Raw genomic sequence first — 144,179 nt, 5'->3', positions numbered from 1 at the left:
ATGGCACCGGTATGGTAGGTGAGTATAGGCTTTCTTATGTTACTTGGGGCAAACACGTTAAATCAGAAGTGGATGGCACCGGTATGGGAGGTGAGTATAGGCTTTCTTATGTTACTTGGGGCAAACACGTTAAATCAGAAGGGAATGGCACCGGTATGGGAGGTGAGTATAGGCTTTCTTATGCTACTTGGGGCAAACACGTTAAATCAGAAGGGGATAACACCGGTATGGGAGGTGAGTATAGGTTTTCTTATTTTACCTGGGGCAAATATGTTAAATCAGAAGGGGATAGCACCAGTATGGTAGGTGAGTATAGGCTTTCTTATTTTACCTGGGGCAAATATGTTAAATCAGAAGGGAATGGCACCGGTATGGGAAGTGAGTATAGGCTTTCTTATGTTACCTGGGGCAAACATGTTAAATCAGAAGTGGATGGCACCGCTATGGGAGGTGAGTATAGGCTTTCTTATGTTACCTGGGGCAAACACATTAAATCACAAGGGAATGGCACCGGTATGGGAGGTGAGTATAGACTATTTTATTTTACCTGTGGCAAATATGTTAAATCAGAAGGGATTGTTCTAATAGTGGACAACCCCTTTAAGTATAAAAAAAGTCCCAAAAACTGGATAAATCAAGTTAAACTGGTCATCAAAATGGGCAAACCTTTCATATTCTGTAGATTACTTCTCAGTAGTCTCATTATCCTCACAGACAGGATCGTAATGACAGATAACACCAGTGTATGGATAAATCAGGATCCGACATTTACTATAACTTATGCCTAAGCTCACCTCATCCCCTCCTTGCACAATGACCTCTGTACACTTTATATTAAATATTCGGTAATTACTGTACTTAAATTCTTGAATCCATTCATTCAATTTATAATAATTCCATTAGATGTTTAAACAAAACTTATCATTAAAAAATGTTTTGGTCATTATTTGGAATGTTCCATCTTTAAAAATAATATTTGAAACATTGGAACAACTTCCATGTCTTTGTTATCTATATTATGTACTCTAACAAAAACTCTTGAAATCTTGCAGTTTTCACGCTGGCTCCTATCGGCTGATTCTTCCTGCTCTGTACAATAATAGGTGATGCAGATAAGTCATCTCCTTATACAAGGGATATAAGAATAAAAATTATTGTTCCATAATGTTTGACCTTACCCTTCCGATTATGCTCATCCACCCATGTTTAGGCACCTCCATTAAAGCCGGTCCCTGGCACCAAACTTCTAGCAGGCAGCAGATTGCATTGAGCGCTGTAATAAAAGTTGCCTTCGCTAAACTCCAGGCCATCTCCCAAAAATCATTATGACAGATCTGGCTCATATTATTTAGCAGTCAACTTTTCTCTCCTGTTCTTGGATACATTTATTTTTTACATTTGGCTTATATATTTAACAAACAAATTCAAGCAAAGAAGATTTCTATAATGTGTAGGACAGGACATTGCCGTCGCTGCGGCGCTTTCCATACAGAGGAATCGTTTCTTCCTTATGCAACATTTTTTTTATTAATTTCTTTTAAATCTATTGATTTCAAGCCACAAACATGAAAATATACAAAGCCAAGACAGACCGGGATCGGCACATCTGTGTTTCCATATTGTTTAAATTTTTTTTGTTTGAATCAAGTTAAATATATGTTCTAAGATTGTGGGTAACTTTTCCGTAAATTTCCATTTAATCTATAATATAAATTATACTATGAAATCGTCTAATCTTGCAGATTTTACTCTGATCACTGAACCTCAGAATAGATTGACACTTTCTCTTCTGTAGAAATGACTCAATTCTCAGCAATTATCTTATTATTATCACAAACAGGATCACAATCACTGATTGCACCCCAATATAAAGAGGATAACACAGGAACCACCATTCACAATAGCTGATATCACAGCTCACCTCCTCCTCCTGTACAATGACTGATAGCACCTCTATATACAGTAGATAATACAGGATCCACCATTTACAATAGGTGATATCACAGCTCACCTCCTCCTCCTGTACAATGACTGATAGCACCTCTATATACAGTAGATAATACAGGATCCACCATTCACAATAGCTGATATCACAGCTCACCGCCTCCTCCTCTAAAATGACTGATAACATCTCTATATACAGTAGATAATGCAGGATCCAACATTTACAATAGATGGTATCACAGCTCACCTCCTCCTCATGTACAATGACTGATAACACCTCTATATACAGTAGATAATACAGGATCCGCCATTTACAATAGCTGATATCACAGCTCACCTCCTCCTCCTGTAAAATGACTGATAACACCTCTATATAAAGTATATAAAACAGGATGCACCATTCATAATATGCAATATCACAGCTCACTTCCTCCTACTATACAATGACTGATAACACCTCTATATACAGTAGATGAATCAGGATCCACCATTCACGCTAGGTGATGTCACAGCTCACCTACTCCACCTCCAGAGCAATGACTGATAACTCCTCTATATAATGTAGATAACATAGAATCCACCATTCACAATAGGTGATATCTCAGGTCACCTCCTCCTGTATAATGACTTGATAACTTCTCTATATACAGTAGGTAACACAGGATCCACTATTCCCCATAGATGATGTCACAGCTCACCTCCTCCTTCACCTGTACATTGACTGATTACACAAATATTAATGGCAGATAACACAAGATCTACCATTCACAATAGGTGAAACACAGCTCACCTCCTCCTACCCCTGTACAATGAGTGATAACACCTCTAGATACATTATATAACACAGGATCCACCATTTACAATAGGTGATGTCACAGATCACTTCCTCTCCCTCCCATACAATAAATGATAACACCTCTATATACGATAGATAATACAGGATTAACTATTCACAATAGGTGATCTCACAGTTCACTTCCTCTTCCCCCTGTACAATGACTGATGACATCAATATTAATGGCAGAAAACACAGGATCCACTATTCACAATATGTGATGTCACAGCTCACCTCCTCCTCCTCCTGCAAAATTACTGATAACACAGGATCCACGATTCACAATATGTGATGTCACAACTCACCTCCTCCTCTAGTACAATGATTGGTAGCACCTCTATATACTGTAAATAACATAGGATCCACCATTCACAATAGGTGATGTCACAGCTCACCTGCTCTCCCTCCTGTACAGTGATAGGTAACACCTCTGTATACTGTAAATAACATAGGATCCACCATTCACAACAATAGGTGATGTCACAGCTCACCTCCTCTCCCTCCTGTACAATGATGGGCGAACATGCTCGGCACTGCTCATTATTCAATTGAGGATCGCGGTGCTCAGGTACTCGCGGAGCTTGACCTAGTATCACTTTTTCCCTCATATTTCAGCTGTGAAACAATGACCACAAGACACAGGCTCGCTTCACTGCAAGATGTGCGTAGGAACCCCAGGGGGAGCTAGTAGCAGTCTCCGAATGGCTCTCCTGGGGAATAAAATAATCTTCACAGATTAGTCTGACCAAAATAAAAATCAAAACCCCGCCCTCCCTCCCGCCAGAAATGTATGTGGGTGGAGACCCAAACAAGCCAATCATTGACTTTCCATAGTGCTCATTAGTCACATCGAGGTTGTCCGAGCGTCTGACCAGCTCAAATCGAGGAATGAGCATTCGAGCATTTTAGTGCCGGCCCATCATTATTGATAACACCTTTATATACAGTAGATAGCACAGGACCAACCTCTTGGATCCCACCCCACACATTGACAGCAACTTCCAATCTACCAGAGGGAGAAGACTGAGGAGGATCTGATGACGGGACAGAGATGGCCACTGCTGGACTGAGGAGAGTTGAGGTCTACTGTCACCATCCCTGGCCCTCCATCAGCCCCTCTTTCATTTTCCCCTTCCTCTAGGTCTTTTGCCGGTTCCGGTCGCTGGCTAGGTGTGGGCTGTGACGCACTTTATTGGCATACATTACATCACACATGACCTAATGATGTCCAGAAGAAGGAGAGGTTGGACAAGGAGTGTTATCAGACATTCATTGTATCAGTTTATTGCTTTTTAGCTCCTTCATGGCAGATCTTATTTGCACAGAATTTCTTTGTTGGGAATCTCACATCCCCAAACTCCATCGATGAAGTGAGCCAAGAAATTACAAAACAAGCGCTTAACTCTACTAATAACTGGATGATCTATGAAGGCCCAACAATGAACCCGAGAATGTGGATTTATGGTCTCTTAGAGGGGAGAACTGTACTTGCGTCCTATAGTCTTATAAGCAATGGACGGAGAGGAGCATGGCCACTGATCTGCTCTAGGGGGGGGGTATTTTCTGAGTCTTGCTCCTGGTATTGATGTAGGTCCCATCGGTTGGATTCCGAGTGATCAGATAAATAGTATTTACTCTCAAAATAGGTGATAATGTCCCAAAGTAGAAATAACCCTTTAAGTTATCTCCAGACACCAGTTCCTTGAAGGTCATGTGCCAACCATTATTATTATTATTATTATTATTATTATTTATTATTATAGCACCATTTATTCCATGGCGCTTTACAAGTGAAAGAGAGTATACATACAACAATCATTAACAGTACAAAACAGACTGGTACAGGAGGAAGGAAGACCCTGCCCGCCAGAAGGAGAGAGGACCCTGCCCGCGAGAAGGAGAGAGGACCCTGCCCGCGAGGGCTCACAGTCTACAGGGAATGGGTGATGGTACAATAGGTGAAGACAGAGCTGGTTGTGCAGTGGTGTACTGGACTGAAGGTTATTGTAGGTTGTAGGCTTGTTAGAAGAGATGGGTCTTGAGGTTCCTCTTGAAGCTTCCACGGTAGGGGAGAGTCTGATATGCTGTGGTAGAGCGTTCCAGAGTATGGGGGAGGCACGGAAGAAATCTTGTACGCGATTGTGGGAAGAGGAGATAAGAGAAGGAGATCTTGTGAGGATCTGAGGTTGCGCGCAGGTAAGTACCGGAAGACTAGGTCACAGATGTAGGGAGGAGACAGGTTGTGGATGGCTTTGTATGTCATGGTTAATGTTTTAAACTGGAGTCATTGGGCGATGAGAAGCCAGTGAAGGGATTAGCAGAGTGGCGAGGCTGGGGAATAGCGAGGGGAGAGGTGGATTAAGCGGGCCGCAGAGTTTAGGATAGATTGGAGAAGTGCAAGAGTGTTGGAAGGGAGGCCAGAGAGCAGGAGGTTGCAGTAGTCGAGGCGGGAGATGATGAGGGCATGCACTAATGTTTTTGCTGATCCTTTGTTAAGGAAAGCACGGATCCGGGAGATATTTTTGAGTTGTAGTCTGCATGAGGTGAAGAGGGCTTGGATGTGTGGCTTTAAGGATAGAGCAGAGTCGAAGCTTACTCCAAGGCAACGAGCTTGTGAGACTGGGAAGAGGGAACAACCATCAAGTTTGATGGAAAGGCTTGTTGGAGGAGATGAGTGAGGAGAAGGAAAGACAATGAACTCTGTTTTGTCCATGTTAAGCTTTAGGAATCGCGCAGAGAAGAAGGATGAAATAGCAGACATCGGTATAGAAATGATACTGAAAGCCGTGGGACTCTATGAGCTGTCCTAGGCCGAAGGTGTAGATGGAGAAAAGCAGGGGTCCAAGAACTGAGCCTTGGGGGACACCGACAGATAGGGGGCGAGATGAGGAAGTGGTGTGAGAATGGGAGAAGCTGAAAGTTCGAAAGCAAATATCTGAGCTCAGACAAGATGGCTGCCATTACGGCTAAGTACAGAAAATAGAATAGGAACCCTAACCATGACATACAAAGCCATCCACAACCTGTCTCCTCCATACATCTATGACCTAGTCTCCCGGTACCTACCCGCATGCAACCTCAGATCCTCACAAGATCTCCTTCTGTACTCCCCTCTCATCTCCTCTTCCCACAATCACATACAAGATTTCTTGCGTGCTTCCCCCATGCTCTGGGAGGCTCTACCTCAATGACCAAGATACCAACACAACAGGATTAAGTAAGTAATTTAAATCAAAAACAAGTAAACCCAAGCATGGTAGTCAAACCGGCAGAAAGTAGATCCACCCAGGCGATCTGCAGTACAATCAAATTAAACCTCAGAAATAAAACAAAGCAAGTAGCCAGGATAAAAAGTAATTTTTATTTAAACAGATGAAAAACCAAGTGACAAAGTAGTGATTAAGAAGGCAAAACAGCAGGGGGAGAAGAATGCAACCACTCATGTGGCACCAGGGGGTTAATAGATTCAATCTCAAATATAAGTCATATGACCCCTGTGCCACCAGGACACCAAGTAAAAGCAATGTGCAGTTTACTAAGAGATACAAAGGTACCAAGAAGATATCAGCAGACAGATGGTAAGGTAAACGTATACAGTACCTAGTGGCATCTCCTCCCGCTGGTGTTGGCACCAGTACCCTACGCACGTTTCGGCTTTAGGGCCTTCGTCAGGGGTCATTGGTGTCAGATGTGTTTGGACTTACTGTCCGATCGTGATGGTTATGAAGTCCTATGAGAGGACCCTACTAGCAAATATCTGCTGGAATTAGGTTACATTCTGAGAAGGGTGTTTGAAGAAAAACTGATAGAAAAAAAAGAAATGCTTTTTATGAAATCGAAAAATCCACAGATTGCAACCTCTGTGGGGGCGTCCGATTGTCTCGGGCATCGACAGTTTAACAAAAAATGTCAGCACATATATAGATACTGTATTGAGATCCTTTGTGCTGGCATTACCGTCGTATGTCTGGGACACTATGGACATCCTCCAGAGACTTGAAGATGTGCAGCTGGAGGATGGTGTGCTTCTAATAACCCTGGATGTTGAGGCTTTATATAGCTCGATTCCACATGAGTATGGCTGTGAGGCCGTGGAATACTTTCTGAAGAAGAGAGGGACACACATGTGGAAACACAATAGATTTGTGATGGAACTCCTGAGGTTCGTGTTTTCTAGAAACTACTTCCTGTTTGATGGGCGTGTCTACCACCAGCTCAGGGGCACCGCGATGGGGAGCCCTTGTGCCCCCACGTACGCAAATATGTTCCTGGGCTGGTGGGAGGAGACGCAGGTGTTCAGTGAGAGCACCATTGAATGGACTTTATATCGATGTGGCTAAGGTTCATCGATGATGTTTTAATTATCTGGGCAGGGACAGAAGAACAATGGGAGTCATTCATGGTCACTCTGAGCAATAATAATATCGTGCTCAAATTCACGTACACCATGAGCAGGAAGGAAGATTCATTTCTGGATACTTTGATTACCATAGGACATCTGGGAAACCTCGAAACAACCATCTTCAGAAAGACCACGGCGACAAACAGTCTGCTCCAATGGACCAGCCATTTATGTATAGGAGGGGACGGAATTTGAAGGATCGACTTGTTCATAGTCACTTAGGTAAATCTGCTGAAGGTGCAACATGGCTGAACAAAAGTCCAGTTGTTGGTACTTTTAGATGTGGTTTGTGTAAAGTCTTAGCTTCCATGGTGAGATGATGGGTGTAACTTAGACCAATTGTGAATTCATAAATTGTAATACTACGGGCATAGCATACTTGGCTAAGTGTACATGCCTTAAAATGTATGTGGGAAAGACAATTCGTCAATTTAAACAGAGGATCCTGGAACATATAGGTAACATCAGAAGGAAGGAGGATACCCCTATTTCAAAAGATATGTGGGAATACCATAGAGAGAACTGTGGATAAATTTCCTTCCAGGGAGTTGAAAACATGAGGGAGTCTGGTAGGAGAGGAGATATGGACAATAGGGTACAGAGGAAGGAGACACAGTGGATATATAGGTTGAAAAGTGTGTCCCCAAATGGCCTTAATGAGTTTATCTCCTTTATTCCCTTTATTTAGTGTTCCAATTGGATTTGGATTGATAAATTGATTTGACATAAGTAAATTCCCTACTATTAGATTAGGTGAGAGAGACGGAAAACAATCAGGTACGTTTTATAACTGGCTTTCATAACCAGTGGCAGCCTATGAAAAAAGTCCTTATAAAACATTGGAACATCCTGCGATCTGATGCTCTCTTGAAGAAAATATTACCTGAAATGCCATCCATAGTGGCTAGAAGATGCCCAAATTTGGGCGATACTCTGACATATAGTCATTTTCAGAATCCAAAAAATGATCCAAAAAAAGTACAAACCCATGGCTTTTTTCCCTGCGGCCTATGCAAGGCTTGTGCCAACACAATTAAAGCTAAAACCTTTTCTAATTTTGATGGTTCTAGGATTTTTGAAATTCGTAAACATATCACATGCTCAACTAAGGGAACTATTTATCATGCTCAGTGCCCATGTGATAAGATCTACGTGGGCCTAACTACACGAGAATTAAAAATAAGGATCCGGGAACACTGCCGAGACATAGAAAGGGCTAAAACTTGTGAAGATGAGTCCCAACTAAAAACATTACCTAGACATTTCAAGAAGGAACACAACAGCAATCCATATCTGTTGAAATTTAGGGGAATTGATGTAGTCGATCTCGGCTTTAGAGGTGGAGATTTGGCTAAAGCCTTGGCCCGAGTTGACAGTCGGTGGATCTTCAGATTAGGCACATTAAGTCCTCAGGGATTAAATGAGAGTATGGGGTTTGGAGCTTTCCTGTAATAGGATGAGAGTACTTTTATCATTTGGGATGGTGTTCGGTTTTTTAAGCAATTTTAAATTTATTTGATTTTAATTCTGTTTTTTGTAATTTTAGTATATCGTGTTTCTGTATTGGAAATAAGTATGGGATGAGAACCGGTTGTATATCCATCCATGAGAACATCGTGATCAAGTCAAGAGGAACTGATTGTTTTGTTAATAATGGGAGTCTATGTTATGGATTTTAATCACGCGTATTGCCCCTTGTGACAATTCCTCGGATAGTCATAACAGGCAAGTCGCATGAATCTCTTGTACACGTTACGTATGTATATATTTTTTTCACTTTTTGTTTTTCACACTACACATTACACTGTGGCTTTTATATTTATATTTATTGCCTTATGGATTATAACTATCTATGACTATATTCTTGAATAATTTATCTGTGATGTGAAATCCATACGTGCCATAACCTTGGTATGTGTGGATACTTAGCATAGATATTTATTCATACACACACTATTTACAACATATTATAATAATGAAGGAGTTTTATATTTTTTTGTTAAAAAATTCCTATTATTGTCACTTTACTATATTTTCACTAACAATTTGTACTAACTGTAACTGACTCTCAGACAATCATTGTTCCAATGTGATATTGTATGTACATCACATATAAGTGTAGGCTGATATACTACATACTGATTATTGAAATTTTATGTGTATGGTATAATTAATTATATATTTCAACTTTTCTATAATAGATGTTTTTTGTAGGGATTTTATGTATTTCATATTGTATTTATGCTGATGATAGGATATATAATCTGTTGCTTATGTTTGTACCAATAACGCTTTAATACATTTATAATTCAGCATGGATACAAACGATATGCCCTCTATTAATATATATACATATTATGCATGTAAATAATTATGCGTGTATATAGTATTTATGTGTATATTGTACAAATTCCAAACAGGAGCACCTTTTTCTAAATGTCAGAATATCCACACTTAGTCTCTCTATGCCGATATTGCCTCCTGTGCTGAGCGCATGTTTATGGTTGCGGTGCTATTACCTCCGATCAGTGATATAATATGACGCTACGGAGCCTCCGTTGTCTGGTGACTAATGGAACGCAGCGTGCGTCTCACCTTCACTGACCGGAGGTTATTTGTCCATCTAGCCCCGTGACCTGAACTATGCGCCGCATTACACAGCTGTTGGCAATACCGACTCTTAGGAGACACGCTATAAAAAGACCGTAGTCTCACCCTAAACACACACCCCCCGAAGAAGAAAAGGCGAAACATGTTGGGTTGACGAGACGTGGAGGGAGTTGAAGTGAGTACTGTGCGGGTTTTTATGCCTTCTATATTTGTATGGTGATTACGGCTGGGTCCGTCACTTGTAACAGGGAGTAGCATATACCTTGCACATCGCACTTATTCAGCAACAAGCTTATAACTCTGGGTGATCTAGATACTGCAGTTGCTGTTCTGCTAGAATATATGCATAGTGACCATATAGAACTATTGAGCATGAATATTTCTGGGAATTCCTTAATGATATGAACCATATTATATAAAAAATTTTTTTTTTTCTGCACTTGCTTCATAAACTTGGTGAATATATGTATTAAAACTAAGCACTCTATAAGTAGTGCTGTTTATTTATTTATTTATAAACACCTTAATATATTTTTCTATCTATTTATTTATTTAAACTTATTGGTTCATACGGTTAAATTGAGTCTAACCAGAGGTATTTGGGTTTATATATATATATATATATATATATATATATATATATTAACTATGTGCATATCAAATTATTTTTTATAGAACAGATTGATCACTGACAGGGATATACATTATTAAATAATTTATTAAAATCTATCTATATTTGTAATTAATATATATTCCTTATTAACCCCTCGTGTCCCTTGTTGTAATAAAGTGGAACTCCTTTGGAAATTTTATTATTGTATGTATTAATATATTTTTTTTGATATTTGAAATAAAAATTATTTTAATGATTTATTGATTTCTATAGCTTTTTTTGGTTTGGGAATTGGTTTAACCAAACCATAGTGTTTTGTATTAGATTAGGTGGCCTGATATGTGTCCTAAGAAAATATAAATTGGTTGCCCTTGGTAATTTAATGATTTATGCCCCATTAGCATTACCAACTATGAACGATGTGTAGCAGTGTATTAAACTAAATGATTTACATGTTCATAACTCTTCTGTCTGAGTTGGAATCTTCCCTGTAGTCCCTATAAATGTCTAAGAAGGCGTTTATTTGCTGTTTTGATTTGAGGCAGCTTGCTTTTAAATATTGCTGTTTCTGTCAATCTCTGCTAGTCATGTGATAGTCACATGACAGGATTTCTTTCTGTATCCTAGCAACACTATGAAGCCCCTGTGATGACACTATGGCACCTCCGGGTGATGTGGCCAGCCACTATTAGTGCGGTGAGACGGCCTGTGTGATTGGTTCACCCTAACTGCGTGTCAGAAAGGAGGGGGCGGGCACTCCACTATATCAGAGGCAGCGTTGGGCGCGGCGCGTGCTACTGACATAGGGGTCACACTGAGGCATATCTGAGCCATATGTGGGCCATGCAGTGTCACGCCCTGAACCAATGCATATCAGATAGGGCTGTGAAACACTAAAGGTGGCTTTACACGGTAGCGATATCGCTAGCAATTTCTAGTGATAGCGACCGTGTAAGTACCCGCCCCCGTCGCGCATGCGATTGTTTGTAATCGCTGCCGTAGCGAACATTATCACTACGCAGCGTCACACGCACTTACCTGGTCGGCGTCGTCGCTTTGAGTGCCGAACAATCTCTCCTTCAAGGGGGAGGGACGATCGGCATCACAGCGATGTCACCGCAACGTCACTAAGCGGCCGGCCAATCAAAGCAGAGGGGCGGAGATGAGCAGGACGTAACATCCCGCCCACCTCCTTCCTTCGGCATTGCGGCCAGCGGCAGGTAAGGAGACGTTCCTCGCTCCTGCGGTGTCACACATAGCGATGTGTGCTGCCGCATGAGCGATGAACCACAACGCTAAACAACCCTTACCGATTTTTGACTTTGGGACGACCTCTCCATGGTGAATGATTTTCACCATTTTTGAGGTCGCTTAAGGTCGCTGGTAAGTATCACACGCTGCGATATTGTTAATGACACCGGATGTGCGTCACTAACAACTTGACCCCGGCGACCAAACATTAACAATATCATAGCGTGTAAAGCCCCCTTAACTATATGAGTTGCTGACACTATTAAGCGAGCTGTTGCCTGTGGTCTGCACATGTGGTATCTATCAAACATGTGGAGAGATTTTTGGCACAGCATTAACACATGGTCTGGGATTAGGGGCCAGAGTGTTCTTTTTATGTAAACTCCTTTCATATGTAAAGCGCCATGGAATAAATAGCGCTATAATAATAAATAATAACAATAATAGCAATAATAAAAATAGAAAAAAATAGGTACGAATCTGCAATCAGGAATTAAAACCAGGGAAGAGAGAGAAAGAGAGAGAAGGAGAAAGAGAGAGAAAGAAAGAGAGATAAAGACAGAGAGAAAAAAAGAGAAACAAAGAAAGAGAAAGAGAGAGAGATAGAAAGGAGAGGAAGAGAGAAAGAAATAAGAGAAAGAGAGAAAGAAAGAAAGAGAAAGAGAGAGAAAAAAGAAAGAGAGAAAGAAAGAGATAAAGAAAGAAAGAAAGGAAGAAAAAGAAAGAGAGAGAAAAAAGAGAAAGAGAGACATAAAGAAGAAAGAAAGAGAGAGAAAAAGAGAGCGGAAGAAAGAGCGAAAGAAAGAAAGAGAGAAAGAAAGAGAGAGAGAAAAAAAGAAAGAAAGAAAGAGAGAAAGAAAGAAAGCGAGAGAAAGAAAGAGAGAGAAAGAGAGAGAAAGAGAGAAAGAAAGAAAGAAAGAGAGAGAAAGAAAGAGAGAAAGAAAGAAAGAAAGGAAGAAAAAGAAAGAGAGAGAAAAAAGAGAGAAAAAAAGAGAGACATAAAGAAGAAAGAAAGAGAGAGAAAAAGAGAGAGAGAGAAAGAAAGAAAGAGAGAGAGAGAGAAAGAAAGAAAGTGAGAGAAAGAAAGAGAGAGAGAAAAAGAATGAGAGAACAAAAGAAAGAAATAGAGAAAGAAAGAGAAAAAAAAAGAGAAAGAAAGAAATAGAGAGAGAAAGAAAGGAAGAAAGAGAGAAAAAAAAGAAAGAGAAAGAGAAAGAGAAAGAAAGAGCGATAGGAAAGAAAGAAGAGAGAGATAGAGAAAAATAAAGGAAGGAAGAGATAGAGGAAAGAAGAAAGGAAAAGAGGAAGGAAGGAAGGAAGAGAGAGAGAGAGGAAGGAAGGAAGGAAGGAAGGATTGATTGTGTTTTAATCTGTACAATAATATATATACCCCCTGCATTCCCTTCAGAATCTTCCTACTACGCATGTTCTAAGGTAATATTTTAAATTTGAATTTTACATTTTAAAAACATCTTCCTCTAATAACACAAGTTTCAATATTTTTTAATTCCCAAGTCATAAGATAGAGGCAGATTTGGCTTCCAAAAATAATTCTGACATGTTTCCTTTGTGATGCATTTTCACCAAAAAAGTGACGCCTGACCTTCTGCTATAATTAAAACTTCCAACTTCAAGGATTTGTAAGCAATGATTGAAACATCCATTCTCATGAATGTCCTTGGTGCTGGTACCAATTTTTTGGCCGCTATCCAAACCCCAAAAGAACACACTTAGCTTCCTGCTCTGTACATTTTTCATTGGGCTCCTACAATCCTGCTGATGCCATAAAATATGTGAAGTATGTTGATGTGGCTTTGATTGATGAGTGTGAGGCTAATGCTCAACCTTTTCGCATTGTTTCGAGAATCTTCCTGACGGAGGGGAATTCTCACTTTCTATTATGAGCTCTTCAATCAACATTACAATAAAAACTTGGCTTCACGAAAATTTGGTCTGTTCTGGGCCATTTCTGTTTTTTTTTACTGTTCAGATGGGCACAGCTATTCTTTTTCCTGACAGCCATCCTTGGCGCACAATAGACCATTGTTTCTTCTTTTCGTGTTTTTTTTTCTGATTTTCAATCAATGATTAATAATAAATTGAACTCTGAGGTTTTGAGTTGTTTTAGGTGAAATTGGCAATGCTCTACACCGTCTTTGATGGTGGCATTAAACCGTTCTAGAACACTTGGTCTCGTTGTACAAAAGATCGGAGAAAATCCAAGCAGTAAAATCCCTTTGGTACATTTTTTCCTCTGTTTCCATGTTTTTGTAAACTGTTCTAATAATTAGAGATGAGCTGATGCGAAAAGAATTTAGTTGACCTCTACGTATGATTTTTCCCAGGAAAATGAATTTGGAGAGTTATTTTCTCCACAAATTTAATGTTCCTTAACATTTTGCTGCCTAATGTGAGAGTAACACAATGCAGTAAATCTGATGCCAAGTTGTCCTCCATATACTTGAGGTCTGTTCCTTTTTCTAAAGCCTGCTTTACACGTTGCAATTTCGCATACGATATCGTATGCGATTTGCAACGCCCCCATCGTATGTGTGGCACGTTCAATTTGTTGAACATGCCGCACAAACGATTAACCCCCGTCACACGTACTTACCCTTCCATACGACCTCGCTGTGGGCGGCGAACGTCCACTTCCTGGAGTGGGAGGGACGTTCGGCGTCACATCGATGTCACGCGGCAGCCGGCCAATAAAAGCGGAGGGGCGGAGCTGAGTGGGACGTAAACATCCCGCCCACCTCCTTCCTTCCGCATTACCGGCCAGGAGCCACAGAACGTAGGTAAGATTTGTTCATCGTTCCCAGGGTGTCACACACTGCAATGTGTGCTGTCCCGGGTACGATGAACAACAATTCATGAGGAATGTACGACGTGCGTGTGATGAACGTTTTACCGTTCAATCGCAATCGCACGTAGCAGTTACACACTGCAATGTAACTTACAATGCCGGATGTGCATCACTTACGACGTGACCCCGCCGACACATTGTAAGATACATTGCAGCGTGTAAAGCGGGCTTAATACACTAACAAAATCTCTTTTGGATTGCATTGTAGGTAGTGTAGAATGTCTGTGTCGCACCTTTGACCAGCATGTGCCTTCATACTTACTGGAGCCATCATCCTGTGCACGGCTAGCTTGCTGAGCATTCTCCGCTCTGCTCCCTCTAGTGGTAGGTCTTTTGCAGTGCAGCTTTGTTGCACTCCCAGTGCCGCGGCATCTTCCTGTTTGGAGACTCTCCACCTGGCTATAGGGAGGCACAGCCTGACTCCGCTGGAATTTATATCATTGAGGCCAGCAGATTTTGCTTCCCTAACCAATCCCCCGCTATCAGGTGCCATATTACACTGCTCATCCCTCCACTCTGAGTCTGACCTTTTATTTAATATGCTTTAATTTTTGTTTGCTTGCAAGTTCTGTCCATTATCCCTAGTTTGCTCTGTTTGTCTGTTTGCTTGCAAGTTCTGTTCACTCATCTGACCTTTTATTTAGTATGATTCAGTTTTGCTGCTTGCAAGTTCTGTTTGTGTTCTGTTGCTTATGTGACGCCCTGAACTAGTCAGGTCGTCACAGGGTTCTGCACAATCTTTCTCTTCCCATGCAGGACTTAACCCCCCATGGTTCTGGGTCCCCATCTTGTAGTACTGCCTCCACCAGCATTCACAGATCCTAGTTACACCTCGCACCACACCTGTCAGGCACACCAGTGGGCTGCTTAAGCTGAAATAGACAGTCCACCTAGGGGTCAGACAGAGTGGTGGGAGGGGGGAAGTCAGCGAGGAAGGAAGTGGAGAACAGAGCAGAGCAGAGCTGACAGGCAGAACAGTGAGAGCTCCCAGTGAGTGAGGAGCTGGGAGTAGCAGCTCCCCAGAGTTGAGTGGTAGGCCTCGAGCAGTGGGGAGCTCGAGGAAGCTGGGAGTTGGAGCTCCCAGGTGAAAAGTATCCTAGGTTGCAGACGGTGGTCTGGACCCGGAGGAGTTGGAGACCCGGTCGCGGGAGGTTGTGACTGGGTGCTGGGCTATTCACGGAGAATAGCCAGCAGCCACAGTTCAGCAGCTGGGCTGGGACCGAAGGCACATTAGGGTACATGGACCCTAGGTCGGGGAGAAGCTGCAAGCAACCCGGCAAATAACCTGCAGAGGACAGGGCCTCTATGGTCTGTTCCCACCAGCTCAGAGATCGGGATCACTAGCGCAACGAGGGGGATAGGGCTTTCCAAGAAAAGCAGCCCACTGAAATCCCAAGCATGAGCCCCTGAGAGCAAGCTCCTTTGCTAGCCACAGCAGGGAGCGGAGCCCGGAAAACTCCAGGCTGACGGGCCACAATGGACAATCTAAATCAGGTGCCAGGAGAGAGGCCACAGACCAGTTCTGCAGGGGACGGGACCAGGACGAGCTCCCCTCAGGAGACAGCGGCATTCAGAGACTTGATTTACTACGTTGTCAGTGTCTGCGTTCTTCTGAGTGAGTACCTAATTAATCCCTGCAGCCAGCAAGCCTGCGAGCCCCTGCATTCCCAAGGCACCATCCAGAGTCCCGAGGTAATCCCCTACCCGTCGAGGGTCACGTCATCTAGCTGCCCCACTCCATCACCTCGGGTACTCCCAACGGCAGCAGCGGTATTTCCAATTATCGCACACCACAGGTGGCATCACAAACTACAGTTAGGTCCAGAAATATTTGGACAGTGACACAAGTTTTGTTATTTTAGCTGTTTACAAAAACATGTTCAGAAATACAATTATATATATAATATGGGCTGAAAGTGCACACTCCCAGCTGCAATATGAGAGTTTTCACATCCAAATCGGAGAAAGGGTTTAGGAATCATAGCTCTGTAATGCATAGCCTCCTCTTTTTCAAGGGACCAAAAGTAATTGGACAAGGGACTCTAAGGGCTGCAATTAACTCTGAAGGCGTCTCTCTCGTTAACCTGTAATCAATGAAGTAGTTAAAAGGTCTGGGGTTGATTACAGGTGTGTGGTTTTGCATTTGGAAGCTGTTGCTGTGACCAGACAACATGCGATCTAAGGAACTCTCAATTGAGGTGAAGCAGAACATCCTGAGGCTGAAAAAAAAGAAAAAATCCATCAGAGAAATAGCAGACATGCTTGGCGTAGCAAAATCAACAGTCGGGTGCATTCTGAGAAAAAAGGAATTGACTGGTGAGCTTGGGAACTCAAAAAGGCCTGGGCGTCCACGGATGACAACAGTGGTGGATGATCGCCGCATACTTTCTTTGGTGAAGAAGAACCCGTTCACAACATCAACTGAAGTCCAGAACACTCTCAGTGAAGTAGGTGTATCTGTCTCTAAGTCAACAGTAAAGAGAAGACTCCATGAAAGTAAATACAAAGGGTTCACATCTAGATGCAAACCATTCATCAATTCCAAAAATAGACAGGTCAGAGTTAAATTTGCTGAAAAACACCTCATGAAGCCAGCTCAGTTCTGGAAAAGTATTCTATGGACAGATGAGACAAAGATCAACCTGTACCAGAATGATGGGAAGAAAAAAGTTTGGAGAAGAAAGGGAACGGCACATGATCCAAGGCACACCACATCCTCTGTAAAACATGGTGGAGGCAAAGTGATGGCATGGGCATGCATGGCTTTCAATGGCACTGGGTCACTTGTGTTTATTGATGACATAACAGCAGACAAGAGTAGCCGGATAAATTCTGAAGTGTACCGGGATATACTTTCAGCCCAGATTCAGCCAAATGCCGCAAAGTTGCTCGGACAGCGCTTCATAGTACAGATGGACAATGACCCCAAGCATACAGCCAAAGCTACCCAGGAGTTCATGAGTGCAAAAAAGTGGAACATTCTGCAATGGCCAAGTCAATCACCAGATCTTAACCCAATTGAGCATGCATTTCACTTGCTCAAATCCAGACTTAAGACGGAAAGACCCACAAACAAGCAAGACCTGAAGGCTGCGGCTGTAAAGGCCTGGAAAAGCAATAAGAAGGAGGAAACCCAGCGTTTGGTGATGTCCATGGGTTCCAGACTTAAGGCAGTGATTGCCTCCAAAGGATTTGCAACAAAATATTGAAAATAAAAATATTTTGTTTGGGTTTGGTTTATTTGTCCAATTACTTTTGACCTCCTAAAATGTGGAGTGTTTGTAAAGAAATGTGTACAATTCCTACAATTTCTATCAGATATTTTTGTTCAAACCTTCAAATTAAACGTTACAATCTGCACTTGAATTCTGTTGTAGAGGTTTCATTTCAAATCCAATGTGGTGGCATGCAGAGCCCAACTCGCGAAAATTGTGTCACTGTCCAAAGATTTCTGGACCTAACTGTATATCTCCCCTGTAAATAGCCCTTTCTTCATTTGAGTGTGGCCTCTAGCTCCCGTGTCTGGAGACCCTCGAACCACGAGCAATCACCCCCAGATCCGAGCGGTTTAACTGCTGCGGGTGCGGCACACTTACAAGTTCTGTCTGAATTATCTGCCTGTCTGTACTGTATTTTGTCTTGCTCTGTCTATCTGTCTGGTCAGTCCATTAAGTTCCCATTGTTTTGTCCCTCTTTGTTTCACCCTGGCTTGCCTCTTGCCTCCTGTATCCATGCAGTTGTCTCATGTCTCTGGTTCAATCGTACGTCTCCTTTACCCTGACTTGCCTGTCAGGTGCTGCAGGCCCAAGGACTGCCCCGGAGTGGTACCTGGCGGCTACCGAAAGCCCTGCCTCTCCTCACCTCCAGGCGCTCCAGTGAAGATCAGGCACTAACTTCGCTATGCCCCACCACACAGGGTAAGCTCGCTTCGTGTCGTGCAGCGGGTCCACACTTCTGCTCCAGCCACAACAGACGGATGCAAGTAGTGGTTGATTCACAGTGTGCAAGACGTTTGTGGCCCTTTATTATCCATCAACCAGTTTCTTAGGAATGATGGGCTCATTATAAAGCTCTTCCCCTAGAAATCCCTTCTCCAGTGTTCCAATTTGTCTAATTGTGAGCCAAGGGGATCAGGATGGTCGTCTAAATGTAATTTAGTACACAGTAGGGATCACTTTTAGATTTCTACTAAGGTGCAATAAAAACTTTCATTACTCAGAATCAAATGGAAAATAAATCTCCATAATTTTGACCACCGTAAAGAATAGGAATTCTACAAAGACAGAAATAAGGACATGGCTCAAGAGATAAGTCTACTAAAGACATAGAGGGAAATCAGTTCTGCTAACCAGACAATTTGCACAAAATCTGTCCCAGACAACAAGCACTCACTTCAGGGCAGACAGCTACAGTTAACTGATTGACCTGATTTATCGAGAACATCACAGTACATCATCATACAAAGAGCCCTCCGAGAGTTCGGCCGACGCAAGGCCTGGCTAAGACAAAGCCAAGAGAATGGAAAAAAAAGATTTATGTTGAGATCTACAGAAATATATGATATAGGGTTTGCTGCTGGAAATTCCATACTATGAGAAGATCATTGACAATATTTCTCCCACAATGTTCCTCAAATCATCTGAATTTTTCAACACTTAGACCTCAGATTAATATTTAGCTTTTCTGGACAGGTTATTTTATGTACAGTATATCAAACTGAACCCTTAAAGAGAATCTGTCAGCAGGTTTTTTTCTGCCTTATCTGAGAGCAGCATGATGTAGGCAAAGAGACCCTGAATCTAACGATGTATCACTTAGATTTCAGGCTGCAGCACCTCTGATCCAATCAGAGTTTTTAGATTTAGAATGTTGTTGAAAGCTGTTGCCGCCAACGCCAAGCTCTGTATGTACAATGTCTATAGCAAGTGAAATTCAAATGACAGCAAGGGGCGTACCGATCTAGCTGACCTAGTTCTGCAATGATAATTTCCTGAAGCTAAAACAAACATTACATATAGGCAACAACAAATACAGTCATATGAAAAAGTTTGGGCACCCCTATTAATGTTAACCTTTTTTCTTTATAACAATTTGGGTTTTTGCAGCAGCTATTTCAGTTTCATATATCTAATAACCGATGGACTGAGTAATATTTCTGGATTGAAATGAGGTTTATTGTACTAACAGAAAATGTGCAATCCGCATTTAAACAAAATTTGACCGGTGTAATAGTATGGGCACCCTTATCAATTTCTTGATTTGAACACTCCTAACTACTTTTTACTGACTTACTGAAGCACTAAATTGGCTTTGTATCCTCATTGAGCTTTGAACTTCATAGGCAGGTGTATCCAATCATGAGAAAAGGTATTTAAGGTGGCCACTTGCAAGTTGTTCTCCTATTTGAATCTCCTATGAAGAGTGGCATCATGGGCTCCTCAAAACAACTCTCAAATGATCTGAAAACAAAGCTTATTCAACATAGTTGTTCAGGGGAAGGATACAAAAAGTTGTCTCAGAGATTTAAACTGTCAGTTTCCACTGTGAGGAACATAGTAAGGAAATGGAAGAACACAGGTACAGTTCTTGTTAAGCCCAGAAGTGGCCGGCCAAGAAAAATATCAGAAAGGCAGAGAGGAAGAATGGTGAGAACCGTCAAGGACAATCCACAGACCACCTCCAAAGACCTGCAGCATCATCTTGCTGCAGATGGTGTCAATGTGCATCAGTCAACAAAACAGCGCACGTTGCACAAGGAGAAGCTGTATGGGAGAGTGATGCAAAAGAAGCCGTTTCTGCAAGCACGCCACAAACAGAGTCACCTGAGGTATGGAAAAGCACATTTGGACAAGCCAGTTACATTTTGGAAGAAGGTCCTGTGGACTGATGAAACAAAGATTGAGTTGTTTGGTCATACAAAAAGGCGTTATGCATGGAGGCAAAAAAACACGGCATTTCAAGAAAAGCACTTGCTGCCCACAGTAAATTTTGGTGGAGGTTCCATCATGCTTTGGGGCTGTGTGGCCAATGCCGGCAGCGGGAATCTTGTTAAAGTTGAGGGTCGCATGGATTCAACTCAGTATCAACAGATTCTTGACAATAATGTGCAAGAATCAGTGACGAAGTTGAAGTTACGCAGGGGATGGATATTTCAGCAAGACAATGATCCAAAACACCGCTCCAAATCTACTCAGGCATTCATGCAGAGGAACAATTACAATGTTCTGGAATGGCCATCCCAGTCCCCAGACCTGAATATCATTGAACATCTGTGGAATGATTTGAAGCGGCTGTCCATGCTCGGCAACCATCAAACTTAACTGAACTGGAATTGTTTTGTAAACAGGAATGGTCAAATATACCTTCATCCTGGATCCAGGAACTCATTAAAAGCTACAGGAAATGACTAGAGGCTGTTATTATTGCAAAAGGAGGATCTACAAAATACTAATGTCACTTTTATGTTGAGGTGCCCATACTTTTGCACCAGTCAAATTTTGTTTAAATGCAGATTGCACATTTTCTGTTAGTACAATAAACCATTTCAATCCAGAAATATTACTCAGTCCATCAGTTATTAGATATATGAAACTGAAATAGCAAAAACCCAAATTGTTATAAAGAAAAAAGGTTAACATTAATAGGGGTGCCCAAACGTTTCCATATGACTGTATTGTGATAAGAGAATCATCCCTGAAATCTGTGTTTTAACCCTTACAGCATGCTGTCTTCAGATTACATAGCAAAAACCTGTTGACAGATTCCCTTTAATTTGCTCTAGCCTCAGATTTTTAAGCCAAATGTTTGTGCTCTTACCTTTAAACTCTAATTCTCATCCAAATATTAATTTCAGATGATTGTTTTTACACCTGTGTTAACTCCGTAAGGACTGGGAGATTTTTTCATTTTGCACTTTTGTTGTTTTCTCCTATTATTCGAAGAGCAATAACTTTTTTATATTTTTCCCTTATAGCCATGTGAGGGCTTGTTTTTCCTGGGACTTGAAGATCATCTGGTGACCTGTGTTGTACTGAGCAGAGCATCAGCGTCCACATCAGCATCAGCACCACTCTGTACATGAGCGCGAAAAATTCTGGGCTGCTGCTGACTGGTAGTGACATATGTAATGTATGGGCTTGATGCCAGCTGTCAATTCACAGCTCACATCAACCCCAAAAGTATTACCCTGATTGCCACCGCATCAGGGCAATCAGGAAGAGCTGAGGTGAAGCACCAGAATTGGAGCATCTAATATGATGTGACACTTCTGGGGTGGCTGCAGGCTGCTATTTCTAAGCTGGGAATAGTCAAACAACCATGGGCCTTCCCACACTGATATACCAGCCCCCAGTTGTCTGCTTTACATTAGCTGATTATTAAGAATAGGGGGACCCCACTCTATTTTTTTAAGATTATTTATTTAAATAATATAAAAAATGGACAAGGGTCACCTCTATTTTTGATAAACAGCCAAGGTAAAGCTGACAGCTGAGAGTTGCAGCCCCCAGTTGTCTGTTTTACCTGCACTGGTTATCAAAAATATGTGGGAACCAACATAATTTTTTTTTAAATCTTTATTGATCGCATCAGAAGACAGGCAACTTCTGCATACAATTGTTATTAGGGTACTTCAACTGAGAGTGGTCCCTCCTATTTCTGGTGGCAGGAGATCACAGTGCAGGGCTTCATACACACTTGCTCAGGTTAATACTGCTGACTGTACATAATCTCCTTTATCCAGCACTAATAGGGTTAAGTAGATCTTCAGATCTCCTGAACTCGGAGTGTGAGCAATAGTCAGCTGTTATCTATTGCTAATTAGCTCTGCTATAAAAACCTCCCTCCTAGTCCAGGTAATTGCTGGTGATAGTTTCTGCTTTACTTGCCTCTAGAGGGAACCTGTGAGCTGAAGACCAGGAAGCCATTCAGAGAACATTTGTTGTGTGATCATTTCATCCATTAAGTATGATGTACAAATTACAAAAAGTTAATGAGTTTTATACTCTTTCTCCGCACTCTACATGGTTATTAAGGGTTCAGATTTTTTTTATAAAATTTTGTAAAAATATTACATCTTTTTTAGTAATCTTTTCATAAACCTTAAAGCTTTCCATATGTTTTATGTTTTATGTTAGATTTTTCCAATTCTGGCACATAGTCTTTTTTTTTATTCTTTCGACCTCATCTGTCCCTGTCATTGCTTTTCATCGCAAGTGTGAGCAAAACTGTGAGCACGTAGCCCGAGCCAGCCCCTGTCAGGTCATGTCATCTCTTGGCAGGTCTTCTATGAGACCTCTGCCAGAATCCCCTGGACATCCACCAGGGTAAAGAGCAAGACTTGGAAAACTACAGAGCATAGTGTTCAATTCACGGAACATGCTATTTCCACATTAAAATGCAACGTTGCTGTTTCCAATCTGCTTAAAAATGTCAAGTGTAATTCAGCCCGGACCTGTTATCCTTCCTTTATGTTTTGTCTGGAGAACTAGTTGACTTTGACATCCGGTTTTCCTTTTTTTCATCACTTTTCAATAAAGTTGGTGAGATTGGAGGATATTGTCTTCTGTGCCGCAGAGATTTATATTTCTTTTGTGAATCACATTGTGAGCCGCAGCGCCATTAAATGTCAATAGCTTTTGGGAGAGTAAGGGAAACATGTCATGTGTTTGGCGTAACAAGGTGAGCAGATGTGTTTTTCATCTATTTACTGCCGCTTTACCGGCAACTAGACATTTATCTACATTACACATTTTTTTGGTATTTGTGCGACACTCGAGACCTTAAATTGAATTTCCACCCTCAAATAGCATTCACCATTCATTCAAGAAAGAGGACACAAAACATTATTTTTTTCCAAATTTTATATCCCCTGTACAATAGTGTTCATCAATGGGTCTCGGTCCTCCTGAGACCTCCACTGATTGCTCAGAGAAATGTCAGAAGCACATAGGGTATACTCCAGAGTGATTTGGGTAGTGTAAAGACCTGTAGACTTTCTATTTAGGTCATACATAATTCTGGTTTTAGTCATAGGTCCATTTTTGTAATTAGACTCCCAAAAACGTAACATTACGACTCCCTACAGCTACTACAACATGGAACTTAGAACCTACTGCATATTGGTATACACAGTATGGCCATTCAAACTATAAGGGGGAGACAAAAAGAGATGAAGTCCTCATCCTAGCAATCGGTGGTGGTACCATCAGTTGCATCCCCACCAGATTCACGGACAACCGTGCACTACCATTAGCTCTTTATTTCATCCAACGGTGCAGGTAAAAAGCGGGAGGAGAGCGACTGATGGACCCCTAGAAGTGCTTTTGGGCACGAAACGGCCGTCGTCCTGAGGGGACCCACATCCAGCTCTCCTCACGCTTTTTACCTGCACCGTTGGATGAAATAAAGAACGTTAATATCTGGATCTTCGTTGGTATGTGCCGTTGTTTTTCTATCTATTTGCTGGCTTTATGAGAAAACTTCTCTGTTCAATGAGCACCCATGGCCAGTCTACCTCCTGGAACGACTTAAACTAACCTACTCCTTGCTGACACCGGTGCGAGACACAGCACGGTGGTGCAGGACCACTTCTTTCTATTGTCTGTACCACCATTAGCTCTACTTCTGACCATACTACTTTCATCACCTAAATTGATTTTGCCATATACTTTTCTTACACAGATTATAACTATGGACTGGTGAACCCAAACTGTAAATTGTGGGGTCCGTATCAGATTCGAAATCAAACACGGACTTGATGCTCGAGTTTGGAGTTCATATGCTGTATAAAGTTTGTTGAGAGGCAGCAGCACACCCAATCAACAAGGTTTTCAGCTCTGGGCACTTCTGCAGTCAACACAGACTTGACAAATCTTGGCATGGCTGTGATTGGCCGGCCATATCATGTCATCGGGTCTATATAGGACCTGGGGATGCAATGCATGGCACAAACTGTCCTCTGGAAGTTGACCAAAGCAAAGTAAATGCCCTCTTTCTACATGTTGTACCCCTCAGTACCTTTCAAGGGGCACTAAAGGATGTTTTTAACATTGTTTAACTAATTAATAATTTAAAGAAAACAACTTAGGGTCCTCCCCATTTTTTGACAATTAGCAGATAGCTGGCTATTATCAGGCTGAAAAGGTCCATGGCTTTTTGGCCCCTCCCAGCCTAAAAATAGAAGCCAGAAGTGGCTCATCCATTACATGCTCAAGTTGCTTTGCACTGGTTGTTCCCCATTGCCCTGGTGCCATGGCAATCGGGGTAATATTTTGTGGATTGATGAGAAGTGATAGCTGTCCCTCAAGCCCACGGGTTAGTAATATAGAGGCATCTATCAGACACCACCTTTACCAACCTGATAAGTGTACAGTAAAAAAAAAACACACAGGAAAAAAAATAATTATTTGAATAAAGACTCCTCCACACTCACTTACTGAACAATTTATTCATTTAAAAAAGTAAAGTACCATGACACCCAATAAATCCTATGGAGCTTCGTTCTCAGAGTGAGGCTCCATATGTTCCTCGCAATCAGCAGCAGGCATGGAATTTCTCACAACCTGTATTTTGGCTGCAGAATAGGAGATCAGGACAAGGGTTGGGCTCCACACATATGCCGCAATACATATGCATCACATCTTAGTGGTTGCATGGAAATAGGCCTTTTTGCAGTCCCAGTAATCTGGAGAGAACCAACTGATCACACTACCAATTGCTATTTCTGACTCGCCCGCACCAGGGTCTTACTGTAGGTGACTCAGTGTCAGGCCGGACTAGTCCGGGGTAGTCATCGGTGGCGGGGCCCAAATCCGTAACCCTGGCAGAGTCAATTAATGTGGTGGTATTGGGGGAGATGGAAATAAAATTTGTATAGGATTTGTGATGCCACCTGTGGATTGCGGCTTTGGAGCCGCGGCTGCTGGACGGGACTCCCGGGGCTGGTGTTGTGGCAGCTTAGGTGTTTCTGCTCCCCACAGGTGGAGCGGGTACCCTGGGGCACCCGTTTGTAAAGTCTATGGTAGATGTTGATGGGGTGCAGGACAAAGCAGACGACACAGGGCTTGCAATCAAGATGTTTTACTCACTGTTAGACTCACAGTTGTGCTGACCGGTTACCCGTGGTATGCCGGGATTGACTGTTCCGGACCTCCGCCGATCCCGAGCAGGTCAAGGGTCAGTACTGGCGCACCCCTCAATGTGCCTTCCCTGGCTGTCTCAGTAGCGCTGACCTTCACTGGACTGCCCTGCGCCTCCACCACCGAGCCCTGTCCAAAGGGTGGCTGACCTCGGTTCTTTTATTGCCCCCCTTGCAAGTGATGGGTGTCAGGTTATGGCCTCGGGTGCCTACAGCAATCACCCGAGCCGTCGGATTGCTAAAGGAAATGTCTTACTTGCTTTAGCCTGGGGACCGTCCCCATTGTTGTGACCAGAGTCCTCCACCCCGGTGTTCTTTGTGGAACAAGTCCACGGAGGCCTCCCACACATTCGTGGCACTCTGGAACCCTTTTCCTTGGTGTTACCTGGACCTAGCAGGGCCCCAGGGTCTTCACCACAAAACCAAAGTCTCTTCACTCCTGTCTCTCAGACTTCCTGTCCACTGTCACTTCTCTGACAGACTGCCTGGTTCAAACTTGAACTAACCGGTTTTCCTAACTACCCCACTGACTCCTCCTACACTCCCCCCTGCCAGGCTCCACCCCTCCAGGACAGTGAATGGGACTTAAGGCCCCATAACCAGGGATAGTGGTCGCTGCTCCTCAGCATTAATGGGGTCCCTGCCTTAAACCCTGACCCAGTGTGTGACCTAACAATTGGTGTGTGCAGGTTTTGTCTGTGAATCGGTAGATGACCCCCTTCTTACCCAGGATGGGATACAACACCTCTGGCTGAGGTGCAGTACCTCTGTGGCGACCAAAGCCTCAGGGGGCGCCACATTTCTGCATAGTGCTGTCCATTAGGAAAGAAATTTCAAAGAAGTGAACTTTACAGTATCCAAACATTTCATCTGCAATACGCCCAGTACCACATACAGAAGAACCGCCGGTTCCAAAAGCACCAGAAACATTTTTAGTCACGTCAAGTGAGAAAGAAAAGGGCGCATGGTGTCATGAAGCATCTTTCTCTCACGACACAGAATTTCTGGCAGTAACCTCAACTGAACCACAACATATAACAGTGAACTGAGCCAACCTGTTAGAGATTTGGATCTGCCCAAGAATAATGCCTGCTTTACACGAGTCGACCGATCGTGCGATTTAACGATCAATCGTACCCGCCCCCGTCATTTGAGTGTCACGGGCAAATTGCTGCCCGTGTCGCACAAAGTCATGAAACCCCCGTCACACGTACTTACCTGCTGAATGACATCGCTGTGGGCGGCGAACATCCACTTCCTGAAGGGGGAGGGACGTTCGGCGTCACAGCAACGTCAAACAGCCACCAGCCAATAGAAGCGGAGGGACGGAGATGAGCGGGACGTAAACATCCCGCCCACCTCCTTCCTTCCGCGGGACGCAGGTAAGCTGTGTTCATCATTCCCAGGGTGTCACGTGGCGCAATGTGTGCTACCTCGTGTACGATGAACAACCGGCGCCATTTTAATTAAACAATTTTCTAAAACTGAGTGACGAGTAAACGACTCATGATTTGTAAGCGATACTGCGTCGCTTGGAGTTGTCACATGAGACGACGTCGTGAACGATGCCGAATGTGCGTCACGAAAACCGTGACCCCGACGATGCATTGCACGATAGGTCGTCCTGTGTAAAGCACGCACAAGGCTGAGCTCTTAGGTTTCCGGCTAGAGCAGTGGTATTTCCTAGTGGGCAATGTTCAGATTTCTTTGTTCCGCAACCATGATAAAGATCTTGTCTGATACTTCAGTGAGGGTGATCTTGTGGCATGCAACAGCATCAACAGTTTACTAGAAGCTCTGAAGATAAGTCATAAGCCAGGGAAATGGAGGTTCTTCATCAAGTCATCCAAAACAAGCTTAAAAGCCATCCTGTTGCATAATTGCAATGGTCTACCTTCAATTCCACTTGGTCATGCCATCTACATAAAGGATCCTATGACAACGTGAAACAGCTGCTGAGGTGCCTGAACTATGACCAACATTTGTGGCCCCTATGTGGTGACGTAAAGGTGGTTGCACACTTGTTCTCCAGGGTGGATACCCAATGTACTATTGCTTTCTGTGTGAGTGGGATAGCAGTGCTAGAGAATATCCCTACTATAAGAGAAATTGGCCTCTCCGACATTAACTTCCACCAGGAAGTAGAAATGTCCTGCATCCAGCACTTGTTGACCCACATAAGATTTTTTGTTACTACCATTGTATATCAAGGTGGCCCTAATGAAGAACTTTGTAAAGGCAACAGATAAAAATGCAAAAGCATTCAAATATCTCTTTTGATAAATTTCCAAGGTTAAGCAATGTAATGATAAAGGAAGGAGTCTTTTTTGGATGCGAAGGTTGGAAGCTTCTTCAAGATGAGAAGTTTTTCTATTTGTTGCAGGGCAAGGAAAAGGCTGCATAGGGAGCATCCACATTAGTGATAACTAGTTTTTTTGGGAAACTCAAAAGCAGATAACTATGAAGATTTGGTGGAAAATCTCCTCAGAACATACAATGATCTTGGCTTTAACATGTCTTTAAAGATTCATTTCTTATATTCACATCTAGAAATTTTCCACCAAACTGCGGAAAAGAGAGCGATAAGCTCAGTGAGAGATTTCACCAAGATATTGCAGCTGTGGAGAAAAGATATCAAGGAAAATGGAATCCATCAATGATTGAAAAATACTGCTGCACAACTGCAAGAGATGATCAAATGCAGGAGCACAAGAGAAAAGCAAACAAGAGTTGTCACTGAATCAGGAACAAATTTTGTACTGTACAAATTCTGCAACTATTTATAATTCTTAATATCGTTTAGACAAGTTTTAATGTTTTGAATGTTTGGTAAATTTCCGCTAAATAAATATCAGAAAATTGGCATAAAATAATATTGTGCATCTTTATATTTGCAAAAATATTAATGTTTCAAAGTACTGAAACTTTTATGCATTAAATATATGTTCCAGTAGAAGAAGAATTTTTTGATATCTTATAAACAATAGAAACATTTAAATTTTGTCATTATCAGATTTGAATTTAGGAGGTCAAAATTATTAAGATATGGTTCCTTTCATAACTGAACCTGACAACTTTTGAAAATATGTAGAAGTGTTAATTACTACTACTTTTACTTAGCTCGCCTTTCTACTGCTCCATGTTTCCGTTACTGGCCACCCACATTCCACACTCATCCTTATCTTGTCCGACAAAGCTGACCTTGAAGCCGTTGTTTCTAAAAAGAACTTACCTGGATTTTCTCGATTGTGAATAATGTACTTTCTGTCTGCGATCATTTATTTCAGTTATTACTAGAAATGTACAAATTTACCATAAACCAGGACCAGGAGATTAGATTTACAAATCAAAAGAGCTCAGAAGCTTAAAAAAGCACACTTTATTATGCTCTGATGTTTTCTGACCCCAAAGCATAATGAACAGTTAAACTAAAAAAGGGGGTAAAAAAAACAATAAAATGTCATACTCATACAGAGGGTTCGGAAAGTATTCAGACCCCTTTACATTTTTCACTCTTGGTTTCATTGCAGCCATTTCGAAAATTCAAAAAAGTTCATTTTTATTCTCATTAATGTTGACTCTAAACCCCATCCCCCATCTTGACAGAAAAAAGAAATGTAGACAGTTTTGCAAATTTATTAAACAGGAAAAACTGAACTATAACATGGTCATAAGTATTCAGCTCCTTTGCTCAGTATTGAGTAGAAGCCCCTTTTGAGCTAGTACAGCCATGAGTCTTCTTGGGAATGATGCAACAAGATTTTCACCCCTGGATTTGGGGATCCTCGGCCATTCTTCCTTGCAGATCCTCTCCAGTTCCATCAGGTTGAATGGTGAACGTTGGTGGACAGCCATATTCAGGTCTCTCCAGAGATGCTCAATTGGGTTTAGGTCAGGTCTCTGGCTAGGCCAGTCAAAAATGGTCACAGAGTTGTTCTGAAGCCACTCCTTTGTTATTTTAGCTCTGTGCTTAGGGTCATTTTTTTGTTGGAAGGTGAGCCTTCGGCCAAGTCTGAGGTCCAGAGCACTCGGGAAGAAGTTTTCTTTCAGCATATCTCTGTACTTGACCGCATTCATCTTTCCTTCAATTGCACTTGTACAGTCCCTGCAGCTGGAAAACAACCCCATAACATGATGCTGCCACCACCATGTTTCACTGTTGGGATTGTATTGGGCAGGTGATGAGCAGTGCCTGGTTTTCTCCACACATACTGCTTAGACTTATCACCAAAAAGTTCTATCTTCATCTCATCAGACCAGAGAATCTTATTTCTCATAGTCTGGGAGTCCTTCATGTGTTTTTTTGCAAACTCTTTGCAGGCTTTCATATGTCTTGCACTGAGGAGAGGCTTCCGACTGGCCACTCTGCCATAAAGGCCCGACTGGTGGAGGGCTGCAGTGATAGTTGACTTTGTGGAACTTTCTTCCATCTCCCTACTGCATCTCTGGAGCTCAGCCTCAGTGATCTTGGGGTTCTTCTTTACCTCTATCACCAAGGCTATTCTCCCACAGTTTCTCAGTTTGGCTGGACGGCCAGGTCTAGGAAGAGTTTTGGTATTCCCAAACTTCTTCCATTTAAGGATTATGGAGTTCATTAACTACTGTAAATACACCCTATTAAAGAATGAAGTCAGGCAACAAGAAATACCACTAGACAAAAAAGAAAAGTGACTACATAAAAAAAGTAAACACAATTGGTGAATCGGCGTCCTAGTGGTTACATCAGTTTTACACAAAGTTATCCAGGACAAGGAGAGACACAGGTACAGATTCATGTATCAGGGATGGTGTGGTGAACCTAGGAAGGTGGCACATGGGGCATTTGCCTTGTGTACAGCCAGCAGTAGGGGGCAGTATTGGATCGCTGATGCGGCAGTCTGAAGTTTCTCCCTGGTGGCTGCATTTTGCATCCCCCTTTACTGCCGGCTCCCAGCAATGAATTGTTCTCTCATCTTTCAGTAACAAGTATAGTTGAAGCTCTAGCAGCCGACACTTCTGTGTCAGCAGCTTTGTTTGGTATATAACATTATGTAATATCTTTTGTAATGACTCCTATCTCTCATGCCAGGAGTGAGAGAACATGCAGCGAGTGGTGCAACAGGAGGGGTAAATCAGGGAAGATGTAAAAAAGGCCCTGGTGATAGGGAGAGGGGTCATCTACCAACATTCATTTTAGTGTGATCCTTGCACTCCCTAATGTCTCTAGACGCATCCTTCCCTCCATGCACCGTCACGTGCCTAGGCCTTCACTGGCTCTGAACTCACCCTGACTAGTGTGTAGGCCAACAAAAACACTAGTCTCAGTATTGCAATATAACAACATGAGGAAGGAAAGATAAACAGGAGAGGAAAAACACAACAAATAGTACTGTTTGGTTTTTCTGGCAAGAAACTTGAGAGCTGCAACTGAAATGAACATCTCAGCTTTTGCAAAGACAGGCTACTTCAAAGTGGTCAGTATAGAAAATTTATAACTGGCATGGAGTAAAGCTAGGAGTGGGTAAATATAGTGTAAGGGAGCAAAGATGCTGCAACTGTGATTAAGGCTATGAGTAATCTCAGGCAGGTAGGGAGGGGTCGTTAATAGGGATGATCGAATACTTCGATTATTCGGCTTTGCGAATATTTTCTGAATATCTCGCCGCTATTCGACTATTCGCGAATATTTGTTGCGCAATGTAAGTCTACGGGAAACCCGAATAACAACTATTCGGAACTATTCGGGCTTCCCATAGACTTACGTTGCGCATCAAATAGTCGAATAGCTGCGAGGTATTCAGAAAATATTCACAAAGCCGGATAATCAAAGTATTCGATCATCCCTATTAACGACCCCTTCAGAATCAAATTAAAGTAAATCCACTCCTATACAATATAACACTTAAATGGGCTCCACAGAGGACCTGTGATCAACTAAGCATTGAGACCTCCTGATCCCAGATCCCCCAGAGGTAACATGCGGACACGACACACTCATGATGCTTTCATTTGTCTTTGCTCTATACGCTATTAACAAGCGCATCTACCGACAATCCAATCCATTCCAGGGACTTGGGGATTTGGATGTCGAAAGTTCATTCCTCCTCGTGATCATTATTTACAATTCTTCCATTAGAAGACCCAATGTTTTTGAATTTTTTTATTTCACTCAGTTGGTAAATTTTGCTTTCACCACCATAAAAAACCCAATAGGCAATGATTATAATAGATGAAAAGACCTTTTGTCTAACTTTAGATGGATGCTTAGGGAGCAGATTTAATTAGTAACATATACATGCATAATGTGTGTTTTCAATCTTTCAAGGCGTGCAGAAATTATGGATTGTTTGCTTATTATAATAATTGGGCCCAAGAAAGTATTTAATATATTTTGCCAGGAACAGCCATCTGCCTTAGTATGGCAGTGAGATATTTTACAAGGAGTGTAAATCCTCTGCATAAACAATTCAATTCCCCGCGTGCTCCAGCAGTATGTCTTGGTAAGTACTGATAATCTCAAACATCTAAATAAAACATCTCGTAGGCTAGCACCACCAGAGAACTTGTAGAAAATCCGAGTAACTGGTTAATGGCGAAGAAGCGCCGAGGAACCTGACGCTGATAAGGTGGGAGACGCGTTCCTTACAACAAATAGAGGTCGGGTCGAATAAGTCCCCTTCGTATCATACCCTGAAGCATTCCATCTGTCCGCCGAACAGCAAAACACCTGACAAATTTCTCGGTTCTAGAAGAAAAAAAATGTCATAGTTTTCATAGTTTACAATATGAAAAAAAAAATATATAAAATATTATTATTATTTATTATTATAGCACCATTTATTCCATGGCGCTTTACAAGTGAAAGAGGGTATACAGTCATATGAAAATGTTTGGGCACCCCTATTAATGTTAACCTTTTTTCTTTATAACAATTTGGGTTTTTGCAGCAGCTATTTCAGTGTCATATATCTAATAACTGATGGACTGAGTAATATTTCTGGATTGAAATGAGGTTTATTGTACTAACAGAAAATGTGCAATCCGCATTTAAACAAAATTTGACCAGTGCAAAAGTATGGACAACCTTATCACTTTCTTGATTTGAACACTCATAACTACTTTTCACTGACTTACTAAAGCACTAAATTGGTTTTGTAACCTCATTGAGCTTTGCACTTCATAGGCCGGTGTTTCCAATCATGAGAAAAGGTATTTAAGGTGGCCACTTGCAAGTTGTTCTCCTACTTGAATCTTCTATGAAGAGTGGCATCATGGGCTCCTCAAAACAACTCTCAAATGATCTGAAAACAAAGATTATACAACATAGTTGTTCAGGGGAAGGATACAAAAAGTTGTCTCAGAGATTTAAACGGTCAGTTTCCACTGTGAGGAACATAGTAAGGAAATGGAGGAACACAGGTACAGTCCTTGTTAAGCCCAGAAGTGGCAGGCCAAGAAAAATATCAGAAAGGCAGAGAAGAAGAATGGTGAGAACAGTCAAGGATAATCCACAGACCACCTCCAAAGACCTGCAGCATCATCTTGCTGCAGATGGTGTCAATGTGCATCGGTCAACAATACAGTGCACGTTGCACAAGGAGAATCTGTATGGGAGAGTTATGCGAAAGAAGCCGTTTCTGCAAGCATGCCACAAACAGAGTCGCCTGAGGTATGCAAAAGCAAATTTGGACAAGCCAGTTACATTTTGGAAGAAGGTCCTGTGGACTGATGAAACAAAGATTGTATTGTTTGGTCATACAAAAAGGCGTTATGCATGGAGGCAAAAAACCACTTTGCTACCCACAGTAAAATTTGGTGGAGGTTCCATCATGCTTTGGGGCTGTGTGGCCAATGCCGGCACCAGAAATCTTGTTAAAGTTGAGGGTCGCATGGATTCAATTCAGTATCAGCAGATTCTTGACAATAATCTGCAAGAATCAGTGACGAAGTTGAAGTTATGCAGGGGATGGATATTTCAGCAAGATAATGATCCAAAACACCGCTCCAAATCTACTCAAGCATTCATGCAGAGGAACAATTACAATGTTCTGGAATGGCCATCCCAGTCCCCAGACCTGAATATCATTGAACATCTGTGGGATGATGTGAAGCGGCGGTCCATGCTCGGCGACCATAAAACTTAACTGAACTGGAATTGTTTTGTAAATAGGAATGGTCAAATATACCTTCATCCAGGATCCAGGAACTCATTAAAAGCTGCAGGAAGCGACTAGAGGCTGTTATTTTTGCAAAAGGAGGATCTACAAAATATTAATGTCAATTTTATGTTGAGGTGCCCATACTTTTGCACTGGTTAAATTTTGTTTAAATGCGGATTCCACATTTTCTGTTAGTACAATAAACCTCATTTCAATCCAGAAATATTACTCAGTCCATCAGTTATTAGATATATGAAACTGAAATAGCTGCTGCAAAAACCCAAATTGTTATAAAGAAAAAAGGTTAACATTAATAGGGGTGCCCAAACTTTTTCATATGACTGTACGTACAACAATCGTTAACAGTACAAAACAGACTGGTATAGGAGGAGAGAGGACCCTGCCCGCGAGGGCTCACAGTCTACAGGGAATGGGTGATGGTACAATAGGTGAGGACAGAGCTGGTTGCGCAGTGGTCTACTGGACTGAGGGCTATTGTAGGTTGTAGGCTTGTCGGAAGAGGTGGGTCTTGAGGTTCCTCTTGAAGTTTTCCACGGTAGGTGAGAGTCTGATGTGCTGAGGTAGAGCGTTCCAGAGTATGGGGGATGCACGGGAGAAATCTTGTATGCAATTGTGGGAAGAGGAGATAAGAGAGGAGCAGAGAAGGAGATCTTGTGAGGATCTGAGGTTGCGTGCAGGTAGGTACAAGGAGACTAGGTCCCAGATGTAGGGAGGAGACAGGCTGTGCATGACTTTGTAAGTCATGGTTAGTGTTTTGAACTGGAGTTGTTGGGTGATGGGAAGCCAGTGAAGGGATTGACAGAGTGGCAAGGCTGGGGAGTAGCGAGGGGAGAGGTTGATTAAGCGGGCCGCAGAGTTTAGGATAGATTGGAGGGGTGCAAGAGTCTTGGAAGGGAGGCCAGAGAGCGGAAGGTTGCAGTAGTCGAGGCAGGAGATGATGAGTGCATGCACTAATGTTTTTGCTGATTCTTGGTTAAGGAAAGCACGTATACGGGAGATGTTTTTGAGTTGTAGTCGGCATGAGTTGAAGAGGGTTTGGATGTGTGGCTTGAAGAATAGAGCAGAGTCGAGGGTCACTCCAAGGCAACGAGCTTGAAGTTCTTAAAGTAGCTGCCCTACTTACCAGATTGTCAACTGTCCAGAAATTCCAGGACAGTCCGCAATTTTTTACCTGGTCCGTAAGAATAAAGGTCACCAGAATTTTTTTGACCCTGAAGAAACTTATTGTATTTTGTGGCTTATAAGGCGCACTTTTCCTCCCAAAAATTTAGGAGGAAAATGAGGGGTGCATCTAAAAATCTGAATATAGCTTACTGGGGGGTGGAGATTGGTGACAGGAGGCAGGGGTGAGGCTGCAGGCTGTTTGCTGCTGGGGCTATGCGGTGGGCGATGCTGCTCTGTGCGGCGGGCGGCACTGCTCTGTGTGGTAGGTGGAGAGGCAGGGACCATCCTGAAGATGTCAGGTGTGCGGGCTTCAAATAATGGCACTCTCGGCTCAAAATTTCATCTGCGCACGCACCACCTCCGAACCATTAATGTCCCAGCAGCGGACTTAAAGAAAATGGCGCCTGGAAGTGGTGCATAGCGGAAAAGATCTCGACTTGTCATCGAGCTGATAACTCAATCTGCGCATGCGCTGATTCCGGGCTCCATATTTTTGAAGCCCATTTGACAGTTCCTGGATGTTTTCTCTGCCTCACAGTGCCGCCGAGCATCTGGGACACCCGTCACACCACCCTGCTCCACCACCGCCACCGCACCGTCCTGCTCTACCACCGCCTCTGTAAACTGTGACCCCACTCCACCACCACTGCCTCACCGCCCTGACCACGACTGCCCCTGACTCCTGTGACGCCTGCTCCACCACTGATGTTGCCCCCCCATCTCCGGTAAGACACCACTGGATTAGAAGACAGACCCCAATTTTTTTCATTTTTTTTTCTCTAAATTTGGGTTGCGTGTTATCATCCGGTGTGCCATGTAAGACAAAAAATATGGCATATAGATTATGTTGACTGTAGTTATCAGCATTTTAAAGTTTATAAGTTCTAAAGTAGCCGTCCTACTTACTGGATTGTCAACTGTCCATAAATTCCAGGACAGTCTGCAATTTTTTACCTGGTCCATAAAAATAACAGGTGTTCAGAATTTTTTGGAAGCTCAAGAAGCTTGAATAGATTATTTTGTCTGTAATTATCAGCATTGTACAGTTTATAAGTTCTTAAAGTAGATTTCCTTCTGGGTTATCTACTGTCCAGAAATTCCAGGACAGTTAGCACTTTTATACCTGTTTCGTTAAAAAAAAAAAATTAAGGGGTCCAGAATTTTTTTGAAGCTGAATAAATTTACCGCATTTTTTGGATTGTAAGACACACATTTCCTCCCCAAAATTTGGGAGGAAAATGAGGGGTGCGTCTTATAAGCCAAATGTAGCTTAACAGGGTGGGGGTGGGGTTTGAGAATTGTCACAGGAGGCTGGGGTCAATGCTGCAGGTGGTGCGCTGTGCTATGGGTGGTGCTGGTGCTCACTGCGGGTGGAGAGGCAGGGGCTATCTTTGAAATTTCGACAGTGCGGGCTCCAAATAATGGCAGAGCTCTCAACTCAAGATCCCATCTGCACATGCGCCGATTGATCTCCCAGAAGCAGACTTAAGGAAAATAGCGCCTGGAGGTGGCATGTGAGCTGATGAGATCTCAACTTGACATTGAGCCGATGGCTCAATCTGCGCAAACATCGACTCCATTTTTTTGAAGCCCACACCACAACAGTTTCTGGATGTACCTGCCTCACAGCGCCTGCATCGAGCCTCTGGGACACCTGCGACACCACCGGCAGCATCGCCCTACTCCAGCACCGCCGCTGCTTCCTGTGACCTCGCTCCACCACCACTGCCATCCCCCGGTAACACACCACCAGATTATAAGGTGGACCCGATATTTTTTTACCTGTTTTTTTTTTCTTCTAAATTTGGGGTGTGCTTTATAATCCGGTGCATTTTATAAAACGAAAAATATGGTATATAAATTATTTAGTCTGTAATATTATCATCATTTTACAGTTTACAATGAATGCAGTTGAGGTCTTCATATCAGAATTATGGGCTGTAGACATGGATCACTTATAATCATAAAGATTTATTATTTGAGATGGGACTCCAATGTGTGCATAGAAAAAAAATATCTGTTTGAGATTTTTTTGATAAGCTGTCCAGAAAAAAAAAAAAAGTCAAATTGGCAGCCCTGGCTACATAGCTTCGAGGGGCTAAAATCGAAGCCAAAATGTTGACAAAAGAGGACAACTCCATTATATATATTTCTATGCTAGACATAAAAGTGTGCTGGCAATTTTACATTTTTGAGCTCTAGTTTTTTCATCCTTTTCTTCCAAAAGCGATTACCTTTTTTTTATTTTTTTTGTCAACAGGACCATATGAGGCTTCATTTTGTGAGTCAAGTGGCAGTTTTCAAAGACATCATTCAGTTTATCAAACAAAGTCCTACAAAATAAAGATAAATAGTAAAATGGTGAAAAAAATGTACCGTAATTCCGACATTGTGTTTTGGCTTTTGTTTTTATAGCGTTCATTAAGCAGTAAAAAACATGACTAGCAACAATATTCTTCGGATTAATACCTCTACCTCATACTGATGCGAAACTTCTATATAGTCGTTTATATATATATATATCAGTGTCAGGTGAATTCCAACCAGAGTACAGACCGGCAGAGGGCAAAAGTAGTAATGGGCGATCCCCCAATGGTCGGGATCAGGAGCCTCACCCGATCGATCGTTTGTAAAGATCGGGATCAGGATCGAGATAACACGATCTTGCATTCAATCACCGATTTCAGGCTTTACAGTTATGGGATGGGGCGGAGGGGGGGGTAAAATAAACAATATAGTTAATAATAAACAGTCATTAAACTTACAGGTCCAGACTCCATCTCCCGCCGCTTCTGCTTGATCATTGTTGTGCCCCCGTGTTAAAGGACCTTCCGTGATGTTATGGCCATGTGACCAGTCAGGTGTGAATGTTGTATTACCTTGTTGGTTGGTTTTGTCCTCTGTCGTGCTGTTCTTGTGCTTTTGCACTTTTAATATTTTATTCATTAATAAAACCTGAATTCTATTATTACTATTTGTGTATTGGCGGTATTTTTATAGGTTTATATACCTTGTTGGTTACAGACTGGTCAATGATGTCATCAAAGGTCCTGTTAAGTTATTGTCACTGTGGAGTGTCGCATCACATCATGGCGCACAATCTCCCGACAGGAGCGGTCAGCTGCATGTATTTCCATGCAGATGAGGCACTCCTGGCCTGAGAGCGTCAGGCCGTGCGGGGTGATGCAATGTGATACAAGTGCGATCATACCCTCACTGTCAGCTCTGCTACATGACTCTGTACAGAGTCATGTAGCAGAGCTGACATTGCTCTGTCTGCTTCTCACTTTCTATAGACTGTCTGTATAGAGTGATGAAGCAGAGTTGACATTGCTGTCCTTGTGGATTACGTCGGATTAAGGATTTTTTTTATAATAAATATGGAGTCTCTAAATGTTTTATTTGTTTTATTTCTAATAAAAAAAAATTCTCTGTTTTGTGGGTTTTTGGTTTTTTTTTTTACCGTTTACTAGAAATTCATGGTGGCCACATCTAATTTGGCGTGACACAATGAATTTCAGGCTTAGTACCAGCTGAGAATACAAAGCTGGTATTAACCCCTTTATTACCCGGCATGCCCCCACATTAGGGCCACTGGACGAGCTGGGTAAAGTGCCTGGAAATGGCGCTAAGAAACAATACGTCATTTCCAGGGGCGGCTGCGGGCTGTCAAGAATTCCAGCCCCCAGTTGCCTAGTTTTATCTGACTGGTGATCAAAATACAGTGTGAGCCCATGCATTTTGTTTTCATTATTTTTTTAATTAATTAAAAAAAAAAAAAATAATGGGCTACCCTGTATTTTGATTGTCAGGCAAGGTAAAGCCAGGCAGATGGGGGTGGCAGCTTGTAGCTGAGAATCAAAAATACATCAGAGTGCTACGTCATTTTTTTAATGATTTATTTATTTCTACAGTACTGTGATGTCAGGCAATCACAGACCCGGAACACAGAATAAGCGTCTGTGATTGTTTGTTGTAGTAACCTGAAAAGAGAAAAATTAAGAATAATAAAGAGAAAAACTGAATATTTTGCAGTGGTCTGTTAATTTTTGCCAGAGCTGTATATATATATATATATATATATATATATATATATATACATATATACACCGTATTTTTCGCTTTATAAGACACACTTTTGTTCCCCCAAATTTTGGGGGAAAGTAGGGGGTGCGTCTTATAGTCTTATAATCTGAATATACGGATTATATACTGCAGGGTCCAGGGGAGGTGGGGGCAGCTCTGGAGTGGTGCTGGTGAGCTGGTGAAGGCTGCAGCGGGAGATCTCCTGCTCCCGCTCATATAATATGCATTGCCGCTGTCCATCACCGTGGTGACGGGCTGCGGGAGCGGAGCATATTATATGTGCCTGTGCTCCCCTTTGATCGCACATGCCCCCCCCGTATTAGATATGGCCCCCATGATGCTGCCCATAGTAAAATAAAAAACTCTTTACTTACCTCCTCCAGCATGTCTCCCTGGTCTCCTGCTGCTGTGATCATGCACGCAGAGATGATGTCACTCTGCTGTGCCGATCACATGACCGGCACCGAGAACCAGGAAGTGCAGGAGCTCAGCAGCACGGAGGGAGACACGAGGGAAGACAGCGCTGGAGAAGGTAAGGAAAGAGTTTATTTTACAATAAGCAGCAGCATGGGGGCCATATCAAACACAGGGTGATGTGTGCCATCCACAGGGGGCCATGGGCAGCAATAGAGGGTCGTGTTCCAGCCACAGGGGGCCATGGGTAGCAATAGGGTCCGTGTGCCAGCCACAGGGAGCCATGGGCAGCAATAGGGGCCGGGTGCCAGCCACAGGGGGCCATGGGCAGAAATAGAGGCTGTGTGCCAGCCACAGGGGGCCATGGGCAGCAATAGGGGGCCATGTGCCAGCCACAGGGGACCATGGGCAGCAATAGGGGCTGCGTGCCAGCCACAGGGGGCCATGAGCAGAAATAGAGGCCGTGTGCTAGCCACAGGGGGCCATGGGCAGCAATAGGGGCCGTGTGCCAGCCACAGGGGACCATGGGCAGCAATAGGGGCCAGGTGCCAGCCACAGGGGGCTATGGACAGCAATAGGGGCCTTGTGCCAGCCACAGGGGACCGTGTGCCAGCCACAGGGGGCTGTGTGCCAGCAATAGGGGACATGTAGCATTACTGGGGGACGTGTGCCAGCACAAGGGAGCTATATTCAATATAAGGGGGCCATATCCAGATTAAGGGGGCTAATTTTAGGATGGGGGGCTATGAGGGACATATACCCGATATGATTTGTTAGACGGACACTGGCATTATAAGATAGACCCCACTTATTAAAAAAAAAATCTCTTTTCCTTCACCAAATTTTGGGGTGCGTCTTATAATCAGGTGTGTCTTATAAAGCGAAAAATACGGTATATATATATATATATATATATATATATATATATATACAGTTAGATCCAGAAATATTTGGACAGTGACACAATTTTCGCGAGTTGGGCTCTGCATGCCACCACATTGGATTTGAAATGAAACCTCTACAACAGAATTCAAGTGCAGATTGTAACGTTTAATTTGAAGGTTTGAACAAAAATATCTGATAGAAATTGTAGGAATTGTACACATTTCTTTTGTTGCGAATCCTTTGGAGGCAATCACTGCCTTAAGTCTGGAACCCATGGACATCACCAAACGCTGGGTTTCCTCCTTCTTAATGCTTTGCCAGGCCTTTACAGCCGCAGCCTTCAGGTCTTGCTTGTTTGTGGGTCTTTCCGTCTTAAGTCTGGATTTGAGCAAGTGAAATGCATGCTCAATTGGGTTAAGATCTGGTGATTGACTTGGCCATTGCAGAATGTTCCACTTTTTTGCACTGATGAACTCCTGGGTAGCTTTGGCTGTATGCTTGGGGTCATTGTCCATCTGTACTCTGAAGCGCCGTCCGATCAACTTTGCGGCATTTGGCTGAATCTGGGCTGAAAGTATATCCCGGTACACTTCAGAATTCATCCGGCTACTCTTGTCTGCTGTTATGTCATCAATAAACACAAGTGACCCAGTGCCATTGAAAGCCATGCATGCCCATGCCATCACGTTGCCTCCACCATGTTTTACAGAGGATGTGGTGTGCCTTGGATCATGTGCCGTTCCCTTTCTTCTCCAAACTTTTTTCTTCCCATCATTCTGGTACAGGTTGATCTTTGTCTCATCTGTCCATAGAATACTTTTCCAGAACTGAGCTGGCTTCACGAGGTGTTTTTCAGCAAATTTAACTCTGGCCTGTCTATTTTTGGAATTGATGAATGGTTTGCATCTAGATGTGAACCCTTTGTATTTACTTTCATGGAGTCTTCTCTTTACTGTTGACTTAGAGACAGATACACCTACTTCACTGAGAGTGTTCTGGACTTCAGTTGATGTTGTGAACGGGTTCTTCTTCACCAAAGAAAGTATGCGGCGATCATCCACCACTGTTGTCATCCGTGGACACCCAGGCCTTTTTGAGTTCCCAAGCTCACCAGTCAATTCCTTTTTTCTCAGAATGTACCCGACTGTTGATTTTGCTACTCCAAGCATGTCTGCTATCTCTCTGATGGATTTTTTCTTTTTTTTCAGCCTCAGGATGTTCTGCTTCACCTCAATTGAGAGTTCCTTAGACCGCATGTTGTCTGGTCACAGCAACAGCTTCCAAATGCAAAACCACACACCTGTAATCAACCCCAGACCTTTTAACTACTTCATTGATTACAGGTTAACGAGGGAGACGCCTTCAGAGTTAATTGCAGCCCTTAGAGTCCCTTGTCCAATTACTTTTGGTCCCTTGAAAAAGAGGAGGCTATGCATTACAGAGCTATGATTCCTAAACCCTTTCTCCGATTTGGATGTGAAAACTCTCATATTGCAGCTGGGAGTGTGCACTTTCAGCCCATATTATATATAGAATTGTATTTCTGAACATGTTTTTGTAAACAGCTAAAATAACAAAACTTGTGTCACTGTCCAAATATTTCTGGACCTAACTGTATATATAATGTACACAATATATAGTTGTGTAAAAATAAATAAATAAGTTTAAAAGAATGACAGAGTGCTCTAGTTACAAATTTTATCCCTTATTCTTGTTTTTAGTATCTAAGAAAATACTTAGAACCTTAATTAACCTTTTAATATTTTTATATTATACCTATTTGCCCAGATTCACTGAAAAACTCCAGGAAAAAGGAGGACATTCAGGAATGGTTGGCAAATGTTTTCCAGAGAAGTCTTCTGGAAACCAGCACCGGCTCAATGCAGCGCTCAGCGAGACCTGGCAGGTCTGATGAGCGTTGCTGTCACTTGGCACCTGTGAATAGCTGTACTTTACTGCTATTCACAGTCACCGGAGCTGCATTCGTGGATTGTGGACAATGATACTTTGTGAGAAAATTTTTGATAATAAATTGGTGAACAAGGGATAGTGTAGGGGAGTCTTTAGAATAAACTTTTTTTTCCTGTTTGTGGTCTTTTTTTGGATTGCTAGGTTAGTAATGGGGGTGTCTGTTAATCACCTCTATATTACTAACAGTCGACATCACACAGCTGGCACCAAACCCCAAAAAAATTAACCTGATTGCAACTGCAGCAGGGCAGTAGGGAAGAGGCCAGCAAAGCACCAGAATTGGCACAAATAATGTGATACGATCTGGTATTTTTAGGCTGGTAAGGGCCAAATGACCATGGGGCTTCCCAGTCTGATAATACCAGTGTACCGCCCGTGGCCTCGGCTGCGGCCGCCTAGCCGCTCGGGTCCGTGCTCGTGTACTGCGGGTGGTGGCTCGAGCCCCTCGCGGACCCAGGGGTCATGTCGCTCTGAAAGGGGTAGTGGCGATGCACACAGGGGTTCGGGTGGTTGTTTAGTGGAATTGGCAAAGTTCGTGACGCCACCCACGGGTTGTGGTGATTGTATGGTGGACACCACCGCTGCCGTTGACTAGGCTCCCGGGGATGGTGTTATGAAGCTCGGTGTTAGCCCCTCCGTGGGCAGGGGCGATGGTGCCGGGGCCCGTGGAAAGAGTGCTGAGGCAAGGGAGCGTGGGCGTACTGGACGCAGGTGCAGTGCAGTGCGGTGCGCGGCCCGAAGGCGCTGGTGTACTCACTCTGACACAAAATACTGGAGTCTCTGGTAAACCAAACGACAGAATGGACGGGGCCTGCAGCCGGCTGCAGTGTTCTCCCTGGACGGGTTGGTGATGGCTGTTGTTTCCCTGCACCTGTGTTATGTAGATGTTGACTCCTGTGCCTGGGCACTGGTAGCCCGCTCCCCGGCGTGTAAGTGTCGTAGGAGCCGATTTGCCCGCAGACGCTGGCCCTTTGGATCTCTTGCCTTTGGCGGTGGCACTTATCCTGGATGGTTGGGCTGTTGCCTTCAATTGGGACTTGGGTGGGAATGAACCCCTGAGGTCCAGACCGCAATCAGTGAATTTGACCATCAGGGCGGCTTCTAGCCTAGTCGGGGTCTGAGTACCCTGCCTGGTGCTTGGCTCCCAGTCGGCTGGTTCGGTACCGGCGGGCCACCGCCTGACCCCGGTCCTACGGTTCCACCAACCATGCTGCCAACTCCTGCAGACGGCCACCACCATCTGCCGACCTTGCTGGAGGTTCCTGGGCTCCGACCCGGACACCTAACAGTTCCACTGGCGGGCCTGGTCTCAGGTCCGCCTGTGCGTGACTTTCCTCCTCTCCTTCCACTGCTTTGCACGCTGTCCTGAACTGAACTCACTGTTGTGTTTTCCAGCCTCCAGGCCTGTGAACTCCTCGGTGTGTGGGGCCAACCACCTGGCTCCGCCCCACCTGGTGTGGACTCAGACCCTGGAGGGTGGCAACAAGGGTTTTTGTGTGACTGATGTCACCTGTCCGGGGAAGGGGTGTGTGTGGTGTTGTGTCTGTGACCTTCTGGCTAGTCCAGGGCATCACACTAGCTTCCAGCTGTCTGCTTTACCTTGGCTGGTTATCAAAAATAGGGGGGACCCCATACTATTATTTTTTAATTATTTATTTATTAAGTTAAACAAGGCCACATGAAAAGCACTAAAAGGTACAAGTGTATAAACCCTGCTGTAATCTAAGCTCTCCCTCCTATATCAAATTTCCCTGAACTTTTCCCAGAAGACAGTGTGCCGAGCAATGTGCCATTGGATCTCATATAAGACCAGATGATGGGATGCGGCTGGCCAATCACAGTAATGCCAATAGCCAACATAGCAACGTCTTACAATGTATGGCAAACAATCCCCGCATGTTTATTGGCTAACAGCCACGAAACATGTGTAATGGGGACTTGAGCATGGCACTCGATCTACTGCAATACTCGACCTAGTAACGAGCATCTCGGGTACCATAATGCTTTATCAAGTTTTGATCAGTGATGAGTATGCTCGCTTATCACTAAAGATTAGGAGAGTGTATAGGGAATACATGAAATAGCAGAAACTGCTGTGTGAATACTGACTTGAAAAATCCAATAGCTATATGCAAGAGTGAATATGTGAAAAATGGAATCTGCATTACTGCCATGAACATATGAATCAAGAGAAATTTAGCTACTGAATTGATCAATACAATAGAGCCCCAACACTACGCCAAAGTATTTCTCTACGTTGGGGTCCCTAGCTTGTGTGTGTCCTCTCATGCAGTTAAAAAACCTACCGTGTATGGGAAGCTGAGACCCAGGCTATTTATGCGTATGATATGGATTGGCAATAGGTGTGAGTGGGGAGGGTTCACAAACGAAAAAATACTAACAAATAGGAATAACGTTTGGAACACCATTCTAAGTCCGAACTGCCCATAGTGATGTTTTTTTAGGTTTTTTTTAGGTTTTTGCACCCAGTTCGGACTTAGAATGGTGTTCCAAACGTTATTCCTATTTGTTAGTATTTTTTTGTTTGTGAACCTTCCCCAACCACACCTATTGCCAATCCATATCATACGCATAAATAACCTGGGTCTCAGCTTCCCATACACGGTAAGTTTTTTTAACTGCATGAGAGGACACACACAAGCTAGGGACCCCAACGTAGAGAAATACTTTGGCGTAGTGTTGGGGCTCTATTGCATTGATCAATTCAGTAGCTAAATTTCTCTTGATTCATATGTTCATGGCAGTAATGCAGATTCCATTTTTCACATATTCACTCTTGCATATAGCTATTGGATTTTTCAAGTCAGTATTCACACAGCAGTTTCTGCTATTCCATGTATTCCCCTTACATAGTCACTGGTGTGCATACCTTATCTCCCCATAGTGATGTTTTTTTAGGTTTTTGCACCCAGTTCGGACTTAGAATGGAGTTCCAAACGTTATTCCTATTTGTAAAGATTAGGAGAGGGCGTAAAAGTAGTGAGTCACACACAATCTAGGAAAAGATCTATTAGAAAACTGTGATGTAAATAGAATGCCCTCTTCAGAGCCGCGGAGCTCATTGAATGGCTGGTGTACTGTCAACGTGGCGTCATCGGCACTGTCAATGATAAACATTGAGAGCAAGGACGGAGACTCACTGGTGGATCCTAGGAAGGTGAGTACAGCAGGTTATGATAGCCTGCAGCCGGAGACATTAATTTACTGGGGAAAAACCCCTTTAATGATAATCATCCCCAGTACAGAGTAGAGAATACCATTGAAATCGTTGTTTTTGCCTTTGCGGAATGACTATAAATATTGTTCTTGTGCTCAGTGTTCTTCCTGCCAGAACAAAATATAAAATGTGTTTGGAAATATACGTAGAACGTTTCTCACTCCAAGGTGAAAATTTATCCTACGGATGAAGCTTAAAATATAATATATAAATATTCAAGAGTAACGTTTTTAGAAATAGAAAAAAATGGTTACCTAATCCTAATCTGTGTCCTGCACCCTTAATATAAAACCTCCAAAAAGTCCTGAAATAATTGAGATACAGGTGCATCTCAATAAATTAGAATATCATCAAAAAGTTAATTTACTTCAGAAATTCAATACAAAAAGGAAACACAGAATGATCTATTCCTATATATTATATAGAGTCATTACACACAGAGGGATCTATTCCTATATATTATAGAGTCATTACACACAGAGGGATCTATTCCTATGTATTATATAGAGTCATTACACACAGAATGATCTATTCCTATATATTATATAGAGTCATTACACACAGAGGGATCTATTCCTACATATTATATAGAGTCATTACACACAGAATGATCTATTCCTATATATTATATAGAGTCATTACACACAGAGGGATCTATTCCTATATATTATATAGAGTCATTACACACAGAGGGATCTATTCCTATATATTATATAGAGTCATTACACACAGAGGAATCTATTCCTATAGATTATAAAGAGTCATTACACACAGAGGGATCTATTCCTATATATTATATAGAGTCATTACACACAGAATGATCTATTCCTATATATTATATAGAGTCATTGCACACAGAGGGATCTATTCCTATATATTATATAGTCATTACACACAGAATGATCTATTCCTACATATTATATAGAGTCATTACACACAGAGGGATCTATTCCTATATATTATATTGAGTCATTACACACAGAATGATCTATTCCTATATATTATATAGAGTCATTACACACAGAGGGATCTTTTCCTATATATTATATAGAGTCATTACACACAGAGGGATCTATTCCTATATATTATATAGAGTCATTACACACAGAGGGATCTATTCCTATATATTATATAGAGTCATTACACACAGAATGATCTATTCCTATATATTATATAGAGTCATTACACACAGAGGGATCTATTCCTATATATTATATTGAGTCATTACACACAGAATGATCTATTCCTATATATTATATAGAGTCATTACACACAGAGGGATCTATTCCTATATATTATATAGAGTCATTACACACAGAGGGATCTATTCCTATATATGATATAGAGTCATTACTCACAGAATGATCTATTCCTATATATTATAGAGTCATTACACGCAGAGGGATCTATTCCTATATATTATATTCAGTCATTACACACAGAGGGATCTATTCCTATAAATTATATAGAGTCATTACTCACAGAATGATCTATTCCTATATATTATAGAGTCATTACACACAGAGGGATCTATTCATATATATTATATAGAGTCATTACACACAGGGGGATCTATTCCAATATATTATATAGAGACATTACACACAGAGGGATCTATTCATATATATTATATAGAGTCATTACACACAGGGGGATCTATTCCAATATATTATATAGAGACATTACACACAGAGGGATCTATTCCTATATATTATATATAGTCATTACACACAGAGGAATCTATTCCTATAGATTATAAAGAGTCATTACACACAGAGGGATCTATTCCTATATATTATATAGAGTCATTACACACAGAATGATATATTCCTATATATTATATAGAGTCATTACACACAGAGGGATCTATTTCTATATATTATATAGAGTCATTACACACAGAATGATCTATTCCTATATATTATATAGAGTCATTACACACAGAGGGATCTATTCCTATATATTATATTGAGTCATTACACACAGAATGATCTATTCCTATATATTATATAGAGTCATTACACACAGAGGGATCTATTCCTATATATTATATAGAGTCATTACACACAGAGGGATCTATTCCTATATATTATATAGAGTCATTACTCACAGAATGATCTATTCCTATATATTATAGAGTCATTACACACAGAGGGATCTATTCCTATATATAATGTATAGAGGCATTAAACACAGAGGGATCTATTCATATATATTATATAGAGTCATTACACACAGGGGGCTCTATTCCAATATATTATATAGAGACATTACACACAGAGGGATCTATTCCTATATATTATATATAGTCATTACACACAGAGGGATCTATTCCTATATATTATATAGAGTCATTACACACAGAGGAATCTATTTCTATATATTATATAGAGTCATTACACACAGAGGGATCTATTCCTATATATTATATAGAGTCATTAGACACAGGGGGATCTATTCCTATATATTATATAGAGTCATTACACACAGAGGGATCTATTCCTATATATTATATAGAGTCATTACACACAGAGGAATCTATTCCTATAGATTATAAAGAGTCATTACACACAGAGGGATCTATTACTATATATTATATTGAGTCATTACACACAGAATGATCTATTCCTATATATTATATAGAGCCATTACACACAGAGGGATATATTTCAAGTGTTTATTTCTGCTAATGTTGATGGTTCTGGCATACAGCCAATGAAAGCCCAAAAGGCATTATCTCAGAAAGTTAGAATAATTACCACAAAACACCTGCAAAGACTTCCTAAGGCGGGCTTTGCACGCTGGGACATCTGTAACAATGTGTTACCGATGCTGCAGCGATAGTACCCACCCCCGTCGCACGTGCGATATCTAGTGAAAGCTGCCGTAGCGATTATTATCGCTACAGCAGCTTCACACGCACACACCTGCCGTGCGACGTCCCTCTGGCCGGCGACCCGCCTCCTTCCTAAGGGGGCGGGTCGTGTGGCGTCACAGCGACGTCACACGGCAGGCGGCCAATTGAAGCGGAGGGGCGGAGATGAGCAGGATGTAAACATCCCGCCCACCTCCGTCCTTCTCATTGCAGCCGGGAGGCAGGTAGGTGATGATCCTCGCTCCTGCGGCTTCACACACAGCGATGTGTGCTGCCGCAGGAACGAGGAACAACATCGCACCTGTCGCTGCACCGGCATTATGGAAATGTTGGAGGCTGCAGCGATTATACGATAACGACGCTTTTGCGGTCGTTCATCGTATCAAAAAGGTTTTACACGTTGCGATATCGACTGCGACGTCGGATGTGCGTCACTTTCGATTTGACCCCATCGACATCGCACGTGCGATGTCGCAACGTGCAAAGCCACCCTAAGAGTTTTAAATGGTCCCTTAGTCTGGTTCAGTAGGCAACACAATCATTGTGAAAACTGCTGACTTGACAGATGTCCTGAAGGCAGTCACTGACACACTCCACAAGGAGGGTAAGCCACAAAATGTCATTGCTAAAGAAGCTGGCTGTTCACAGAGTGCTGTATCCAAGCATATTAATGGAAAGTTGAGTGGAAGGCAAAAGTGTGGCAGAGAAAGGTGCAGAAGCAACCGGGATAACCGCAGCCTTGAAAGGATTATTAAGAAAAGGCCATTCAAAAATTTGGGTGAGATTCACAAGGAGTGGACGCTGCTGGAGTCAGTGCTTCAAGAGCCACCATACACAGACGTATCCAGGACATGGGCTACAAGTGTCACATTCCTTGTGTCTAGCCACTCATGACCAATAGACAACGCCAGAAGCGTCTTACATGGGCCAAGGAGAAAAAGAACTGGACTGTTCTCAGTGTCCAAGGTGTTGTTTTTCTATTGAATTACTCAAATAAATTAACTTTTTGATGATATTCTAATTTATTGAGAATAACCTGCAATTGGATGCATCATGTGATTGGTATTATTATGCACCCAGTGTCCAATAAATCACACATTAAAGGGGGATAAGAAGTCATCACATATCCACTAGCATATGGTGCACAGCTTTTTGTATTGTGTATTTTACCATTGTTTGTCTTTTTTTCCATTTCTTTGAATGATAAAGCAACTGTCTGTTTTTTTAAACAAAAATGATGGCAAAACGCTCCAAAATGTGCCTAGGTGTCTTCTGGGCGCTTTTTGAGCTTTCCCTTTGACTTGTAGGTACAGAGCGTCTTTCAAGTGGAAAAATGCTATAAAAATGATATTGCTTCACGTTTTTAAGAATGCCAAGTGGTTAAAAGACATTCAAAAGCCTGAACATTTTCACACAAGTTGTTTTTATCTAGAAATGCACATCTTCATACTTTTGTGCATTTTAGGATACATTTTTAAGGCAGTTTCCACAATGGAATCCATCTGAAAAGACTTTCTGTGTACAAAGTCTTGAGGTGGCCATTGTTGATGAGTGAGCAACAAGTTGCTCGGGTGCTCGGTACTCGTAACGAACAGTTGGATGTTCGGATGGGCTTGACTCAAGTACATTCTGTGCACATAGTCTTGAGGTGGCCGTACCTATGCCACTGGTGATGAGTGAGCACTAAGATGCTTGGGTGCTCATAACGAGCAGTTGGATGCTTGGATGAGCGCGAGTATAATGGAAGTCAATTGGGAACTTGAGCATTTTTTTAGGAAATCTTCTGGAAAAATGCTCAAGTTCCCTGTTATCTTCCAGTGCAGCAGCTACTAAAGATGTTGCTTTACAGTGACTTTAAGACTTTGTTGTACTGTGGATTTAAGAGACGGGCTCCCCTGCAGAGCACAATGGAATTGCCTACATCTCCCCTGCTGCTGTATGTTTGTTTGGTCTGCCTTGAGAAAAAGTGCAGGGAGAAGGAGGAAGTAGCAGACAGTGTGAGAGAGTTCCAGGACGTGCAGAGGCACGCACACAGGAGAGTCGGTATCCGGCCTGCTAGAAGACCTCGCCTGTTGAGCCCAGCTGCCCGGTGAGTAATGGGAAGAGAACTCCTGCATTGCCCTCCCGGAGTGAAGTGCGCACCACGGTTCCGGAAAGCATCAGAGCGGACCAGTCCTGCGGACAGTGCCGTGAGAGTACACCTGGGCGTAGTGGTTAGGGAACCATAGTAGGCCTCCATAGTCAAATTGCTTTATCCACACGATCCTTTTAGGGGAGGCCAGTTAGGATAGAGGATAGAGCAGGATCGTTTAAAGTTGAATACATGCATGTAACGGGGTGCCAGGGGTGCCTCCGGCCTTGTAGTCGTGGCCCTCGGTATCAGGCTTACCCCTGGTTCCACCGTCACTATGGGGACAGGAGCTAACTTGGTGGGGCAGAGTGTGGTGGTGATGCAGATGTTCTCCGGCGCACAAACACTCTTCAGGCAGGGTACAATGCAAGGAACAAACATTCTTTTATTCTTCACAGATAAAAAAAACAAAGCAATCCGGTCAGCAATAGATCTGGCAGAGGACAATTTCTGTGGAGCTGGGGACAACCTGTCCAAACGCACCCTCTGGTGGGGCTATGCCCTAAGTACTCCACTTCCGTCGGGCACCCACTCTTCAGCCAAGCATACACCGGACCCACACCGGCAGAATAGGCTCTGAGGTTGCGTCCACCTCCTTATCTCCGGTGTCCCCTGCTGTTCCGCTCACACACTCTGCCTGACGTGCACACACTGCTGTCCCGGATGCTACTTCTCACAAAGTCCCAAACAAAGCCACAAAGGTGCTGAAACGCTTTCTTAGCTGGGGGAAGCCTGTCCTTGCGTCCCCTCCAGTGGGGAAGTGCCTGACTACTCCACTTCGTCCGGCTCCCACTTCTGGCTACCCACAGCCCGGACCCACACCGGACTGCTTCACACTATGAGGTTCCGCCCGCTCCTTTTCTCACCGGCTTCCCTGACTTCCAGCTCCCACACTCTGCCCCGGCTCTGCTGCTCCGCTCCTGTCCCCGAGACGACTGCTCCCTTGATCTAATCTTTCCCTCACACCCTTGCTCTCCCCCTCCCCTTGTCTCTGCCGGCTCCTCCTCCCCACTGTGGTGACAGCCGTCCCACCCGGCCACTAGGGGTCCCCTAACACAATGTACATGCACATACAAATAAAACATTTTTATTAATAACATTTCCGGGTTAACTATGCTCCCTTTTGCAGGGGGTCTGCTCACCCACTGCATACCTCCCCTCTTAAAACCCGAGCCTCCCGGCAAGGCTCTTAAACACATAAACACATAAAAACCTTTTGGGTCAGTCCTCAACAGCGGCACCAGTTCAGCGGCGCTCCCGGTCTCTGGATAGCGCCCGGAGGCTCAACAGCGCTCCCGGTCTTAGATGGGCGCCCGGAGGCTTCGATAGCGCTCCCGGTCTTTGCTGAAGGTGCCCGGAGGCTTCAAGAGCGCTCCCGGTCTTTGCTGGAGGGCAACAGGCCCGTCAACGTTAAAGAAACTTCTGCCGGCTGAACGGCGCCGGACTTAAACAACAGATCAGCAGTGGTGACTTACTCTGGGGGCCAGGCCCGCTTCCATTCTTCCGCTTGAGCCTGTATGTATGCCCCCAGCGATTGTCCCGGCTGCCGACGGATCCTCTGGAAGGACACAGGGGCGTAGGGTGGCTCCACGGGCACAGCTGCTGCAGCTCCTCTCGGTGGTGAAGGTGTCCCTGCCCCTGCCAATCTTGCTGGTAATGGCGGCGGTGTCAATGCTGAGGCTGGAGGAAGTGGAGGCAGGTCTTCGTTTCCCGCTCTTGAACAGACTCCACCCCCAGCCTCACGCATCATCTCGACTCCTCCGCCGAGGTACTTCTTTTTCCTTTTCTTCGTCTTCAATGCCCTGGAGCTGGCGCCTCCCCTCTTTGGGCGGAGTACTCTGTCCTTTTCCTTCGGCGCCGGCCAGCCCCAGGCTCTTCTTTTGGCGCCAATTTTGCGCGCGCTTTCTGTGTCTTCCCAGACAACGGCCATCTTGCCGCCATCTTGTGCCCGGTCCTTCACCTCAGGCACTGTTTCTTCTTCCCACCCTGGGACTGTAAATCTTCGCTGAGAGTCCGGATCAGGGGCCCTCGGCACCACTTGGTCTCCATCTTCTTGGAGCGGGTCCCCTTGCATACGATCCGGATCCTGCCGACTACGCCACATGTAACGGGGTGCCAGGGGTGCCTCCGGCCTTGTAGTCGTGGCCCTCGGTATCAGGCTTACCCCTGGTTCCACCGTCACTATGGGGACAGGAGCTAACTTGGTGGGGCAGAGTGTGGTGGTGATGCAGATGTTCTCCGGCGCACAAACACTCTTCAGGCAGGGTACAATGCAAGGAACAAACATTCTTTTATTCTTCACAGATAAAAAAAACAAAGCAATCCGGTCAGCAATAGATCTGGCAGAGGACAATTTCTGTGGAGCTGGGGACAACCTGTCCAAACGCACCCTCTGGTGGGGCTATGCCCTAAGTACTCCACTTCCGTCGGGCACCCACTCTTCAGCCAAGCATACACCGGACCCACACCGGCAGAATAGGCTCTGAGGTTGCGTCCACCTCCTTATCTCCGGTGTCCCCTGCTGTTCCGCTCACACACTCTGCCTGACGTGCACACACTGCTGTCCCGGATGCTACTTCTCACAAAGTCCCAAACAAAGCCACAAAGGTGCTGAAACGCTTTCTTAGCTGGGGGAAGCCTGTCCTTGCGTCCCCTCCAGTGGGGAAGTGCCTGACTACTCCACTTCGTCCGGCTCCCACTTCTGGCTACCCACAGCCCGGACCCACACCGGACTGCTTCACACTATGAGGTTCCGCCCGCTCCTTTTCTCACCGGCTTCCCTGACTTCCAGCTCCCACACTCTGCCCCGGCTCTGCTGCTCCGCTCCTGTCCCCGAGACGACTGCTCCCTTGATCTAATCTTTCCCTCACACCCTTGCTCTCCCCCTCCCCTTGTCTCTGCCGGCTCCTCCTCCCCACTGTGGTGACAGCCGTCCCACCCGGCCACTAGGGGTCCCCTAACACAATGTACATGCACATACAAATAAAACATTTTTATTAATAACATTTCCGGGTTAACTATGCTCCCTTTTGCAGGGGGTCTGCTCACCCACTGCATGCATATTGCTGTTCTGCTGTTAAAATTAACTAGTATATTGTACTAGTTATGGCGGCCTGGTAAGTCGCTTCAGCTAAAGAGTATACTGTTCTACTGAGGGGTGTTTCCGCACATTTACTCCTTTTTTCCCCCTCTTGCTACTTAGCAGCTTACGTTTGTTATTGCTTGTAAACAAACAAGTCTCTCTGGTTTATCCATTAATCCGTCTGATCCCGTGACTTGCGATATCTTGTGATAGCTGCCGTAGCAAACATTATCTCTACGGCAGCTTCACAAGCACTTACCTGCCCTGCGACGTCGCTGTGGCCGGGACCTGCCTCTTTCCTAAGGGGGCGGGTCGTGCGGCGTCACAGTGACGTGAAACGGCAGGCGGCCAATAGAAGCGGAGGGGCGGAGATGAGCGGGACGTAAACATCCCGCCCACCTCCTTCCTTCCTCATTGCAGCCGGGACGCCGGTAAGGAGATGTTCCTCGCTCCTGCGGCTTCACACACAGCGATGTGTGCTCCCGCAGCAACGAGGAATAACATCGTACCTGTCGCTGCAGTGAAATTATGAAGATGACCGACACTACACAGATCACCGATTTTCGACGCTTTTGCGATCGTTTATCGGTGCTTCTAGTCTTTACACGTTGCGACATCCTTACCGGCGCCGGATGTGCGTCACTTTCACTTGCGTCACATACATGGGACTAGTGTTCACACCAAGCACAGACTTTACAAGAAGAACTGAGTTTGAATTCGGAGATCTGGTGCTTAACGTATGGAGACCACTCGTGTGAGCGTCACTGTGCTCAGGTACGCTCGGTGCTCAGCCTTGTGTGAGCTGCTTGCAGTGTTTGACCGGCTCACACTGGGGTTAACCATAGTATGATCGGATGTAGTGGGCACCAAACAAAAAAAATGGAAAAACCCAGAAAACCCTCCCTCGGAAGTCTTCTGTTTATGGTTGGCTGCATGTAGGCAGAGATCAGAACTGCCCAATTAATGACTTCCATTCGGGTTTAGGTCAAGTCCATCTCCCTAACCGGACTTTTTTTAAAAGTTCGAACTTCAATGGGTCCGCTCATCTATAGTCCTGGTTATAAAGGTCAATCAGAAGAAAACAAATGCAACACCCTTCTACATGCATAAAATATTATCGTTCTCGACAGCACAATTCATGTTTACAGAAGACAATATGCTGCCAATAAGGAGGCATGAGCAATCTTTTTATCCGACGAATGAGCGTTGTAATCTTTCATCGACTGATTACCGTCATGTTTACACAATACAATAATTCGCGACCAAGTCTAATGGACGCCCTTTCCCAACTATTGGCTTGCCTAAACACACTTTTATCTCTTATCTTTCCAAAACATGATCATGGGGGTATTCCAAACTTTGAGATGAGTATATACAGAGCATGTTAGTAGCTGTAATATATTTATAGTGATATCACCGGATACATTATGATATTTTTTACAAGTCTAACATGTCTTAATACAATTTTTTTTTGCCATGGAAACAGATTGACGAAACGTGATCCAGTGAGTTGTATGGAGCCAAATGAAGAAAGAGCATGAGGTGGAAGCCCTTAATGTCACCTTCAGGATACTTCAGCTCTACGTTGCCGTAGAAACAACATAAATACGAGTCTAAGTACAAATTTAGTAAATGGGTGGTTGATGGCAAGAGGAAGGCGAAAGATTCTGTAGGGGAAAAAATACCATCATTTAGCATAACGTTGTTAGAGACCTTTAAAGTTTTAGTGCATTTGGCAAAGTTAAAATATGTTGTATCTATGGAACAAGGCACCAAAGTAGACATATGAGGCTGCCATAAAATTAGAAGTCATACATTATAACTAATAAATGAGTGAATCTGGTAAAATTCCAATTTGGTTGAATTTGGCAGGGAAATTCAGTTTGTATTGACGTTATTTGAGTCTTTTGAGACTCCAGAGCTTAATAAAAAAAATTCTTACCGCACCGCTCATCTGTGTCGCCGCCACAGGCCCATGAACGGTCCTCCGCACAATAGATTTGGATCTCTCATCATCTTTACTAAGTGATAAGAAGGATTCAGATGTCAAAGGTACTGCAACACCTGCCTTGATCAACAGACTCAGATGGGATGTAATGGACAGGCTAGAGGGAAGCCACTCACCAAGCAGAACGCCCAGAACCCTGATACCCTTTAAACCCTATACAGGGATTTGGAATTACACAGGGCCCCGGTGATCACTACCTGTGGAAGGCTGCAGTCTGAGAGAGTAGTAGTCAGGCAGGGTCAAACCAGGAATAGCAGAACAGGGACAGAATCGACAGGCAAGGGCGTAATCAGAAAACATAGCAGAGGTCAAATCCGGATTGGGCAGCGAGGTGCAAAAAGAGCAGGCAGAAGGGTAGTCAGAAAACACGCAGAAGTCAGCACACAGGAATCACTAAACAGAATAGGGTGGACCAGGAGCCAGGAAATCAGAACTATCTCTGGCAGAGGTCAGCAGACAGGAGGGGAACTAAGAATGGTGTGGAGTCTTCCCATTGGCTGTAGCTGAACGCTGGCAACTTCAGCTGGAAGACACACGCCACCCACAGTCAGCCAGTGGTACTGCAGATTTTTATAAATTCACACAAAGAAAATAACAAAATAATAATATTTATGAAAACCTGAAATGTTAGTAAAATTTGAGGCAAAATTAATTAGACTTTACTAATCTCAAATTGTAATTTATGAATCAATGAAAATTTGGTAAACATAGCTAAGGCTATGTGCGCACTAGAAATGTGAAGTTTCTCAAGAAACTTTCTCGAGAAACTTCTGGGAGTGAAAGATTTCCGGACCTCCGGAAAAAATCCGCACCAAATCCGCATGCGGATTTGACGCGGATTTGCCGCGGATTAGCCGCGGAATTGCCGCGACTTTCCCGCGGGTGGTTCCCTGCGGATTTTTGCAGGCTGTACTGCAGAAATCCGCAGGGTACCTGCGGAAATAATGGACATGTTCATTTTCTCAAGAAAGTTTCTCGAGAAATTCCGCATGCGGAAATTTCTCGAGAAAAATCCGCACAAGTGCGCACAGCTTTTTTTTTTTCCCATAGAAATTGCTGGGAAATGTCTGCACAAAGATTGCAGACATTTCTCAAGAAATTTCCGCGGCAAATCCGCGGGTAAATCCGCGGGTAAAAAGCTCTAGTGCGCACATAGCCTTAAAGTCAGCCACAACACTTAAGAAAACTTTAACAGGATTTATTTTTGTGGCTGCAGCTCCTTCTCCTTTCTGTAGTGATCATCCCTGTGATTGCATGCTGCACATTCCCAGTCTTCCCCCACAAAATGGTATTTCCCAGGTCAGAAGCAGGAAGTCTCACACAGCTGTCAAAATAGTGAGACAGGAGATTGCCTGACTTCAGCTGAATTGAATCCTATATGATAAACGGACAGATATTTCATCAATATATTTGACAAGAATTTTTAGATTACCTAATTATCCTTATTCGAGAAAGTTTCTGCATTTTGGGTTCTATCTATATAACGGCATTTCCGAGGAGCTAATAGATCCTCTTTAAATCAGGCTACCATGGAAGTCAATGAGTCTTAAAGAGTTTAGTAACTTGACCATGAGTGGTAGAGATTTTACTCATAACCTGAGTCCTATCACTAGGTTCTTAATTAGTGATGGGCAGAATCGCAGATAACTCGGTCTGGTGGGTCCAGCCGGATTAAAAAATATAACGGTTTCGGCCTGGTATTGGTCCCAATTGTCTGGCCAGATGCCTGTCCCCATATAAGTCTATGGGGACTAGAATCCAAAAATTAAAATTGATGGTCGAAGGGTTAAAGGGATAGGAACAAGCGCTTTATACTTACTGAGGCTCCAGCTTGGCTGTACCTGCTTCCAAGGCCCCTCATTATTGCTAATCCATATGCACTGCTTTCCCCACCCACTGGCCATTCTGGCATCTTTCATTGGTTGCAGTCAGACACACCCCCAGCTATCAATCACAGGCGCTGTCTGCGGGTCTCTATCAGGGTATAAAATAAATAAATAAATTAAACAATTTGTGTAGGGTCCCCCCGTATTATGATACCCAGCACAGATAAAGCACTTACAGTTAGGTCCAGAAATCTTTGGACAGTGACACAATTTTGGCGAGTTGGGCTCTACATGCCACCACATTGGATTTGAAATGAAACCTCTACAACAGAATTCAAGTGCAGATTGTAACGTTTAATTTGAAGGTTTGAACAAAAATATCTGATAGAAATTGTAGGAATTGTACACATTTCTTTACAAACACTCCACATTTTAGGAGGTCCAAAGTAATTGGACAAATAAACCAAACCCAAAAAAAAATTTTTATTTTCAATATTTTGTTGCAAATCCTTTGGAAGCAATCACTGCCTTAAGTCTGGAACCCATGGACATCACCAAACGCTGGGTTTCCTCCTTCTTAATGCTTTGCCAGGCCTTTACAGCCGCAGCCTTCAGGTCTTGCTTGTTTGTGGGTCTTTCCGTCTTAAGTCTGGATTTGAGCAAGTGAAATGCATGCTCAATTGGGTTAAGATCTGGTGATTGACTTGGCCATTGCAGAATGTTCCACTTTTTTGCACTCATGAACTCCTGGGTAGCTTTGGCTGTATGTTTGGAGTCATTGTCCATCTGTACTATGAAGCACCGTCCGATCAACTTTGCGGCATTTGGCTGAATCTGGACTGAAAGTATATCCCGGTACACTTCAGAATTCATCCGGCTACTCTTGTCTGCTGTTATGTCATCAATAAACACAAGTGACCCAGTGCCATTGAAAGCCATGCATGCCCATGCCATCACGTTGCCTCCACCATGTTTTACAGAGGATGTGGTGTGCCTTGGATCATGTGCCGTTCCCTTTCTTCTCCAAACTTTTTTCTTCCCATCATTCTGGTACAGGTTGATCTTTGTCTCATCTGTCCATAGAATACTTTTCCAGAACTGAGCTGGCTTCATGAGGTGTTTTTCAGCAAATGTAACTCTGGCCTGTCTATTTTTGGAATTGATGAATGGTTTGCATCTAGATGTGAACCCTTTGTATTTACTTTCATGGAGTCTTCTCTTTACTGTTGACTTAGAGACAGATACACCTACTTCACTGAGAGTGTTCTGGACTTCAGTTGATGTTGTGAACGGGTTCTTCTTCACCAAAGAAAGTATGCGGCGATCATCCACCACTGTTGTCATCCGTGGACGCCCAGGCCTTTTTGAGTTCCCAAGATCACCAGTCAATTCATTTTTTCTCAGAATGTACCCGACTGTTGATTTTGCTACTCCAAGCATGTCTGCTATCTCTCTGATGGATTTTTTCTTTTTTTTCAGCCTCAGGATGTTCTGCTTCACCTCAATTGAGAGTTCCTTAGACCGCATGTTGTCTGGTCACAGCAACAGCTTTCAAATGCAAAACCACACACCTCTAATCAACCCCAGACCTTTTAACTACTTCATTGATTACAGGTTAACGAGTGAGACGCCTTCAGAGTTAATTGCAGCCCTTAGAGTCCCTTGTCCAATTACTTTTGGTCCCTTGAAAAAGAGGAGGCTATGCATTACAGAGCTATGATTCCTAAACCCTTTCTCCGATTTGGATGTGAAAACTCTCATATTGCAGCTGGGAGTGTGCACTTTCAGCCCATATTATATATATAATTGTATTTCTTAACATGTTTTTGTAAACAGCTAAAATAACAAAACTTGTGTCACTGTCCAAATATTTCTGGACCTAACTGTATCTTGGCTGTGTATCAAAATAAGAACTTCATGCGGCTTATTTTTTAAATTATTTAAATAAATAGCTAAAAAAACCAGCATGCGGTCCCCCCTAATTTGATACCCAGCCAAGATAAAACCAGACAGCTGGGGGCTGGTATTCTCAGGCTGGGGAAACCCATGGTTATTGGGCCCCACTCAGCCTGAAAATAGCAGCCTGCAGCCACCTTGGATTTTTATATCCGGCATTTTAGCTGGCTCTTTCCTATTGCTGCGGTGCAGTGGCAATCAGGGTAATAAGGGGTTAATGTCAGCCCACAACTGCTACTATGTCGTATATTAGTAATGGGAGGCATCTCGGCAATTTGGCCAGAGGAGGCAGAAACTTGTCAGTGACTAGTTTTGAAACAACAATACATGCAGTCTTTCAGTGATTGCGATGTGGATTCCAGCCTTTAGCAATTATAAAATGAGTTTGTATCTTTAGAATTTGGAGTCCTTAATAAAACCTGTGTAAAGAGGCCACATCTATAAAGTGACCCATTTTAACCAGTATGTACTGTATCTAATGTACTGTATATGGGCAGTTTTACATCTTAAGACGTGAGTGGATAAGGTGTGACTGTAGTATGCACCAATCTCCTGCAATGGGTCCATACTGTGCTTTTGTCTGCATCTGGGCTCCATCTCAAACTCATAATGGCATTCTCTACTTGAAATTTTGGTAGCGAGCCTGCAGAGTGCCTAAAGGTGCAGTAGACAGGTCCAAATGGTGCAATGCAGGGTACGCTGCATGGCGCAATACAAGGTAATACAGTTCACTTGTGCATATATCTCCAAGTTGGAACTATAAGGGCTGTGTAGCAGTTGCATTCGGTCCGAGGTGCCTAAGGGACCTAACATTTGCCTGCCATATAAAAAGATACCAATATTGTTACGGGGGGCTGTCTGATAATAAAATCAAAAGGCATGTCAGACAGTCAGGGTCCACCGTGCAAAGACTCTGCTGCAGACTATGGTAGAGGATAAGGGGTATATAAGTGTACCACTGTAAAAAATAATAGCACAAGTGCAGAGTGCAATACCTCTGTTAAAGCCACAAAGGAATATAATTAGAAAATAAAGCAATTCCTCCCTTACTTGGAGGGTGTGTGGAATGGTCTCTGTTAAAGATCACAGAGACACAAGCAGTGAGTGTGAAATGGCCCCTACCTAGGTCCGTTCCTCTAGTGGTGCCAGGAGACGGACAGCAGCGTAAGCCGCACAAAGCTCCTGCCTGCGTTCGCTCCACTAGTGTGCGAAGAGACGAACCACTAGATATGGCACCTGCCTAGGTCCGCTCCTCTAGTGGTGCAAAAGAGACGGACAGCAGCATAAGCCGCACAAAGCTCCTACCTCTGTTCGCTCCCCTAGTGTGCGAGGATACGAACAACTGCCAGACGCAGTATAAGGAACGTTACCCTAGCGGCAACGTCCACCTACGAGTAGAATCACAAGGCCCAACCGGACCATGTGCCTCAGGCACCTGCCTATGTCCGCTCCACTAAGAGGTAAGGATACGGACTTCAGCCGAAGCTGTAAGGTATAAGAACGCTACCCTGCCGGTAGCGCTCACCTAACATAGACAGAGAGATGCCTAGAGGGACGTGCACAGGGCGTCTACCCTCATGCATGAACCAAGAGGACTGAGCGCCGGGCGGCGTGCGTCAGGGTCTTATATAGACTCTGTGCCTCATCCAAGATGGAGGACACCAGAGCCAATCCGCTGCCAGAATGACAGCAATGACGTCACGCTGGCCTATCACCAAGCAAAGCGTCACAAGCACATGACCAGCGACCAATCGGCATAGAAGGTGTCAGAGACATGTGACCACGTGTCACAAGCACATGACCAGTGGCCAATCAGCTTAGAAGGTGTCAGAGACATGTGACCTCGTGTCAGCGATGATGTCACCCGCACATGTGCAATGGCTCCATGATAGGACATAGTCTCCAGCGCATGCCCATGTGCAGTAGCAAGAAATCCGGACATAGTCTCCAGAGCCACAGCAACTGTAACAAATATGATGAATGGCTCATGTATGGGTTGTATTAGACATTTTGTTTTTCTTTGGGGTCCGGAAGCTTTGGCTCTGACATCACTAACCTACTGGCAGTCTGGGTTTTAATAGTTAATTTTGCCACCATGTTTATCAATGGCCGAGAGAACCGGGCTGGTGCTGAATCTTTCTGTCTGCTGCACAGATCAGTCGCTTCCGAACAGAACAATTTAATGATTTTCCATGTCGCCCTACTTAATTATTTACCCTTTTTCCCTGACAAGAAAGAAAGAGATCCCTGCATTGTTTGTTAGAGATGAGACATAAACTCCGTTACAAATGAGATCTGCCAGATGTGCCTTTATACAGAGGGAATCAGATCTCGGGGAGGTTCGCTCGTGAATAATGCATCCTATGAATTAACCATTAGATACTCTAGACTTTTTTCCCTAATAAGATGTTTGTTTACCTTGTCCTATACATTTCGGTTAGATGTGTCTTAGATTTCGGAGAATCAGCAAGAATCTCTCTCTCTTCAGATTACGTTGTTCATGCTTTTACAGATTTGTGCGTCATATTAAGTTTAGGATACATGATACAGTATTTACTTAAAGGGTAGGTGATCCATAGGATCAGTGGTGGACATGGACAGAGGAGGCCCCCGTGCAAGAGCAATGTATAGACCCTTTACAGTCCAACAACTCTTCATATTGCACAATCATACCTGCTTTGGAGCTGGATTTGCGCCCCATTACCTCCTGTCCCCCTGTGTGATAAGTTACACCAATGATATCTCCATGAGAGGGGCTAAATATCTGATCAGGTGAGAGTGACCATTGAGACCCACAATTACTATCCACCATGTACAGACATTTGCCTACACTCCCTTACTGGGGCTGTTCTCCACATACACACATTTGCCCACACTCCCTTACTGGGGCTGTTCTCCACATACACACATTTGCCCACACTCCCTTACTGGGGCTTTTCACCACATACACACATTTGCCCACACTCCCTTACTGGGGCTGTTCACAACATGTACACATTTGCCTACACTCCCTTACTGGGGCTGTTCTCCACATACACACATTTGCCCACACTCCCTTACTGGGGCTGTTCTCCACATACACACATTTGCCCACACTCCCTTACTGGGGCTTTTCACCACATGCACACTTTTGCCTACACTCCCTTACTGGGGCTATTCACAACATGTACACATTTGCCTACACTCCCTTACTGGGGCTGTTCTCCACATACACACATTTGCCCACACTCCCTTACTGGGGCTGTTCTCCATATACACACATTTGCCCACACTCCCTTACTGGGGCTGTTCACCACATACACACATTTGCCCACACTCCCTTACTGGGGCTTTTCACCACATACACACATTTGCCCACACTCCCTTACTGGGGCTTTTCACCACATACACACATTTGCCCACACTCCCTTACTGGGGCTGTTCACCACATACACACATTTGCCCACACTCCCTTACTGGGGCTGTTCACCACATACACACATTTGCCCACACTCCCTTACTGGGGCTGTTCACCACATACACACATTTACCTACACTCCCTTACTGGGGCTGTTCACCACATACACACATTTGCCCACACTCCCTTACTGGGGCTGTTCTCCACATACACACATTTGCCCACACTCCCTTACTGGGGCTGTTCTCCACATACACACATTTGCCCACACTCCCTTACTGGGGCTGTTCTCCACATACACACATTTGCCCACACTCCCTTACTGGGGCTTTTCACCACATACACACATTTGCCCACACTCCCTTACTGGGGCTGTTCACAACATGTACACATTTGCCTACACTCCCTTACTGGGGCTGTTCTCCACATACACACATTTGCCCACACTCCCTTACTGGGGCTGTTCTCCACATACACACATTTGCCCACACTCCCTTACTGGGGCTTTTCACCACATGCACACTTTTGCCTACACTCCCTTACTGGGGCTATTCACAACATGTACACATTTGCCTACACTCCCTTACTGGGGCTGTTCTCCACATACACACATTTGCCCACACTCCCTTACTGGGGCTGTTCTCCACATACACACATTTGCCCACACTCCCTTACTGGGGCTGTTCTCCATATACACACATTTGCCCACACTCCCTTACTGGGGCTGTTCACCACATACACACATTTGCCCACACTCCCTTACTGGGGCTTTTCACCACATACACACATTTGCCCACACTCCCTTACGGGGGCTTTTCACCACATACACACATTTGCCCACACTCCCTTACTGGGGCTGTTCACCACATACACACATTTGCCCACACTCCCTTACTGGGGCTGTTCACCACATACACACATTTGCCCACACTCCCTTACTGGGGCTGTTCACCACATACACACATTTACCTACACTCCCTTACTGGGGCTGTTCACCACATACACACATTTGCCCACACTCCCTTACTGGGGCTGTTCTCCACATACACACATTTGCCCACATTACCTTACTGGGGCTGTTCTCCACATACACTCATTTGCCCACACTCCCTTACTGGGGCTGTTCTCCACATACACACATTTGCCCACACTCCCTTACTGGGGCTGTTCACCACATACACACATTTTCCCACACTCCCTTACTGGGGCTTTTCACCACATACACATTTGCCCACACTCCCTTACTGGGGCTGTTCACCACATACACACATTTGCCCACACTCCCTTACTGGGGCTGTTCACCACATACACACATTTGCCCACACTCCCTTACTGGGGCTGTTCACCACATACACACATTTGCCTACACTCCCTTACTGGGGCTGTTCACCACATACACACATTTGCCCACACTCCCTTACTGGGGCTGTTCTCCACATACACACATTTGCCCACACTCCCTTACTGGGGCTGTTCTCCACATACACACATTTGCCCACACTCCCTTACTGGGGCTGTTCTCTACATACACACATTTGCCCACACTCCCTTACTGGGGCTTTTCACCACATACACACATTTGCCCACACTCCCTTACTGGGGCTGTTCACAACATGTACACATTTGCCTACACTCCCTTACTGGGGCTGTTCTCCACATACACACATTTGCCCACACTCCCTTACTGGGGCTGTTCTCCACATACACACATTTGCCCACACTCCCTTACTGGGGCTTTTCACCACATGCACACTTTTGTCTACACTCCCTTACTGGGGCTATTCACAACATGTACACATTTGCCTACACTCCCTTACTGGGGCTGTTCTCCACATACACACATTTGCCCACACTCCCTTACTGGGGCTGTTCTCCACATACACACATTTGCCCACACTCCCTTACTGGGGCTGTTCTCCACATACACACATTTGCCCACACTCCCTTACTGGGGCTGTTCACCACATACACACATTTGCCCACACTCCCTTACTGGGGCTTTTCACCACATACACACATTTGCCCACACTCCCTTACTGGGGCTTTTCACCACATAAACACATTTGCCCACACTCCCTTACTGGGGCTGTTCACCACATACACACATTTGCCCACACTCCCTTACTGGGGCTGTTCACCACATACACACATTTGCCCACACTCCCTTACTGGGGCTGTTCACCACATACACACATTTGCCTACACTCCCTTACTGGGGCTGTTCACCACATACACACATTTGCCCACACTCCCTTACTGGGGCTGTTCTCCACATACACACATTTGCCCACACTCCCTTACTGGGGTTGTTCTCCACATACACACATTTGCCCACACTCCCTTACTGGGGCTGTTCTCCACATACACACATTTGCCCACACTTCCTTACTGGGGCTGTTCACCACATACACACATTTTCCCACACTCCCTTACTGGGGCTTTTCACCACATACACATTTGCCCACACTCCCTTACTGGGGCTGTTCACCACATACACACATTTGCCCACACTCCCTTACTGGGGCTGTTCACCACATACACACATTTGCCCACACTCCCTTACTGGGGCTGTTCACCACATACACACATTTGCCTACACTCCCTTACTGGGGCTGTTCACCACATACACACATTTGCCCACACTCCCTTACTGGGGCTGTTCTCCACATACACACATTTGCCCACACTCCCTTACTGGGGCTGTTCTCCACATACACACATTTGCCCACACTCCCTTACTGGGGCTGTTCTCCACATACACACATTTGCCCACACTCCCTTACTGGGGCTGTTCACCACATACACACATTTGCCCACACTCCCTTACTGGGGCTTTTCACCACATACACACATTTGCCCACACTCCCTTACTGGGGCTGTTCACCACATACACACATTTGCCTACACTCCCTTACTGGGGCTGTTCTCCACATACACACATTTGCCCACACTCCCTTACTGGGGCTGTTCACCACATACACACATTTGCCCACACTCCCTTACTGGGGCTTTTCACCACATACACACATTTGCCCACACTCCCTTACTGGGGCTGTTCACCACATACACACATTTGCCCACACTCCCTTACTGGGGCTGTTCACCACATACACACATTTGCCCACACTCCCTTACTGGGGCTTTTCACCACATACACACATTTGCCCACACTCCCTTACAGGGGCTGTTCACCACATACACACATTTGCCCACACTCCCTTACTGGGGCTGTTCACCACATACACACATTTGCCTACACTCCCTTACTGGGGCTTTTCACCACATACACACATTTGCCCACACTCCCTTACTGGGGCTGTTCACCACATACACACATTTGCCCACACTCCCTTACAGGGGCTGTTCACCACATACACACATTTGCCCACACTCCCTTACTGGGGCTGTTCACCACATACACACATTTGCCCACACTCCCTTACTGGGGCTGTTCTCCACATACACACATTTGCCCACACTCCCTTACTGGGGCTGTTCTCCACATACACACATTTGCCCACACTCCGTTACTCGGGCTGTTCACCACATACACACATTTGCCCACACTCCCTTACTGGGGCTTTTCACCACATACACACATTTGCCCACACTCCCTTACTGAGGCTGTTCACCACATACACACATTTGCCCACACTCCCTTACTGGGGCTGTTCACCACATACACACATTTGCCTACACTCCCTTACAGGGGCTGTTCACCACATACACACATTTGCCCACACTCCCTTACTGGGGCTGTTCACCACATACACACATTTGCCTACACTCCCTTACTGGGGCTTTTCACCACATACACACATTTGCCCACACTCCCTTACTGGGGCTGTTCACCACATACACACATTTGCCCACACTCCCTTACAGGGGCTGTTCACCACATACACACATTTGCCCACACTCCCTTACTGGGGCTGTTCACCACATACACACATTTGCCCACACTCCCTTACTGGGGCTGTTCTCCACATACACACATTTGCCCACACTCCCTTACTGGGGCTGTTCTCCACATACACACATTTGCCCACACTCCGTTACTCGGGCTGTTCACCACATACACACATTTGCCCACACTCCCTTACTGGGGCTTTTCACCACATACACACATTTGCCCACACTCCCTTACTGGGGCTGTTCACCACATACACACATTTGCCTACACTCCCTTACTGGGGCTGTTCTCCACATACACACATTTGCCCACACTCCCTTACTGGGGCTGTTCACCACATACACACATTTGCCCACACTCCCTTACTGGGGCTTTTCACCACATACACACATTTGCCCACACTCCCTTACTGGGGCTGTTCACCACATACACACATTTGCCTACACTCCCTTACTGGGGCTGTTCTCCACATACACACATTTGCCCACACTCCCTTACTGGGGCTGTTCACCACATACACACATTTGCCCACACTCCCTTACTGGGGCTTTTCACCACATACACACATTTGCCCACACTCCCTTACTGGGGCTGTTCACCACATACACACATTTGCCCACACTCCCTTACTGGGGCTGTTCACCACATACACACATTTGCCCACACTCCCTTACTGGGGCTTTTCACCACATACACACATTTGCCCACACTCCCTTACAGGGGCTGTTCACCACATACACACATTTGCCCACACTCCCTTACTGGGGCTGTTCACCACATACACACATTTGCCTACACTCCCTTACTGGGGCTTTTCACCACATACACACATTTGCCCACACTCCCTTACTGGGGCTGTTCACCACATACACACATTTGCCCACACTCCCTTACAGGGGCTGTTCACCACATACACACATTTGCCCACACTCCCTTACTGGGGCTGTTCACCACATACACACATTTGCCCACACTCCCTTACTGGGGCTGTTCTCCACATACACACATTTGCCCACACTCCCTTACTGGGGCTGTTCTCCACATACACACATTTGCCCACACTCCGTTACTCGGGCTGTTCACCACATACACACATTTGCCCACACTCCCTTACTGGGGCTTTTCACCACATACACACATTTGCCCACACTCCCTTACTGAGGCTGTTCACCACATACACACATTTGCCCACACTCCCTTACTGGGGCTGTTCACCACATACACACATTTGCCTACACTCCCTTACTGGGGCCGGTCACCACATACACACATTTGCCCCACTCCCTTACTGGGGCCGGTCACCACATACACACATTTGCCTACACTCCCTTACTGGGGCTGTTCACCACATGCACACATTTGCCCCCACTCCCTTAATGGGGCTGTTCACCACATACACACATTTGCCGACACTCCCTTAATGGGGCTGTTCACCACATACACACATTTGCCGACACTCCCTTACTGGGGCTGTTCACCACATACAAACATTTGCCTACACTCCCTTACTGGGGCTGTTCACCACATACACACATTTGCCCACACTCCCTTACAGGGGCTGTTCACCACATACACACATTTGCCTACACTCCCTTACTGGGGCTGTTCACCACATACACACATTTGCCCACACTCCCTTAATGGGGCTGTTCACCACATACACACATTTGCCGACACTCCCTTACTGGGGCTGTTCACCACATACAAACATTTGCCTACACTCCCTTACTGGGGCTGTTCACCACATACACACATTTGCCCACACTCCCTTACTGGGGCTGTTCACCACATACACACATTTGCCTACACTCCCTTACTGGGGCCGTTCACCACATACACACATTTGCCCACACTCCCTTACTGGGGCTGTTCACCACATACACACATTTGCCCACACTCCCTTACTGGGGCTGTTCACCACATACACACATTTGCCCACACTCCCTTACTGGGGCTGTTCACCACATACACACATTTGCCCACACTCTCTTACTGGTGCTGTTCACCACATACACACATTTGCCCACACTCCCTTACTGGGGCTGTTCTCCACATACACACATTTGCCCACACTTCCTTACTGGGGCTGTTCTCCACATACACACATTTGCCCACACTCCCTTACTGGGGCCGGTCACCACATACACACATTTGCCCACACTTCCTTACTGGGGCTGTTCTCCACATACACACATTTGCCCACACTCTCTTACTGGTGCTGTTCACCACATACACACATTTGCCCCACTCCCTTACTGGGGCCGGTCACCACATACACACATTTGCCTACACTCCCTTACTGGGGCTGTTCACCACATGCACACATTTGCCCCCACTCCCTTAATGGGGCTGTTCACCACATACACACATTTGCCGACACTCCCTTAATGGGGCTGTTCACCACATACACACATTTGCCGACACTCCCTTACTGGGGCTGTTCACCACATACAAACATTTGCCTACACTCCCTTACTGGGGCTGTTCACCACATACACACATTTGCCCACACTCCCTTACAGGGGCTGTTCACCACATACACACATTTGCCTACACTCCCTTACTGGGGCTGTTCACCACATACACACATTTGCCCACACTCCCTTAATGGGGCTGTTCACCACATACACACATTTGCCGACACTCCCTTACTGGGGCTGTTCACCACATACAAACATTTGCCTACACTCCCTTACTGGGGCTGTTCACCACATACACACATTTGCCCACACTCCCTTACTGGGGCTGTTCACCACATACACACATTTGCCTACACTCTCTTACTGGGTCTGTTCACCACATACACACATTTGCCTTCACTCCCTTACTGGGGCTGTTCACCACATACACACATTTGCCCACACTCCCTTACTCGGGCTGTTCACCACATACACACATTTGCCCACACTCCCTTACTGGGGCTGTTCACCACATACACACATTTGCCCACACTCCCTTACTGGGGCTGTTCACCACATACACACATTTGCCTACACTCCCTTACTGGGGCCGTTCACCACATACACACATTTGCCCACACTCCCTTACTGGGGCTGTTCACCACATACACACATTTGCCCACACTCCCTTACTGGGGCTGTTCACCACATACACACATTTGCCCACACTCCCTTACTGGGGCTGTTCACCACATACACACATTTGCCCACACTCCCTTACTGGGGCTGTTCACCACATACACACATTTGCCTACACTCCCTTACTGGGGCCGTTCACCACATACACACATTTGCCCACACTCCCTTACTGGGGCTGTTCACCACATACACACATTTGCCCACACTCCCTTACTGGGGCTGTTCACCACATACACACATTTGCCCACACTCTCTTACTGGTGCTGTTCACCACATACACACATTTGCCCACACTCCCTTACTGGGGCTGTTCACCACATACACACATTTGCCCACACTCCCTTACTGGGGCTGTTCACCACATACACACATTTGCCCACACTCTCTTACTGGTGCTGTTCACCACATACACACATTTGCCCACACTCCCTTACTGGGGCTGTTCACCACATACACACATTTGCCCACACTCCCTTACTGGGGCTGTTCACCACATACACACATTTGCCCACACTCCCTTACTGGGGCTGTTCACCACATACACACATTTGCCCACACTCTCTTACTGGTGCTGTTCACCACATACACACATTTGCCCACACTCCCTTACTGGGGCTGTTCTCCACATACACACATTTGCCCACACTCTCTTACTGGTGCTGTTCACCACATACACACATTTGCCTACACTCCCTTACTGGGGCTTTTCACCACATACACACATTTGCCCACACTCCCTTACTGGGGCTGTTCACCACATACACACATTTGCCCACACTCCCTTACTGGGGCTGTTCACCACATACACACATTTGCCTACACTCCCTTACTGGGGCTTTTCACCACATACACACATTTGCCCACACTCCCTTACTGGGGCTGTTCACCACATACACACATTTGCCCACACTCCCTTACTGGGGCTGTTCACCACATACACACATTTGCCCACACTCCCTTACTGGGGCCGGTCACCACATACACACATTTGCCCACACTCCCTTACTGGGGCCGGTCACCACATACACACATTTGCCTACACTCCCTTACTGGGGCTGTTCACCACATACACACATTTGCTCACACTCCCTTACTGGGGCTGTTCACCACATACACACATTTGCCCACACTCCCTTACTGGGGCCGGTCACCACATACACACATTTGCCTACACTCCCTTACTGGGGCCGGTCACCACATACACACATTTGCCTACACTCCCTTACTGGGGCCGGTCACCACATACACACATTTGCCTACACTCCCTCACTGGGGCTGTTCACCACATACACACATTTGCCTACACTCCCTTACTGGGGCTGTTCACCACATACACACATTTGCCCACACTCCCTTACTGGGGCCGGTCACCACATACACACATTTGCCTACACTCCCTTACTGGGGCCGGTCACCACATACACACATTTGCCTACACTCCCTCACTGGGGCCGGTCACCACATACACACATTTGCCTACACTCCCTTACTGGGGCCGGTCACCACATACACACATTTGCCTACACTCCCTCACTGGGGCTGTTCACCACATACACACATTTGCCTACACTCCCTTACTGGGGCTGTTCACCACATACACACATTTGCCCACACTCCCTCACTGGGGCTGTTCACCACATACACACATTTGCCTACACTCCCTTACTGGGGCCGGTCACCACATACACACATTTGCCCACACTCCCTTACTGGGGCTGTTCACCACATACACACATTTTCGCTCACTCCTTTACTGGGGCTGTTCACCACATACACACATTTGCCCACACTCCCTTACTGGGGCTGTTCACCACATACACACATTTGCCTACACTCCCTTACTGGGGCTGTTCTCCACATACACACATTTTCCCCCACTCCCTTACTGGGGCTGTTCACCACATACACACATTTGCCTACACTCCCTTACTGGGGCTGTTCACCACATACACATATTTGCCCACACTCCCTTACTGGGTCTGTTCACCGCATACACACATTTGCCTACACTCCCTTACTGGGGCTGTTCACCACATACACATATTTGCCCACACTCCCTTACTGGGGCTGTTCACCGCATACACACATTTGCCCACACTCCCTTACTGGGGCTGTTCACCACATACACACATTTGCCCACACTCCCTTACTGGAGCTTTTCACTACATACAGTCATTCGCCCACACTCCCTTACTGGGGCTGTTCACCACATACACACATTTACTCACACTCCCTTACTGGGGCTGTTCACCACATGCACACATTTTCCTACACTCCCTTACTGGGGCTGTTCACCACATACACAAATTTGCCCACGCTCCCTTACCGTTCACCTGAGCTGATAACATCTCAATGGTGTAAGGGTTCAGTTTCACTTGCATATAGCTTGCAATGCGAGAGCATCAGAAGTAATATGCCAATGACCCTCTGCTGTGAGCATCAGCCGGGGGTCATGCGACTGTGATGTGATCTTTCAATCAGATCACAGCTGTGGAGAAGAGGGAGGGAGCACTTTCTCCCCATCTCCTCCCTGGGCTGTCTCTGTATATATCACACTGCGGTCGGATGACATACAAGTGCAGTGCGATGTTTCACACACTCCCACAGACTTATATGGGTGCGTGTGAGCCAAGACTTGCTGCCAAACACAGCATGCTGCGATTAATTTCTCATACCGCTATGGCATGAGAAATCAATCGCAGATGGACACTGCCCCATAGTTTTGCACTGGTGTGAGTGCAATCCGATGTTTTATCAGATTGCACTTGTCCGTGCAAAATGAAAGTGGAACTGAGGCCTATGGCTGTAAATTCCCTCTGTACCAATGTGTCATGGAAGTAATGTGCATGTAACTAGTTGTGGCATCAGTCAGGATGCTGTGCTATAAGTTTGTATTTCAGGTGGTCATGCTTTGGAGCCTACAGCAACTCACCAGGGGAAAGAGTGTAACTCCCTGCAATGAAAGCTTTGTGCACACAGGGTGCTGCAGCTGGAAACAAGCAGACATGCACAACGACAGACATTATTGCTACATTTTCTGCACTGCCCTCGACTACAATTCCTGCCAGTGTTCATTCTTCTTTACAGGAAGAGGAAGAGTAGCAGAGAAAGAGACTGATTGGCTGAGCAGGCTGGAGAAGAGAAGAGGTAGTGTGCCGCCTCTGTGCCAGCAGCCAGCACTGCTCGGATCCGGGCCTTCAGGGGTGGTGGCCCGGGGGTGTCGCGGACACGCCGAATAAATGGGGGGGACGTAGATGTACGGGCTAGGCCATAATAAGTTTGTGACGCAACCCACGGTGTGTGGTGAGGTGGGACATCACCGCTGCTGTTATGGGGCACCCGGGGGAGATGTTGTGCAGCAAGTTGTTAACCCCTCCATTGTCAGGGATGGTGGCCCCGCTACCCGGTGGCTTGGTGCAGGGGATGGCGACCGCAGGGGGGTGCTGGTGTATTCACTGTTAGTAAAACACACAAGTCTCTGGTAAACGAAGGTGATGGTGGCCGGTGCCGTGGCCGGTTGCGTTCAGGTCCCCCACCCGGCTGGTGGTCTCTATCCTTTTCCTGCACTGCTTTGTGTAAGGTGGACTTCAATTTATTGGACTAGTGTGAAACTCAGGAGTCCGCTCCCAGCTGGATGTGGCCTAAGGAGCCATGCCCGCAGACGCTGGCCCGTGGGATCTATGGGCCCTGGCGGTGACCTCTTATCCCTAATCGGTGGGCTATTGTCTTCTCTGAGGGACTTTGGGTGGGACAGGACCTCTAGTCCTGGCCTCAATCGGTTAATTAACCAGTCCGCTTGGTTCCGGTTTCTGGCTTCAGGGTCCGAGTACCCCCCTTTGTGCTACGGTTCCGGATCGGTTCCCCATGTCGGTACTGGCGGGCTACAATCCTGTCCCGGTCCACCTCGGTTCCACTGAGCCGTCTCCCCGTCTCCTGCTGACAGAGACCACCGTCTGCCTCCTAGCCAGTGGCACCAGGGCTCCTACCCTGGTACCGTTCAATCAGGAATTCTCCTGCTGGAGCTACACTTAGCTCCAGCCCACACTCCTCTCCAAACTGAACTTCAGACTAATCTAAAACTGATCTGCTGTTTTCCCGCTTCGGGCTGTCTAGACCCCTGGGTGGGCGTGTCCCAACCTCCTGGTCACGCCCACTGGTGTGTATATCTCTCCCTAAGGCGGGGTGACTAGGGTTTCTGGTTGGCTGTATGTTTTCTAGTGAGGGAATGGTGTAATGCGAGGGCCTAACTGTGACTACCTGGTTTTGCCAGGGCGTTACACTCCCCCTTGGTTAAACACAGACCGTCCGCAGGCTGTACGACCACCACCATTTATTGAACTAGAAAAAAGGGGATAAAACGGGTAAAACATCTTACAGTTCTAATAACATATTTACATAGAAGTAGATTTTAACTCTTCCCTTACGGGAGGCATTTTGCTTAAACGTTGCACAATAAAACCGTGACGGGACGGACCGGGTCCTTCTCACTTCACCCACCCAAAACAACCTAGCCCTGGTGCCACCACTAAAACATAGGTTGGCACCCCTTGCCCAAGTCCAGCATAGGTCCGGGTGTTTCCCAAACGGGCCGGGTAAAAAATTCCTTACCCAGCAGCCCTTTACAGGGACCCCACATCCAGGGGACCCCTGAACCGGAGGGTAGTCATCTGTTTTGCTGGTGACAGGGCCTCGGCCGACTCTACCACAGGCCCATCCTCCAACCAGCCTCTCCAGAGACTGTGGCTTGGTGAGAAGGTTGGTCAGGGATTATTTACAAGACTCAAAAGTTTATGGGTTGGCCCGCAAGTTCAAAGCCATTGTCTTTTAACTATAAAACCGGGAACTGTAAGCACACACAATTCCAACGGGGAAACTTTAACTGTGGGTAGCCGGGAATCGCTACCACTGCTGCATGGGGCCGTATGGCTCACTAGGCGCCTGGGGGGTCAGCATTCCGGGACCAGCTGCAATGCATCCCGGAGCTTTGAACTTCCATCGGGAATGGAGGTGGTGTAGCAGGTGATGCCGCTGCTCCCAGGAGCAGTGCCGGTCGGCACTCTCCCATCACATAGGGAATAGGCTCCAGCTCCGGGCAGGTCAGCAAGGATGAAACGGTCTGGGTACCTTTCTCCTGTCGTGACACTGTGCGGGTAGCTCGGCTCTCTCGGGCCCACACCACGGCCACCATTCTCTGGACCTTTGCTTTCCACTCTAGCACCTTTTGTAGGGATTGTGACCGCAGTTGGACACAAAATCTCGCCAGCTCCCGCTCCAGCCAGGCAGCGGTCCCCATCGTTAGGCGATCCGATTCGCGTTCCTCTACAGGGACCTCCGCTCCGCTCTGGGGTGCCGCCGCTCCAGCGGTCGGTGTGGGGCCGGCACCAGGTTTAGGAGTAGACATCTTCCCGCTGCTCCCCCTTGGTCTTTCGCCGGCACTTCTCTTTCAGGCCTGCTAGTTTCGTTTTGTGACTTCCGGCTCGCTTTCTGTCCGCGTTCCCAGGGGGCGGGGCTTCGGCTTTCGCGCCCTTTTCGCGGGGAAGAAGACGCTGGGCTGCAGTTTTCACACCTAAAAATGGCAGCAAGATGGCGACTTCTGAAAATTTTGCAACGGATCACCGCTGACTGTCCAATACAAGGCGCACTTCCACAAGGTAAGTGGATGGGTAAGTATCTTGTTCGTGATGCCAAGTTTCGGGGTGTGCCGCCCCCGTGCCAGCAGCCGACAGTGCTCGGGTCCGAGCCTTCTGGGGTTTTGGCTCGAGGGTCTCCGGACCCAGGGGTCTCGTGGACACACCGAATTAATGGCCTAGGAATAATGACGTAGATGTATGGGCTAGGCCGTAATAAGTTCGTGACGCCACCCATGGTGTGTGGTGAGGTGGGACACCACCACTGCTGTTATGGGGCACCCGGGGGAGATGTTGTGCAGCAAGTTGTTAACCCCTTTGTAGGCAGGGATGGTGGCCCCGGAACCCGGTGGCTAGGTGCAGGGGATGGCGACCGCAAGGGGGTGCTGGTGTAATCACTGTTTGTAAAACACACAAGTCCCTGGTAAACCAAGGTGATGGTGGCCCGTGCCGTGGCCGGTTGCGTTCAGGTCTTCCACCCGGCTAATGGTCTCTATCCTTTTCCTGCACTGCTTTGTGTAAGGTGGACTTTCCTAGTGTGAACCTCAGGAGTCTGCTCCCGGCTGGATGTGGCCTAAGGAGCCGTGCCTGCAGACGCTGGCCCGTGGGACCTATGGGCCCTGGCGGTGACCTCTTATCCCTAATCGGTGGGCTGTTGTCTTCTATGAGGGACTTTTTGGTGGCACAGGACCTCTAGTCCTGGCCTCAATCGGTTAATTAACCAGTCCGCCTGGTTCCAGTTTCTGGCTTCAGGGTCCGAGTACCCCCCTTTGTGCTACGGTTCCGGGTCGGTTCCCCGTGTCGGTACCAGCGGGCTACAACCCTTCCCCGGTCTACCTCGGTTCCACCGAGATTTCTTCCCAACTCCTGCTGACAGAGACCACCATCTGCCTCCTAGCCACTAGCACCAGGGCTCTTACCCAGGTACCGTTCAATCAGGACTTCTCCTCCTGGAGCTACACAAGCTCCAGCCCACACTCCTCTCCAAACTGAACTTCAGACTAATCTAAAACTGATTTGCTGTTTTCCCACCCCAGGCTGTCTAGACCCCTTGGTGGGCGTGTCCCAACCGTCTGGTCACGTCCACTGGTGTGTCTATCTCGCCCTAAGGGGGAGGGGACTAGGGTTTCTGGTTGGCTGTATGTTTCCTAGTGAGGGAACGGTGTAATGCGGGGACCTAACTGTGACTACCTGGTGTTGCCAGGGCGTCACAGTAGCGGGGAATGAGGATGCTTGCCCTTCTCCATTAAAGACTGCTGAGATTAAAGGGGGCTTTACACACTACGATATCATTAATGAATTATCGTCGGGGTCACAGTGTTTGTGACGCATATTTGGTGTCATTAACGATATCGCAGTGTGTAAAACGTAAGAGCGATCTGAAACGATCGCAAAAGAGGGCAAAATCGTTTGCCGCGGAGAGGTCGTCCTCTCGTTTTATGCTTTTTAGCGATGTTTTTTGTCATTCCTGCGGCACCACACATCGCTATGTGTGACACCGTAGGAGCGACAAACATCTCCTTACCTGCCTCCACCGGCAATGCGGAATGAAGGAAGTGGGTGGGATGTTACGTCCCGCCCATCTCCTCCCCTCCGCTTCTATTGGACGGCTGCCGTGTGACATCGCTGTGACGCCGAATGACCCGCCCCCTTAGAAAGGAGGCGGTTCGCCGACCAGAGCGACGTCGCAGAGCAGGTATGTGCATGTGAAGCTGCCATAGCGATAATGTTCGCTACGGCAGCAATCACCACATATCAGCCGTACGACGGAGGCGGGTGCTATCGCGCTCGACATTGCTAGCAATTGCTAGCGATGTTGCAGCGTGTAAAGCGCGCTTAACTGTGCTTTATTTTTCAGAATGTAGCCCCTACACAACAAACAAGTTAGGTTCTTGAGTATGATCAGGAGTTTGCCAAGTTAATAAGAGGCAGACCCTTCCACAACCTTTAGAGCGTCCAAGAAGATTCAGGGGCGCCATATTGAAGTGAGAATTACTGGACACCTTGCCCTTGGAGGCCACTAAAAGGGGTGTCACATATGAATTTTTGGTAGACCTTAGACTGTTTACACTGTTTACACCTGGTTATAGTCATGGTTCATAACTCTACAATGAGAAACATATCTGAAAAAGTTGGAATAACAAGAAATGTTGCCATCCAAGAGGAATGTCAATGCTCACCGCCCATATGTAAGATGTGGGAATCGGACATTGTGCTCCCACCGTGGTCTGGTCAATTGAATTTCCAAAGACGGTTATAGTTGCCATCTTGACAGGCGGGGGATTATAGATTTTGAGACGTAAAGCATGATGTCCTCGCTGTGATAATGAAGGAAGATCTGACTAGTCTGCAGCATGACTACTTAAGCTGTTGGCTTGAGGATTTTGACTCTTGTAATCACTGTAAAGAAACCCATCTGTCTTTTCCGATCTCAACTGCTGTTGTGAAGTCAATTTCCTAAGAACAAGCTGTGAGCTTATTACAATGATTTTAGAGACCTGCTGTATTCCTTTTTTTCCAGAGGTGTAAAGACCTTCTAACTAATTCCAGACAGTTTATAAGAAGTCTCACTGTTTTCATTAACTTTAAAGTTGATAATTGACCATCCACATGTCTCATAACAGTCTTCATAGAGAGATGTAGGGGGATGAGGAATGTTCCCCCCTCATTTCTGCAGTAGGAGCATGACCGGTGGAGCAACAATCAGCAGGAGCTCCTCCAATGAAAGCTCGCAGCACAGTAATGGAGGGGAAGGGTCGAAGCTCTTCCGGCTAAAGTCACCCTGACTTGTTGTTGCCCTTGTGATGCCCTGGAGTCAGGTCATCACAGGGTTCTGCACAATCTTTCTCTCTCCATGCAGGGCTCAACCCCCATGGTTCTGGGTCCCCATCTTGCAGTACTGCCTCCACCAGCATTCACAAATCCTAGTTACACCACACACCACACCTTTCAGGCACACCAGTGGGCTGCTTAAGCTGGAATAAGGCCGCCCACCTAGGGGTCAGGCAGGGAGGTGGGAGGTGACAAGTCAGTTCAGTGGTAGCCCTTGAGCAGTGAGGAGCTCAAGGAGGCTGGGAGTTGGAGCTCCCAGGGGAAAAGAAAACTAGGTCGCAGACAGTGGTCTGGGCCTGGAGGAGTCGGAGACCCGGTCGCGGGAGGTTGTGACTGGGTGCTGGGCTAATCTCGCAGGTGCAGTTCAACAGACGGGCTGGGACCGAAGGCACGTCGGGGTGCACAGACCCTAGCTCGGGGAGAAGCTGCAAGCAACCCGGCAATTAACCTGCGGAGGACAGGGCCTCTATGGACTGTTCTCACCAGCTCAGAGATCGGGGGCACTAGCGCAATGAGGGGGATAGGGCTCTCCAAGAAAAGCAGCCCGCTGAAATCCCAAGCGTAAGCTCCTGTGAGCAAGCTCCTCTGCTACCCATAGCAGGGAGCGGGGCCCGGAAAGCTCCAGGCTGACGGGCCACAATGGACAATCTAAATTCAGGTGCCAGGAGAGAGGCCACAGACCACCAAGCGGTGCTGCAGGGGATGGGACCCGGATGAGCTCCCCTCAGGAGACGTCGGCATTCAGAGACTTGGTTTACTACGTTGTCAGTGTCTACGTTCTTCTTAGTGAGTACCTGATTAACCCCTGCAACTGGTGAGTCTGCGAGCCCCTGCTTTCCCAAGGCACCATCCAGAGTCCCGGGGTAATACCCTACCCGTGGAGGATAACGTCACCTAGCTGCCCCACTCCATCACCTCGGGTACTCCCAACGGCAGAGGCGGTACTCCCCATTATCGCACACCACGGGTAGCATTACAAACTACCTAACTTCCCGTGTAAATAACCCCTTCAGTTGGTACCGGCGCAAGCCCCCATGCCACCCGAGCAGCGGCGTCCGGATTCGAGCGGTCCGACCGCTTCTGGGACAGGGTGCGCCCGGGACACCCTCTTTTGGACTCCATGCCCCATTTTAGGCTCTTTTAAGTGCAAATGCATGCCAGGGTCTGACTTGTTACTTGTTTCTAGAAGGTTGATGAAGGGGGTATCTTTGGTTAACATTCAAAAGATTTCCCAGCTCCTTTGCTTTTCCAGGAGCTTCTCATACATAATAATAAATATGACATACCATATGCACATAACATAATGCTTAACATCTTTGTAATTCAACTGCTTAAAGAGACACACAATAAATATATGAGATATTCATAAAACTGCCCTTTTCATGAGTTATCTTTTCTGGACATTGGACTTGTCAGTGTTCTTTAGAAATGCTGCTACTTGTCCACTTCTGGGCTTTGTTGCTGATGGTATCCCTATATCTGCTACTAACCTTCTAGATGTCAATGATTTGACGTTAGCAAGTATAAGGGGTACTTTACACGCTGCAACATCACTAGCAATTGCTAGCAATGTCAAGCGCGATAGCACCTGTCCCCGTCGCTTGTGCGACATTTGGTGCTCGCTGCCATAGCGAACATTATCGCTACGGCAGCGTCACACGCACATACCTGGTCAGCGACGTTGTTGTGACCGCCGAACAATCCCTCCCCCAAGGGGGAGGTGCATTCGGAGTTATAGCGATCTCACTGCGGCGTCACTAAGCATCCGGCCAATAGAAGCGGAGGGGCGGAGATGAGCGGGACGTAACATCCCGCCCACCTCCTTTCTTCCGCATTGCCGGTGGACGCAGGTAAGGAGTTGTTCATCGCTCCCTCGGTGTCACACATAGCGATGTGTGCTGCTGCAGGAACGACGAACAACATCGAACAGCTGGCAGCAGCGATATTAAAGAAAGGAACGACGTGTCAACAAATCACCGTTTTGTAACGATTTTGCGATCGTTGATCGTCGCTCATTAGTGTTACACGCTGCAATGTCGCTACCGGCGCCGGATGTGCGTCACTAACGACGTGACCCCGACGATATATCGGTAGCGATGTCGCAGCATGTAAAGTACCCCTAAGGTACCTGGATAGATAAAAGTAGAGGAGAACCACCCATAGTGGCACACCATGCAATCGCTATGGGATCCATGAACTGGGGGGGGCCTGATGCCGAGTTAGACCGACTCCCTTCAACTCTCACCACCTGTCATTGCAATCTGAATGGTGTTTGCATCCATAAAATGCAGATACAGTTGAGTAGAATAATGCAGCAGACAGCCATCAGTTCTTGTGTGTGGGGCTGTGGGGGCCATTTTAGTGTGTGTGGGGGCCCTCACACTACCTGTGAGATCTGTGGGGGACATCATATTGTATGTAGGGATCTTCATACCATGTAGATGGCTGTGGCAGCCTTCATACCATACACCGTGTGCAGAATTATTAGGCAAGTTGTATTTTAGAGGATTTTTTTATTATTGATCAACAACTATGTTCTCAATCAACCCAAAAACTCATAAATATCAAAGCTTAATATTTTTGGAAATTGGAGTGTTTTTTTTTTTTAAATTTGGCTATCTTAGGAGAATATCTGTTTGTGCAGGTAACTATTACTGTGCAGAATTATTAGGCAACTTAATAAAAACCAAATCTATTCCCATCTCACTTGTTTATTTTCACTAGGTAAACCAATATAACTGCACAACATTTAGAAATAAACATTTCTGACATGCAAAAACAAAACCCCAAAAAATCGTGCCCAATATAGCCCCCTTTCTTTCTGATGACACTCAGCAGCCTCCATCCATAGATTCTGCCATTGCTTGTTCTGTTTATGATCCACATTGCGTGCAGCAGCCACCACAGCCTCCAGACACTGCTCCCAGAGGTGGACTGTTTTCCCTCCCTGTAGATCTCTCTCACATTTTATGAGGGACTACAGGTTCTCTATGGGGTTCAGATCAGGTGAACAAGGGGGCCATGTCATTATTTTTTCCTCTTTTAGACCTTTACTGGCGAGCCACGCTGTGGAGTAGTTGGATGCATGTGATGGAGCATTGTCCTGCATGAAAATCATGTTTTTCCTTACCTGCCTAGCGACGTCACTGTGGCCGGGGAACTGCCTCCTTTCTAAGGCATCACAGCGGCATCACTAAGCAGCCGCCCAATAGAAGCGGAGGGACGGAGATCAGCGGGCCGAACATCCTGCCCACCTCCTTCCTTCCTCATTGCTGGCTGGATGCAGGTACGATGATGTTCCTCGTTCCTGCGGTGTCACACGTAGCGATGTGTGCTGCCGCAGGAACGACGAACAACCTGCGTCCTGCAACAGCAACGATATTTGAGATTAGAACGACGTGTCAACGATCAACGATATGGTGAGTATTTTTGATCATTAGCGGTCGCTCATATGTTTCACACGCAACGACATCGCTAATGAGGCCGGATGTGCATCACGAATTCTGTGACTCCAACGACATCTCGTTAGCGATGTCGTTGTGTGTAAAGCGGCCTTTAGCCCTGGTTCTGATGGAAATGGACTAGATACGCTATTCTTTTTTCTTCTCTCTTTTAAGAGGAAAAGTAGAAATACTCAGTGATGAAGGTCGCTCCTCGGTGTGTCGAGGCGCATTCAGCTATTGAACGTCTGAAACAACCGCACTATGTAGAGAGCATCACTTGACGTGACAACCTGCATCTGTTCAGTGCTCGCGCAGCTTCATCAGCACAGTAAGCATCGGCTCACATCACATTCTTTGCTTTGAACGATTCCACATAGTTTTATTTTTGGAGCGCTCTGAACTCCACCGCCATCGATTTCTTCCTTTAAAAGTGATCTGATCAATTTTTATGACATTGAAGACAGAAAAAAACATCTGAGTCTCAGATCGTGTTCCGATCCTTAAAAATGGGATTTGACAACTTGTTTTACTGAAGCCCATGTTTTACTCTGGAATAAATTGATAGTCCGGGTCAGGTCCAACCTTACCTTAACCCCTTTGGTACTGAGCCAAATTTTTACAGTCATATGAAAAAGTTTGGGCACCCCTATTAATGTTAACCTTTTTTCTTTATAACAATTTGGGTTTTTGCAGCAGCTATTTCAGCTTCATATATCTAATAACTGATGGACTGAGTAATATTTCTGGATTGAAATGAGGTTTATTGTACTAACAGAAAATGTGTAATCCGCATTTAAACAAAATTTGACTGGTGCAAAAGTATGGGCACCTCAACATAAAAGTGACATTAATATTTTGTAGTTCCTCCTTTTGCAAAAATCACAGCCTCTAGTCGCTTCCTGTAGCTTTTAATGAGTTCCTGGATCCTGGATGAAGGTAGATTTGACCATTCCTGTTTACAAAACAATTCCAGTTCAGTTAAGTTTGATGGTCGCCGAGCATGGACAGCTGCTTCACATCATCCCACAGATTTTAAATAATATTCAGGTCTGGGGACTGGGATGGCCATTCCAGAACATTGTAATTGTTCCTCTGCATGAATGCCTGAGTAGATTTGGAGCGGTGTTTTGGATCATTGTCTCGCTGAAATATCCATCGCCTGCGTAACTTCAACTTCGTCACTGATTCTTGCACATTATTGTCAAGAATCTGCTGATACTGAGTTGAATCCATGCGACCCTCAACTTTAACAAGATTCCCGGTGCCGGCATTGGCCACACAGCCCCAAAGCATGATGGAACCTCCACCAAATTTTACTGTGGGTAGCAAGTGCTTTTCTTGGAATGCCGTGTTTTTTTTCCTCCATGCATAACGCCTTTTTGTATGACCAAACAACTCAATCTTTGTTTCATCAGTCCACAGGACCTTCTTCCAAAATGTAACTGGCTTGTCCAAATGTGCTTTTGCATACCTCAGGCAACTCTGTTTGTGGCATGCTTGCAGAAACGGCTTCTTTTGCATCACTCTCCCATACAGCTTCTCCTTGTGCAACGTGCGCTGTATTGTTGACCGATGCACATTGACACCATTTGCAGCAAGATGATGCTGCAGGTCTTTGGAGGTGGTCTGTGGATTGTCCTTGACTGTTCTCACCATTCTTCTTCTCTGCCTTTCTGATATTTTTCTTGGCCTGCCACTTCTGGGCATAACAAGAACTGTACCTGTGTTCTTCCATTTCCTTACTATGTTCCTCACAGTGGAGACTGACAGTTTAAATCTCTGAGACAACTTTTTGTATCCTTCCCCTGAACAACTATGTTGAATAATCTTTGTTTTCAGATCATTTGAGAGTTGTTTTGAGGAGCCCATGATGCCACTCTTCATAGGAGATTCAAATAGGAGAACCACTTGCAAGTGGCCACCTTAAATACCTTTTCTCATGATTGGATACACCTGCCTAAAAAAGTTCAAAGTTCAATGAGGTTACAAAACCAATTTAGTGCTTTAATAAGTCAGTAAAAAGTAGTTAGGAGTGTTCAAATCAAGAAATTGATAAGGGTGCCCATACTTTTGCACCGGTCAAATTTTGTTTAAATGTGATTTGCACATTTTCTGTTAGTACAATAAAGCTCATTTCAATCCAGAAATATTACTCAGTCCATCAGTTATTAGATATATGAAACGGAAATAGCTGTTGCAAAAACCCAAATTGTTATAAAGAAAAAAGGTTAACATTAATAGGGGTGCCCAAACTTTTTCATATGACTGTATTTATTTATTTATTTTTATTTTTTTTGCTCTTTTGTTTCATTCCTCCCTTTCTACCAAGAGCCATGGACTTGTTTACTTTTGTATCATCATGGTAACAGGAAGGGCTTGTTTTTTTTCAGGACAAATTGTATTTCTGAATGACACAATTCATTTTACCATGTAATGTCCAAAAAATAGAAAACATTTCAAGTGTAAATGAAATGGTGAAAAAAAAACCCACACAATTCTGCAATTATCTTTTTGTTTGGGTCCTTTTATTCACAGCGTTCAGTTCGGTGTGCACGATTCTCCAGGTCTATGTGATTACAGAGGATTATAAACTACAGTTTATTTTTTATATTTTAGTGGTTATTTAAAAAATTTGAATTTTTAAAGAATCATTTTAGATTATGTAATTTATTTTTTTACTTGTGTCCTTCTTGTCGTAAATTTTTCCTTTTTTTAATAATGAATGTGTATTTGGGTTTGTATTTTTTGCATGAAAAGCAGCAGTTTCTATTTATAAAACATTTGAGGTAGGTATGACAATGGGAAAACTTGTTGTTATTATATTTGCGCAGGCGCAATGTTACCACAAAAAAAAACAGCAATTCTCGATTTTCTTTTTTTTCCCTTTTCAACATTTTCTTTTTTTTTAATGCCATTTATGGGTTCATTAATTTGACTATTTCATAGATGTAATTTCTTTTTGTATTAACAATTTAATTTAAGTAATTATTTTAATCCCTTCATGACTGAGTGCGTACCGGTACGTCTTTGGTCATATCGAGGTAATCACCGCCTGCTGCTGCGTTGAGGCGGTGGCAATCCCTGCACTTGTCTGCTGATTTGAACAGCAGACATGTGCAGCTACCAGGCGCTGGTGGATCTGTGAGCCACCCGCGCCTGTTAACCCTTTAAGGGGGCTTTACATGCTACAATATTGCTAGCAATTGCTAGTGATATTGAGCGCGAAAGCACCCGCCCCGTCGTGCATGCGATATCGTGTGATCGCTGCTGTAGCGAACATTATCGCTACGGCAGCGTCACACGCACTTTCTTGGTCGTCGTCGTCGCTGTGAATGCCGAACAATCCCTCCCTCAAGGGGGAGGTGCGTTCGGCGTCACAGCGACGTCACCGCTACGTCACTAAGCGGTCGGCCTCTAGAAGCGGAGGGGCGGAGATGTGCGGGACGTGAACATCCCGCCCACCTCCTTCCTTCCGCATAGCCGGTGGAGGCAGGTAAGGTGAGGTTCCTCGCTCCTGCGGTGTCACACACAGCGATGTGTGTTGCTGCAGGAACGAGGAACAACATCACTAATGAGAGGTGACCGATTTTTGGTTTTAGTACAACCTCTCCACGGCAAACAATTTTTGCCACTTTTGTGATCGTTTTAGGTCGCACATAAGTGTCACACGCTGTGATAATGTTAATGCCGCCGGATGTGCGTCACTAACTGCGTGACCCCGACGATAAAACATTAACGATATCGTAGCGTGTAAAGTCCCCTTTAGAATGCGCTGTTAAAATATGACAGCGTGATTTAAATGGCCGTAGTAGGGAAATCGACTTTCCCAGCTGCCATCATGGGGAGACGATGGTTGCCATGGTAGCTCGGGGTCATTGGATGACTCCTGTCACTATCATGACATAGTTCCTGTTACAGCCGACAGAGCGGCATCTCTTACACGAACGCTGCATTTCTCCTGATCAGAGCTGTGCAGCTCTGATCAGGTGAAATGCATCAGCGATCAGACTGCTGATCCTTATAGTCCTCTAGGAGGACTAGTAAAATAAAAAAAAGTAAAAACAAAGTTTTACATTTTTTTTTTTAAAAAACCTAAATGCTCAAATCACCCCCCGTTCGCCCCATTGTAAATTAAATGGTTACATTTTTTTTAAAATATACGCATTTTTGGTATCGCCGCATTCAAAAATGCCAGATCTATCAAAAAATATAAAATCAAGCAATCTGATCAGTAATCTGTGTAGCGGCAAAAATAAACCAAATGCCAAAATTATGTTTTTTGGTTGTCACAAATTTGGAAAGATGGAAAGGTTAATGTTACTGTGAGGGCACATAATGGAGGAACAATTGTGAAAGGAGGCACAGTTTTGCAAGTGTGAGGCACTTTTTATAGAGGCGTAGTGTGGCGGGGATATTTTGGAGGGGGGTATTGGGGGGATATTTTTCAAAAGGGCAGTGGGGGGGATATTATGAAAAAGTACAGTGTGGGGGGCATTATGTAGAGAGGCCTTGTAGGGGCCTATTTTGGAGAGGGGCAGGGTGTGTGTAGTGTAGGGATATTTTGTACAGGGGCAGAATGGGGAGATGTTTTGTAGAGGAGATGTCTGGGGGTATTGTGGAGAGGGGCAGTATGTGTGTGGTAGGATATTTTGCATAGGGGCAGTGTGGGGGCATATTTTCAAGAAGGGCAGTCTGATGGGGCATTATGAAGAGGGGCAGTGTGGGGATATATTATGAAGTGGGGCAGTGTGGGGGATAAAATGGAGAAGAAATATTTTGGAGAGGGGCAAAATGGGGGATGTTTTGTAGAGGGGAAGTCTGGGGGTATTGTGGAGAGGGGCAGTTTAGGGGGATATTTTGGAGAGGAGCAGTATGTGTGTTAAAATATTTTGCATAGGGGCAGTGTGGGGGTATATTTTCAAGAAGATCAGTCTGTCGGGGCATTATTAAGAGGGGCAGTGTGGGGGGATACAGAGTGGGGCAGTGTGGGGGATAATATGGAGAGCGGCAGTGAGGGGGATATTATGGAAAGGGGCAGTGCGATGAGATATTATGTAGGGGGATATTATGGAGAAGGGCTGTGTGGAGGAATAACATATGGAGGGGCAGTGTGTGGATGGATAATATGGAGAGAGGCAGTGTGGGAGGATATTATGGAGAGGATAAGTGTGTGGGAAAATTATGGAGAGGGGCTATGTGGGGATATATTTTGTGCAGGAGGCACAGCAATAATTTATTCAGTGGCATATTAAGGGAGATATTTTTACTCATGAAGCAGTATACTGATACTTTTATTTTTAAAGGCACCATGTTGGGATCTACTGTTAAAAATGTAGAAGAGCGAGGTCTGCAGCAGTGAGCATGAATTCTCATCATGGCGTTTGTACTACATGGAGACAAAAAGGATGGAAACAACTCCAATCAGAGCAGATGTCACCTATAATGTACGTGAATATAAATGTCTATTTATGATACTATGTCTTGTCAGTACTGAGGTTCCTGTATGGTCGGAAGTCTGATGAGGAATGATAACTCCCATTATGTCCTTACTATTGGTAATACCCCATTCTATTGAAAATAATTTCAGAGCTATCTTCTGTGCAGCTCTCTCCCCATAGGCTGGAATAGCTCATTTACATAAATTGATAAAAGATGAATTATCCACAACAAGGCTTCTGATATGAGGCAGACAGGTAGGACTTTTTTCAGCATTCTATAACCTGTATTTCCATATTAATAATATGCATTATATTCAGATTTTCCAATTCCAATCTGTATTATCTTGAATGCTTATTTGATGAAGCAGATCAGTTGATGTGTACGAGGGGCTGCTGATAAGTCTTTGGCTTTGTGATCTTTTTTATTTCTATAGTAATGAATGTTATATCACATGAAAGCCTTATGTGTCTAATATATGTTTTCAAAATTTTGTGTTTGTTGCTTATGGCAACAGTGTTCTACGCACGCGGAAAAACAAAGTGACGGAGTCTAATTCGATATTCACAGCAACTGATAGAGGAGGGATACAATTCTTGTTTCTGCAGGGAAAGTCCAAGGAGGATATCCATGGTGATTTGTTGCAGACATTGGGGGATCAGTGCCCTTCATATTCCACAGATAAGAACTGGGTTGCCAAATTTAAAACGGGCGACTTCAACCCCAATGATGAGGAGCGTCCTGGACGAGCGAGAGCGGTTGTTGTTCCGGAGATCATCGATGCTGTGCACAACCTCATACTGGAGAATCCGCGAATTTCAGCTAAAGCAATAGCAGACATCATGGGGATTTCCTGTGAACGTGTCTGCGTCCATCCATGAACATTTGGACATGAAGAAGCTTCTGCAAAGTGGGTCCCCAAATGTCTGACAACAGATCAGAGAAGCAGCGAGTGAAAACTTCCCGGTCCATTTGTCAGCGTTTCTGGACTGACAAGAACTTCCTGGATCGACTGGTCACTATGGATGAGACCTGAAAACAAGGAGCAGTCAAAAGAGTGGAGGCACAGTGGTTCTCCTCATCCAAAGAAGTTCAGGGCGCAAAAATCAGCCACTAAGATGATGACGTCTGTGTTCTTGGATAAGGAGGGTGTGCTGCTAGTGGACTACCTTAAAAAGGGTTCCACCATCAATGCAAGGTATTACATTGAACTTTTGGACCACTTGAAGTCAGCTCTGAAGGCCAAAAGGCGCGTCAAGCTGTCCAAAGGAATCTTGTTCCTGCAAGACATTACCTCCGCTCATACTGCACAAGCGACCACGGCAAAACTGGCAGAGCTGGGTTTCCAGCTGGTTGACCACCTACCTTATTCAGCAGATCTAGCTCCCTCCGACTATCATCTGTTTCCAAACCTGAAAAAACACCTCAAGGGAACCAAATTTCACACAATTTCACACCATTATCCTCTAGTGCTATCATATTTCAGAGCTGCAGCCTCCCTGGAGGCCAAAAAAACAGTGCTCAGAAACACAGCCGAGGTGAGGAGGCTGAATCCGATCACCACTAAGCAAGACACAGAAGTACAAGGTGCTCAGTGCTCAAAGACATGGCCAAGGTGAGGAGGCAGAAACCAATCTACATTGAGCAAGATACAGAGTACAAATAGTTTAATGATCAGAGGCAAGGCTGAAATCAGGAGGCTGAACATGATCACAAATGAGCAAGACACAGAAGTTCAAGAAGTTCAAAGACATAGCAAAGATAAAGAGGCTGAAGCCGACTACACTGAGCAAGATACAGAATTGCAAGGTAATCAATGCTCAAAGACACAGCTGAAATGAGGAGACTGAGCCCGACTACGACTGAGCAAGACACAGAAGTACAAGGTGTTCAGTGCTCAGAGACACAGCTGAGGTGATGAGGCTGAGCCTGACCACCACTGAGCAAGACACAGAAGTACAAGGTGTTCAGTGCTCAGAGACACAGCCGAGGTGGGGAGGCTGAACCCGACCAGTACTGAGCAAGACATAGAAATACAAGGTGTTCAGTTCTCAGAGACAATGTAGAGGTACGGAAGCTAAACCTCGTCACCACTGCGAAAAACACAGAAGTTCAAGGTGCTCAGAGACACAGCTGAGATGAAGAGGTTTAACCTGACCACCACTGAGCAAGACATAGACGTACAAGGTGTTCACTGCTTAGAAATAAGGTAGAGGTAAGGAGACTGAACCCAACCACCACTAAGGAAGACACAAAAGTACAAGGTGTTCAGGAACATCTTTGTACTGCTGTCTTCCTCAATGGTGGTGGGGCTCAGCTTCCTCACCTTGACCGTGTTTAAGGTGCTCATTGAAACAGCCAAGGAAAGTAAGACTAAACAAGACACAGAAGTGGAAACATCAAAACTGGGAAAAGAAGAACCTGAAGGCAGATAGTTCAAAGGTTTTCTGTACTAATGAGATGAGATTGACTCCTGATAGAGCAGATGGATGGGCTATGACTGAATCAATTACTATCACAGACCTCCACTTCAAAGGTGGGGTCCTAATATTGGCAAGGGTTATTAAAGATGAGTTAGTTGGACCATTTTGGTTTTAAGATCAACTTAAAACCAACTGCCAGTTTTAGAAGATACTTTCTTCAACCAGTAGTCCAGAAAAAATTCTGCATCTTTCAAGAAAATCTTGATTTTTCTCCAGGGCAATGCTCCTTCGCAACATCAACGTCTCCACTGTTCTTCTGCTAGTAATGGCCTTAAAAATGAAGGAATAATAACCTGGCATCTTTGTCATTGCACCTAAACCCTAAAGAGAACTTGTGGGCCCTTATTAAGCTTAGATTTAGGGGAACAGTCCCCTCTCTGATTAGCGTTTGGTGCTTTGGTTGGTGTGGCCCAAAAACTGAATTGTCAACAGATGAAAAGACTGACACACTCCATGGATGGAGCTTATAGCGGCATTGAAACGAAGGCAACAATAATACTATATTTTTACCTCAATACCAGGCAATGTTATACTAATAATAATATACCCAGTGAAGAAAAACTATTAACCCAATATTTCCCATTGATGACCCCTCCATTGGTCATAGGAATATTGGGTTCACGTCCAGGTTGTAGCTTCCCAGCACTCCTCACGTGAACAGTGTGGAGTCCAGAAATGATAGAAAGGCAAAAAATGTATAAAACTATAGGATTTTGTAAATTATATTAGATCTGTCACTTTCCTAAAATATGTAATAGCTTGACCTGGTGAAAATGCCACTGTTCTCCTGAATACGGAGTTACTTTTCTTTTGCTCCTGCACCTTTCCAGTCCTGAGATATGGTCTCTGTATAAAAATCTGTTTTAGACAACTGGGCATGGCTATCAAGAAAAGACCAGTAAAAGACCACGCCCACTTGGCTAACAAGTCACATTTTTATATATATATATATATATATATATATATATATATATATATATATAAGAGGATACAATATGTCATGAATAAAGTGGCACAGAAAAAAAGAAAAACAACACCATATTCAGCAAAACAGCTGCATTTATACCAGGTAGAAAAATTACATATTTATAGGAAAGTTCTGTAAATGGATTAGCCCTCCAACATAGACATGGGCGAATAGTCAAATATTCGCTTTCGGATTATTCGAGCCGAGTAATTTCTATTATTCAAGTATTTGTACTGAATAACAAACCCAATTCAAGTCAATGGGAAATTTGAATAATTTTCTGGAGGAACTTGGAAGTGAGTCTGGGAGGGCTGTAAAAATGCTGAAATGGATGGAAAAGTGCTAAAACTGAAATAGAACAGCATTGGGAAGATGCCTGGATGCATTTCTGACTCACATTGCATTCTGTGACTTCACCTGAGGTGAGGTCACTCAGTTCAATGAGTTCACTAGAGGTAAGTCCACTGAGTTCACCAGAGCTTAGGTCATTGAGTTTAATGAGTTCACCAGAGGTGAGGTAATTGAGTTCCATGAGTTCACCAAAGGTGAATTCACTAAGTTCATTGAGTTCACCAGAGTTCAGGTCACTGAGTTCACTTGAGGTGAGTTCACCAGAGGTGAGGTCATTGAATTAATTGAGTTCACCAGAGGTGAGGTCATTGAGTTCATTGAGTTTACCAAAGGTGATGTCACAGAGTTCAATGGGTTCACCGGAGGTGTGGTCACTGAGTTCTTTGAGTTCACAAGAGGTGATATCACTGAGTTCATTGAGTTCACCAGAGGTGAGGTCACTGTGTTTAAATGAGTTCACCAGAGGTAATTTCACTGAGTTCAATGAGTTCGTCAGAGATGAGGTCACTGAGTTCACCTCAGGTCAATTTATTTGCTCATCATTGCTCCTACATTGTTTAGTGGCAACACTTTTCCTTTGTGACAGAGCAGCTGTACTACCCAAATAGTGGTGGCAATGATATTCAAAGAGGTGTAGCGATGCCTGTACAGATGGTGCTTGCTTCATCCATACAACTCCAAATATTATTACATGGAGATTTCAAAAATGTGTTACATTTTTTTGCTTTGGGGATGAAAATGGAAAATAGAAAACTGTGAAATATTTGCATGTTATATATATATTCCTCTGCCTCCTTTGCACGTCCCCTTAGCATTTACCCACATTGCTAGCAATGTAATGACCCCAATCGGCAGAAAAGGAAAACTTTCAATGGCAGCTCTATGACAGCCACAATTTTATCTATGATATACTCTTTTGGCTACAGATCAGTGTTAATAATAATAATATTTTTTTGAAGTTAATTCAGAACTTATTTCAGTGTTTTTATTCTAATTCTCAGAAACTTACATTTAGATATAATTTGTTGGAACTTTTGCTCACATAAGTGCTGTGAACTAAAACATGCTATTTAAAGGCCAAGTAATTCACACAAGGAAACTCTGTGTCAATATGAAAAAAATGATATTAAAATAAATGTGATGTTACTCACGGCTACATCTGTTGCTGTTTTTCCCACGACGGCTTCTGATTTACACAACTTTGCTGCACAAAACCTGCACAAATTGAATCAGAATAACTAGAAATAGGCTAAAAACTGGTATTTTCTGCAAACAGATGTAAGACTATGGCATTGTATTATCATAGGGATGATATGTAATTTAGGAAATATTTTTATATTTCACGACTGTATTAATGGGTCTACACTTAATAGGTAAAGTAAAAGTATAAGCACGTATTACTGATCCTGAGTTACCTCCTGTATTATACTCCAGAGCTGCACTCACTATTCTGCTGGTGCAGTTGTGGCGCCCCTGAGGCTCTGGTCACTACAAGATACTGCAACTGAATTAAGGAGCAGTATCTATCTGGGGCAAGTGACAGGTGGTTTGCCGGTGCTGACACACATTACACATGCAGTTGTGATGCCCTGGCCTATCAGGTCATCACAGGGTATTGTGCAACCTGCCCTTCTGCACAGTATCCACCCTCCTTGGTTACAGGTCCTGGTCCTTTGGTGTTGCTAACAGCTTGGCCAATCAAAAATCCTAGGAACACTTCCCACTTAACCTACCAGACCCACCATTGGGGGGCCTGAAGGGAATAGGGCCGCCCACATGGGGGGTTGGTGAGGAAAAGTGAGGAAAGTAACAATGAAGTTGAGTTCTAGAGAGTGAAAGGAGAGGACGTGGAGTGGTGACCCTCCGGAGGAGAGGCCACGGAGGAGAGCTCCTGTGTACTAGGTGGCAGACGTTGGTCTGGGCCTGGTAAGAGCTGGAACCCCGGTCGCAGGGGATAGGGTCAAGGGGCACGGACAGCCGGGGAGGGCAGCCGTTGGCCTTGAGCTCTCACCGGGCAGGGGCCAGGGCACGACAGGGTATGTGGACCCCAAGCCGGAAAGTAGCTTCACGCGTTCCAGTAATTTACCCGACGGGGGTGAAGATTTCAAGATTCATCCCCAACCCGCTCCAAAATCGGGGTACTAGCGCACCGATGGGATAGGACTTTCCTAATACAGTCCAAAGAAATCCTACGCGTAAACCCTGAGAGCAAGCTCACTCTATTAGCCATAAGGGTAAGCAGGACTCGAAGAGTTTTATACCAAAGGGTCCAGCAGAGACAGAGGTGCCAAGGACATGGCCACATGCTAACAGGAACACCAAGGACACGGACCCAAGCATGTTCCCTGCAAGCTGCAGTGGTGCTCAGAATTCTGGTTTACAAGCTGTCAGTGTTGTTATTTCCTGGACTGAGTGAGTACACTGAAAATCCCCCTGTTCTTATCCCCCCACGGCACCCGAGCACCAACCATCCAACGGGCCCCGGGACACAAACCCCCTACCCATGGAGGGGTTAAACATCAGGCTGTCTCACCATCGTCAGGCTCCCCAATGACAGCGGTGGTCCCTCACATTACCACATACCGTGGGTGGCGTCACAAACTTTCCATTCCCCCTGTCAATAATAGTGTCCCCACGCATTATTCTGAGTGGCCGCGCGACCCCCGGGTCCGGAGACCCCTCGAGCGACCGTGGATCTGGATCCGAGCAGCCAAGCTGCTGGCACGGGGGCGGCACACCTCAGATTTTCTGGCGTCACGTCACGAACAGGATGCGTGCAGGACCCACTTACTTGGGTGACATGTGCCTTGAAAGCCGAAGACCGCAAGTCAAGATTCTGTTTCCCGCCAATTCCGCCATTTTCCGCCATTTTTTCGTGCCAAAACCCCGTCTTTTCTGAGAAAGTGCGCGAATACTAAGCCCCGCCCTTCATCTTCAAAGTGAGGCCGGAACCGGAAGTTCCCAGAGGGCTGCGGTCAGTGAGAGAGTGCTGCGAAAATACCGAGGGGGCGGGCCAGAATGTGTTACTAGCGGAAATGGAGCAGGGACGCCAGGACTCTGTCACAACGTTCCTGCAAGATGCAGTGGCAAGATGGCGGAGCGAGACTGGTCCCCAGAGCGTGTTGTCCCTGAGACCGCGGCATGCATAGAGGAAGAAACAGAGCAGCTATGCCGGAGGATGCGGACGCAATTCCTCTTCATTCTGAACCACTGGAGCGAAGAGATGAGAAGCCTGGCGGTGGCGGTGCGAGCCCGTGAGATTGAAATGTCACGTGAAGAGAGGGTAAGCGGTTACCCAGTCCCTGTAGATTGCACAAATCCAGCCAAAGAGGCTGAGGAATTCGGACCGTCCCCGCTCGCAGTGAGCGCTCCACTACCGACTACCAAAATCCTCGGCGGACGCCGAGCTGCCCCCATCAACCTCGGCAGTGGAACCTTCAGTTTGTTTATCAGAGTCTCCAGCTGCAGAGATCCAGACCACGACCCTCATTCCAGCCATGGCAGCGGTCACCCAGATACCAGCCAGACCAGACCCTGCCATATCACTGGGCCCGTCCTCAGTGTCGGAGCACTTGGGCCCTGCAACTCCAGCTGCAGAGCAGTCGGTTCATCAGTTTACACCAGTGGGAGCGGAACCAAGATGTTTGCCTGTTCCGTTACCACGTGGCATCCCGACGGCTGTTGGGGCCGCCCGAGTTCAAGTAAAGCCAGAGTCAGATAGGGAGCTGAGGCCAGACGCTGATGCCCCCTACTGGGATCGACAGCAATACCAGCTACAATCAGAAATTGCAACCCGAGACCGGAGACGACGGGAGCTTGCCGCCCGTGATCGAGAAGAAAAGGAGCAGATAAGGAGTGCTGCTTCCTGAGTAAAAGGGCCGTGGTGCCGTGGCCTTATAGAGCGGTTTGACCCCGAGCAGGGATGGGGGTTCATCCGCGAAGCAGGCCTCACAGTGGGGGTGCATGTGTCTCGATGAGATGTGGCGCAGCACCTTCCGTGGGGCCACCCGGAGCGTAATCTTCAGCCTGAAGAGATGGTTACCTATATCCGTCATTGCGGAAAGCGGGGCTGGTATCCCCCGGAGGTAACCAAGCATGTAATGTTTGAGGAAGGGTATGTGTTGGCGTCAGTAACACGTAGTCGCAAAGAAGCATGGCTACAGGACCCGACAATCTATTGCTAGTGTTAAAAATGTTACAGTACCAGTAGTTGCGATGCCATAGAATTGTTAGGTATCGGTGTTTTCGTTTCTTATTTTCCATAGTTTATTATTTTTCATATAGAAAATGTTAGTCAATAAGTGCCTAATCAACCAGTTTTAATGAAAAGGGTGAAAATTACCTGATTTACAAGTAAATTGTTGAAAAGTGTACAACAGGTACATGGACTCCGTTACAAAGTTTTAAAGATATTAAGTAAAAATGGACCATGGTCACAGGACTGGCGTGACCAACACAAACTTGTGTCTTGTATAATAGTTGCACCTCCTGTGCCAACCAGAGTCGTCTAAAGTACAACACTCGGGACCTTAACCCGGTCAAGGACCCATCTTAGGTTTCCAGGGGGAACAGGTTGTTTGGGTGGCGGGTTATTGGGCTCCGGGACGGTGGGACTGGACTGTCGCAGGAAGGGGCTGCAACGGAGTAGGTTGAGCTTCCGCTACCATGGAAACCGGTAGCGTCCCACCATTGGGCAACAAACTCTTAACAGAATTTTAGTAACGTTTAAGTGAATTGCCTCCCCTGTGTGGGATGGACCCATTAATAAAAATGTATTAACCCTTATGTTTTTCCCTTTTCCAGTTTAAAAGCAAAACAAAAATAAACCTCTGGTATCCTGTAGCTCGCGGACGAGCTACGTTTAAGCAAGGGGGAATGTGACACCCTGGCCTATCAGGTCGTCACAGGGTATTGTGCAATCTGCCGTTCTGCATGGTATCCACCCTCCTTGGATATGGATCCTGGTCCTTTGGTGTTGCTAACAGCTGAGCCAATCAAAATCCTAGGAACACTTTGAACTTTACCCACCAGACACACCATTGGGGGGCCTGAAGGGAATAGGGCCGCCCACATGTAGGGTTGGTGAGGGGAAAGTGAAGGAAGCGACAGTTGAGCCAGAGTTGAGCTAGAGTTAAGCTGGAGTTGAGAAGGAGGAAGGAAATGGCTCTTGTGAGGAGAGGCCACGGAGCAAGACTCCTGAGTACTAGGTGGCAGACATTGGTCTGGGCCTGGTAGGAGCTGAAGCCCCGGTCGCAGGGGATAGGGTCAAGGGGCACGGACAGCCGAGGAGGGCAGCCGGCGGCCTTGAGCTCTCACCGGGCAGAGGCCAGGGCACAACGGGGTACGTGGACCCCAGGCCGGAAAGTAGCTTCACGCATTCCGGTAATTTACCTGACGGGGGTGAAGACTTCAAGATTCATCCCCAACCTGCTCCAAAATCGGGGTACTAGCGCACCGATGGGATAGGACTTTCCCAACACAGTCCAAAGAAATCCTATGCGTGAACCCTGAGAGCAAGCTCACTCCGTTAGCCATACAGATGAGCGGGACCCGAAGAGTTTCACACTCGAGGGTCCATATAGACATATGGTGCCAAGGAAAGGGCCACAGGCTAACAGCTACACCAAGGACACGGACCCAAGCGTGCTCCCTACAAGCTGCAGTGGTGCTCAGAATTCTGGTTTACAAGCTGCCGTTGTTGTTATTTCCTAGACTGAGTGAGTACACTGAAAATCCCTGTTCTTATCCCCCCAATGCACCCAAGCACTACCCATCCCCGGGACACAAACCCCCTACCCACAGAGGGGTTAAACATCAGGCTGCCTCTCCATCGTCACCGGGCTCCCCAATGGCAGCGGTGGTCCCTCACATAACCACACACCGTAGGTGGCGTCACGAACTTTCCATTCCCCCTGTAAATAATAGTGCCCCTACCCTTTATTCTGAGTGGCCGCGCGAGCCCCGGGTCCGGAGACCCCTTGAGCTACCGCGGATCCGAGCAGCCAGGCTGCTGGCACGGGGGCGGCACACTGCACGTAATAGGTAAAGTAAAAGTATGAACACATATTACTGATCCTGTACTGATCCTGAGTTACCTCCTGTATTATACTCCAGAGGTGCACTCACTATTCTACTGGTGCAGTCACTGTGTACATACATTACATTACTGATCCTGGCTCACATGAAGACCGCCCTAGGAAAGTAAGACCAAAAGTCACCTCTGCTGCGGAGCATAAGTTTATCCAAGTTACCAGCCTCAAAAATCGCAGGTTAAGAGCAGCTCAGATTAGAGACCAGGTGAATGCCACACAGAGTTCTAGCAGCAGACACATCTCTAGAACAACTGTTAAGAGGAGACTTTGTGCAGCAGGCCTTCATGTTAAAATAGCTGCTAGGAAACCCCTGCTAAGGACAGGCAACACGCAGAAGAGACTTGTTTGGGCTAAAGAACACAAGGAATGGACATTACACCAGTGGAAATCTGTGCTATGGTCTGATGAGTCCAAATTTGAGATCTTTGAATCCATGAATCCAAACACTGTGTCTTTGTGCAATGCAGAAAAGGTGAACGGATGGACTCTACATGGCTGGTTCCCTCCGTGAAGCATGGAGGAGGTGTGATGGTGTGGGGGTGCTTTGCTTGTGACACTGTTGGGGATTTATTCAAAATTGAAGGCATACTGAACCAGCATGGCTACCACAGCATCTTGCAGCGGCATGCTATTCAATCTGGTTTGCGTTTAGTTGGTCCATCATTTATTTTTCAACAGGACAATGACCCCAAACACACCTCCAGGCTGTGTAAGGGCTATTTGACTAAGAAGGAGAGATATGGGGTGCTACGCCAGATGACCTGGCCTCCACAGTCACCAGACCTGAACCCGATCGAGATGGTTTGGGGTGAGCTGGACCGCAGAGTGAAGGCAAAAGGGCCAACAAGTGCTAAGCATCTCTGGGAACTCCTTCAAGACTGTTGGAAAACCATTTCCGGTGACTACCTCTTGAAGCTCATCAAGGGAATGCCAAGAGTGTGAAAAGCAGTAATCAAAGCAAAAGGTGGCTACTTTGAAGAACCTAGAATGTAAGACATATTTTCAGTTGTTTCACACCTGTTTGTTAATTATTTCATTCCACATGTGTTAAGTTATAGTTTTAATGCCTTCAACGTGAATCTACAATTTCCAGAGTCATGAAAATAAAGAAACTCTGTGAATGAGAAGGTGTGTCCAAACTTTTGGTCTGTTATATATATATATATATATATATATATATATATATATATATATATTTTACATTTTAGGATTTTTTTTTGCCTTATCATGAAGATAAGAATTCTTGCAATTTTCAAAGTGGTCAATTTAGCTTAACAGGAACCTGTCAGGTCCAATGTGCACCCAGAGCCAGGAGCAGTTCTGCGTCCATAATATTGCTAATCTCTGCCTAACTGTCCCTATATCTAGTAGCATAGATAAAGAGATATTTAGAAAAAGTATTTCTAAAGATCCTTTTTGATATGCTAATGAGCACAGAAACGAACACCCTTGCGACTAGTCCCTGTGCTCATTAGCATATCATAAAGGATCTTTAGAAATACTTTTTCTAATGATCTCTTTATCTATGCCAGTGTATACAGGGAACGGTTAGGCAGAGATTAGCAATATACAGCCAGAACTGCTTGTGGCTCTGGGTGCATTTTACACCTGACAGATTCTCTTTAAATTCCAGTAATTTTAGTAAACAACACATTTACATGAGCTGCAATAAACATACTCTAATATTTTGTATTGAAGCATCTAATGAGCGTGTGTAAAGGTCATTGCAAAAGTATAAAAAGCATCAAAGTCAGCTGTGAAATTGCCTTTTATGATTGGTGGTTTCTGTGTTATCAGCTGTGTCTAGAAGTGTTACTTGTAATTGTAATAGTCTGTGATGATAATGAGGCTCCTGAAAAAAGGAAGTATGAGTTCAAAGCCTTCACTGGCCAGTGGGAAAATTGCAATATTACCATTTTTTTAATTTTTTTTTTTAATAAAAATCATAATATGTAAAAGGAAAAACATTACCTACATGTTTTAATTTTTAAATATGTAACTGATTTTGCCAATAATTAAATTTCTGACAACACATTCCCTTCATGGAGAATACTGAAAGGAAAATAAGCCATCTAACATGCTGTATATAGGAGCCCAGCCCGGGGGTATAAGATAAAAAACACTTTATAATACTTACCTAACGGTCGCGCGGTTGGCCATATGGTCGTCTAAGTTCTCCGGTGCTGGCGCCGCTTCTTTCGGACATCTTCGTCCTCTATCTTCTCTAGCCACGGTGCATGACACGTCCGATGTCATCCACACTCGCCGGCATTCAGGTCCTGAGCAGGGCAGATCAAAGTATTGTAGTGCGCCTGCGCAGGATCGGCAAGTGTATATGACGTAGACGCGTTATGCACACAGGCTACAGAAAGAGGAAGAAGATGGCCGAAAGAGGAGGCGCCAGCACCGGACAAGAGACACCCATATGGCCAACCACACGACCGTTTGGTGAGTATTATAAAGTGTTTTTTATGTACTCACAGCAGCCTGTGCTCTTATATACAGCATGTTAGAATGCTGTATATAAGAGCCCGGTGGTGGTGGCCGCAGCTTATAGGCCAAAAAAGTGGTGACAGGTTCCCTTTAAAGTTTATGGTTCCGGGAGCTCAGATCTTAAGAACCCCCTTTAAATGTCATTGATAAAGTGAGTCCAAATTTGTGAAAAGATATTTCCTGCTGTTTGTTTCTGGATCAACTCAGTAAATTAAAAGTCCCCCCCCCTCTTCTTCGAGAAATGTATCATCGGGCTTTCTTGGTTTTACGCGTTCCCCAGACGTTGCATTTCTTCATGTTGCTGCGTTGAAACAACTTTGGTGACTCATTTCTTAACTCTGCAACGAACGTCAAAATGATTAAAAAGTAACAAGCCAGTCTTCAAAGTGATTAGTCGGACAACGTGATGAACCAGCCCTGGCATGAAATGACAAAACAAATGTAGTCTAATCCGTGGTTGTTATGACTTGAAGACAAAGACAAGGAGTCGGTCTGAATAACTCTGGTTGCACACGAGATATGGATTTTAATCATTTGCTGTCAGATATACAAGAATCACATTGTAGTAAACCATGTGAGATCTGCCAGCTTGTGCAGACGCAATAAAACATGCCATGCTGTACATATATACATTAACAGATTCACTCCGGAGAATATGTCATCTCTTCCTAATTATAGAGACTATATACAGTATATCACTTACAGTGAATCTATAATTTTGGGTTGTTATCTAATCTTGGCCCCATTTTCTGGAGGCCTTTCTATTCCAGAAGATTGTGTAATTATCACGGGGATGTACAGGTGGAATAGGCGTTCCTAGACTGACCCCTGTGTTGTCCCTTATCTCAAAGGTATACTTGATGGTAGCCAGGTTCGAGCCTCCAATGTGGCCCTGTCTCCTGTCCAAGCCCTGATACTACTCCCCTCACCCTAAGACTGGGGTCCCTGTATTGTCCCTTATCTCAAAAGTAGACTTCATGGTAGCCAGGTTTGAGCCTCCAACTTGGCCCTGATACTACTTCCCCCCACTCGGGGAGCGGACCGGGACCCAGTAACCAAAACCCCACAAATAATCAAAGACAAGGGTAAATGAAAACTTATGCACACTGCACTCAAACACAAAGAAGGGACTGTATGTGAACTGGGGAGTAACGTATAAGGGGTAGGAAATAAATACACAACTGGAGAACTCACACACCACGCAGAACAGCAACTTGTAGATCTCCATAAAGCTGGAAAACCACAGGAACCAGGAAGCAAAGCTATATCTGCAACTCAGCCCCAGAATCTAGAACCTTATAAAAGCTGGAGATGGTGATCAGCAGCCTGAGCTCCCAGCAAATCCCACTGTGCTGGAGACCAGTGAAGTCAGAAACAGCCAATGAAAATGACAGGCCGTGCAACTAAAGAATCCCAGGCAGCTTTTCAGACTCTGCAGTGTGAACCAAGTCCGATGCTGCCAAGACACCCAGCGAGTGCAATGCAGAGCACCGCTCAACAGTAATGCGGTGCGAGGAGGCAGCCATGAACAAGGTATTTATCTCCTTTGCGTTACATGAAGATGAGGGTCCTGGCTGGGTGTGTAGTCTTCAGCTATTGGAGCATTACGCCCTTACAAGATGCATGATGCAGTTGACTTGAGCTGGTCAAAACCAAAAGTTAAACAATTCAATGAGAGAGACGACTGTGATGACTCAGCATCAGTAAGGAATATCTGGCCACTTGTGAGAGAGTAAACTATTCTTAATTATGCCAGATGTATTGTTCCCTTGTTCGTTGAGTCAACAGCCATGGGCCATTGTTTCATGTGGGATTGTCTGATGCTTTTTTTATATGCTAACTTGTGGAATGAGTGTTGATTGAGGATGGTATCAGCCTACTGCAGTGTACTAGTCTGCATTATCTCTAGAACAATTGATCTACCAAACAATAAGGGAACAGCCATGATTATCTTTCCCCAATCCTGTGGGACACAATGCCTTGGAATGGCAGATGAGGGATATAAAAAAAGAGGCCTGCTTCTATCACCGGAAATTCTACAAGACATAAGCCTAGGTACCTTGCTTCCAGTTGGTGGAGTATTGAACTTCTTCACTATCCAACACTGAGTCCATTAATTAGTTTGAAGAACCCATGTTGGGGCTATCTGGTCACCCTGGCTCCATAGCTTGCTGTGCTTGGTCGGCTTCCTAAGATTTCCACTCTCTCTTCTCAGTGCGTGGCCACCAAAAGGGGGTGTGGCTGGCTGGGCTAGAGGCACTGGATGCTCCAAAGTTGCGGGTGCTCTAATACCTTGAACGTCAGCGGAAGGGTGAGATTCTGTCATTTGCACCATCTCGTGACCTGACTGGGAATGTATTATTTGCTGTTGTCTGTTGGCAACCCAAAAACGTTTTACTGGAGAGTGGTACCTTTACGCTATGTTGTCTGAGTAGTGCAGTGCCCAAGAGGAAGGAGTACAGATGTTCAGTGAGTGGAGCCCCAACCTGTGTGGTCTTTCTAAAGACAGCCAGGCCAGCGGACAAGAGCACCCCTGACTCTTGTGTCTCAACAACCAAAACTCAAAAATGAACTTTTTACTAAACACTAAATTGGTGTGGATTATGTACAGTAGATAGCCTTTACACAGCTTAAAGAAAATTTCCTTCATGATACAAGGCATTTCAACACACATTCACACACTTCACTTCTTAAAGTTTACTTGTTTATGCCTCAACTAGACTCCTTTTATTATATGGGGAGCTGTGTGGGGACATTCTACTCTGTAGGGACATCATAGTATGTGGCCGTCTATGTGGGAGACATCTTACTGTAATGGGCTGTGGGGGGACATAATACTATATGGGGAGCTGTGGGGACATCATACTCTATGAGGAGGTGTGAGGGGACATCATACTGTATGGAGAGCTGTTTGGACATCATACTGTGTGGGAGCTGCGTGTGGATATCATACTGTGTGGTGGGCTGTTTCGCGACATCATACTGTGTGGAGGCTGTGTGAGGACATCATACTATATGGAGAGCTGTGTGGGGACATCATACTCTGTGGGAGCTGAGTGGGGAACATCATACTATTTGGGGAGCTTTGTGGGGACATCATACTATGTGAGAGCTGAGTGGGGGACATCATACTGTATGGAGAGCTGTTTGGACATCATACTGTGTGGGAGCTGCGTGTGGATATCATACTGTGTGGTGGGCTGTTTGGTGACATCATACTGTGTGGAGGCTGTGTGAGGACATCATACTATATGGAGAGCTGTGTGGGGACATCATACTCTGTGAGAGCTGAGTGGGGGACATCATACTATATGGGGAGCTGTGTGGGGGACATCATACTCTGTGAGGACATCATACTAGTGTGGGGACATCATACTATATGGGAGCTGTGTGGGACATTATACTATGTGGAAGCTATGTGAGAGACATCATATTGTGTGGGAGCTGTGTGGGGACATCATACTATATGGGGGCTGTGTGGGGACATTATACTATGTGGAAGCTATGTGAGAGGCATCATATTGTGTGGTGGGCTGTGTGGGGACATCATACTATAGGGGGGCTGTGTGGGGACATTATACTATGTGGAAGCTGTGTGAGAGACATCATATTGTGTGGGGGCTGTGAGGGAACATCATACTATACGGGGGCTGTGTGGGGACATTATACTATGTGGAAGCTGTGTGAGAGACATCATATTGTGTGGGGGCTGTGTGGGGACATCATACTATATGGGGGCTGTGTGGGGACCTCATGCTTTTTTTAGCTGTGTGGAGACATACTTTGTGGAGGGACTGAGAGGGCATCATACTGTGTTGGGAACTGTTGATTATGGTATAAGGACTGAATAACATGAACAAGATACTTTATAAACTATATAAAAATCCATAAATTATTTGTTTTTCATAAGCTGGTTCTGATAATAATACAGGTTGCAATTAGCCCTATCATAACAAGTATTAGCAGAACCAGCAAGTCAGCAAACATACATCTGCTCAATATTAAGTGAAAAAATAAATAAAATGAAACAATAAAAAAAAATAGCCGAACTAAATTTGACCTGTTGGTTTGTTTGTCCCTCTACAATAGTCACAGTCTCATGTGGCCCCTTTGGAAAATTAATTGCCCGTCTCTGCAATAACCCATAAGCGAGAAGGGGGGCGATGTCAGTCCTTAACCAATTAGGCAGAAGAGGACTGTGCCGAAATTCAGACTGCGGGGTGCTACTGTATGTCACTAACCCATAAGGAAGTGTGACACCCCTGGACTATCAGGTCGTCACAGGATACTGCACGCTCTGTTACCTTAGTGCTGTATTCAAATCCCTCATGGTTCTGGGTCCCCATCTTGTGGTGCTGCCTCCAACAGCAAATCAAATCCTATGAACACCCTGCACTAAACCCACCAGACACACCAGTGGGCGGCTTGAGCGGAATAGGGTTGTCCACCTAGGGGTCAGGAAGGGTTAAGGTCCAGTCACACTAAGCAACTTACCAGCGATCCCAACAACGATAGGGATCGCTGGTAAGTTGCTAGGAGGTTGCTGGTGAGATGTCACACTGCAACGCTCCAGCGATCCCACCAGCAACCTGACCTGGCAGGGATCGCTGGAGCGTCGCTACACAAGTTGCTGGTGAGCTCACCAGCAACCAGTGACCAGCCCCCAGCGCCGCGTGGAAGATGCTGCGCTTGGTAACTAAGGTAAATATCGGGTAACCAACCCGATATTTACCTTGGTTACCACCGCTCAGAGCTACACGTGCAGAGAGCAGGGAGCAGCGCACACTGAGCGCTGGCTCCTTGCTCTCCTAGTTACAGCACACATCGGGTTAATTACCCGATGTGTGCTGCAGCTACATGTGCAAGAGCAGGGAGCAGTGCACACTGCTTAGCGCTGGCTCCCTGCTCTCCTAGTTACAGCACACATCGGGTTAATTAACCCGATGTGTGCTGCAGCTAAATGTGCACAGAGCAGGGAGCAGCGCACAATGCTTAGCGCTGGCTCCTTGCTCTCCTAGTTACAGCACACATCGGGTTAATTAACCCGATGTGTGCTGCAGCTACATGTGCACAGAGCAGGAGCCGGCACTGACAGTGAGAGCGGCAGAGGCTGGTAACAAAGGTAAATATCGGGTAACCAAGGACAGGGCTTCTTAGTTACCCGATGTTTACATTGGTTACCAGCCTCCGCAGAAGCTGGCTCCTGCTGCCTGCACATTTAGTTGTTGCTGTCTCGCTGTCACACACAGCGATCTGTGCTTCACAGCGGGACAGCAACAACTAAAAAATGGCCCAGGACATTCAGCAACAACCAACGACCTCACAGCAGGGGCCAGGTTGTTGCTGGATGTCACACTAAGCAACATCGCTAGCAACGTCACAAAAGTTGTTCGTTAGCAGCGATGTTGCTAGCGATGTTGCTTAGTGTGACGGGGCCTTTAGTCAGGAGAGTGTCAGTGAAGTGAAGGGAAGTGAAGGAAGTGGAGTGAAGTGGAGGAAGCAGGGAGCGGTGGCTCCCAAGAGTAGCGGTCTAGGTTGCAGGTGGTGTCTGGGCCTAGAGGAGTCAGACCCCCGGTCGCAGGGGATTGAGACGAGGTGCCCAGGACCTGTCAAGAGGACAGTCAGCAGCCTTGTCCTATCTCTGGTCCGGGACCGAGGGCACGGCAGGGTACATGGACCCTAGGTCGGGGAGAAGCTTCAGGCAACCCGGCAATTAACCTGCGGAGAGCAGCACCTTTATGGACTGTTCCCACTAGCTCCAGAATCGGGGCACTAGCACAATGAGGGGGATAAGGCCTTCCACATACGCAGCCCACAAGATCCCAAGCGTGAGCCCTGAGAGTAGGCTCCCACACTTAGCCATAGTGGGGAGTTTGCTGTCCTATGTGATGTGATAGCTGTAAGGCATTATGGAGAAGCCTGCCAGAGATTGTATGATCCCTTTCTGCAAACCTCTGCAATGTTATAGAAAAAAAAAAAAAAACTTTAAGAAAATATAGGAATATTGTTGCACTTCAAAGAATATGAAAACAACCACCGAAAAGTCTGGGACAAAAATCCCAAGACTAAACTGAAGTAAGCTAAAAACACATGAATGGAAACAATGAATCTTTATTAAGTATACTGAATATACAAAATCAATTAAAAAGAATCCTCGTACGAGGGACACCTATGTAGCCGGAAAAGGATGTGCCAATATATATAGATAAGACTGATCAAATGGAGGACAGTAATGGTAAATAACATGCCTCCATCCAAAGCAATACCCTGCTTTGTGTTTAGTCAAAGTACATATGAAAGGTACAATCATGTCATATTAAAAAGCAGCTTACTAAACCTATAGAATGCAATGGATACAGTACCAGGCAATGTGTCCCTCACTGTATAGATTCACTACAAAGCGGCTGCTGCATTCCCTGCCTTGGCTTTTATACAGGCTATGTTACTCTCTTTAGATTGCTGTGCTGTACCATATGAAGTGATAGCTGCAATGAATCACAGATAACCCTGTCGAAGGTTGTGTGATCCTTCTCTGAAAACCTCTGCAATGTCTAATTTGGTGATATCAATTTTACGCAAATTGGTCACATTTGCCAGGTTCAGCAAATTTTGCTAAAATTTCAATTTGCATTAAGTCAATTTGCTCAGCTCTAACAAGTAGATTTGTCTTTCAGAAACCTAGGAAATTTTAGTTGCTATACTTGTGGGACCTGTGGTATCCTCCAGCATTTCATGATTGTCCCCTTCAGGTGCAGCTGTGAAGGGTGTGTCACATATGACATACAGTCCTGTAGTTTGTGGCTGTAGAAGGTCGCAGCATTTGGCTACACAAGCTGCTCTCTGACTTTCCCTTTTTCCCTGCTTAGGGTTTATCCCTTTCTTTTTAGGACCCTGCAGATTTCGTCACCTTTTTAGCTGTTAACCCTCAGCACTTCCCTTTGTGTCTTTATACACCCTCATATCCCCTTACTCTGTGTCTGTTATAGGTCTAATACCCTTAACAAGTCTTCAGTGCAAGCCGTCAGCTTGTATTCATCTGGAGAAACTTTGTTGTTGTTGCAGTTCCTCTCCCAGAGTCTTCTGGAGATAAGTTATTTGTTTACTTTCCCCTTTTTACATTTCCCTGTGTGTTCTTTAAAGCTTAGTGGGGTTGACTAAGCGCTCATCCCATCCATTCCCTACCTAGGGCCTATTTCAGGGTCAACTAGGGTCAGGTATCCAGCTTGGCGCATAGGTACGAAACCTATCTAGCGTGGTGAGGGAGCCAGGGGCCAGTGGAAGGTTTGGTCATGGATCACCATCTGACCTTTCTCTAGACACAGGGTTTCTCTTCCCTATCGCCATTCGCTTGGTACTTCTCCGTGCCTAGTGTGACCCCAGCTGACAGTACCACTGATATACAGTATTAGAATGCAATGGAGAATACATAGCAGAACTGCTGTGATTCATTCCGGCCATAGACTCATTTTTCAGTCTTTGGAGCTGGAGATGGTTTGTAATCCGTCCAGTTCGCATTTCATTTTGTTTGTTGCCAATGAACAGGATGAGGAACCCAACAACCGCATCCACTTTCGCCACTTAGTTATGGTAATTTAGTAATGTTCTGGAGTTATGGGAGTGAGAATGATTCTACCCAGGTCTCTGCCAATAAACAGGACATGGTGTCATTCTGCAGCCTCGCAGCCCAGAGACCGGCGAGTGAGACTAATCCCATTCTCTGTGCATTGTATACTAGTGATTTTATCCTCTTGAGACCAAAGTACGGAAGAGTTGAAAACTAAATAAAAGAACATAATTGTTTTGCAGGCCGATCGGGAAAGAGAATGTTAGATATAAACTTACCTGTAACCTCGGTCCGGGGCTTGTTATAGAGAGATATACCCAGGAGCTTAGTTTCGAGGCAGCAGTTGCACTCCGGATGCCCAAAGGCTCCTCTACCACATTGGTAGAAACTTTAATATTTGTGCAAAATGTTTTCTTCCAAAATTTAATTAAAGGCTCCATATCTCCTTTTCTTCTTCACCCATCATATAAACACTTTTTAAAAAAAAAATGAAAACCTCCATAATTATCTATAAAAAATGGAATAGTTTCACGACAGTATTAAGAACTCATTATGCAATAAATAGGAACTCAAAGTGCCAAGTATACAGTAGTGTAAGATAGATAAAAAGTGATACTTTTGGCTAATCTAATATATAAAGATGAGTGTATGTGTGTATATATGTATGTACTGTATGCTCGCTAAAGGAATCCGCACCGTTGCATTTACAATCATGAAATCCTGCACAGACACCTCATGTGACTAAGGGAACGTCATAGACTTTGTTTTGAGGGAAAATTGTAACCCCACGCTTTACAGTTATTCGCCAAAAAACCTATCCCCTTTAAAGTCAGTGGATCTGGGAGCCACAATGCAGCCAGAAGTTTAGAAGAATGCGCAGCCACGCCCTTAAATGGAATGTTGACATGTCACAATGTAGCCAGAGAAAGAGACAGACAGACCGAGACAGACAGGGAAAGAGACAGACACAGACAGGGAAAGAGATAGATAGACAAAGAAGGAGACAGACAGACATTGAAAGAGACAGACAGGGAAGGAGACAGACAGAAAGGGAAGGAGACAGACAGAAAGGGAAGGAGACAGACTACAGGGAAGGAGACAGACAGGGAAGGAGAAAGACAGACAGGGAAAGAGACAGATAGGGAAAGAGACAGACAGGGAAAATGACAGGCAGACAGAGAAAGAGACAGACAGAGAAAGAGACAGACAGGGCAAAAGACAACAAGGAAAGAGACAGACACAGACAGGGAAAGATATAGATAGACAAGGAAGGAGACAGACAGACATTAAAAGAGACAGACAGGGAAGGAGACAGACAGAAAGGGAAGGAGACAGACAGGGAAGGAGACTGACAGGGAAAGAGACAAATATTGAAAGAGACAGACAGACAGGGAAGGAGACAGACAGAAAGGGAAGGAGAAAGACAGACAGGGAAAGAGACAGACAGGGAAAAAGACAGGCAGACAGAGAAAGAGACAGACAGACAGAGAAAGAGACAGACAGGGAAAAAGATAAAGAGACAGATGGACACAGACAAAGAGACAGACAGAGAAAGAGATAGACAGAGACAGACAGGAAAAGAAATAGAGAGACAGACAGACAGGGAAACAGACAGACAGGCAGGGAAAGAGACAGAGAGACAGACAGTGAAAGAGACAGACAGACAAAGAGAGAGAGAGAGATACACAGACATAGAGAGAGAGGAAGACAGACAGAGACTGGGAGAGAAACAGAGAGACAATTATTATCCCGGGTAACGCCGGGTGCTACAGCTAGTGGAAAATAATTATGGTGCTGCAGAGCACAAAGTGATACAAAAATCCCAATCCTTTATGATAACTATTATTACCTATCATTGCATATGCTGAATTAAAACTAGTCAGCTATTAGCCTCCATAATATGTTTCGCCAAACTGGCATCATCAGGGGATTGAGGCTATAATCAATGCTGTCTGCACTATCCCCTCCTTCAGACATATCAATCATCAAAGGGAAGTGAACAGGCAAACGCAGCTCTGCCTTTCAAATGTGGGGAGAGAAGCCGGTGCTGATTTAGAGCAGGGCTCGAGTCATGTAACAATGTCACGTGAGCCCAGGGAGAGACAGTGTTGACACCACTGGAACAGTGCTGGCACCGGAAGTGAGTATAAGTGTTTTTATTTTGCTGCGGGAAAACACGCTGATTGAGAAAGGGTTGTCCAAGTGGACAACCCCTTTAACTCATCCATGACCTTTGACATACAGTTAGGTCCAGAAATATTTAGACAGTGACACACATTTTGGCATTTTACCTGTTTACCAAAACATATTCAATATACAGTTATGTAATCGGCATATTCTCAGTTTTGAGGGTATTCACATCCTAATTGGAGTAAGGGTTTAGGTATTACAGCTCTTTAACATGTAGCTGCCTCTTTTCAAGGGACCAAAAGTAATTGGATAATTATCTCAAAAGCTCTTTAATGGACTGAATGAGCTATTCCCTCATTAACCCATCGTCATTTAATGAGTTACAAGGTCTGGAGCTGATTCCAGGAGTAGTATTTGCATTTGGAAGCTGTTGTTATGAACCCACAACATGCTGTCATGATCCAGAACTGGAATTCCCCGCTCCAGGGTCTCCAAGGCTCAGCCTGGTCATGTCATTGGTTAACCCGTTTTGGTTTTCAGGAGACACTATATCTGGGCGCTGAACCAACATTCCAGTGCTGGTAATAGTTTTGCTCTGCAGCCTGTAACTGGCTCTAGTGAGATTCCCGGTTTGATCTGATCCTAGTTACCTTTCCCTTACTTTACCCTCCTTCGTTTGGCCATCTGTCCCAGTCCCTGACTTCCCGTTCCTGTCATTTGTTCACCCATCCTGATTCGTCCTCTTCCCGTGTTTGTGTCTGCACGCTATCCGGTCTTGTCTTCTGTTCCCTGTGCTCTATGTGTTCCCCTCTGCATACCTGATCTTCCGGCATCCGACCTCGTTTCTGTTTTCTGAACTGATCTTGATCCTCCCTCTGCACTAATGAGACATCCCGGCTAGACCCCGACTGTTTGACTTCTCTATTGCCCCCTGGTGGTTCGCCTGTGAACTGCCTGCTGAAGTTACTCTGCTGTACTTCAGCCTCCCTCCTGTTACAGTGTTTATTTGACTCTCCTTCACTACTCTGCTGCCACCTGATGGGGAATACACTGTACTACTTTTTACCAGCCCTTTGTATAGAGTGACACATGTGGTCAAAGGAGCTCCCAATGGAAGAGAAACAGATCATCATTGAGCTGAAGAAAAAGAAAAAAATCAGACATCGGAGAGATAGTAATAATGTTACGGATCTCCAAATGAAGAGTTTTGTATATTCAGGGAAAAAAAACTATCACACAGGAGAGCATAGGTTCTCAAAGAGGCCTGTGTGTCCTAAGAAGGTTATAGTGGTGGATGATCAAGGAAACCTTTCCTTAGTGAAGGAAAACCTTTTCACAACATCCACCCAAGTGAGGAACACTCTCCAGGAAGTCAGCGTTTCAATATCTAAGTCTACCATAAAGAGGAGACTTCATGAGAGCAAATACAAAGGGGTCACCACAAGGTGCAAACCATTAATCAGCCTGAAAAATAGAAAGACCAGATTAGACTTTGTCAAAAAGCATCTAAAGAAGCCGCCAGTTCTGGAAAGTTCTGGAAAACCATTCTATTAACAGATGAAACTAAGATCAACCTGTACCAGAATGATGAGTAGACTTGGAGCTGCTCATGGTCCAAAGCATACCACATAATTTGTAAAACATGGTAGAAACAAAGTGATGGCCAGGCACGCATGGATTCCAATGACACTAGATCCCTAGTGGTTATTGATGATGGGTCTGAAGACAGAAGCAGACGGATGAATTCTGAAGGGTACAGGGTGAGACTTTCTGCTCAGATTCCACCAAATGCAGAAAGGTTGACTGGACGGCGCTCCACAGTACAGATGGACAATGACTCAATACATACTCCAAAAGCAATCCAGTCGTTTTTTATGACAAAGAAGTGGAATAATCTGCAATGACCAAGTCATCACCAGATCTCAACCTCATCGAGCATGTATTTACCATGGTTAAGACGAAACTAATGCAGGAAAGATCCACAAACAAGCAACAACTGATGTGAGCTGCAGTAAAGGCGGGAAAGCATTGCAAAGGAGGAAACTCAACATTTAGTGGCGTTCATGTCTTCCAGACTTATGGCGGTTATTGTCTACAAAGGATTCTCTACGAAGATTCGGTCACTATACAAATATTTCTGGACCTAACTGAATATTTACTTCAAAGGTCATGTTCTCTGCCTTTGATGCAGGCTCGCATGCCGAGCCCACATCTTTCCCTGCACATGTCAGCCGATCTGATCAGCCATCATGAGCCTCTAACAGGCGCGGATGGATCGGAGATCTGCCCAGGGCTGTTAAGTTAAATCCTGCTGTCAATCTCTTACAGCGGGATTTAACACGCACTGGTGGGGAGCGCAAAACTCCCCACTCCCATCTATGGTCCTGTGATATTATTACGGGGTGCCGATGGGTTGTCATGAAAGCCCGGAGTTACAGTGGGGAAAAAAAAGTATTTAGTCAGCCCCAATTGTGCAAGTTCTTCCATTTATAAAGATGAGATTTGCCTGTAATTGACATCATAGGTGACCACAACTATGAGAGACAAAATAAGAAAACAAATCCAGAAAATCACCGCGTCTGATTTGGCAAGATTTCTTTTTTGCAAATTATGGTGGAAAATAAATATTTGATCAATAACAAAAGTTCATCTCAATATTTTGTTATATATCCTTTGTTGGCAATGACAGAGGTCATACGTTTTCTGTAAGTCTTCATAAGGTTGGCACACACTGTTGGTGGTATGTTGGCCCATTCCTCCATGCAGATCTCCTCTAGAGCAGTGTTTTGGGCCTGTCGCTCGGCAACATAGACTTTTAACTCACTCCAAAGGTTTTTGATTGGTTTGAGGTCTGGGGACTGGGTAGGCCACTCCAGGACCTTCATATGCTTCTTATGAAGCCACTCCTTCGTTGCTCTGGTGGTGTGCTTGGGATCATTATCATGCTGAAAGACCCAGCCACGTTTCATCTTCAATGCCCTTGCTGATGGATGGAGGTTTGCACTCAAAATCTCATGATACATAGTCCCATTCATTCTTTCATGTACACAGATCAGTTGTCCCTTTGTAGAGAAATAGCCTCAAAGCATGATGTTGCCACCCCCATTCTTCACAGTAGGTAAGGTGTTCTTTGGATGCAACTCAGCATTCTGTCTCCTCTAAACATGACAAGTTGTGTTTCTACCAAACAGTTGTACTTTGGTTTCATCAGACCATATGACATTCTCCCAATTATCTTCTGTATAGTCCAAATGCTCTCTAGCAAACTTCAGACGGGCCCGGACATGTACTGGCTTAAGCAGGGGAACACGTCTGGTACTGCAGGATCTGAATCCTTGTCGGCGTAGTGTGCTACTGATGGTAGCCTTTGTTACGGTGGTCCTAGCTCTATGCAGGTCATTTTCTAGGTCCCCCGTGTGGTTCTGGGATTTTTGCTCACCGTTCTTGTGATCATTTTGACCCCATGGGGTGAGCTCTTGCATGGAGCCCCAGATCAAGGGAGATTATCAGTGGTCCTGAAAGTCTTCCATTTTCTTATTATTGTTCCCACAGTTTATCTCATCACACCAAGCTGCTTGCCTATTGTAGATTCAGTCTTCTCAGCCCGGTGAAGGGCTACAATTTTGTTTCTGGTGTCCTTTGATAGCTGGAGTTTGAAGTGTGACAGTTTGAGGTTGTGGACAGGTGTCTTTTATACTGATAAGTTCAAATAGGTGCCATTACTACAGGTAATGAGTGGAGGACAGAGGAACCTCTTAAAGAAGAAGTTACAGGTCTGTGACAGCCAGAAATCTTGCATGTTTTTAGCTGACTAAATACTTATTTTCCACCATAATTTGCAAAAACAATCTTGCCAAAAGCAGACGCGGTGATTTTCTGGATTTGTTTTCTCATTTTGTCTCTCATAGTTGTGGTCAATTACAGTCAAATCTCATCTTTATAAGAGGGAGAACTTTCACAATTGGTGGCTGACGAAATACTTTTTTCCACAATATAACTGATGACACCCGTGTCTGTCATGACAAAGTTCCGGGGAGCGCCAGCTGCAAGCCACCATTCATGGTAAGTCAGCATTTCTGCTGTACATGGCGGTGCTGACGCTGTTGAACCAATCTGTACCGCACAAGCGATCGGATGACCGCAGCTATAGATCCATTAAGAGAGCTAGTAAACACAATCAAAAGTGAAAAAATAAGTTTTAAAAGTATGAAAAAAAGTTCAAATAACCCTCCTTTTGCCCCATTGAAAATAAAACAATAAAAAATAAATTGAAAATACACATATTTGGTATCACTGTATTTAGAAGTGCCCAATCTATCAAATTGAAAATAAATTAATTTGATTGGTAACCTGCATAATGAATAAAATTTGAAACCCCAGAATTACAGGTTTTTTTTGGACCCGCAACATTGCAATAAAATGCAATAACATTAAATTAGAACATTGCATCTACCCAAAAATTGTATAATTCAAAATGTCAGCTCAGGGTGCAAAAGTAAGCCATCACTGAGCGCCAGAGCCCAAAAAATAAACATTTTATGGTTATTGGAAAATTGTGCCACTAGCAAAAAAATTAACAAAAGTCAGATTTATGTAATGATTAAGAGTGACCGCCCCATTGTAGGTATTGGGGGACAGAGCGGGGAGGCGTGTTTTTGTTATGAATATGTATTCTAATGGTAATTTATTCTCATTGAAAAACTACATGTATTTCTATGTTTATGATGGAGTCGGGTGAAAAAGTTTTCGGATATCAAAAATTAATCTGACATTTAATGTTTTGGCCGTATTCAGTCATTCAGTTTTTCATGGAGTTTTTGGAAGCTAAAGTCAGGAGTGAATCATAAAGGAAGAAAACATAATAAAATAATAGATTTTATCTTTTGTTTTTTTTTTAGGTTTCTACTTCTTTTGTTTTGTTTTGTTTAATCCAGCCCCAACGAAAAAAAGCTCACGAAACTGCACCAAAAAAGGAAATGAAAAGTCTAACAGAAATTATAATGGGAAATTGCATCAAAAATCTCATTAAAAATTGCACCAAATGATATACAATTTTGTATTGGAAACATCAACAAAATGATATTATAAATTGCTTTAGAAAGTTTATCAAAAACTGATTACAAATTTGAATAAAAATTAGATTCAAAATGCATTAATATAATATAGAAAAATGCATTAAGATATTAAAAAACCCTCCAAATAAAATGTTCACAGCATTAAAAAGTAAAATAAACATTATATCCAAAGCTTCAGCAAAAAAAAAATATTTAAAACTGCATCAGAAACTATTTAAAAACAGCACAAAAATGCATCAAACAACAGAAAAATGCATCAAAAAAGATATAAAAACTGCAGAAAAATGCATCAAGCAATATATAAAAACAACAGAAAAATGCATCAAACAATATATAAAAACAACAGAAAAATGCATCAAACAGTATATAAAAACAGCAGAAAAATGCATCAAACAACAAAAAAATGCATCAAACAATATATAAAGACAGCACAAAAATGTGTCAAACACTGTATAAAAAACAACAGAAAAAATGCATAAAACATTATTAAAACAAAACAAAAATGCATCAAACACTCTAGAAAAACAGCACAAAAATGCATCTAACAGTATATAAAAGGGCACAAAAATGCATCAAACAGTATATAAAAACAGCACAAAAATACATCAAAAAGTATATAAAAACAGCAGAAAAAGGCATCAAACATTATATAAAAACAACAAAAAAATGCATCAAACAGTTTATAATAACAGAACAAAAATGCATCTAACAGTATATAAAAACTCCACAAAAATGTATCAAACACCATATAAAAACAGCACAAAAATGCCTCACCCACTATATAAAAACAACAGAAAAATGCATCAAACAATATATAAAAACGGCACAAAAATGTATCTAACAGTATGTAAAAACAGCACAAAAATACATAAAACACTATATAAAAACAACAGAAAAATGCATCAAACTGTATATAAGTACTCAGAAAAAAGTATCAAACAGTATATAAAACCAGAGCAAAACTGCATCAAACCTATATAAATACAGCACATAATGGAGTCCGAAAAAACAATAAATAAGTGTGAAAATCTAACCTGAAACTACCATAAAAGAAAATCTGTAGGAAAATGCATTCTTATAGGTGATAAATCAGTAGCAGTCATTTAGTATCATCAGAAGAACTTCAAAAGTTAAAATTAACAGAACCTTTATAAATATCAGCTCGTTATTTCATAGAACAGTTTGTTTTCCACCAAAACAATCCAAAAATACCGTCCCTCACATTAATAAAGTGTGTAACTTGCCGCAGATGCACCTCTCCCCGGAGCAGGTACAAGCCCTTTTGTACAAAGTTGTTTTGCTCCTATTTTTAACATATCTCAATTGGATTCTTTCCCAAATGATTAGTAGAAATCAGTATAACATACTGCAAGTCAAAAGTGTAGAAATTTATGGAAGTAAAAGTGTTACTTAGTTACCATGGCTACCATGTGTCTGCAGCGCCACTATACAAGCGCAATCAGCTTTGTCAAACAAGGTTGTTTTGGAGAAGAAATGTGTTATAAATGATGATTGAAACTAATAGCGTTCCCAGACATATGCCAATTGTACCCGTCTGCTTCCCGTGATAATGCGATATATGATAATATTCCATTTTCTTAAGTCTTGGTAATTATTGCAGCACCGGCAGCAGCGAGATGAACAGTCATATTATGAAATTTGTGCTTTTCTTCAAATCCCACATAATTCTTTGAATTATGACTTGCTCTTGTTCTCATTCCACAGTTATTAGTACCCGTAAGCCCGTACACTACATTACTACCGCAGATTCTGCAATAAAGAGTTTAAAACAGATTTGCATTTGATTTAAAGACACTTAATGATGTCTTCTCAGACAAGGAAATTCAGAAGATGGATTCCAACTTGTATGAAAGTGATACGGAACAAACCTCTTTATTACTGACTGAGGTATATTTATTAATGCAATTTTCAAAATCAAAGTATTTTTAATTAATTGACTCTACTGAGGCATTAAAACTCTTGTGCAGTGCACATATGGTACATTTATTTGAACAGGCACAATGTAATACCCAATTTCAATACTTATGACACCGCAGAAAAAATAAACTTCATGTTGAAACATATCTCTGGGGTTACCGGCAGTAGTACAATCTCTGCTCAGTTACTTATTCAAAACCTTTGGCTATCGTGAGCAGGTTTTAGTGAATGGCAATGTCCACTGGAGGATAATACTAGTGAAATTATCACAAAGAAATTCAGAAGATGGATTCCAACTTGTATGAAAGTGATACGGAACCAACCTCTTTATTACTGACTGAGGTATATTTATTAATGCAATTTTCGAAATCAAAGTATTTTTAATTAATTGACTCTACGGAGGCATTAAAACTCCTGTGCAGTGCACATATGGTACACTTATTTGAACAGGTACAACGCAGTGCCCCATTTCATCACTTACGACGCAGCAGAAAAATTAAACTCCATGTTGAAACAGATCTCTGGGGTTACCAGCAATAGTACAACCTCTGCTCAGTTACTTCTTCAAAACCTTTGGCTATCATGACCAAGTTTTAGTGAATAGCAATGTCCACTAGATGATATTATTAGTGAAATTATAACAAGGAAATTCAAAAGCTGAATTCCAACTTGTTTGAAAGTGATACGGAACAAACCTCTTTATTACTGACTGAGGTATATTTATTAATGCAATTTTCAAAATCAAAGTATTTTTAATTAATTGAGTCTATGGAGGCATTAAAACTCCTGTGCAGTGCACACATGGTACAGTTATTTGAACAGGCACAATGCAATGCCCCATTTTACCACTTACAACGCTGCAGGAAAAAATAAACTGCATGTTAAAACAGATCTCTGGAGTTACCGGCAGTAGTACAACCTCTGCTGAGTTACTTCCTCAAAAGTTTTACCCATCATCATGAGCAAGTTATAGTGAATGGCAATGCATACTGGAGGATGTTATTTGTGAAATTATCACAAGGAAATTCAGAAGATGGATTCCAACTTGTATTAAAGTGATACAGAACAAACCTCTTTATTACTGACTGAGGTATATTTATTAATGCAATTTTCAAAATCAAAGTATTTTTAATTAATTGACTCTACGGAGGCATTAAAACTCTTGTGTAGTGCACATATGGTACATTTATTTGAACAGGCACAATGTAATACCCAATTTCAATACTTATGACACTGCAGAAAAAATAAACTTCATGTTGAAACATATCTCTGGGGTTACCGGCAGTAGTACAATCTCTGCTCCGTTACTTCTTCAAAACCTTTGGCTATCGTGAGCAAGTTTTAGTGAATGGCAATGTGCACTGGAGGATATTACTAGTGAAATTATCACAAAGAAATTCAGAAGATGGATTCCAACTTGTATGAAAGTGATACGGAACAAACCTCTTTATTACTGACTGAAGTATATTTATTAATGCAATTTTCAAAATCAAAGTATTTTTAATTAATTGACTCTACGGGGGCATTAAAACTCCTGTGCAGTGCACGTATGGTACAGTTATTTGAACAGGCACAATGCAATGCCCCATTTTAGCACTTATGACGCTGCAGAAAAAATACACTGCATGTTAAAACAGATCTCTGGGGTTACCAGCAATAGTACAATCTCTGCTCAGTTACTTCTTCAAAACCTTTGGTTATCGTGAGCAAGTTTTAGTGAATGGCAATGTGCACTGGAGGATATTACTAGTGAAATTATCACAAAGAAATTCAGAAGATGGATTCCAACTTGTATGAAAGTGATACGGAACAAACCTCTTTATTACTGACTGAAGTATATTTATTAATGCAATTTTCAAAATCAAAGTATTTTTAATTAATTGACTCTACGGGGGCATTAAAACTCCTGTGCAGTGCACGTATGGTACAGTTATTTGAACAGGCACAATGCAATGCCCCATTTTAGCACTTATGACGCTGCAGAAAAAATACACTGCATGTTAAAACAGATCTCTGGGGTTACCAGCAATAGTACAATCTCTGATCAGTTACTTCTTCAAAACCTTTGGTTATCGTGAGCAAGTTTTAGTTAATGGCAATGTCCACTGGAGGATATTACTAGTGACATTATCACAAGGAAATTCAGAAGATGGATTCCAACTTGTATGAAAGTGATACGGAACACACCACTTTATTACTGACTGAGGTATATTTATTAATGCAATTTTCAAAATCAAAGTATTTTTAATTAATTGACTCTACGGAGGTATTAAAACTCCTGTGCAGTGCACATATGGTACACTTATTTGAACAGGCACAATGCAATGCCCCATTTTAGCACTTATGACGCTGCAGAAAAAATACACTACATGTTAAAACAGATCTTTGGGCTTAAAGGCATTAGTACAACAACAAAAAAGGAGGATCCAGCTTCCGGTATATAATAAAATCTTCAAGCTTTTTTTCAAAGGTCAATTTAAAATGTTTTCATCAAAATTATGGATAGGGTCAAGGAGCCCAGGTGCGGCAACGCGTTTCGAACGCTACCTGCGTTCTTTATCAAGCAGGTAGCATTCGAAACGTGTTGCCGCACCTGGGCTGCGTGACCCTATCCATTTCTTGATGAAAACACTTTATATTGATCTTTGAAATAAAGCTTGAAGATTTTATTATATACCAGAAGCTGGATCCTCCATTTTGTCCTTGTACCGCCTGCACATTCAGAGTGCTTCATCCGTGCATGCCGGACTCCACCACAGTTGAGCTGTATCACTCCTCCTTTCCTCCTCGCAGTAGTACAACCTCTGCTGAGTTATTTCTTGAAAACTTTTGGCCATCATCATGAGCAAGTTTTAGTGAATCACAATGCACACTGGAGAATGTTATTAGTTAAATTATCACAAGGAAATTCACAAGATGGATTCCAAGTTGTATGAAAGTGATACAGACCAAACCTCTTTATTAATGACTGAGGTATATTTATTAATGCAATTTTGAAAATCAAAGTATTTTTAATTAATTGACTCTACGGAGGCATTTAAACTCCTGTGCAGTGTACATATGGTACAGTTATTTGAACAGGCACAACACAATGCCCCATTTCCCCACTTACGATGCTGCAGAAAAATTAAACTGCATGTTAAAACAGATCTCTGGGGTTACCGGCAGTAGTACAACCTCTGCTGAGTTATTTCTTGAAAACCTTTGGCTATCATGAGCAAGTTTTAGTGAATGGCAATGTCCACTGGAGGATATTACTAGTGAAATTATCACAAGGAAATTCAGAAAATAGATTCCAATTTGTATGAAAGTGATACGGAACAAATCTCTTTATTACTGACTGAAGTATATTTATTAATGCAATTTTCGAAATCAAAGTATTTTTAATTAATTAACTCCACAGAGGCATTAAAACGCATGTGCAGTGCATATATGGTACATTTATTTGAACTGGAGGATGTTATTAGTGAATTATCACAAGTTTTTGGGGTAACTCTAGAAGAGGGGTTTAAATACAACATTTAATCTCTATAGCCCTCTGTAGGCATTAAAACTCCTGTGCAGTGCACAAATGGTCCAGGCTCTATGCAATGCCCCATTTTCCCACTTTCAGTGCTGCAAAAAAATTAAACTGAATATTTATATAGATCCTAGGTTGCCAGCAGTGTCTTAGGCTCACTATGTAAAGTCAACCCACTAAGATCCCAATCCGGGTGGGAAAACCAGCCCCTTCTGTCAGTGGATGACACGACTGAAGCGAGGACAAGACACCCTTAGAAATTTTGTGAGCAGCAAGATGGAGGAACATGTAAAAACTGAGATACTTAACACACAAAATTGGCCAATTTTATTTAAGCCCAAAAGCAAATGGCAAGGCGACCTCGAATTTTTACGTTTTTCATAGCAGTAATGCATGCGTATGTTCCATATTCATTGTTACACATATCGTAGCGCTACAGAGTGCAGCTGTCTCCTTTTTGGTTTTATAGGCACGTTGTCATGATTCCTCCTAGCAGAGTGACTGGATGCAGTAAGTGACAGCTCAACCGTCTAATCTTGGGCAAGAGCGTGCTGAGCTGTCTGTATGGTGATGGACAGTTTAGCTGTCCAGTCGGAAGCTAGGGCATGTTGAGCTGTCAGTACGGTGATACACACCTCAGCCCTCCCATTGGAGACTATGTTGGACTGGGTTTCCTTAATGTGTCACCTGTCTGGAGTGATTACCTGGCTATTTAGCTGGCTCCCTGCCTCTATTTACTGTCATTTGTAGCTGTAAGCTCAGTGATGTCTGCATGCCTTGTGCTCCTGTGTTCAGTCTTGGATCTGTTCCTACCTGACATTTGACCTTCCTTCTGACTCTTCATTTGTCTAGACCCTTTGTCTTGATATGCGACCTTCCTGAAATTTTAACATTGGACCGTGACCTGACTACATCTTTGTCTTACGCCTTTGGTTCTTTACAAGCCCTCTTGGTATCTGACCCCGGGCCTCTTAACTACTCAGCCTCATGACTAGCCCGTGAGTAGTGACAAACATGACACAGGACAGACAGATTTCAAAACCCAACATGGAGCACAACAGAGGGACACCGACTTAAGTAAAGGGAGCAATGCCCAACATATGTGGGACAAGCGTGAAACACAGTGGAAGTACAAATTTGTGAAAGAAAATGACGATACTGTGCATGTTGCCAAAGAAGGTAGGTCTGCGTGAAGGGTGTTGTTGATTCCTCGCTGGAGTCAAGTCAAATAAAGTTTTAGAAGACCGACACTCCATTAAAATAGGTATATGACATATATACTGCACATGCATATGGGCCTATCTTAAAGAAACACTCTCACCAAAATTTTTATTCTCTTAATATATTGGAATCATCATGTTATATTGCCCTGTGCACTCACAATTGCTCATTTTTCACTACTACCCAGTATATTCTTTTTCTCATTAGGTCTATGACATCAAGTGATTAAAAACTGACTAGATAAATCCTTCAAAGTTCTTTGGGGAAACAGGAAACCTCTTTTAATGCATGAGTTATCACTGCAAAAGTCCCTGGCAGGATGATGAGCAGAGCAGCTGGGTCAAGAGATTAAGAGAGGGATGACTAATGCATTGAAAAGTGACTTCTTGATTCTACACAGAGCAGAGAAAAGAGAAGAATTAACTGTGAAGAAAGCCAAAATGAATAATTGTAAGTACAGGGTGCTGTATAATATGATGATTGCAATATATTAAGAGGATAAAAACTTTGATAAGAGTGCTTCTTTATTTTTTTCGAGTGAAGAAGTTGAGTTTTTGGAGGGCTGGATCTTGTGAATTAGTGGAAGAGTCTTTGCCTTAGTTACCTCTTCAAAATTTTAGACTGTTATGAGCAAATTTTAGTGACTGGCAATGTCCACTAAAGGATTAAAGGAAATCTATCAGCAGGTTTTTACTATGTAATCTGAAGACACCAGGATATAAAAACTGACACAAGTACAAGATTGAGCGATTTATTACCCTGCATGGTGTTGTTTACTTATAGTGAAAGTTGTATCACCTGGATATAACATTGCCTGGGAAAATCATCATGCTGCTCTCGATTGAGCTAGCAAAAACCTGCTGACAGATTCTATTTAAATGAAATCTGTCAGCATGTTTTCGTTATGTAATTTAACCCCTTCACGACCGCGGGCCGTAAAATTACGTCCTATTTTAACGTGACTTAACGACCAGGGACGTAATTTTACGGCCTAAACTTCATTTGATTGCCGTGGCCATAGCAACGGCTTTCAAATGATGTCCCCTGCTGTTTCTTACAGCAGGGGACCTTTGCTTGACCCCAGGGGGGGCGGCATCGCCACCCCCTATCGACGATCGATGTGATTGGCTGTTCAAATCTGAACCGCCAACCACATCGATCGCACTAATTTCGGCAAAAATAATGCCCGAATTAGTGCGATCCTGTGAGATCCAGCTATGAGATGCCGCAGCTGCTGCAGCATATCATAGGTGGACCTCAAACATGCCGCCCCCAGCCCCTGCAGCACTGATTGGAGCGATCGTGCTATGACGCGCAATCGCTCCAATCAGTGTGCAGTGGGGCGGTCTGATCTGGAGGTGGCCGCCCTCCCCAGGCCTGTGTTGGTTTGGGAAGCCCTCCCCCAGCATGTTTGCGGCGTGCACTGGCTGGTACTTGTAGTACCACACAACGCTGCTGCCGCCGCCCGATCGCCGCTCCTGCCCCACTTGAGTATTGCGCGCCTGATAGCCCCTGCGCGCTCCTGTGATGGCCCTGCCCCCTGCCGATGTGTCCCCCCGATCTGCTCCCCGCCACGATCTGCCCCTCTGCTGCGATCTGCCCCCCTGCCACAATGTGCCCCCCTGCTGCAATCTGCTTCCTGCTGCGATCTGTCCTCTGCCATGATGTGCCCCACTGCTGCGATCTGCCTCCTGCCGCAATCTGCCCCCTGCTGCCATCTGCCTCCCTGCTGCGATATGCCCCCTGCCGCTGCGAGCCCTCCCCCAACATGTCTGCAGCGTGCAGTGGCTGGTACTTGTGGTACCACGCCACCGCCGCCGCTGCCGCCGCCGCTGCTGCTGCACGTGAGTACTGTGCTCACTTTGCAGCCCGTGCGCGCTCCCGTGGTGCCCCTGCGCGCTGCCGTGATAGCCCCTGCCGTGCCCCCCCCGCGATCTGCTCCCCCCAACCCCCCCCCCTCCCCCATTATCTCTGTTCTGCTTCTGCAGCTCCCTCTCCGGTCTCCCCCTCTGCTCTACCCCCTCCCCCTCTGCTCCCCCCCCTCTGCTCTCACCCCCCCCCCTCTCCCCCTCTGCTCTCCCCCCCTCTCTCCCGACGTCCTCTTACCTGTCTTCACCGGCCTGATCACATCTGCGTCCATCGCTGGGTCCTTCCTGGGCATTCTGCTGATCTGCCTGCTGCTCCTGTAAAGCTGTCCATCTCTCTGCCATCTGTTCCTCTGCAGCTCTTCTGGTCAGTGATCCTCCTGCTAGTCCTGTGGGTACTGTGAGTATAACTTTTTTTTTTTTTTCCGTATCCCCTGTCCATTTTTACACCTCATCCGTCCGTGCGTCCCGCCAAGCGCTGATCAGGGATGCAGATAACGGATCGGCATCCCTGCTCAATTTTTGGCGTGACTTTTTTTTCCGTATCCCCGACGCTTTTTGTATCGCATCCGTCCGTGCGTCCCGCCAAGCGCTGAACAGGGATGCAGATAACGGATCGGCATCCATGGTCAATTTTTGGCGTGACTTTTTTCCGTATCCCCGACGCTTTTTGTATCGCATCCGTCCGTGCGTCCCGCCAAGCGCTGATCAGGGATGCACATAACGGATCGGCATCCATGGTCAATTTTTGGCGTGACTTTTTTCCGTATTCACGACGCTTTTTGTATCGCATCCGTCCGTGCGTCTCGCCGAGCGCTGATTAGGGATGCAGATAACGGATCTGCATCCCTGCTCAATTTTTGGCGTGACTTTTTTCCGTATTTGCGACGCTTTTTGTATCACATCCGTCCGTGCATCCCGCCAAGCGCTGATCAGGGATGCACATAACGTATCTGCATCCATGGTCAATTTTTGGCGTGACTTTTTTTTTTTTACGTATCCCGACGCTTTTTTTATCGCATCCGACCGTGCGTCCTGCAGCGACCGATCAGTGCACTGCGTCTGTGCGTTTGAAAAGTCAAATGGCGCTCCTTCTCTTCTGAGCCCCGCCATGCGCTCAAACAATTACTTTCCACCACATGTGAGGTATCTGCGTACTCAGGAGAAATTGCACAATACGTTTTATGGTGCATTTTTTCCTGTTACCCTTGTGAAAAAAAAAGCTACCTAGTTGAAGCAACCGTTTTGTGGTAAAAAAAAAAAAATTTCTTTTCACGGCTCAACGCTATAAACTTCTGTGAAGCCCCCAGGTGTTCAAAGTGCTCACCAAACATCTAGAAAAATTATTTGAGGGCTCTAGTTTCCAAAATGGTGTCACTTGTGGGGGAGCTCCACTGTTTAGGCACCATAGGGGGTCTCCAAACGTGACATGGCGTCCGCTAATGATTCCAACCAATTTTGCTGTCAAATGGCGCTCCTTCTCTTCTGAACCCCGCCATGCGCCCAAACAATTACTTTCCACCACATATGAGGTATCTGCGTACTCAGGAGAAAATGCACAATACATTTTATGGTGCATTTTTTCCTGTTACCCTTGTGAAAAAAAAAGCTACCTAGTTGAAGCAACCGTTTTGTGGTAAAAAAAAAAAAAAATTCTTTTCACGGCTCAACGCTATAAACTTCTGTGAAGCCCCCAGGTGTTCAAAGTGCTCACCAAACATCTAGAAAAATTATTTGAGGGCTCTAGTTTCCAAAATGGTGTCACTTGTGGGGGAGCTCCACTGTTTAGGCACCATAGGGGGTCTCCAAACGTGACATGGCGTCCGCTAATGATTGCAACCAATTTTGCTGTCAAATGGCGCTCCTTCTCTTCTGAACCCCGCCATGCGCCCAAACAATTACTTTCCACCACATATGAGGTATCTGCGTACTCAGGAGAAAATGCACAATACATTTTATGGTGCATTTTTTCCTGATACCCTTGTGAAAAAAAAAGCTACCTAGTTGAAGCAACCGTTTTGTGGTAAAAAAAAAAAAATTTCTTTTCACGGCTCAACGCTATAAACTTCTGTGAAGCCCCCAGGTGTTCAAAGTGCTCACCAAACATCTAGAAAAATTATTTGAGGGCTCTAGTTTCCAAAATGGGGTGACTTGTGGGGGAGCTCCATTGTTTAGGCACCTCAGGGGGTCTTCATACCCCACATGGCGTCCGCTAATGAGTGCAGCTAATTTTGCACTCAAAAATTCAAATGGCGCTCCTTGCCTTCCGAGCACTGCCGTGTGTCCAAAGATTTGATTTCCACCACATATAAGGTATCTGCGTATTCAGGAGAAAATGCACAATACATTTTATGGTGCATTTTTTCCTGTTACCCTTGTGAAAAAAAAAGCTACCTAGTTGAAGCAACCGTTTTGTTGTAAAAACATTTTTTTTTCTTTTCACGGCTCAACGCTATAAACTTCTGTGAAGCCCCCAGGTGTTCAAAGTGCTCACCAAACATCTAGAAAAATTATTTGAGGGCTCTAGTTTCCAAAATGGGGTCACTTGTGGGGGAGCTCCATTGTTTAGGCACCTCAGGGGGTCTTCAAACCCGACATGGCGTCCGCTAACAGGTGCAGCTAATTTTGCACTCAAAAATTCAAATGGCGCTCCTTGCCTTCCGAGCACTGCTGTGTGTCCAAACATTTGATTTCCACCACATATGAGGTATCTGCGTACTCAGGAGAAAATGCACAATACATTTTATGGTGCATTTTTTCCTGTTACCCTTGTGAAAAAAAAAGCTACCTAGTTGAAGCAACCGTTTTGTTGTAAAAAAAATTTTTTTTCTTTTCACGGCTCAACGCTATAAACTTCTGTGAAGCCCCCAGGTGTTCAAAGTGCTCACCAAACATCTAGAACAATTATTTGAGGGCTCTAGTTTCCAAAATGGGGTCACTTGTGGGGGAGCTCCATTGTTTAGGCACCTCAGGGGGTCTTCAAACCCGACATGGCGTCCGCTAATGAGTGCAGCTAATTTTGCGTTCAAAAATTCAAATGGCGCTCCTTCCCTTCCGAGCTCTGCCGTGCGCCCAAACAATTGATTTTTACCACATATGGGGTATCAGCGTACTCAGGAGAACATGCACAATAAATTGTATTGTGTACTTTCTCTTTTCTCCCTTGTAAAAATGAAAATTTTATGGCTAAAGTAACATTTTTGTGTTAAAAAGTAAAATTTTCATTTTTTCCTTCCACATTGCTTTGGTTCCTGTGAAGCACCTAAAGGGTTAATAAACTTATTGGATGTGGTTTTGAGCAGTGTGAGGGGTGTAGTTTTTAGAATGGGGTCACTTTTGGGTATTTTCTGTCACCTAGGCCTCTCAAAGTCACCTCAAATGTAATGTGGTCCCTAAAAAAAATTATTTTGTAAATTTTGTTGGAAAAATGAGAAATTGCTGATGACCTTTGACCCCTTCTAACTTCCTAACGGAAAAAAAATTTGTTTCGAAAATTGCGCTGATGTAAAGTACACAAGTGGGAAATGTTATTTAGTAACTATTTTGTGTGACATATCTCTCAGATTTATGGGCATAAATTTTCAAAGTTTGAAAATTGCGAAATTTTCAAAATTTTCGCCAAATTTCCTAAATTTTCACAAATAAACGCAAAAAATATCGGCCTAAATTTACAACTGACATGAAGTACAATATGTCACGAAAAAACAATCTCAGAATCGCCAGGATCCGTTGAAGCGTTCCAGAGTTATAACCTGTCAAAGTGACACTGGTCAGAATTGCAAAAAATGGCCCGGTCATTAGGGTGTTTTAGTGGCCGGGGGTGAAGGGGTTAAAGAAAGAAAGCTGCAGCTGTAGAGATTAAAATACAGATTTCAGAGATGTATCTCTTATCAAGGTATATGCTGTGTTTACGTACAATGATTGTTTTAACACCAGGACCTTATCATTGCTTGGACTACATTGCCTGGTGCCTGGTAGTCCAACCACATCCCCTGCAGTGATTAGCATGTTACTGTCTATAGACATTGTGCATAGAGACCTTGGTGTGGTTAGCTTTCTCAGCTCTGCTGCATGCTAAATCTAAAAACTCTGATAGTATCACAACTACTGCACCCAGTAAATTAAGTGATACATTGTTGCATTTAGGGCCTCTTTGCATACATCATGTTACTTTCATATGAGGTAGCAAAAACCTGCTGACAGATTCCCTTTAACCCCTTTACAACCAAGGACGTACCGGTACATCCTTAGCCGTATAGCATAATCACCGCCGGCTGCTGCAATGAGCCCTGCACATGTCTGCCTATTAGAATAGCAGACATGTGGGGAAAACAGGCACTAGTGGATCCGTGATCCACCCATGCCTGCTTGCGACTTAGATTGTCAAAATGTGATGGCGCAATTTAAATGGCCGCGTCTGGGTTGTTCTCCGCCACCATCAGAGACCCCGTGATGCGATCACGAGTAGCCGATGGTTGTCATGGTGTAAGGGGTAGTCAGACCCCTGGTAGGGAAGGAGCGGTTTTCCCCCCTGAAAACGCCACAGTAGTATGGTGGCAAATTGTAAATGTTGATGGTAAAATGTTACCTGTCATAAACTGTTTCCCCACTAGGTGCCAGTGTAGAGCAGTGGTTCCCCTGGTAACAGTGGCAGGGAAGGAAGGGGCAGGGCAGCCTAGGTGGGGAAGGAAGGGTTCTGAATGCAGAGTCCAGTGTGCAGTGAGATGTGAGAGGCGAGCAAGCTCGGTCTGAGGTGACGGGGCAGAGTGTGGGAGTGAGACGAGGAAGTCAGCCTGAGTGAGTACTCTTGGCTAGAAAGCAGAGGAAACCCATGAGAAACGGTGGAAGAGTTGGGACTAGTCCGGAGCCGGTGGTGTGTACTAGAGTGGAGTGCAGCTATCAGGGGGATAACAAGTGGCCCCTGCAGGCGAAGGTTAGTGCCCTGACAAAGAAGTGGAGAGGTGAGAACTTATCCAGAGCCGGTAGTGTGTGCTGGATCTGCCCTACAGTAAATCCGGGTTAGAGCGCAGCTACTAGGGGGTTAACGTATGTCCCCTGCAGGCAAAGGAAAGTGCCCGTAGAGAAAAAGGAAACCGTTTTTGTTTAAAAGGACCTGTAACTTGTAACGTACTAAAGTAAACCTGCTGCAAACAAAAAGATGGAAGCTTGGTTTAATAAATCGGTGTTTGGTTTATCCGCTGCCTGCAATTGTCTCTTTCCTGAAAGTGAAAAAGGAGCTAGAGAGCTGAGAAAGAACGCTGTCATGAATGGGCCCCATGCATCCACACTCTGCCCCAACAACACACCTGTTTTGCAAGTAACGGCCAGGCCGGGGTTCAGCCTGCAGCCCACAAGGCGAGGGGACCCGACTACACCCCCTGAGGCGCCCCCTGCCCCCCGTTACATTTTGGCGTAGTCGGCAGGATGAAGCCTGCATGCAAGAAACCCCGACCAGAGACTGTGAGGAAGATCAAGTGGTGCCTGACGTGCTGAACAGGCCACAAGATGGCGGCAAGATGGCGGCCGTCCTCATGGACTCAGCAGAGGCGCGAAAAGTTGGCGCCAAACGAAGAGCGCTGGGCTGGCCTGGGAGGAAGAAGCCCGGAGTGCGCCGCCCAAAGAGGGGAGGTACCTGCCGCAAGAAGCTGCAGAGGTCTAGAGACGTGGGCGGCGCCGCAAGAAAGAAGAGGCGTCGCAAACGCTGTGCCGACCTGGTGGGTGAGGCCAGGGGCGGAGTATGGGCGGAAGCGGGAAAAGAAGAACCGCCTCCACCTTCCCCGGCGCGATTACAACCCCAGCAGCAGAAGAAGAAGCAGACCCAGTTACCTGCGCCAAACTGAATGTTTCCAGTTACAGTAACGTTAAAAGTACTGAACCCGGGAGGAGCTTAATGCAGAACTGTGCGTGGACTCCTTCCGTGACTGTTAAGAAGGAATCTTGTTGTCTTGTTGTTTTCTGCCCACCCAAAGACCGGGAGCGCTTGGAAATAGCCTCCGGGCAGAAGGTCAGCTAAGACCGGGAGCGCCGGAGGAGAGCCTCCGGGCAGATGTGCGACTAAGACCGGGAGCTTCCCTGGAGGGACTCCGGGCACCAAACTTGTGTGCCAGTCTGTGTGTTTTAAGTATTGTGTTTTCCTACATGTGTTGTTTTGCAGGTACGAACCTCGCCAGGAGGCTGAGGTTAAAGAGGGGAGGAATGTAAGGGGTAGTCGGACCCCTGGTAGTGAAGGAGCGGTTTTTCCCCCTGAAGACACCACAGTAGTATGGTGGCAAATTGTAAATGTTGATGGTAAAATGTTACCTGTCATAAACTGTTTCCCCACTAGGTGCCAGTGTAGAGCAGTGGTTCCCCTGGTAACAGTGGCAGGGAAGGAAGGGGCAGGGCAGCCTAGGTGGGGAAGGAATGGTTCTGAATGCAGAGTCCAGTGTGCAGTGAGATGTGAGAGGCGAGCAAGCTCGGTCTCAGGTGACGGGGCAGAGTGTGGGAGTGAGACGAGACAGTCAGCCTGAGTGAGTACTCTTGGCTAGAAAGCAGAGGAAACCCATGAGAAACGGTGGAAGAGTTGGGACTAGTCCGGAGCCGGTGGTGTGTACTAGAGTGGAGTGCAGCTATCAGGGGGATAACAAGTGGCCCCTGCAGGCGAAGGTTAGTGCCCTGACAAAGAAGTGGAGAGGTGAGAACTTATCCAGAGCCGGTAGTGTGTGCTGGATCTGCCCTACAGTAAATCCGGGTTAGAGCGCAGCTACTAGGGGGTTAACGTATGTCCCCTGCAGGCAAAGGAAAGTGCCCGTAGAGAAAAAGGAAACCGTTTTTGTAGAAGCTTTGTTTAATAAAACGGTGTTTGGTTTACCCGCTGCCTGCAATTGTCTATTTCCTGAAAGTGAAAAAGGAGCTGGAGAGCTGAGAAAGAACGCTGTCATGAATGGGCCCCATGCATTCACACTCTGCCCCAACTGTGAAGCCCCGCTAGTATGTGTCGGTGCAGTACCTTCAGGGACTCCACGTGGATGGAACAGTCTGGTCACAGGTAGGGAACCTTCTTTTAGGATTGTCGTGACGCCACTCTCAGTATTGCGGTCAGCGGGGACCGCCACTGCAGATTAAGGGATGCCTGGGGCTGATGGTGGGTGCAGTCAGTATATTAGCCCCCTGAGAGTGAGGCAAGCCCCAGGCCCCGGTGTATGTGTGTGGGACCACAGGTCGCAGAATGACTCAAACACAGTCCAAGAAGTCTTTCAACGTGTTTACTCACTGTTTGGAGGTCACGGTGAGATGCCCGGGCGACACTGTGATAACCAGGTTGAACCAGGAATTCCAGGAGGCCGTTCTGAGGGTAGCTGTCCACTCGCCTTCCTTGCACTCTTTCTGTTTTAGGAGGATCCTTTGCTTGAAGCGTGGTAGGACCCCTCCAGGGAAGCTGTTACCACCCTGCTCCCCTCTCTCTGGCTCGTCTGCCGGCAGCGTGGCCTTGGTGGGATGGCTTCTGGCCCTGTCCCCTTATGGGCCTGGTGATTGCTGCTTGGCTCAAGCTCTGTGTAGTCGTGGTGAGGGCATGAAGTACCCCCCCCCACCTGTAGGTTAAGCAGCTCTGGATGATTTGCTGCCTGTACTGGGGACCTAGTTCCCCTTGTGTGCTCGGATACCGGGATCTCCGTACTCAGCCACCCTTCTCTCTGGATGATTTTCAGGCCGACCCACGGTACTCCTTTCTCCCCCGCTTTCAGCTACTGCACTCCTCAGGACCTGTCTGACACGAGAGCTCCTCTGCTCCCTTCCACACACTTCAACTTCTTCCTCCAGACTCTCCTCTTCCTCTCTCTCTCTGCCCTGCTTCCTAGCAACCAGCCCCTGAACACACCCCCAGCTGGGAATTGAAAGTTAACTCCTTCTGGCTACCCAAGGGTCCCCTCTGGTAATGTGGGAGGCCTGGTCACTATATGTTTGTGTGTGCACCTCATCCTGGCCTTTGGAGATTACCTGGAAGCATTGCTCCCGCATGGGTGCAATACTCTGTGGTGCCTGACCAGGTCAGGGGCGCCACATTCCCCCTTAGTTATCATCAGCACGTCCTCGGGCTGCAAAGACAAGAGAAAAAGGTAAATACAAACTTTTCCCACGCAGGGGCAATTATTTACATTTAAACATACCAGGTACCATTCCACCACCAACCACCCACATGTCCGAACCCCACCCAAAAAACCTCCAGGAGGTAGGTCGCCGGTCCTTTTGGTGACCAGGGCTGGGCCATCACATTCCCCAGACCTTTCCTCCAATCTTCCTCTCCTGAGGGGAGTGGTGTAAGGTAGGCCCCATAAACAGGCGTACCCGCTTCCGAGTGTTGGAGGGCAGGCCCCATAAACAGGCGTGCCCCCTTGTTGGTGCAGAGCCATGCCCCTCAGCAGGCAGACTCTGTGGTTGATACCAAGGAGGTAACTTTTTACAATGCAAAAGTTTGTGGTTAAAGCCAGTTCATAACCAGTGGTCTAACATTTTAAGGAGATCTCACAATAGTCCTTGTGGGCACATTTCGCTTAAACGTTACTTAACTATAAACAGGTTAAACATTACATTTCATACCGTCACTTTGAACTAGACTGTACTTTCTCTATAGCGTAATGGGAGCTGACCAAAGTTGCTGCGGGTTGATCTACGCAGTACTATGCTGTCATCTGTCTGAGGTTGTGTCCTCCCACCCGATGTATGTGTCTCAATGTGAATAATGGGTGTACTGGGTATTGATGCCAGTGCATGGTCTTCTGCTTCAGCTACATTTGGCTCTTCCAGGTTCTGAACAGGTTCTTCTGGGTCTCTTACTTCTCCAGATTGAGGGAATGTAATAACCGGAATAACTACTGCTCCATTGTATTGAGGCCAACTTGCTGGGAAATCTCCAAGTACAGTATGGATCATCTTTTCTTTTGGTTCTTGAACTGGCAAAGGGTTGGGAATTTCTTCAGGGATTCTTAGTTGTTCAGGACATTTCTTTAAGCGATCTCTAGAAACGACAGCTGTTGTTTTTCCTCCATCCTTGCTGATACGGCATGTCTTTTCATTGCTAAGCGTCGATGGTAACACAGTATAGGGTTCTTCTTCCCAGTGATTGTCAAGTTTATGACGTCTTCTCTTTCTTTTGAGAACTATATCTCCTGGCATCAAAGGAACAGCAGGTGCTTTTCGATTGTAGGCCTTTTCTTGTTTCTCACGCTGCTGAGTCAGGCTTCGCTCCACACACTCTTGTACTTTCTTGTATTGGGCTTGGCGGTTGGAATCCCAATCAGCACCTTGTAGATGGTCTTCAGGGGTCTCAACTCCCATTTCCAGATCTACTGGCAATCTCCCTGGTCTGGCCCTCATCAGGTATGCCGGTGTGCAGTTCGTGGAACTCACAGGGATGTTGTTATACATGTCCACTAGATCGGGCAGTTTTTCCGGCCACTGACTTCGTTCTTCTAGTGGGAGCGTCTTCAGAAGGTCGAGAATGATGTGGTTCATCTTCTCACACATGCCATTGGTCTGAGGATGGTAAGGCGTAGTACGGATCTTCTGGCAGCCGTATAGGTTACAAAACTCCTTAAACACTTCAGCTTCAAAGGCTGGTCCTTGGTCAGTGAGCACTTGATCTGGATAGCCATGTGGTCGACAGAAGTGTGTCTGGAAAGCTTTGGCTGCAGTTTGACCTGTCAAGTCCTTGACTGGTACTACCACCAGGAATCTGGAGTAGTGGTCAACCATAGTGAGAGCGTAGTTGTAGCCTTGTCTGCTGGGTGCCAACTTTACATGGTCCAGGGCCACGATCTCCAGGGGCCGTTTAGTTTGGATTGGCTGGAGTGGTGCTCTCTGGCTGTGCTGGTCTTTTCTTCTAAGATTGCAGGGCCCGCAGTTTCGACACCACTTCTCTAGGGCAGATCTCATGCCCACCCAGTAGAATCTTACTTTAAGTAGGGCCTCCAGTTTCTTCCAACCAAAGTGGCCTGCACCATTGTGATAGGCTTCTAGCACCATCCTCGTATCCTTCTGTGGTACAATCACTTGCCACACCTTCTCATGCGTCCTCGGGTCAATGATGCTCCTGTAAAGTTTGTCTTGATAGATGAATAATCGACCCCTCTCCTTCCATAGGTACTGTGCCTCAGGTGGGGCTCCTTTGTCAAGGCTGGCGCCAGGCTGGCTGATCAGTTTCTTTACCAAGCCTACCGCTGGATCATTTTCCTGGGTCTCCTTCCAGTTGTAGTGAGGTAGTGGGTTCAGGGTCACCTCTTGGCGGTTGGCACGCGACTGCCGACACTGTTTTGCTCCATGGCGATGGAACGCTGGCAGCTCAATCTCTTCAAGATCATCTACATCTTCACCCTTGTCTGCTAGGTGAGGCATCCTGGACAGAGCATCTACGTTGCCGTTCTTGCGGCCAGCTCGATACTTGACAGTAAAGTCATAATTCGCCAGTCGGGCTACCCAACGCTGCTCCATGGCACCCAATTTAGCAGTATCCAAGTGGGTCAGGGGGTTGTTGTCCGTGAAGACAGTGAATTTGGTGGCTGCCAGGTAGTGCTTGAACCGCTCTGTGATAGCCCATACCATGGTCAGGAACTCTAGCTTAAATGAGCTATAATTCTCTGGGTTTCTTTCAGTAGGCCTGAGCTTCCTGCTGGCGTAAGCAATCACACGCTCTTTGCCTCCCTGCACCTGTGAAAGCACTGCTCCCAGTCCCACATTACTGGCATCTGTGTACAGTACGAATGGCAGACCGTAGTCAGGGTAGGCTAGGATCTCTTCACCCGTCAAGGCCCCTTTCATTTGTCTGAAGGAGTGTTCTTCTGCTTCTCCCCAGTGAAATGGCGGGCCGGAGATCTTTCCTCTCTTCTTTGGGTGGCCTACCAGGAGCTCTTGCAAAGGCGCTGCCATTTTCGTGTAGCCCTTGATGAACCTTCTGTAGTAGCCTACCAAGCCAAGGAACTGACGTACCTCCCGGACGGTAGTAGGTGTGGGCCATTCCTGGATGACTGTGACCTTCTCTGGGTCCGGTGCTACTCCTTCTGCACTGACCACGTGACCTAGGTACTGGACCTTTGGCTTCAGTAAATGGCACTTGGATGGTTTCAGCTTCATTCCATATCGGGATAGTGCTTCAAAGACTTCAGCCAGGTGTTTCAGGTGGTCCTCGTAGGTCTTGGAGTACACGATGACATCATCCAGGTAGAGCAGGACGGTTTCAAAGTTGAGGTGCCCTAGGCAGCATTCCATAAGCCTCTGGAAGGTCCCGGGGGCATTGCAGAGTCCAAATGGCATGCTGTTGAACTCACAGAGGCCCATTGGGGTGGTGAAGGCCGTCTTCTCCCGATCTTCTTCTGCTACAGATACTTGCCAGTAGCCACTAGTAAGATCTAGGGTAGAAAAGTAGTTAGAGGCTTTCAAGGCAGCGAGGGATTCCTCTATCCTTGGCAAAGGGTAGGCATCCTTGTGTGTTATCTGATTTATCCGTCTGTAATCCACACACATCCTCATCGTGCCATCCTTCTTTCTTACCAGGACCAGGGGAGCCGCCCAGGGGCTACAACTGTCCCTTATGACGCCTGCCTCCTTCATGTCCTTCAGCATGTCCTTTGTGCGCTGGTAATGGGCTGGTGGAATAGGCCTATGTCTTTCCTTAATGGGAGGATGACTGCCTGTGGGTATGTGATGTTGCACCCCTTTGATCCTACCAAAGTCTAGTGGGTTCTTACTAAAGACCTGCTCGTATTCCTGCACGACCCTGTAAACCCCATGTTTCTGGTAGTCGGGTGTAGAGTCAGTCCCCACGTGTAGTTTCTGGCACCAATCCTCTAACTGCTTTTGGGAGGTCTCGCCCTCTTTTGAGTCAGCTTGTGTCAGGGGACCTACAGGTGTTATGGCGTCATCTGAGCATGTAAACAGTTTGGCTATGGTAGCGTACCTTGGTAGTCTGGCTTCCTCCTCCCCACAGTTCAACACTCGTACAGGCACTCGTCCCTTGTGTACATCAACTACCCCCCTGGCTGTCAGAATCGTGGGCCAGTGGTCTGAATGAGTGGGCTCTAGTACAGCCTGGTAATCTTGTCCTCTGAGACCTACCGCTGCTCTACACCACATCATCATTTCACTCCGTGGGGGTATCACAATGGGGTTTGCATCCATCACCCGTACACTACCAATCTCACCGCCAGCCTGTTTTACCTGTTGCTTCCTCAGAATGATTCGGATCTCCTTTTGCAAGGCTCTTTGCGACCTGCCCTCAGCACCTTCAACAATCTGGTGAAGCAACAACAACACTTCCCCTAGGCAATTTTCTATGACATTAGTGCCTAAAATCATTTGCGGGTTCCTTTCTCTAATATCAGTGTCCACAACAATCAGTCCTTGTCCCTTCATTTCCTGCCTTCCCACCTTTATGGTTACCTCTTTGACCCCGATCTGGTCTATAGGTTGTCCGTTGGCAGCATAGATGGTGAGGGAGGGGTCCGGTGGTCGGAGATCGTCGTCCGACCAAAACCTCCGATAAAGGACATACGGGATCGTGGTGACCTGAGAGCCGGTGTCCAATAACGCCGGGGTAGGGATCCCGTCCAGGACGATGGACAGGACAGGACGTCCACCCACGTACTGATCACAGCAGCGACTTGGGCCTGATCTTCTTAATCCTGAGGACTGGCCCCCGGCCCCAGGTTTGGCTCGTTTAAAGGACAGGCCCTTGCATAGTGTCCTGCCTCCTGGCAACGACGACAGATGGGTTGTCCAGATGAGTCATAGCGATCACTGCTCCTGCCTCGGGTTGGGGGACCTCTTCTCCTCCGCATCCAAGGGACGTCCTCTGGGTTGTCAGCTAGCAGGATCCGATGAGGGACTTTGGTCTCTGAGGGCAACTGCATTGCTTTCAGGATTTGTGCGACGTCCTTAGTGAGCTGTTGCACCTGGGAGGATAGCGTACTTATGGTCTCTGCTGGCGCGTTGAGTCCTTTTGTAGTTATCAGGGTCTGCGAGGAGGATTCCGCTCCTGCAGCCGTGGAACTGGCAGGCCATGCTGGTGCGACGGGGTCTGTGTCCACAGGAGGTTGGAGTGCTTTCACTGCCCTGTCTTTCAGAATGGCAAAGTCCACGTCAGGGTGTTCCAGGGACCACAGCTTCATCTGCTTCCCATCCTCAGGAGAGCGCAGGCCCCGCAAGAATTGTTCCTTCATCATCCGGTTTCCTTCCTGATCACTGACAGGGTCCACCAGCTTGAGAGCCCGTAGTGCAGCCTGCAGCCTGAGGGCATAGGCTCTTATGCTATCTTGGGGCTTCTGCCGGCAGTTATAGAAGTCCGTCCTCAGCTCTCCCTCGGTGCGGTGTTCAAAAGCAGCTGCTAGTTTGGCAAAGATGGACTCAACAGAGCTCCGGTCATCATTGGTCCAGGACTCAGCTTCCAATTCTGCTGCTTCAGTCAATTGTCCCAGCACCACAGCGGCCCTCTGCTTACCAGTCATCGCGTGCATGTCTAGCAGGGTGCTGATCTTCTTCTTAAACCCGGTCAGCGTGTCTATTTTACCGGCGTATTGGGGCAGCCATTGCGCTCCTGGGACATACAGCAAGGAAACTGGCATTATGGGGGTCATTTCAGCCGGCGCGGCTGCGACCGCGGCACCGGCACCAGGCGCTGCTGCGTCCAGCGCGACGGGGGCTGGCATCGCTTGGGCTGCGTCGCCCTGACCAGGGGCATTACCTCCTGCAGCGTCCATTTTCCTTCAAAAATCTCCGCGCTCCCTTTCCACTTCCTGGGTCAGAACGCTCTCTGAATTGTGGGGATTCTGGGGCGGCCACACCTCTTCGTGGGCGGTGCTCTTCTCCCTCGCGCGGGCTGCAGCGCGCGCTTTTGAAGATGGCAATATGGCGGCGGTTCAATTTTTGCGGTCGGACCTCTGAGGCACACGGTCACCTGTCTGAACAGGTCTAGTCCTAATCCTGTTCGTGACGCCAGAAGTTGTAAAGCCCCGCTAGTATGTGTCGGTGCAGTACCTTCAGGGACTCCACGTGGATGGAACAGTCTGGTCACAGGTAGGGAACCTTCTTTTAGGATTGTCGTGACGCCACTCTCAGTATTGCGGTCAGCGGGGACCGCCACTGCAGATTAAGGGATGCCTGGGGCTGATGGTGGGTGCAGTCAGTATATTAGCCCCCTGAGAGTGAGGCAAGCCCCAGGCCCCGGTGTATGTGTGTGGGACCACAGGTCGCAGAATGACTCAAACACAGTCCAAGAAGTCTTTCAACGTGTTTACTCACTGTTTGGAGGTCACGGTGAGATGCCCGGGCGACACTGTGATAACCAGGTTGAACCAGGAATTCCAGGAGGCCGTTCTGAGGGTAGCTGTCCACTCGCCTTCCTTGCACTCTTTCTGTTTTAGGAGGATCCTTTGCTTGAAGCGTGGTAGGACCCCTCCATGGAAGCTGTTACCACCCTGCTCCCCTCTCTCTGGCTCGTCTGCCGGCAGCGTGGCCTTGGTGGGATGGCTTCTGGCCCTGTCCCCTTATGGGCCTGGTGATTGCTGCTTGGCTCAAGCTCTGTGTAGTCGTGGTGAGGGCATGAAGTACCCCCCCCACCTGTAGGTTAAGCAGCTCTGGATGATTTGCTGCCTGTACTGGGGACCTAGTTCCCCTTGTGTGCTCGGATACCGGGATCTCCGTACTCAGCCACCCTTCTCTCTGGATGATTTTCAGGCCGACCCACGGTACTCCTTTCTCCCCCGCTTTCAGCTACTGCACTCCTCAGGACCTGTCTGACACGAGAGCTCCTCTGCTCCCTTCCACACACTTCAACTTCTTCCTCCAGACTCTCCTCTTCCTCTCTCTCTCTGCCCTGCTTCCTAGCAACCAGCCCCTGAACACACCCCCAGCTGGGAATTGAAAGTTAACTCCTTCTGGCTACCCAAGGGTCCCCTCTGGTAATGTGGGAGGCCTGGTCACTATATGTTTGTGTGTGCACCTCATCCTGGCCTTTGGAGATTACCTGGAAGCATTGCTCCCGCATGGGTGCAATACTCTGTGGTGCCTGACCAGGTCAGGGGCGCCACACAACAACACACCTGTTTTGCAAGTAACGGCCGGGCCGGGGTTCAGCCTGCGGCCCACAAGGCGAGGGGACCCGACTACACCCCCTGAGGCGCCCCCTGCCCCCGTTACAATGGTAGCTTGGGTTCATGTGATGACCCCTGATGCGACCATGATGTCCTTCCTGTAAGAGCCGACAGAGAGCTGGCTCTTAAAGGAACAGTGTATTTTTGCTGATCAGAGCTGAGCAGCTTTGATCAACAGAAATGCACACATGATCAGACAGTGGATCCATAAAGACCCCTAAGGGGAACTAGTAAAATAAATAAAAAAATATAAAAAAATTAAAAAAAACCTGAAAGTTCAAACCACCACCCATTCGCCTCATTGAAAATAAAATCGTTAAGAAAATAACAAATAAACAGAGATTTGGTATCGCTGCGTTCAGAAATGCCCAATCTATCAAAATATAAAATCAATTAACGCGGTGTGACAAGAAAAAAAATTCCAAACGCCAAAATTATGTTTTTTGGTCGCCACAAAAATTTTTTAAAATGCAATAACGTATGATCAAAAAGTAGCATCTGCACAAAAATGGAATAATTAAAAACATAAACTGGAGACACAAACAAAAACTGTCAATGAGCCCCAGATCCCGAAAAATGAGAACACTACGGCTCTCAGAAAATGGCGCCAAAAGCGCTTTTCTTTTTTAGGACAAAACTTTGAATTTTTTTTAACCCCTTAGATAAAAGTAAAAGTATACATGTTTGGTATCTATGAACTCATGTCGACCTGAGACATCCCACCGACACATGAGTTTTACCATATAGTGAACACAGTGAATTAAATACCCCAAAACAATTGTGGAATCGCACTTTTTTTTGCAATTTTTCTGCACTTGAAATTTTTTTCCCTTTTTCCAGTACACTTTATGATAAAACTCATGGTTTCATTCAAAAATACAACTCGTCCTGCAAAAAATACGCCCTCATATGGCAAGATTGACAGAAAAATAAAAAGCTACGGCTCTCGGAAGAAGGGGAGCAAAAAACATAAACGAGAAAAGGAAAATTGTTCGGGGGTGAAGGGGTTAATGAAATGATCACAAGGTTCTGGGGTAACTGTAGAAAGGGGTTTAAAAATCCCATTAGAGCAATTTTAATCACTCTCAAGACATTAAAACTCCTGCGCAGTGCCCAGATGGTCCATTCATTTCAACAGGCACCATGTAATCTTTCATTTCACCTTGTTAGGGAAAATAAACTGCATTAGGCCTTTTTCACTTGTCAGTGTAAAATATACACGTTTTTTCACTGACGTGATAAAAGATGCATAAGTCGCTCTTTGTGCCGTGATTTTGGCACATGTGGGTTCTCCGTGTGCTATCCGTGATTGCACAGGGAGGTCAGGGACTTCTATACTTACCTGTATACGCTGCTGCTGTCCCTGGTGATGAAGTGTCCTGCGCTGCTGTTTCCGGCCGCCGCTGTTTCCCCTCTGCTATTACTTCTGGGTCCGTGACGCAGTGAATATGCATGAACATAATTAGCCGGCCTGGAAGCAGGGACAGCAGCACTGGAGACGGGTGTGACACGCCCAGCCCCAGGGCCTTAGGTGATACTCGGAACCGGGCTGGACTAGTCCGGGGATGTCAGCGGTGTCGGGGCCCGACTCCATGAAACCTGGCGGTGTCATTTCTTCAATAAAGGGGATGATGATGGGAGTTATATTTACAATAAAATAAAGTTTGTGACGCCATCTGTGGTTTTGCAGCTATGTGGGCCGCCGCTGCACTGCGTGTTCCCCGGGGCAGGTGGTGATGGCGCAGCTGAAGTGTTCTTGCTCCGCACAGGTGGAGCGGGACCTTGGGGAAACCATTGGAAAGTCTATTTTGGGAACCCGGTGGACTTCAGGGTGCATGGTCGGGTTATGGACAATAACGGACAAAAACAACAGTTTCTTTACTGCCTTCCTTTTACTCTGCAACAACCGGTGAAGTCCTGAGAGACCGATACACGTGATGGTAGCGATCTGGTTGACCTGGAAGCAGTTGGGGAGGTATCTCCCTGACCAGGTGAGTATTGAGGTCTTCTCACTACGGTCTTCTTCTCTCCTACAGGACCCCGCCGCGTTAGTCAAACGGAGGCCCTCTCTGCTGGGACTTGTGGTACTACCCTTTATCCGTATGATAGGCTGTGCGGGCCCTCTCAGGTGTTGGTCTGCTGGCAGCGGCTCGGGGTCCCTGATGTGCGGCTATACCTTTGGGTTGTTGTGGGCCAGGAGACTTGCAGTCTTCCTGCTCTTCGGATTTGGTTCCAGGGACTCGAGTACCCCGGGCAACAACGGACTCTGATGTCCGCTCTTTAGCGTTTAATTCTGAGGTGAGCCGGTTCAGCTCTGCTCCCAAGAATCTTCCTCTTGTGTCTTTCTGCAGACCTCGCTTTTCTGGCCTTGGCTATTTTATCCCTGACCCCAGCTCGCTTGTCCGCATTAATCCAGCTACTCACTCAAGCTCCTCTCTCTTCAATGGTCAGCTTCCATCTGTCACTCCTCTAATTCCTCCTCCAGGTCAGAGCTTCTGGGAAACTCCCCAGAACACCAGGTTTAGGGCTGCCTCTGCTGGCCCGGATTAGGAACTCTGTTGAATGTAGGTGCTACTGGCCAAGAGACCCCTTCTTCTTGCTTCCAGGCTTAGTATTAACCCTTGTAGGGCAACACTACTGTGGCAACCAGACCACTGGGGTGCCACACTTGAGTATAAAAATCATTACATTTCAAAGACATGTGTTTTCTCTGGTATGTATCACACGGACCACACAGCTGTGTGGTCTGTGTGAGATCAGTGATGCCAGAGAAAAACGGACATGTCTCCGTGCGGCACACACGGACATGCATGTGAGCCGCATGGAAACACGGTCAGTGAGAAATCACTGATGTGTGCGCAGACCCATTAATTTTGATGTGTCTGTGTATGTCCATGATTCTGGTACGTATAAAAACAGTAAAATACCAGGATCACTGACATGTATGTTCCGCCTCTGCAGCAGTCGGGCTGCTAGGATCCGGGGGTTTTGTTGTGGTTCGAGGGTCCCTGGACCCAGAGCTCAGCGGCCACTTGAATAAAAATGGGGGGGGAATATTTACAAGGGACAGTTTGTGACGCCACCCGTTGTGCACGGTAAAGGAGTACCACTGCTGCTGATGGGAGTACCCAGGGCTGATGGAGCGTGGCAGCTAGATGGTGATCCCTCCACGGGTAAAGAAGGCCCCGGGGCTCTGGAAGGAGGTGAAACGATATGGTGGAGGTTATTTGGGCAGGTCAGGACCCGGGGAGGCAAGTGTACTCACTCAGGGAGTACCGTTGTTAGTGCAGCCAATAAGCAGACTCTGACACAGAAATAAATTAAGTTTTCCTGAGTGACCCAATGGCCTGAAGCTGTCAGGGTCCAGCTTCCTGTATTGAAATAGTGGAGTTGTGCTCTCGATGGCTGACACTTGGGATTTCAGTGGGTCGCATAAGCTGGAAGGCCCTATCTTCCTCGTTGTGTTGATGCCTTCGATCTCTGAGCTCTTGGGGAAAGTTCATAAAGAGACTATCCTCCACAGGTCAATTATCAGGTTGCGTGAAGCTACTCCCTGATCTAGGGTCCTGTACCCCGCCGTGCTCGGTACTGGTCTGATTATTGGACTTTCTAGTGCCGACCGTTCTCCAAAACTGTCAGTACACCCTTTTTCCAATACCTTGCGATCGGCTCTCCGACTCCTCTGGTCCCAGACCACCGTCTGCGACCTAACCAAGGTCTCACAGGGAGCTACAACTCCCTCCGCTCCTCACTCTCTGAGGGCTACTACTGATATGACTATGTCCCTCCCACCAGTCTACCTGACCCCTAGGTGGGAGGCCCTATTCGAGATAGACCACCCACTGGTGTGCTTGACAGGGTGTGGTGTGAGGTGGGGTTAGGATTTGAGTGCTGATGGAAGCAATACCAGTAGTTAGGATTCCAAAACCATGGAGGGTGAGATCTGCAAAATAAGAAAAAGGAGTGCAGTTCCCTGTGACACCCTAATAGAGTCAGGGGCGTCACATGTAAAGGGGTCCTTAAGCTGATCCCTGTGTTTACAGTGGAAGAACCTTCAATCAGTTATTTTGACTTTACTCTATAGGCAGACAGTTCATTTTTGAGCAATGCGTACGTTGATGCTAGTCTCAGTCTCCCACCTTCCCACCATGCTATGTACCCCACCGTTACATTTGGCGATCATCACAAATATTTTGAGGGGATTGAGCAGAGATGACATACCAGATATTTATATTTGTGGTAGGTTAACCCTTAAGTGGTATTTTCTTTACAATTATTTTCTATACTAAATAATAATACAAAAAAATGTTAATTATATTGGCTCTAGCCTTGTGGATTAATCATGATTACAACGATTAAAGAGCCAGTCTTCACCACAAGGGCATGGCACTCTCCACAACTATGGAAGAAGTAATTTCAGCCTCAAGTGGATGCAATCAAATACAATTTGGGAACATCTGAGCATAAGGGCCACTTGACCTGCTGCACTCAGTCTTTGGTATAACTAATCCCTATCTGTTAATGTGATGTCAATATGGTACTTGCATACTTACAGTGTGAAAAATACAATGTGGCCATGAAAATTACCCGGTTGCGTTTATTTTTTTTAATTGTTGCAAAACATATTTAATGAATATTTAGAAATTAGGGTCTTGATGAATCAGGGCCATAGAGATAATGCAATATTTTTTATATATCAAACAATGAAAGGTATGTCTAGTTTAGTTTGTGAGCCTCTGTACTGTGTGCGGTCTCATGGTATCTCTAAATATGGATTCTATGGACAGGCTCTTGGTTAGCCACTCCAAATATCAGATCCCAGGGCAGGCTTGACCTTCAACCTTTAACCTATGTATGGAGACCCTGTTTAAGTCCTTGGATAGATCATAGCTAGTGGGGCTGGCAGGCAGTAATGGTTAGGTAGCCAGGTCAAAACGAGGAAGTACGGATAGGGACTAAATCAGACAGAAGAACAAAGAATGGTCAGTAAACAAGTTTTCCCCTGGAATATCAACTAGAATCAGAAGTGCTAAGAACAACAAAGGTTAACTGTTACGTAACCACCGGAGTCCGCTCCATCGACTTCTACTCCGATCGCCAGGCAATGCCGTGTTCCTGCCGTGGAGAGTGCTGGTGATGGGAGAGGAGTCGATGCCAGCGGCGCCGGTGGACGCAGGCTCCGCTCATCCACTGGGCTGGGTTTCTTGGGGGTCTGCAGTACCACTGGCTGACTGTGGGTGGCGTGTCTTCCAGCTGAAGTACCATCATTCAGCTACAGCCTATGGGAAGACACCACACCCTTTTTAATGCTCCTCCTGTCTGCTGACCTCTGCCAGAGATAGTTCTGATATTCTTGCTCCTGTTCTGTTTTGTGATTCTGGTGTTCTGACTTTTGCTTGTTTCCTGACTACCCTCCTGCCTGCTGTTTATGTACCTCGGTGCCCGATCCGGTTTTGACCTCTGCTTGTTTCTGATTATGTCCTTGCCTGCCGATTCTGTCCCTGTTCTGCAATTTCTGGTTTGACCCTGCCTGACGACTACTCTCTCAGACTGCAGCCTTCCACAGGTAGTGATCACCGGGGCCCTGTGTAATTCCAAATCCCTGTATAGGGGTTAAAGGGTTTCAGGGTTCTGGGGGTCCTACTTGGTGAGTGGCACCTCTCTAGCCTGTCAATTACAGCCCATCTGAGTCTGTGGATCCAGGCAGCTGTTACATTAACCAGTGCTAATAAAAGCTATAACTGGCAGCCAGTGACTAACATCTAGAGGTGGAATAGGAAAAATCTCAACAGTTGTTTGGAGCAAATAACTAATCAAACAAATCTGACTAATGAGCTCACTGTTGAGAAACAGGGAAACTGCTTTGAGAGATTCAAGTCCTAGCAGAACTATTGTCGACCAGAAACTTGCCTAAACTCCCCCGGGGAAACCGCGGTACTGGTGCCATACCACCCAATAACAAAGCTATAGGTTTCAGGAGCATGTTCAGATGCAGATGTTGCAATTTCCCTTTGTTTTTTTTGTTTTTTTTTACCAGTCGGATCTTCATGATAACTTTCCTTTGATTATGCCAATAAGATGATTATGTACACACTATACCTATGATGGCGAAGTCCAGGATTAAACCCGCCCCCCAGAAAACTACAGATCCTTCTCTCATCA

Source organism: Anomaloglossus baeobatrachus, chromosome 6 (assembly GCF_048569485.1).
Source record: "Anomaloglossus baeobatrachus isolate aAnoBae1 chromosome 6, aAnoBae1.hap1, whole genome shotgun sequence".
Lineage (NCBI taxonomy): Eukaryota > Metazoa > Chordata > Amphibia > Anura > Aromobatidae > Anomaloglossus > Anomaloglossus baeobatrachus.
Note: the sequence above shows the minus strand (reverse complement) of the source record.